Source organism: Corapipo altera, unplaced genomic scaffold, assembly GCF_003945725.1.
Source record: "Corapipo altera isolate COAL_440 unplaced genomic scaffold, ASM394572v1 113, whole genome shotgun sequence".
NCBI classification, from domain to species: domain Eukaryota; kingdom Metazoa; phylum Chordata; class Aves; order Passeriformes; family Pipridae; genus Corapipo; species Corapipo altera.
The window spans coordinates 1,673,876-1,818,054 of NW_020884895.1; the positions used below are offsets into that span (position 1 = coordinate 1,673,876).

General features: G+C 45.4%; 2 long non-coding RNA genes across 4 annotated transcripts; both read left to right on the forward strand.

Moving 5' to 3' along the window:
- Window positions 1-34,380: 34,380 nt before the first annotated feature.
- LOC113949099 lies at window positions 34,381-120,761 on the forward strand. Of its 3 annotated transcripts, none has more exons than XR_003528357.1 (6): window positions 34,381-34,700; window positions 37,090-37,220; window positions 73,630-73,859; window positions 73,947-74,101; window positions 76,096-76,267; window positions 120,409-120,761. It is a non-coding gene; the product is annotated as an uncharacterized LOC113949099 (long non-coding RNA). The 3 variants fall into 3 exon arrangements; XR_003528358.1 differs by lacking the exon at window positions 120,409-120,761 and adding an exon at window positions 76,468-76,957; XR_003528356.1 differs by lacking the exon at window positions 120,409-120,761 and having other exon boundaries at window positions 76,096-76,957.
- Window positions 41,045-43,624, forward strand: LOC113949101. Its single transcript, XR_003528359.1, has 3 exons — window positions 41,045-41,129; window positions 41,559-41,716; window positions 43,275-43,624. It is a non-coding gene; the product is annotated as an uncharacterized LOC113949101 (long non-coding RNA).
- Window positions 120,762-144,179: the final 23,418 nt, after the last annotated feature.

Below are 144,179 nucleotides of genomic sequence, written 5' to 3' on the forward strand. Positions count from 1 at the left end.
TTAAACAGGAACTTGTTAATAGCTGAAGATGAAGATGTGGGTCTTACAGAATAAATCTCTCATTGAATAGCAAGAACAGCCTAAGTACTGTAGCTCAGTTTTAGTCTACAGCCAAACTGTTCACCAGTAAATATATAGAATGGATTTAGTAACAGGTACCAAAGTTTATACCCAGAGGACATTACAGTTATACACCATTCAGTCTAATGTTTACTAAGAAGTAGAGAAAAGTGAGCGGTACAGGCAGAGTCCCAGGGATTGGCTTAGTGCAGTTTCTTTAATAACAGCCTGTTTCTGCACAGAAAAATTACTGTGATTTTTTTAAATGAAAATCAGTGTTCTCGTGCTATAGCAAATAGTGATTAATCATTCCCTATTCCTTTTCTCTGCATTGTTCATGATTTTGTGACCTCTTCTCTATCCTCTCCCGTGGTGTTCCAATCTCACCCTGAGTTTTCTCAGGGTTTGGGAACTTTTGTATCAGATAAACCAGTTTATAAGGTAGTCTTTGAGAAACAAGTCTGACTTAAATCTCACATAATATCCAAGAATGTTCTCCGGTATTTGACCTCTTTGTGGATGAAACAATATTCTCCAGACACAATAACCCTGGTGTTTCAAAGCTGTAAGCAGCACCTGTAGAGTTTTCAAACAAATAGGCTCAGTGTTCCTTGGTGCACTCTTCCTCACTGCTCCCATGTTTGATTGCTTTGTAATAACACTTGTAAAACCTGCAATGGGATTACACACGGGGGGGAAAAAAATAATTTAAAAAATCACATTTCAGAATAGGAGGGGATTTATGGGGGCTGCAAGACAAAGAAAAACCCACCTTTCTTTCTTTCTTCATTGTTGTCTTTGGAAGGCAGCCACTGAAGTTTCCTTGTCAGTATTACAGGGATTTGTAAATAGAACAAAGAGCTTCCTCACACCAAGGCACATTATATAACCCCAGCGCCGTCACTGTGTGTCTTCGCAGGCAGTTCCCTTGAACTTTGCATCTCGCTCCTCCTGAGAACAGTCCTGCATGCCAGCTTGAACAGATGTGATTTCCTTTAGGAAAGGTTTTCTGTAAGGGTCATTTTGACTTCCCTTTCAGAGCTTTCCAGCCTCATGTGCTCTTTGCTCAAGGGATTACTGCGGTGGACACTAACTCCATGTGCTACTGTTAAGCTTCTCCTCACCTGCTGGCTAAGCCGAATGAGTGCCCAAAATCTCTGTTCCACAGAAAAATCTGACATTTCATGTTTTCCTGAATCAAACCGGAAAGCTGCAATTTCCTGTGAACCCAAATTCTGAGAAACGTCATTTCAGAAAGAGTAAAATGGCCTCAGTGCAGCCTTTTGTTTGGGTGTTACCTACAGGTTTTCATGAGACTTTAACTAGCTTGAAGCACGTCATGTTCCAAGTGATCCCAAATGTAACCAGGCAGCAGCCACTGCTACCAAAGACACCTAGGGAACTGTGGAGTCTGACGAGGGTGCTTTGCCAGAGAGATGTGACACAAAGCCCGATGCAGTTTTATCTCACCCCGTGTATTTATTCCAGTATTGTCACTGCTTCAATTCCACCAGTGCACTTATATACTTCAAGTTTACAAGTATTTTAATTCTTATTTTCGAGCCTTGTTGAAAGCAAAGGATTTTATAATATCTCACTGAGGATATAACTCAATAGCTTGTACAACCCCAGCACGACATTTCCAATATATCGAATGCATACTCAATGACACTAATTTAAAAGAGTGCAGCTTTAAGAAGTTTTAACTAAATCAGGGCACAAGGCTGTGCAGACCCTCTAAGTATCAACAGAGCTGTTTTTTCAGCTCTAGTTGGTTAGAAGAGTTTTTTAAATGAACAAGGATATGACGTTCTACAGATAATGTAGATCATCAAATGCAAAAGTTCACACTGATTGAACTAAGGTAGTTTAAGCTTGTGTGAAGGCAGCTTTGAAGCTGCAACAACATAGTGGGAAAAGCAGCCCTACCTGTGAGCAAGTGAGAAAAACCAAACAAAGAAAGCAATGGAGGAGAGGCTGCTGCTACCTGGCCTTCATGGAAAAAGAAGTTTAAAAAAAATAAAAAGAAAAAAAGAGATGGATGAAGGAACACAAGCATACCTCAAGACCAAAATCTCATCAGACTCAAAATCAGTGTAACTCCCGCATTGCAACAGTTAGCAGGTCTAATAGGCACAAAGCTGTTCCTTCACCCAAAAGCTAAACATAAAAGTCAAGGAAACCCATCATGCCAATTCTGTGGCTGCTTTCCGGAGCAGAATCTCTTTAAATGTCAATGTTTCCTTTGTTCTATGCACCCTTTATAATGAGTCTATCATCTGTTTGGTAAAAGATCCAATGAAATATGTAATAAGGTTATCTCACCATCTCTCTCTATTGTAAAGCCATATCTCCTCTTCCACTCATTAATTATTGTCTTCCATTTCCTGTGTCAGATCTGAATCAGAAAATAGGGACTCAAGACTTACCAGCTTAGCAACTTACATATATCAGCTGAGCTGTGGTAACTCTCCATGAACTCCCTCTCAGCCCCGTAATAAACAAAGCCAGTGTGACTTTGTTGTACAGAGGCCTGAAGTCGATGCAATTTGGCTTAACCTCCTTTTATTGCCAGCTAAGCTGACAGTGATAGTGACCATGGCTCTGCTGGTGTTCAGTCCTCATACTGCAAGATTTGCCTTTAAATACCGGGAGCAGAGCTCTACCAATATAACTATCTGGAAAGCTACTGTGATTTATGTGCTGTCAACAAACACTGGAAAAAAAAGGGACGAAAAAGCAGCACAATTACGTGATTATCAGCCAATGCCCCTTGGTTTGCAGTTTTTCAAGCATGAACTGCTCAAATTTTGGATCAAGAAGTGAAGCAATCTGTTTCGGAAGTGCAAACAGGGAAAAGTTATATGAGTCTTCTAGCAATTTCAGGCAAATATATCACAGAAGCAGCATGCTTAGCCTTTTTACTGTGCATCTGTCTGAGGTTTCCAGTAAGATTTCCCTGATATATAGTAAGAGTCAAAACTCTAATCTCTTTTAGCTCTTTTTTATTGTCTCCGCAGCACTAACTTTGAAAAATGGCTTTGTCCCCAAAGAACTGCACACAGTCCATGTAGGGAAGCTGTTAAATGCATTACATAAAAATATTGCAGACAAACTCAGCTCTGAGGGTTTTGGAGCTACAACACGTAGATATAAACCAGAGCAGCTAAAGTATGAATGGAGGTCATACTCCAGGAGAGAAGAAGGGGAAGTCCCCTGTCTGGCAGTTGTTGCACATGATCTCTGAAATCAACAATTCCTACTCTTCTTTCTCAGGTCTGCAGTGTTTTAATAAATTACTATTCTCATGTTAATGTCCTTCTGCCTTCCTCCTAACTGACCTCAATACACAGCATGCTGATTCATAGAGTTTCTTCTTTCACTGGATTTGAGTGCATTCTGGAGACCTTATTTGTGCTGTTCTGCCTGTGAGACATCTGGAGGATTTATAGAGACTAAGACACAGTTGAGCACTGTGTTGGCCGCCCTACCTGAATATTATGTTCCCTACACACTGTGTTCCTATCTCTGCCCATGCCGTGGTCTGATTTTTGATAGTCTGTATGTTGTTCAAAGAAGAGAGTGAACTTTCTGCCTCTCAGAAAATCTTCTGAGATCCTCAGGAGTAAAAATGTGCTTTTTCACCCGTATTCCTCGCAAAACAGCAGTATCTGTCTAGACACTGATTGGGGAAATTCAGACAAGGAATAATGTGCAAATGAGAACATGATTCAGTAGTGGGAAAAAAACAGACAAACACCAGGTGCCTCAAAGGCTGAATCACAAATGACAGTGAAAAAAATCTAAGAATACAAGAGATTATGGAGGAGCTTGACTTGGCATTTGTCTGTTTATTCCAACAGGATATGCAGATTCCACCCTCATGACATCACTGCATCATCTTGCCTCATCAGTGCCTGGTGACAGAACCCCTCTCTGTAGCACTGAGTCAGCATCACTGTGTGATCTCCTCTTGGCCATGCAAGATGGGGTGAAAGGCTGTCTATAATGGTAGAAAGCAATGACTGACCTCTAAACGGGTCCCCAAGGGATTAAAAAGCTCATGGACGTCTCATAGACACCCCTCCCAGGAAATAACATGGCCTCAGAAAAATTTACTGTAAAGTGACACAGCAGTGTGCTAGAGAGGAGCTCCCACAGCAGATGGAACAATAACTAATACTGTGTGTTGAACTGAAGGACCAGGGAACACCTGCACTTAGTTCCTGGATCTCCAAAAGAAGCTGGAAAGTACATTTCCCTGTAACCGAGAGGTATTGCTGATTCTGCCTGTTCTGCTCTTCTAGAAGCCTGGACTAACACGATACTTCTTAAAGCATCCCTGGACATGTCTGAGGGTTGGATGGGGCCCTGTGCAACGTGGTCTAGTGGGTGGCATCCTTGCCCATGGGGGTGCTTTGGAACTAGATGATCTTTAAGGTCCCTTAGAACCCAAACCATTCCATGATCCTATGAAAACATCACACACATGGAGCACTAACCCTCCGCTCCTCCAAGCAAACTAAAGCTGTTTCCTATTCTGGAGAAAAAAAACAAATGGAAAGAATCTAAAATAATCATACAAGAGTTGACTTGCAAGAGGCAATGTAAAGAGAAGCTTTATGTTAGAAGAGACCCAGCCACGCAAAACCTAAAATACTGGGCCACTACCCCCAAGTCTGGTCTTAAACATTCCCTGAGCCTCCAAACACAACCATAAAAACATCCATGCTGCACCTAAGTATGTTGTTCTGTACAACAGGGCAAGGAGGAAGAGCTCTTCCTGGAAAACCAGGTCCAGAGGCCAGGAGGCTCTTGCTGTATTTACACATACTAGTCCCTTTTGTTGGGGGATTTAGGTCACAAGAGCGTAGGAAAGGCAGCTCTGAATCACCTGGCTCTTGCACGTGTTGCTTGCACGTTGTGCAAAGGTTTCTGAACTCAACCCCCTTTCCAGACACACCCTTTGTTTGTTACTTTCTCTTAGGGCTTTTTCGCAACCCAATCCACTGCCAACGCAAACAATGTTGCAACATCTTCCCCCAATCTGTCTTCCTCTGCTCTGCTCTAAATGTCAACCAGCCACATAGCACTGCTCACTTGCTTAATTGGGCAAAATACCTGCCGTGGCAGCCCTGTGCCTTGACTGCCTTCGGGAGAAAGTTTCTTGGGAATGGTAAGTGACAGAACCTGCAAGTCGGTCTTAGTCACATTGATACCAGATACCAAGAGTCTTGCACAGGTAGGACACGCAGTTGGCTTTGATGAGCAGCCATCAAGCATCTGTAAGGCACCAGGGAAGGTTAAGAAGAGTAATTATCAGGGATTACAGTGGCTACTAGAAGTTGTTTCTGCAATTGCGGTGCTTTGTACTTCACTGTAGTGTGTACTCTGTGCATTGAGGGCAGGGGAGAGAAGGTGCTGCCATTTGAATGGCATTTATCAGCTTGTGTGAAATCAATTGTGGGACCTGGTTGCATTCCTAATAATTGGGATAACTAGAGTAGATCCCTTCCCACCAAAGGGACACCACAACAAACACTCTGTGAGTACTGTCTGTAAGCAGGTGGGAAGCACAGTCACCCTGGAGACCCTCTTAACTCCCAAATCTTGGCCACACGAGAAAGTACATGTATAATGCACTGAACAGAAGACATCTAGCAAGGAAAATGGAGGGTGCACGGTGCCTGCACTCAGCCCCTCTACACATCCATTACAGCTGAGAGATCAGTACAGCTGCCCCGGGACTCCCCACATACAGTGTGAAATATATGTTTGCCTCTGTCCGCGTTTTTGGCATGGCCTCCTGCTTGCTCAGGTAGAGCTGTTCTGTGCGTGGGATGGGACAACATCCTGTTATCCTCCTGCCTGATAGGCACACTCAGTGTGCTGGACTGTCATTAGCCTCCCGAGCCCCTGCCCAGCCTGGCACACCAGCAGCCAGGCTGTGGGCGGTGCTGCTCACCAGCTGGAGGCGGTTGCTTTTATCAGCAACCTTGATCAGGGGGATTTTCTCTTATTTCATTCTCAAGCTTCCTTCAGCCTCGGATTTGCATAAGATCTTGGGTTAGGACTAATCTGATCCCAGGCTGAGAACATTGCATCAGGCCCAGCGAATCCTCCATCCCAAACTGTCTCTTGACGGGATTGGCATTGTGGTGGCATTGGAAAACAGAACCATGCAGGGACAAACGGTGGCTTGAATTTTCCTTAGTAATAGGAGGTGCCTTGCTTTGTGTATCATTTAAACTCCTGTGCTATGTGGCAACTCCCAGTCAAGTCTCTATTTGTTTACAGCCCTTGTAGCCAGGTGCTTTCCATGTTCACTCCAGGTTGCTGAAACGAGAAGCATGTCCAGCCTCCAGGGCTTGCCAGCAGCTATTGACTAATAAGAGCACATTGTCCTTGGTGACAGAAGGGAGCACCTTGCTTTATATATGCATTCCCTGGCAAGCAGCAGCCTGGAGAAAGAGACATACCTCACTGCATATTTAAGAGTACAAATTCAAGTCTTTGGTCGTAATGATGGATGTAAATAAGCATTTGGTCATTCAGATCAAGGAGTTAAAGATAACAGGTTGCAATGACACCCTCTAAAGGGTTGTTTCCTATGGACATGTGTCAAATTGGCTTTTCTAGGTCCCACTGGATTAAATCCATGAACATGCTTGTGGAAGTGGGGGTTTTTCTTAAGGTTTTCACTGGGTAAAGTGACAGAGCAGTGGCTTTGCAGCGCCAGGTGTCTGTTATAGCAACCACCATCTGTCCTGTTTACTTTTCCATCACCACTTTGTGCCCAAGAAGATGGTCCAAGCTCTTTCCTTGCTGCCAGATTCACTTGCTTCAAGAGCAATTTGGCATCCTGACCTGGAGTTGGTTTTTATAAAATATCAGCACAGGCATGTACTACTGCAGGATGTAATATGAACACAAGATTGTGAATGACACTGGGGTACAGACAATCCCATTGCCCCAAATCCCTCAAGACAGTGCTGACCTACTGTAATACATCAATTATCTCGCTGCAATATCAAAAGATATACTTCCTGGCTAAAAATGGTGTGCTCCACTTGCCAACTAGATGCAATCCAGATCTGTCTCTGTCATTTCAGTATCCAGCACCTGGCAAGCCGAATCCTTACAAGCTCTGAAACTGAAGACAGAAAAATAACCGCTGGAATAGCGCTGATTGGGTCAGAGGTGCTTGTGAGTGCAAAGAAATTAGCTCTCTGTTCCATGAGCCATCCTCCAGCTCAGAGCTGCTACAAATGGGCACATCCTTGGCAGTTCAATCAGTGCTGTACCATCGGCTGGAAATGTCGTTATTTCTGACATTAGAGTTTACACAAACTCAGCCCAGATGTCACACCATGAAACTGAATGTGCAATTGTAGTGATGGGCAAAAACTCCAGTGCTTTGTTTTATTTGAGCAATGCTCAAAAGCAAAGAGGTCCCACTTAGAGCATCCAAAAAGTAAAATATGTTGTACTTTGCCCACTTACAAGCAACACAGTGGCTCTGCCTCATACCAGAATGTCCATTCCCTAACACCATGTTTATTGGAAGGATAGGAAAAGAGAAAAAAAATTTGCAATTTTTTAAAACTTTATCTTTTACTCTAAAGTCCAGAAGTTTTGTCATCCTGGTAGGAGATTTCCCACCTTGTTACTGAGATTAGCTTTTCGTACATGTTTTCAGTAGGGATTTTACTCCATTGAGAAATTTTCTGTTTGATTTGGGGGTGTTTTGTCCTGATGACAACGTTGGGTCATGCCAAACCTCCATGTGAGCATCTCTGCTACACAGCTGCAGCCCCACCTTTCTCCGAAGAAACACTGAGAGCATTCCTCCTCCTCACAGACAGAGAGCTCTTTGCCCAGAGCAACAGAGGCTTTCCTGGTAGCAAATACCTATCCATATAGTCACCCAAAGGAGAAGACAGGTTGGTGACAAGTCTTTTCCTTTTGTTTGTTCTTTCCATGAGGAAAGGCACTCATTCCTACCCAAATTCTGTTTGGCGTTTTTTTGCTTGTTTGTTTTCTTTTTTGTTTTTATGAAAAGACATCGCCATGTAAAGGGTGTTAAACTGCTGCTGAACCCAGATGATGGTGGGAGGATGGCATTTTGCTGTTCCTTCTCCTGCAAAGCTACCCCATGAAGTTGTGCCCTGCATTGTTGGCCATTCATTGCACCATGTCTTTGCAGAGTTGTGTACACTGAGCTGGCTCAGGCAGCTGGACTGCCCCACACTGCACACTCGTGTACACTTAGCAAATAAAGTAAATAAAGAAAAGAGTTTGACAGTTAGACAGCTGTAGTGAGATGACTGTATATGGTGATAAATGAATAAAAAATATTTATGAGTGCCTTCCCTCTGAAAATCAGGCTAGTAGTAATTTAACTTTTCTAAACCCCATTTACAAAGTCTGTATTTAGGTAAACTGAGTCATAGAGATTTTTCTGGTGGCGTAAGACAGAGTTCCAGCTTTCAATCTTTACTTCAGACTCCTGGATGCCAACCTTCCTTCTCTGTGAGGACAAAAAGAGAACTTGGCTCTAGAAAATATAGTCAGTGTTTACATTTTATTGAACCACTAGACATTGCTATTGGTCACAACATGACACCAGTGCAGCAAAGAGAGCCTTTCATTTGCCTGTGCTTGGGAAAAAGTGTCGTTCTTTAGTTGCTCAGCCAAAGTTGACAAGTTGCCCAGTATTTTTATTATCGGGTTGTCAGCTCAATCTCACTACTGCCCTCTTAATTTATTATTTTGCATTTCAAAATCACAGGTGTGACTCATTGCACAGCCAGAGGTTATAATGAAGTATCCCACTCATCTTGTAGCTCACCCTTTGTTCAAGACAATGCAGATTGCGGAAGGTTTCTGAGGAGGTAAGAGGATTGCAAAAGAAACGAAGACTCCTCTTTTATCTAACCTATGTGTGGGCAGTGAAACTACCTGATATGAAACCAGTTGGGTGCAAAGGTGGGCATGGATGTTCGTTTGTCATTATGTTGAGGGTTGTAATTCAGAGGATACAGCAGCTGTCATTGAAGATAGGCACCCAAACTTAAATCACCTCACTCTGAGGATGAATCCAAAGAGAAAATCCTAGGATAGCACGCTTCTCCCAAGATTTCCTCTATGCTTAAGTTTCCAACAGGACAAAAGATGAAAACCAAGCAGGCAGTTTTTCAATTAAAAAAATTTTATTCTCTACATCTTATGATTTAAATTTGGAAGTGACTCTGTGACTGTAAGTGCAAGATTTTGAGGTATTTGTTCTGCTAGCATTGTGCAAATAAGAATCCTGTTGCATTAGAGTTTTTGAAATAGAAATATGTGTTTCTTAGCATAAAGTGATGCATCATCCATGTTTCTCCTAGGAGTATCTGAGATAAGTTGCTGGGAGGAAGGGGGATAGTTCTATTGGAAAGAGGGTCTTGCTGCTGACTATGAAAATGAAATGGGAATCATGGACTGAATTAAAGATTTTTCAGTATTGGAATATTGATGGAAAACTTCCCGGTATCAACAACTCGTGAAATAGAGGAAATGATTCCTTTATCCCAGAAGAAAAGTATCCAAGATCCTTTTCTGAATCAATTTGCTCTTTTAATTGACTTCTACACAAGTCTGGCCCTGCAGAAGAGATGCTGAGTTCATGTTACATGAAAGCAAACCACATCAACTTGAGGGGATGTAAAAAGAATTTGTTCCTAACAGAAGGAGCTTCCAAAGCCACGCAACCCAGTATCCTGGCAATTCTTGTCTCCCTCCATAGGGGAAAAGATGCATGTCCTGTGTCCAGCCCGAGTACCCTGGAGCAGTGACAGGCAGGGGCAGAGCTATTGGGATATTTGGGGTTTTTTAAAGCTGCAGCCTGGAGCTGTGGTGATGCCAAAAGTGTACCTGGTCCACTCTGTCTCTGCTGAGGGAGGAACTGTGACTCGAAGGCAGTCCACTGGCAACAGAGAAAACTACACCAAGAGCACTTGTTCAGCTCTGCCATATCCAATTTCTGTCAAGAATAGAATAATAGCTACCCAGCGAGCTGGGACATGCTTTACCAGCATCAATAGAGTTGTGCTTCAGAGCATCCCTCGAGGTAGCAAAGAATTATCCCCATTTTATAAATGAGGTAACTCAGGAACAGGGATTAAAGCCAAAATGTTCCAAACTGGCTGCCTACTGCTAGGTACCTACACCCATATTTACGCAACTCGTGGCCTGATTTTCAGAAGGGCAGGGCAATGAAAATTTTGGCCTGAGGGATTTGTTCACACACAGTTTACTGGTAACAACACCCAGGATGGAAGCCTGGTCTCTGCTACCTGTCTTACACCTTAACCACTAAAAACATCCTTTCTGACACTACCCAACAGCTGGTGGAAATTTCTGAGTGTCCCCATTCACCATGCAGAGGAGCAGAGTGAGCAGTGCAGGCTGGCTGCCTACATGCTCACACATTTAAAGAGCAACAGCAGGAGTAAAGCTGGTAAGATTTCTTTGCCTCCTTCTCAGCTCTTCAGAGCCCAGGCAGCTTTGCTTGATTTGCAGTGCTTTGCTAAACCAGCAAGTCTGGTGTGCAAACTTCTGTTCTTCCTCACACATGGCATCCTTCTCCCCTCCTCTACCCATGCCACATCCTGCTCAGGGCACCTCAACTGGCAGAGCACAGGTCCAGTGCAGAACCAGTAACAGACCAGCAGGAGAAGGGAGAAAACCAGCCACATGGATATTTGAACTGCTCAAAAGCACAAGCACCAACAGGAGTCAGTTAATCCCAGTCTCCCTTCACCTCTGTCCTGTGCTTTCTTTCTGGTCTTTAACTGAACTTCAGAATGTGCCCTGATTTACGGGAAACTCCAGAGAAGCAAGGAAATTTAGTAAAAAACTTCCTCCCATACTAACAAAAGCAGAGGAGGCAGAGCATTTGCTGGATGGCTACAATAGAGCTTTGCAAGTGTCCCTGCTAAAATAATCCCTGCTAGGGGCTAATGTGATGCTTGTCTTAGCTCGTTAGAGAGGCTTGCTGTCTTGAGACACGTACTTGAAAAATAACACTGATGGTTGGTTGCTACCTGAGGGAAGAAGGACAAAGGATCTCGTCTGTCTCTGTGGAATGGTCACTGGTCAGGTCACCTCAAGTCTGACCTGAAATGCCAAGTGCACGCTGCAAATCCATTGTTGTCAGCCCTGTGCCTTGTCTCATCTGATATGGAGTCCCAGCCACCTCTGACCTCTTCTTTCCCTTCCTTTAGGCCATGTCCTGCTCACAAGGTTCCTACTCAGCTGCTCTGTAGCATCCCCACCCAGAGGGAAGACAGGCGAGAGGAGGTGACAACCTTCAGCAGAGGTTAAGGCTGGAAAAGAAGGAAGTGTCAGCTCAATCAGGTCAGCTCAGCCAACCAACTGCTGCTGTAATCCCTCTGCCTCAGGTCCCTACACTGCTCTGCTTGTGCTCTGGTGTGGGCAGCAACCTTCACTCTGTCCCCATGGTACTGCCAGCCTGCAGCATCTAGACAGAGAGATAGGGAAAAGGGGTAAGGAAGAAGCAATTTATCATGAGAATCTCCCAGAACTATTTCCATATCTTCCTTTTTTTTTTTTTCCAGAGCATGTTGGGAATATGGACTTTGAGATAGACTTTACTCCTGCTGAAGTTTGGCAGTCCAGACTTGGCACCCCCCAATTTCTTCAGAAGAAGACTGAGAGCCAGGTCTGAATCAATTCTTATACTGCAGCTCATCTCCACAGCAAACCCAGAAGTTTTGAGAAGTAGGTAGTGAAATGACCCTGTTCCTTCAGCCCAGGTCCAAGGTGCCTCTTTTGTGATGGAAGCAAGTGAATCTCACCAATCCATCAGCAACCAGGAGGAAGCCAGAGAACACGTGCTGCCTATTCAATAAAAGTTGGTGCTGCACTTTATACAGCACTCAGTGCATTATTCTATGGTGAAAACAAACACTATTCTTCTCTGCCAGATAAACACACTGTATCCTATAAAAAGCAGCATTTCTGACTGTTCAGCAGCAGCCAAACTCACGATGGGAAAAATAACAGGTGTTTGTAAGGCACTCCCTGTTTATTCACAGTGCTTAAAATAATTGCTTAAAAAAATCCAACAGAGATTTAATTTTCTATGCTCCCACATTAAAAAAAAACAAAAACAAAACCAAAAAAGCCCTTAAACTTGGCTCATGGTAGTGGAAGGCAATTCCAATTATGAAAGGGGTGTTCTTTATGTTGTGGTAGCAAAGAAACCTACTTATAAAAACTCCGGAGGAGCAGAATAGTAGCGTAAATTCCTGGCTAGAACGAACACTTCCCTGTGCTTTTCTTGAACTCTTCAGGTGGAAGCTTTTGTTAACAAAACGTGTAATTTTATTGTCAAAATGGGATGAGCAGGGATTAAGCTCCTCCAGTGGGTGCCCATCATTGGCCATCTCCATCACTCTGCCTTTTAGAAAGCAACAATAGCCTTGGGCTGGCTTATGCCCTTCCCTCTTGCTCTGGTGGTGGATCAGGAGATAAGTGCTCGGCCCCAGGGAGGAAAGTATGTCTCAAAGGCACAAACCTTGCTTCAATCACTGCTTGCTTCTCCGGGAAATAACTGGCAGTGAATCCTGATCAATAGACCACTTTCCAGTGCAATGGGCTGACACATGGTGGTGGAGGAAGAGGACAGAGACTCTGTGTCTCCATCCACTCTCTCCATACTTGCTTACAGCACAGATAGGGGACATCCCTGAGCCCCTCAGGGGATGAGGGGACACTCAACAAATGACAAAACTGTGTGGCATCTCAGTGTATGGCTGCTGAAGGGATTTGGTCCTAGGAGACCTTGTGGTGTTGGCCATGGATAAGAGTCCCCGGAGGAGCCACTCAAGAGAATACAGCATCATTCCTGAGAGCTACAAGTTTCATGAGGCAATGATTGTGGTAGCTGTCTGTCCTCAGGACTTTTCTTTCCTACAGGTATGGCTTTCCTTGAGTGTGGCTCCCTGTTGGGATGAATCACAGATGCTCAGTAGCTCCTTGGGAACCTGGAGAGGACCTGGAGAAATAGCAGTCCACCTAGCAGCATCCCAGTGCTTTCCCAACCCCCAACTGCTGCTCTTGGTGGCTCCTGGGCTGCCAACGAGGTCACGGGTGGATGTAGGCACAGTTTACGCCCTTGTCTCCAACATGGGGCCGAGACCCCCAGCGCAGTCATCCCAATGCCGGGAATAAAACAGAGCCACATTTCAGTCTTTTCTGTCTCCACTAAGGTGCAGGAGTGGCCACACAACCCAGACCTCCCTGGGAGGGCTCACTTGTCTCCAAGCAGTGGACATGAGAGACAGGCCAGATGTGGTTGGTGCAGACAAGGGGCAGAGCAGGGACATGGCTCACAGGGCTGCGGTTATTATCTGTGCTCCCAGCTGAGACCAGGCTGTCGTGGTACCGTCAGGCTTGTCACACGCAGCAGCCTCTGGCCAGGGCAAAAAAAAGACAGATGAAAGCCAGAAAGAGAAACAGAGGCATGGGGGAGAACAGTAATTTCCTGGGGGTCAGGCAAGAGAGCAGTGGTCACTACCGGCACGGCATGGGTCGACGTGGAGCTTGGCGAGGCACCCACTGCCACACGAGATGCAGCAGTAACATGGGGCTCCTCAGAGAGCAATTTGGATGAGACTGACCACAGGCTTCAGAAGGGCATTCCCACAGGCACAGAAGAGAAGATGAAAGAAGGCGGCTACAGTGCGTGGCAGGGCAAGATGAAAGAGGTTTGGAGGTCGTAGGAGCAGAGAGAAGGGACTGAGTCGACAAGCAAAGCCAGAGGCAGTGAGAGCTGCCGTGCACAGAGAGGCTCTGGCATTAGACAAAAAGTAGCGCTGCAGCAAAGGCACGGGGTCCAAGAGGGCAACCAGCATGATCAAACCCATCCTGAGGCCAGCGAGACTGAGGATATCTGAGCAACAAAGGGCCTCACACTGCTCGAGTGTCGTCCATCAGAGGCCTGTGGGGCAAGGCAGGGCTTTATGCACACAGATGAAGTACAACCAAGTCCTTTGTAGCTGGGGCATTGGCCTGAGCAAAAAACATGGAGATGGGAAGAATAGAATAGAATAGAATAGAATAGGTTGAAAAGGGCTGCTAATATTGAGTCCAACCATTAACCTAACACTGCCAGATCCACCTAAACCATGTCTCTAAACACAGTATTTATATGTTTTCTGATCACTTCTGGGGATGGTGATTCTACCACTTCCACGGGCAGCCTGTTCCAATGCTTGACAACTCTTTCAGTGAAGAAATTTTTCCTACTATCCAATCTAAATCTTCCCTGGCACAACTTGAAGCCATTTCCTCTTGGCCCATCACTTGTTAGGTGGGAGAAAAGACCAACCCCCACCTGTCTGCAACCTCTAGTAGTTGTAGAGAGTGATAAGGTCCTCCTAGCCTCCTTTTCTCCAGACTAAACAACCTCAGCTCTCTCAGCTGCTCCTCGTAAGACTTGTGCTCCAATAAGCTAAGTACTGTTCTAAACAGCAAGAAGCAGCAAATGCCCTTTCTTGGGTCTTAGAGAGGAAACTGAAAAGCAGAGCTTGCCCCTTTGCCTTGGTGCCAGTTAGGCACCAAACCCCATGAAACCTTATCCAAGACAGTAAAACCCACATAAAGGAGTGGCATTTCCAAGGCACCCAGTGCCCTTTCAGCATCTGCCACTGATATATCTGTCAGCGTGCCCCTGAAGCAGATGTATGTGCCTGAACCTCCTTTGCAGCACAGGCAGTCACCAGCCCTGTGCAGCATTTCATTTCCACTGGAGCGATACTGGTGACTCAGCGCTTCCCCTGCAAGGCGCTGCGATAGCCTCACTCCAGTGAGGGGATTATAGCAGCAACCCAAGTATAATAATGGTGTGACTGAGCAGCAGGGATTTATGAGCAGGCAAAGAAAATGAGAATTATAGGTGTCCAGTCCCTGTGACAGAACCATCATATATTTCCTCTAACAAAGCATGTGACAACAGCTCCATAAATTCACACAGTAACAGAAGCGAGTGCCAGCTCGTCATTGCAGCTATTTAAGGAGCCAAGTAGCACTCTGTGCTTATTGCAGAAGTTAGTTAAAAATAAGCATTAAAAAAGTCACTTTTGGACCCTGGCTGAATAAGGCTTTTTACTCATGATGCCCAGTATTGTATTCTCCTTTTATGCCTACACAGACTCTCCTTTGCAGCATTTGGTGTTAGGCATTACCAGCTTCCTACTGAAGGAGCTTAACTTGGGATGTGCCATAATCAATTGTAAAACTTAGCAGTGACTAAGAAATACTTGATCCTTTCCAATACCAGCAGCTCTGAAATGTGCTTTAAAAATTCTTTAGCTGCAACCCATTAAATATCTAAGGAGAGCTTTCCTCAGATGTAATTGCTGAAGAAAATAACCCCAACATCCACAACATGCTGAATAGGTTTTTTTAATGCTGTCTCATGATTAGATTATTTGCAGTACCTGTCGGCTAATGTGCTGTTTTCGTTGCTAATTTAACACTTCTTCGTAAAGGGAGAAGGGGGAGAGGGTGAAAACAACTCTTCACAGTGAACTGAAAATCAAAAAATAGCTGTGTGTTTTGTTGTCACTTCTGCTACTCTGTTTTCTGACATATAAAGAGATGCTCACTTTAAAATGACAAACTCCCTCTTTAAACATGAGAAATACCAAGTTTCTCTGAATCCCATGGCGTCTTTTCTTTCTTCTTCAAGCTTTGGGCAAAATATGAAAGAGACAGCTACAAAGAAAAGTTGGGAGTTTCTTAGGTTACGGCTTAACTTCAGCAGGGATTGGAATGTTATTTTCATATAAGAAGAAATTTGGTATCTCAGTGAAAAACTGAAAAATAGGAAATGGCAATTAAGACTTGCTGTCTCTAGAGTTGGAGCTCCAGGACGCTTAGCCCCATTATCCCCCAGAGGCTGCTGTCCTGCTCAGACTTGGTTTCCCATGCAGCACTGGCACTCCTGCCTGTTAATCCCTTTTTCCTGGGAGCTCTTCCCAGAGTTAGGACAGCAGGTGGGAAACCTGTCCTTGGAGTCTGATGAGGACTTGGTGTATGTGAACTAAAAATTTGCTGAGGCATATCTTGTGACATTTTCCCAGGGTCAAAATTATTCAGATTAGCAAAGAGAGAGGAGATTCTTGTTTGGTTGGTTTAGTAAGAAGTTGATGTTTTAGTAAGAAGTTGATGTTTTGTACAGAAATGATATAACTTTGGAGTTAAAAAATAAGGTTACTCAAGAGCCCGCTTAAAAGAGAAGTGTTGAATGGAAAATTTTCAGCCAGCCCTGTTAAGATCCCTTCTTTATCTCCAGGTTTGGAAGAGCTGCTGCCTGGTTTTCTGCGGTGGCTTGTGTCACATTGCACATTCCTCCAAATGCAGCAGATTGCTTATGCATTAGTTCTTTTGCATAATACCAGCAGTTATAGTGGGCCTGACTGGTTTCTTGTTTGGTTTTTTTGTTTTGTTTTGTTTTGTTGGTTTGTTTGGTTGTTTTTTTTTACACACATTGTTTGCTGCTAACAAACTCAGGAAGGAAATTTACAGTCCTGAATGGGGAGTGAGACATCCCCAGCAGGACTGCGCTGCTGAACCTTGCGGTGACTCAGCCGGCACAGGAAACGTTTGTTCTGAGCAGCCCCATCTCCTGTCTGTCCCCCTCTGCTTCAAGCACGGGGTTTATAAGCAGGTCACAGTAATTTCTTTTGATTTTACTTTTGGGGTTGTTTTCATTCTTTTTCTTGGAGTGTTTCACTGCTTTCTGTGTACAAGGTTATTTACTAGCAATAAATGACATTAAATGGACAATGTGCTTGAGTAGAAAGTCTTGAGAAGAGGAGAGAAACTACTATTCTTGTTTGGATGATGTCATACTGATTATGTTAAATTAAATGCCCTTGTTCTCTACCTCTGTTCCTACCTTGGAAACCAAATTTTTCACAAAAAATTTCAGGGATGCACATGAAGGAGCAGGGCTCAGACAAGAGGGTGCAGCAAACACAGAGGACAGAAAGAAAACCTCTGAATAAAAGATCAGCATCAGGACATGGACTTTCATGCCGGGATCTCCAGCTACATTATTATATTTCTGTCTGCCAGAAGCTCTTTTTGTTTAACAAATTCACTCCACCGAAACCAACACATAACAAAACCAATTAAAATACTTGTTAACTTAAATAAAAAAATAAATATGCTATAGAAGATGTGACTGTTCAAAGCCTAGCAGCTTGTACTTGTGCATTTTTGTCTCCTCATTAATCTATTTATGAAAGGGTTTTGATTAGTTCCATATATTCAGCTTCTAAAGTTAATACCTTAGCGGTATAAAGTGTTTGTACCAAAGCTAACACTGAATTTTCTCTCTGCTGCAATAAACATGTAAATCTGAACTGATTCATGCATGCAAACCAGTTCTAAAATTGAGTTAAAGAACATTTTTCAAATAATATTGCTATGCTGAGAAATGGCACAGGACACCTGGTAGTTTATTCTGGCCAAGGAGACTTCACACATCCCTGTATTTCTCTATGTATGTTTGTGTCTGGTACACTGACTCACATATTTTTTAATTATTATTCTATAAGGTAATTAAAAAAGTGCAGCAGCTCCAAAGTTGTGTAGAGCTATTAACCCAAACCCATAACCCAGGTCCTATCTGATCTGAGCCTCATCTGCACTCACATGATCCCAATCTGATTACCGCTACACACTCCTCTCTACTTGTTGCAGCACAGCTAAACTTTGTCTTAAAGGAGACTCCCACCCCTATCAACACTTCATCATGTGCAAAGCTCCATTCCCATGGCCAGGGTGGGTTGGCTTGCATGAAGATGGTTAAGTGCATGTATAAATATTTACAGAGTTTGAGACATGGTCTGCCTAATTAGGTTTCCATAGCAATTAGCCCAATATCTTGATTAAGACCTGAGGCTGCTGCTATTATAATAAAAAAATAATACAAACCTCATTATATTGAGATGATGAAACCAGAGCACTCTTACGAGAAGAGAGTAAATGTTGGCTCAGCAGCAGGCAACGGACTTAGCAGGGGCATGAACATAAAGCAAATGAAAGCAACGTTCTGCAGCGTGCAGAAACAGTCTGCATCCAGAGACATCAAGTTAAGAGTTACAGAGGAATTAGGCACCTTTGCTAAGAGCAGCCGAAGCCCTGTTTTTCCTGGGTTATTTAAACTTACTTTTTGTTGCTGTTTTTCACTAGCATTCTTGGGAAAATAGTGTTTGGATACGTGATAGAGCTTTACATTTATCTCAGAAATTTTTGAGCAATTTTCAATATTATTAGAGAACCCTCACTGAAAGTGCAAAACACAGGGTCAGCAGAGCAATAACTTCTTTGCTGAGAGAGCATTTTATGTCTCAGCGGTTACTAATGTTGTACATATTAATTACCATGAGCAGCAATCCATGAAGAAATTGCATCCACTGAGCAGTTGTGCTTGTGCTATGGGTCTGCGGCAGTAGAGGTCAGTGCTCCTGGCTGGTGGGACAGACAGATGCACAAGAAAACTGTCCAACCTTGTCTTCCCATCCCACATCTGCACTGGAGTCAACAGGAGGGGCTGCAACTGACCCAATAAAGCTCCAGCGACAAATTCCTGCTTTACAGATACTGACACCACTTCCCACTGAAACCAGCCTTAAGACAGCAGCTGACCAATGCTGACTATGCTTTGTCTTGTTTTGTCATTTGGACATATTTTTCTTCCTGCTTCATCAGTTTTCCTTTTTTCAAGTATAAAGTTTTAATACAAATTAAAACAGAGCTATATCCTTGGATTCCAGATTTTTTTAAAAAGGGAGATGCTGCAGAGTACTGTTAGATCCACAGCAAATCTAGATTAAGCAAAATGGCAGCTCATTAGCTTTCATGGACAGGCATTTAAAGTACTTAAGAGGGGACATAGAGCACTGCCCTTTACATTTACTTTGGCACTAATATCAGATTAGAAAGAGAAAGGTTATTAAGTAAAGGTAATTGTCTGCTTTGTAGAGGGAATCTTTTTGAGGCACAGCCTGAGGCACTAAACTTTAAGAAGGTTAATTGTCTCATGGTGGAAGTCAAGCTATTACTGTTATTATGGACAGTTGGGAAAAATTCAGCCTGACATCCGAAGTCCAATAACAAGCCTCAAAAATGGAGTTGACTGGCTGATAGCCACAGGTTTATAATTAGAAAATTTGGCAATAGGACAACAAAGGCGAGCCAGTGGTGAGCCCTGTCTGTGCAGATGTGGCACAGCAGCTGGAGCCAGAAAGCAGCACAGTGGTGCTCCGACAGCCAGCCCGGAGCTGAGCTTAGGAAAAGCCCCTGAGCTGTGGGAGGTGGGGGGTGGCCACAGGAGAGGCTCTGGGGGGGACGACATGATGCTGATCCCCAGTGAAGTCTGGGTTGTGCTTGTCATGTAAGGCAAAATGAGCTCTAAGAGCTGTAAAGGTTTGCCTGAGAATTTGCGCTTGTAGCTGATTTAGGGAGAAAAACCCTGACTCTCATTTCCAGCCTCTCAAAGATGTTGACATTTTGTCCAAAGTGCCCAGAAAATGGTTAAGGTTTTTAATCCTCCTGTCTCTGCTCATACCTGTCCTTCACACCTTATACAAGCCCCCTCAGTGCCTCTATGTTCCCTTTTCTCAAATGGCTTAAGAGAAGCAGTAGGAACAAGAAGCTCAATCATGCCCGGATGTAACTCAGAAAAGCATGTTGAGGGACAAATGAAGGCTTCTTCAGGATCTCCAGATACCAGAAAATTCATACATATGATTCCGGCTCAGACTTACAAGCTGCTGGCAGAAACCTCAGCAGGAAGCCCACTGCAAACATCCCCAGGAATAATGTTTCCCTCCATTTGCAAATATGCGATTTTGGTGGGGAGGTTTGAATAACAAAACTTCATTTTCTGAACAGCTAAGTTCTGGCTCAGCAGCTTTCTGTCTCCTTTCCCAGGAGAGCCAATCACATCCAGACCCAAAGGAGAGGTTCAGTTTCCAGCTCTCAATATTTCCATTGGATTTTTACCCCTAGGCTAAATTCATCTCTCTGTGCCACTCCAAGTATTGCCTTACTTGTATTTCATCTCTCTGGGTCTGTGTGGGCAGGAGATGAGGAATTTCCACCATGATGGTTCCCATGTGCTGTACCAGGGAGGGACAACTGTGACCTGCACAGTACTGGCAAAGAGCTCTAGGATGTTTTACACCACAAATCCTTCACCTGTTCCGGAAGAAGGCAACTATTTCTTCTGTGTTTGCATCAATATTTAAACACCTCTACACATCCTGCTGACAGCTTAATGGTAAAAGTCAGCTTGGAAATTTTACTACCCTGGGCTGATTTTCATCCTCCAAAGCCCCCAGCAAACTATGTCTTTGCTGGTGCTGCTGGGAGGAAGAGGTGTCCCAAGCCACACTGCACAGATAGGAGCAACAACAGGACACAAATGCAAAGGGCTTGTCCCCAGAATCTGTGAATCGGATGTAGAGATACACGGCAACCTGAGGGTCCCAGGGCAGCCTTCCCTGCTGAAGGGAACGGCAGCTCACAAACCATGGTGTGCAGAATCACAAGCAACTCTGGAGCTTTTCCTGACAACCACACAAAAAAGAACAGAGAGAAAAGTTAAAGGACAAAAATAAGAGTCATGCAGGTTAGGCAGGAGGAGCAGTGAGGCAGGGTCTGATTTAGGAGTGAGCCTCCTGTTCCTCACTCAAGCACTGAGTGAGGAACTGTGCTCCCAGTCCTGCTGGGATTCTTTGCCCCAAAGACCCTGAATTTTGAGCTGTTTGCTGACAGCTGGCTAAGAACAAGAGGAAAGCATGTGAATATGCTTAGATGACATGGTTTGATTCATCCAGAAAGACATATTTCGAGTTATCTCGCTGGACAGGGCAGGCCAGGTCAGTGGGATGTCTGTGCTCAGGAAAAAAGTTCTGCAGTCCAGACTGGAGAAAGTGTCTGGGACCCAAATCTGTGCACTTACTGGGAAAGGATTTTGGGTAGAAACAAAAAACAGGTAAAAAGAAGTGCAGAGGCTGACATAGCCATAGTCTGAGCAAGGAAAGAAGCTGTCCTGTGCTCCTCCAAAGCCGAACGTGAAGTTGACCCCTGAGCTACACACTTCAGCTGTGAGGTGAGTGATGGCAGGATAGAGAGAGGCTTCCACTGCTAGGGCAGTCTCAGGGTATTTGCAAAGGTATCACTTGGCAATAGTAACAGGAAAACAAACTGGACAGGGCCTTGGGAAAAGCTCTCTTTTGGAGTAAATGAACTCTTTGGAGATCATTCCTGGTTTACTTTCGTTTGCTGAGTTTAGTTGGCACTGTGCCGGTGAGTCGCCTCTCACCATCTCCACTGTAATGCGCTGAAAAGAGTATCAGAACCAAAGCACTGCAATTATACATTCCTGTTTTGCAGCTGCTAAGACATGGGTAAATCAGAAAAGTTTCAGGATACCTACTGACTGTAGCATTCCTTGAGTAGAAAAGCACAGCCTCACATAGAATTAGGCGGCCTGTAAGTTGGATCAGAGCTGCATTACACCTTTGGCCTTAGTGCCTGTACTACAGCAGGGTCCCCAGTGGTGGGCAGGGCCAGGTGAGTGCTGTAGTGCTCTGCAATGTTACCTTCACTCAGACTTGAGAAGACATCTAGTAATTAATGGAACTGAGCCTTGTCTCACATATTCTCCTCTGTATTCTTTGTAAGGACAATTAAGCCATCTGAAAAGAAGAGCATAGGGTCAGAGCAAAGTCCTCCTGCATATGGGGTCCAATAGTAAATATCCCATACTATACAGACTGCTGATACATACGGTGGAGGGTCTGCCTTAGCAATTCTACCTGGAAAAGACAGCACAATTAATCTTTCCCACTTCAGCCCCTGAAAAGTGCCTTTCATTGTAGGACCACAGCATAGCAGAATATTATTTTACTGCTGAAGAGACCAAGACACGAGTTGCTACAGTGATTTCCTGGGCCCCTGCAGCTTTCTTATGGTAGTACTGAGGAACGAGGGCCAGTGCACGTGGTGAGGAAGTCACTGCAGTCTCCTTTGCCCATGTAATCCAGGATGATGAAAGCCCAGGTCTCTGAACTTCCATTCTAACATGACATCCAGTAGACCATGCTTGGTGGTGAATCTTCTCACTGTTCCTACAACTGCTCTTCCAAGTCCGCTTCCCCTACTGCCAACAGCTGCACAGCCAGGACCCTCTATCCAGCTCAGCAGAATAAGGGCAGGATGAAGACATGAGTTGTAGCAGCTTCCTTGCAACATTCTTCTGCTGCCAAGAAGAGAGAAAAAATGGGCCCATGGGCCATGGAAGTTGGCAGGGTCCCCATGAGGGCATTCTCTGCTGGCCAGCCTTGATGATGTGTTGTAGAAAAAGAACTGGACAGGACCCACAAGGCAAACCTGCTGCTGATTGCAGGAGAGCTTCAGAAACGTTAAAACACTCTCTCCTTTTCACTCTATCTCTGCAGACCCTTCCTCCAGCCAGAGTTCCACTTAATAATTAATTGGAGAAATATCCCCTTTACCAAAGAGCAACCAGGACATTTAGATCCTCCTGAGGAAAGCTAAGCCTCTATTTCTGTAATGACTGGCAGCAGGAGATGGGAAGCATTTACAGAAGGAGGGTGGAGTGCTGTCGCCGCTGAATCAGGCTATCGACCTATTCTTGCCAACCACTTCAGGGCTTGGCCCAGGGAATTTTTCATCCCCTCAGCATCTGCTCACCACTGAGTAGTTACAAGGTATGGGTTACACAGCAGTTATATGGAGAGATCAGGAACCCACCATTTCCCAGGGAGCCAGGACAGAGAAAGACCAAGAGAAGACATGGGAGGCCCAAGCAGAAGTGGATCCCAGGTCAAAGCACCACTGCCAACACTGTGCTTCTGTCTCTTGTCCCAGCAGGGGGTATAGCATCAGTTAATGAGATTTTATCTCAGAGAAAATCAACAAATTTGACTTCCATATCATTCCCTTACCAGGAAAGCCATTGAAGGGGGCCTCTTTTCACTCCTTTAATACTTTTAACGTGCCATAGCTAGGCAGTTCTGAGTCTGGTTGAGGTGTCTGGGCTGTTTCTGTACTGCTTTGAAGCTGGATGTGCTTACAGGTGTGTATATAACTACACCCAGCCATGTACCTGAGGAGACACCATGGTCCAGTGAGTAGGACATCTCACTGGATATACAAGGAAATGAGGTTTGTACTTTTCCTTATTACATCATAAGGAGGCCTACAAAAGAGCTGGAGAGGGACTTTTTACAAGAGCATGTAGCAATAGGACAAGGGGTGATGGCTTTAAACTGACTAGGAGCAGGTTTAGGTTCTATATAAGGAAGTTTTTTTTTACAATGCGGGTGATATAACATTGGAACAAGTTGTCCAGAGAACTTGTGAATGCCCCATCCCTGGAAGTGTTCAAGACCAGGTTGGATGGACTTCTGAACAACCTGATCTAGTGGAAAGTGTCCCTGCCCACGGCAGGGAGCTTGGACTAGGTGACCTTTAAAAGATCTCTTCCAACTCAAATTATTCTATGATTCTACAATATGTAGTGGTTTGTTCAAGTGTCAGATGTCATTAATATCTCCAAGATTAATTTTCACTGACAGAATAATGTGAACAAGAAGAATTCCTTACAGAACAACCTGAGATCCTCTGATCAAGATCTTTAAGTGTTATTGTCATAGTCAACTGAAGTAGAGGCAATAGCTGTAAGATTAGTCATATTTATGGCACAGTCCTTATCATCACTCATTTCACATGTGCTCTTCTCAATCCATATTTGCCGCTTGGAACATTTTAGGCCCTTATACAGCCTCATAAATCCCACTTAATTTTGATTCAAGATGGGCGACATTACATCCTAAGCCAGTAGCTAAGCTAACATCTAGCAAAGGTAACTACAAGAACTCACATCTGACTGAGATGATACAATTCACATGCTACTGAATATCTGTGTTTTGTGAAAAGGTATGATATTTGGTAAACAAGGTAAAAAGCTGGAACTAAAGCTATGTGGAAGTTTTAATTGACTAATTCATCAGTAAGTTACAATAATTCAAAATATCCCAGTCAAGATGCTAGGAATTGCCTATCATCATTTGTATCAGACTTTGTACCCAACCAGGACAGATAACAAAGGCTTTCAATGTTATTTTAAAAGTACCGTGGATATATATTCCTAACCTCCTTTTTCCTTTTGCAGGTGTTGGGCTCAGGGTAATTAAGGATCCTGAATTCACAGACAATAGGATAAATATATAACTAAATGTTGCAGTGAAAGCTTCCAGAAACAATATTATTTTTCTGGCAGTTGCAGGGTATTAAAAATACATTAAGACATAGGGGAAGAGGCTATTGATACTCACTGGAGGTGATCTCATGGGTATAATGGAGGTCACGCCAAGTCATGACAAGAAATTGCACAACAATGTCTAGTCTAATTTCTCCAGTACTCACTGTGCTGAACTCTCACTGTTCCCCACCTCTCCTGAAATAACTTGTTTTGCCATGTCACTTGCCACCAAGCAGCCTTGAGATCTCACAATAGAAAGACTTTCTCTACTTAAAGGTTCAGTGAATTTCACAGTTCTGTGGTGGCAGTTGGTGAGAGATCAGAGTAGAAACACAGCTGACCTCTGAAGTCTCATTTCCTCCCACCCTTCCAGAGGGCTGGACACTCTGTCCAGAAGTCCCTCCACACTGCTTTCCAGCAGTGTCTCTCTGTTGACTCTGGAATGGCATCAGACCCATATTCCTTTCAGGCAGCTCAGTCTTCTCTGCCTACATATGTGGCATATTCATGAGCCAAAACCCTCAAGTCCAGAGTAGATCCCCACCTTCTGAACAAGGATGCATGCATCCCAGTCCTGCAGGGTGGGATTTCTGCTGGAGCAAAGAAGCCTTGGCCTCCCACAGTTATAATATGCAAAAAAGGCACATTCCCTCAAGACCGAGAAAGGACTCTCTTGTAGCACGATAAGAAACAGTTGATCCTTTCAGACAAGTGTTGTCTTATCCAGGAGGTTTTGCCTGTGAGCATGTCTTGATTTAGACACACAACAAGTACTTTTATCACTATTTGTACTGTTCCTGGGTGGAGACAGCTTGATATCAACCCTGTTGTAGATAATCTGGCTGTTCTCCATGGCTACTCAGCTCATCCAAGCAGTCTTTCTGTCTGTGTACAATGCCTGGTGCCCATTTATTCTCTTTGACCCAAAGACCTGTCTGCTACACTCACCAAATCCGACAGTCCCATCACATTTCTAAACCCAATCCATTTTACTAATCTTATTCTGAGCTCCTGAGCAGAAGCTGCCACTTATTCCCAGCTGTAACAATTTTGCAATGCAGACTGGCCCAGGGACTGGCCAGTGTTGATGAAAATCATTTTCATTCAGGTCAGGTCAACTTTGTTAATCTCTGTTTAGGATAAATAGCTCACAAGCCAACTCAGACTTGCAGAGTGCATTTTGAAAACCATCATGAGCTCTATTTCAAATCAGAGTGAGATGAGAGACTATCTTTCATTATAAAAAACCTAAAACTTTGCATTGGCTGCTCTCTCATTAAGGTATTTAAGATGCAATTTTTTTGTGACTCTCAGGCTCTGACTTCTGATAACTTGCAATTGGGATGTTCCTGAATACATTTCAGTGTTGGATACATTTGGTTCTTTCCTTTCTTGGATGCCTTTGCTTTTTCCCTGGTAACAAAATCTTTCCATCTGGGGCATCTTATCCAATTTATCCTTTTGTTTCTTCACCAACAAAAAGGACAAAAAAAATTACTAAGAGAACATCATGACTGGGCTACTGTCCTGGGCTGGCAGTCCCTAGCTCTGATGTTTCAGGCAACAAGGAGATTTTCAGGAAGTAATTTCTGGGGGAGATCCTCAATCTGCAGTCCTCAACACGTGTACATTTTCTCTGATGCTTTACAGGTGCCTTTGTTAAGAAAAAGTAGGAAGATTTGGGATGAGGGCCCCTAGTTCCACAAGCTGTACCAATGCACTGTTCCATGTCCTTGCACCACATTGGATTTAGAGCTATGCAAGTTCACTGGTGATGCAGATGAGAGAGCAACAGCAGCTCTGGCAGGCCCATTTGAGCTACCTTTAGGACCACCAGCACTGCAACAGAAGCAGCAAAGATCTTGGTGCTGGCAAAAAAACTGCCTAGGAATCCAAGCAAGCATTAGGGTAGCTGGAAGTGAGTCCTGTTGCCAGGACTACAGTGATACTGGTACCCAAGACAGCCAGTCCGGCATCAAGCATTTTGTTGCTAAAAGGTCTGGTTATGCCACGCCACAGAAATAACCTCCCAGCACAGATCCCCAGGCAAGGGCTGTTCCACAGGGAATGGATCACCGTGTGCCTGTGCACTAGCTGAAGTCAGGTGTGCAGGTGGCAAGGCAGAACAAAAGAAAAGAAGTGCATGTTTTACAAATAGGGGAACTGAGACACAGATGAAATAGGCAGTTAGTGTACAGTCCTGTGGGAATGCTGAGATAAAACCAGAGACTGAGAGAGTTCTCCAGAGTCTAAAATCAGGGCCCCAGTCGTGGTGTCAGCACTACACATGTACACACACACAGCCTCTCTGGCATCTGCCCTGTGGGAAGCAAAGAATTTAATATTTATCTCTTCTAGTCTTTCTTGGCAAATAAAATCATGAATATCTGTACAGCCCTTTAAGAGCCTTGAACAGAAGGCTCCATCAAAGCTCTGTATTAATAGTTTGTTTGTTTTTGAAAAAGGGAACAGATGGACAAAATCTTGGAAAAAGGAAGAGAGAAACAAGATGTGATTCTGTGTTGTAAAATTCCTTTCCCACTTCCAGAAGTGACTAATACTCTCCACTTGGTGATATTGTACAACAGAGATAAAAGGTAATGGATTTGCTAGATTTTTTTTGTATGTGTAGAAATCTCTTTATCAAGCAAAGCTACAGACTGCTGGCCCCAGTCTCCACTGTTTTAATGAAAACATGACATAGAGTTGCCAATTGATAAAACCATTTCTGGCATTTTTTTATTTCCTTATCTCTCTTGTTCTTAGGGAAGTGATGAGGCATTGTCAGGCATGGAATGCCTGGGTGCTGGATTGCAGACACCTCACAGCAGCTCCATAAAGATAGATTTCCAGACAGATCACTCTGCACCACTCTAGACCAACTCAAGCTGACATGCCTCCTCCTATGCTTCTCGAGGTCTTACTTATTTTGAGCCACTTCAGTGTACCCTCCCTGTGGATGTTCCCAGAGAGCAAACTCTGTTTCTCCTGAGTTCATCGTAGATTTGCTTTTAGAGCTGCCAAGAACCTCTAGCACCAAACTCTGGACATGTCTTCACCTGCAAATTCTCTTATGAAACAACTTGGCAAGCAGTGGTCACTTGAAAGCACACAGCAAGAGCAGGAACAGAGCTGAATTTTCCTCCTTCCAAGTGCCTGTGCTTGAGATGAAGCAGTGTGCACTTTGCACCGAGTATATACAGGTAAGCCCTTTCAGTTCAAGAAAACAGAGAAGGGTCCAACAGCAAGCAAACACCTTTGCAGCTATTGAGGTAGCTGCCATTAGTACCCACATAGCTCCTAACAGTTTCCAAAGTAATTTTCAAAGTCATAAACCTGCTTCAGCCCCATCCAGGCCTTTAACAACAGGTGAGCTTCATGCTAGGTAAAGGTGTGCATTCAGTTCCACAGGAAATTTTGAAGTGCTACAGCATAGCATGAGTTCCAATCAGAAAGGCATCACCTTGAGATATCTTCCAGGAAAGTAAATTCCAATCAGCTGTGTTGTTTAATTATCAATAGGTCACATATATATATATGCTTATTTTCACATATGTTTATATGCAAAGCCACTGCAATCAAAGTTGAGAGATTTCATTAAAAAATAACAATAGATGAACATTGTGAGAACATTTTCCTGTATCATAGCAAAACTGGAATATCAATAACAATATGACTTTTATAGTTTTTCAATTCTTCATAACAAATGGCTCAGCTGGAAGTGCAAAAGGCCAGTATAGCTCCCCGGAATGGAAGGGAGCAGGGGACATACAAATGCTTCTTCTCTAGCAGAGTACCACAAAACTCCTGATGGCCATGAATATCCAGAAGTCCCCTTAAGCCACCAGTTTGGCACCCTCCAGTTCGGCACCCTCATTTCCTACCAGGGGCTGGAGCACAGTGCTGACAGACAACCATCACTATCATCTCTTTACAAGATATGGAATTTCTGAGAATCAGCAAGTTCTTGCTGCTGACTCAAATTTGATCAGATGTGGCTTGAGATGATGCAGCTGGGTCTGAATGTCTTCACTATTGAATGTACTAGCTGGAGCACAGAACTAGATTTCCAGCCTTCACTGAAGCACATTAATTGCCTTTGCACAAGGTTTAAACATCACATCGTGATGGGCAGAATTTGCCTGGCAGTGCCCAGCTACTCCAAAGGTTAAAAGGAGGAGGGTGAGATCCAGGATTTGTTCAGGAACACTAGAGGTCACAGAGGTGCTGGAACTGGTGATAATCAGGATATCTTCATGTGTCTCAATACAATGATGAGAGGAGGTGTACTTTATTGTGTATCCCATCCCTTCCAACCTTTCTGGCCATCCACAAAGTCACACACTGGAAAATGCCTGTGTAAGGGTGCTCTGAACTCTGCAGACTCTTGTGGGCACACCATGAAGATCTTGGCATTGTGGGAGGGGCAACAGCAAGAGTGCAAGAGCACAACAGCACTGCTGGGCACTTGGGGAGGAACAAGGCAATTCCAAGGAACACTGAAAATTCTCACAGCAGTGTGCCTCTACTCTTTGAGTTTGCTTACAAGCATCGGGAGATGAACTGTGGTCCCCAACGTCCTCCTGCCTCCCTGCAGTGAGAGGCACCGCAGTCAGGGCAGCACTCCCATTCCACACAAGGGCCGACTCCCTCTGCTCCAGCCAAGGAGCTATCCTGGGGAAGCACTGCCGAGGCTGGGCGTTCAGCACCAGCGGGAAGGGGAAAGCTCAGCCTGGGGATGTGGCCACGGGAACCACTAGGCATGGCTGGGGCAGGAACCTGATCACCAACCCTCAGGAGGACAAACAGGGGACAGAACAGAGACTCAGGCTGCTGAGTCCAGTCTCCTGCTGCTGGAAGTAAACAATTCCTAGGAGTTTACAGGATTCTTCTTAAAACTGCTTCAGGTCTTTGGGGTTTGGTTTTACTTTGTACTCCCAGCAGTTCTGCTGGCAGCTTTCCAGCCTTTTTTCTGGTGTAGTGCTGCTGGGGTCAGGACAGAGCACGCGTGCTGCCTTGACCTCATGCTGTGTTTTAACACACAGAAACTATGTTTATACAGACTACAGCTCGAATTGCATGTGTGTAGGGAGGCAAGGCACAAGTTGACTTCTGCCAAGGCAATGGAGGAAGAAAATATCCAAGGGAATTGCACGCATGGCAAGGATGGAACAAGTATTTAATGTACAGCTACTTACAGATGCACTTCTGTCCACACCAGGATCAAAAAGTTGTTATAACAAAGAGCTTTATAAAACACAGAGATGTGATTCCTGCTCCAGGGTACTTGTGCTTTATTTACAGGTCTCCAGAGATATGCAGCTGTGAGGCCAATTTTGCTGTGCAGGCTGGAGTAAGTCACCCATCATCTGTGTCAGCAAAGTGGGGATTGCTGTACTCCGAGATCCTTGGATGAAGATCATCACTCAATACCAAATTCTTTGCAGTTCCATTTCACCATCTGATTTCTACAGCAGCCAGTGCTCTATATAGAAATGTCATTTGCTTCATCTCACAAATCCACTGATGAGCTGTTACAGGCCCAGATGTCAAGCTTTACAGCAGGAAAAAAAATTAAGGTATTTGTGGTAGTTTTGTATTTTGTTTAATTCAAAAATAAATTAGGCATTTCTCTGTTAGAAATGCAAAGAGAGCACTGAGCTAGTGGATGGATCTTCTCTAAATAGATTGAAGGAACTATCCATACCAGCAGAAAATAAATGTTTTGGGTCTTCTAATCAACAGTAGGAAGGAGGGATGGGAACAATGCAGGTACTGACATGCCTGCAGGAAAGCATGGACACAGCCACTGCCATGTCAGAGTTATAGAACTGCGAGCCCTAGCCTCACGAAAATCAGGGATTCAGGCACTAAAAGGCTTTAAAAGAAAGGAAAATACAAATACTTTGCCCTGGAAGGTGTTTCACTCTTACCTGTGCGCTTTCCCTCAGCCAACACAAGCATCAGAAAAGAAGCTCTAATAAAGAGATTTACTCATGATATTCCAGGGGCAGGGAGGGTCCCTACAGGAGACAGAAGGATGATAAAAATGGAAGGAGCTGTGCGTGCTGGGAGATAATCTTACTTCACTTGCTCTAGCAACTGCCAAGGGACGAGAAAAGCAGCAATTAATTACGATCATATTTTTTGAAAACTTCTTTTTGCTTTGAGAGTTTACTGCTAGTAAAGGAGCCAAAGGTTTTATTTTTAGAGTATGGCTTTTGTTTTGATATTGCCCAGTCCTGAGTGCATGAAATCACTCTATAATAGGGGATGTAGCAGGGTGTGTGCAGGGGGCCTTTGGAATAGCTCCAGCCCATCCTCCCCAGGTGTTATGCCAAATCTCTGAGCAGACATTTTCATTTTCCCTGCACAGTCCAAGCATATGCAAAGAGGTGGGAAACAACCTCCCGCTTCTTCTACAACTGAGCGCAGCGATATAAAAACCTCATTCTCTCTCCTTTTATGTTGCCCATAAAGCTCCAAATGTTGCTCTTAAATGGAGTCCCCCTCATGCATATAATTGAGTGAGTGATTTCTCAGCCACCTGCATTATGATTTTACTGGGCCAAATGTTGCCCATTTCCTCTGTTAAAGCACTTTTTGCTGAGTTTTCAGCTGCTGCCATGCATGGATTTTCCAGAGCAAGCATAGACAGCAAGCAGTGTAGGACAATTAACACTTCCAGCTAACCTCATTAACTTCCATTGTGCATCAACAACAATATAAGATTCAGATTGATATCTCTTGCTGCTTTCTTAGCAACCCTGAAAATCCTGTGCACTTTCCTTTTTTGAGAACCTACATTCAGAAATAAAAAGCCCAACAATTCCAAAGATAATTCATTACCACCACACTGGAGTGAGTGCAATAGCTCCCTGACAGTGATGCGTAGGAAGGTTGGCTTCCTCTTGCTCCTGCCAGGCTGGATTTTCTGATGTCTAATAATGCAGCTGAGCTCAATTTGCAACCTGAGCTGCAGAAGGATTTCCCCTTCCTTCATAAGACACGTTACAAAAACAGGTAGAAACTAAAAGTGTCCTTTACTTATTTTTTAAATGTAATTTTACTTCATTTATACATTTTTTGATTGTTCACTTATTAAAACATCATATGGTCATCACCATCCAGCTTTCAAGGATGTTTGGAAAACAGAAGAAAACCATAACAATTTCTGTTCTACAAATGGAAAAACTAAGGCATCAAATGTCATGAGACATCCCAACACTCACAAATTACCAGGCAGCTAATTTTTCCCAGTTCAGTATTCTAATGGACCAATATCTGCATTGTCTGATACTTGTGAAAAATGGAATAAAATGTTGACAGTCTCAGATTTGTGATAAGACTACCCTTTTTCTTTCTGCTGAACATTATGCTTTGAGAAACGGTAAGGTGCAAGTACTGAGAGAAAGTCAGAGATCCTCCTAGGTCATTAAACCCAAAAGTTCTATAAAACCCACTTTTTTCAGTATTTCTCAGAAAGACTTGGGTTTAACTTCAAAGCCTGCTGTTCCTTACCAAATTGTTTCTAGGGGAAAACCAACCAAATACAAAGAACAATTTAAGCAAGACAGACTCTCCTCTTTCCTATGTGGCTATGCTACTGTCAAGACAGACAACTCGGGGCAAATTATACCAACTGCACCCACAAAAATAATGTTGAAGTCTGCATGCAACAGCTCATGCATCACTGCTTCCCCATGCTCACCACTCACTCCCCGTCTGTCCCTGAAAAACCTTTGACTTGCATGAACACTGAAGATTAGGGGTCTCTCTTCCCTCGTTCTCCAGATGGACTGTATTTCTTACCAGGTTTTCAGCCCAAGGTTGAATTGCAGCCTCCTTTCTCCCTGGGGAATAGGCCAGAGGGTTTTGGGTTCACCCATGAAGCCCATCTCAAAGGAGACAACCTTGGATATCACCTTGGATACCCTACGAGCCTCCACTGCTTTTCCACAGGGAAAATATTTTTAATCTGAAATGTTCCAGTTTAATTTCTACCAAGAATCAGCTTTTGGAGCAAATAAAAATTTTCTGTGGTTGTTTTGTGCCTTTTGTTTGGGTTTTTTTGGGTTTTTTTGGGTTTTTTTGTGTTTTGTTTGGGATTGGGGTTTTTTTGTTGTTGTTGTTGTTTCTAAATGTTGTTTTAGTCTCCTTTGTCTAGATTCATTTTATTACTTCATCATACTTTGCAAAGCCACCTTCAGTACATCATAACCATGCATTAGATAATGATCTAGCTGTACTCATGTTTTGCTGTTTTCCTGGCTAGTTTAAATGGATGTTTTGATTCCTGGCAAATTCACAAATTAGGTGGCAAGGGGTAAATATGCAGTACTTAACATGCAAAGCAAAATCAAGGGCATGTTGATCTTGGTTTGGCTTTGCAGTCAGTGTAAACAAAGTCCTGCAACTTCCATAAAGGAAAGCTAAAAATTAAAGACTATGATTTTTTTTTTTCGATCCAGTGGAGATTTTGTGGCTCCCTGTGCTGGGGTTTAACTCCTTCCTGTTGCTGCTTAGGCAATTTCTTTCATGTTCAGTCTTTATGGAAAGAGCTATCATCCCATCCTACCTGACCTATTCACCTTCTTTCCATAGAAATAGGGCACAGGTTACGACAAGTGAAAAAGATCCAGTAATTCTGCCTTGTCCTCTTCCTGGTAGTGCTGAATTACATCCTATAATCTCTCTTCCAGGGCAGAGCCTATTATTTGAAAAGATGGGACACACAGCAGATACTACAAGTTTTACTGACCCAGCACATGGTCCTCTGTGTCATGAATTAATTGGCTGCTACAGATAGTTTATTCCTTTCTCTCACGGAAATTACTATCCAAGACCTGCATGGTCAACACCTGCTTCTTCTTAAGATGGCACGAACTGTCTGTTAATTGAGCACTTGGGTGCACACAGTACCTGTACGTGACACTGGTGAGGGGGTAGCTGATTTCTGTTCTGAAGCACCCATTCTCCATGTGATTTTATCCTGTCCAATGTAACTAAGGAAACTCACCGAAACCTCTGACAGTTTTTGACCTCAAGTTGGGATAGTGACTTCTGCAGTCTAATATACACCCCTCCACTAAACACTGAATTTATCCTGTTTTGATTTTTAGATAGAAACGTGGTAGAGATATGGCCCTTCCACGAATGAAAGTAATTTGTTTCTTTTTCCAGAGAATAACAAACCACAGCAGATACTTTCTGCTGTACCTCTTAGTCTATAGCTCTAATCCATCTGGAAAGTAGAGCAGCATCAGTCCCATCTTTGGAAGGAGATGCCAAGGAAAGGACGTACTGGTTCACCCTCAGCAGAGCTATGTAAACAAGTGGGCAGCCTGTGCTTGGCAAGGGTAGGAAGTAGAAGAGGCAGGTAGGTATATCCTTGAGGGCTAGAAAGTTATTTGGAGATGAGATCCTGTTAGGTGACTAACAGAAAAGAGGCAAAAAAAGTCGTTTTTGTTTTGTGATGACTTGTGCAATTATTCCTTCTGCTAGAAAATTCAGTAGGGACAAGTATAAAAAGAGGAAGGCAAAAGGAAGAACAACCAGTCTCCTTTGGGATAAGAGTGAGGAGGACATGGTAATTATCATGCATGGCATAGCACCCAGGGTGTGAATACCAAGCACATCTGAAGATGAAAAGCTAGTTCTTGTTGTCCTTTCTCCCCATGACAAGGGTCAGGACCAAGCAGAAACGCGTGACATGGGTCATGTTCATGGCAGAAGAGCAGAAAGCTGGAAGGGTACGTGAGGGTAGTCAGGACTTGGCACCAGGACCCATCACCCAATAAGGAAATGCTGTTTGCAATCAGCGAAAGAAGGCAGGAGTTGGCAGCCAATGCTGCCTGTTGAAACCAACTCTCCATCCTTCTGTAGATGGGGTCTGCAGAAAGCAGGAACACTCCTGCAGCCTTCATGCCACTTTCCTTGGAACAAAGTATTGAGGCACCCAGGAGTGTGCACAAGGAAAGCAGTCATTTACTGGTACTGTTATTTGCACTGTGATTTGGTACCTAGCTGCTCTGGGAATACTGGCACCAAGGACCAGACAGTTTTTTGGACTTCTTTTAGTTAGTTAGGGAAAAAAAAGCCAACCAAGGCTGTGTGCAAGGCAGTTTCTGAGCAAAGGAATCATGAGCACATGCTCTGGCTCTGCCCTCCCTTCTCCTACCACACTGGCTGTGACTGTGCCTCTGCACAGGCATCTGATGGAGCTGGCATCTCACGTTTTAGAGAATAAACCCAAGTAAAGGTAGGAAAATTAAAGTAATTATTTTTTTCAAGTGGGGAATAGAGGACAGCACTACATGTTATTCTACTCGGATTTACAGCAGCCTGTTTAGCTTCTAGAGTGAGGCTTACTTGTACCATGGCCTGAATTTTTTTCTGAGAAATAGACCTTGTTTACAGGTCCTTGGGGAGGGGTGCACATAGTTACTGAGTTTTGCTCTATCCACACAAGAGATTTCCAGAGATCACAGCAAGCTGGTGGTAGATCTAGACCTGGCTCCTGTGCATGCCCTACTCACTAGACTGGTACCCTTTCCTTAGGGTAGCAACCATGCAGGGTCTAAAAGAACTAAAATACTGAATCACCAGACATAACCTAAACCCTGAAGCACTTAAAACAAATACCCTATACTGCTACAACTATTCGGTCCCACAGCTCCCATCCCATAGATGTCAGCCTCAGGATTGCTCTCACAGCATGGCAGGGCTGCCAAGAGCCTTGCTGGCAGTTAGTCCTTGGGCTGCACTGGGCAGGCTCCTGCTAAGCTGCCTCCCCTTCTGCATGTAGGACCAGAAACCCCCTGGGGATCAACACAACCAACAAGAGGAACCATATGAAGATGAGAGGTCTAGCCCACACTGGCAGCTCATTTCTCACACACCCCTAAACTCTGATTTGGGTTAATTACCAGACTACCAGATTTCTGCCTTAACCACAACCACCAGATGCACCTCAGATGAAACCCAGACCCTCATACAGTTTCCCAGAACTTCCTTTCAGCTCAGACACCGCCTCACTCAGCAAGTCTCCGGTCACCTGGTAGATGTACCATGAAATTACAGTTATTACATTTCCCCTCTTCTTTCCCATCCATCTAGTCTGCTTAGGCAGCCTGCTCACCTCTGTTTTGGCAGTGTTATCAGAAAAGCACCCAAGGGTAAATAAGTACAAGCACTAAGATACAAGTGTCAAGATATATGGGGTACCTAATATATCATTTGTGGGTGAAGGTAGCTTGCTTCCCAAACACACATCCATCTCCCAGTAGAAGAAGAAACCAGGAGACATCCAGTTTCCTCTTTTTTTCCTCTCATTTCTCTTTACCCTACTGAAGAGCCCAGCTGATTTTTGTCATTTGTCCTCGTTTATGGTGGTGGTAACACCAACCCTTACCAGAGTGCTGAGAAAAGCACAGTTACTACCTTCTCCCCCTGGCGTCTTATCCTCTGCCTTTCCCGTTGGAACACACTGTGGTATTCTGTCCTGCCCTGGCATGGGTGGCTGCATGGAGACTCCACTGCCATCCAGATAATCAGCGATTATTGCTATGACAGTGTCTGAACATTACTACTCAGAGGAAAATTTGGGGTGTTTATTAGGCCATGGTGGTTTCTGAGAACACAAACTGGGATTAGGCTCCCTCATCCCCATGGTCCAGACACAAGGAAGTAAGTCCCTTGCACCTGTCAGTGAGCCTTATTGCCAGCAGAGAGGAGCTGTATTTGATTATTATTTTTTTTAAACAGCTCAGTAGATCATGTCAGCAGACAACAATGTGCTCACTCCACAAGACACAGAATTTGACAGGCAAAACAACCTGCCAGTTACTTATCATTAGTGCAAATGACTGATTTTTCGGTTCACTGGCAGTTCAGAATAATCTGAAGGTTTTATTTTGAGTCAAACTGAAGAATATTTTTTCCAGAACTTTCAGCTCACCTTGATATTTTACATTTCTACTCCAATCTCTTTTAAATAAAACTTTTTATTATCTTCTAAAAACTGGAAGAAAAAAAAAAAAAACCCCAAAAAAAAGTGGGGTGCTTCATTTGATCCAAAACTATTCCTATTAGTTTAGCTTCCAGCTTAAAAAAGCTGGGTGAGAGAGGAGTAGGGAGGTTGAGGAGGGAAGAGTGTTTGTATTCAACAGCAAATATTTCTCCCGGTAAAGAGAAAACTATGGTCTGTTGAAACCCCATATTTTCCCTGAACAAAGCCTTCTTATGAAAATTTCAGAACAGCCTTATCCTGCTTCCCCCCGCTTCCCCTGCCCTCCCAAGTCAGGTTGCAAAGCCCTTCACCCACATCTGGTTTTTGTAGGCTCAGAGATCATAAGTCAAAATGGAAAGAGCTGCTCATTTCCCATCACTCTCATCCCTCACTCCCAACAGTATCCAAGGTCTTTTGCACATCAGTGAATCCCATTCTGCCTCATCCCTGACTATTTCAGCCATCCAGAGCCAGCCTTATGCCATCCACTGGCTTGGAAATAAAAACACATTTAAGAGTCAACCAAGGGGAAAAAAAAAAAAGGCAGTAGGTGTGCAGGCCAACCCTGCAGGTGATTCTGCAATTGAGTCTTGGCTCAGGGCAGTAAGCTTTAGTGACTTTTAATTTCCTCTGTCCCCAGGCATCCTGGATAATATCACTCAGATAGCACCAATTCAACTCCTGACCTGGCAGACAGTGCTGGGTGTCCCATCGTGCTCCATTGAGTGCACTAAGCCTCACATAAGCCCACTAAGCCACTGGGCTACTTTGGTGAGTCATTTAATAACACTGAACATGCTTTCCCCTACAACTTTGCAAGGAGGGGAAGAATCTACTGCAGGGAATTAAAGACCCCCAAACAAATTTTAAACACAAATTGAATTTTTTAATTGGACTGCAATGCTGAAGTATATTCAGATCTTGACCTCAAACCAGATCAGGAAGGAGAAGTAGGCAGTCAGTTGTCTCTGGAGGTTTGTAGGGGGTCACAGGTGCCTTTAATAACTGATACTGCAAGTTAATAGCTTGGTTAGGGATGGGAATAGACGAAAGATGATACCAAGGAGTTGAGTTTTAGTCCAGCTTGCTTTGAAACAAAAGCTAATATCACAGGATGATCAAAACGGGAACAGGGGGTTGGAAAGACTCATGGATTAGTATATTTAAGCTCTTGCTATTGTAGACCTTCTCTTCTTGTAATTGTGACAATTTTTTTTAAGTTTGTCAAGCCACATCCTTATGCAGGACATTCCTGCATTGATTGCTCCTACTGGGAAGCAATTTCAAAATCTGAGTGTTAGAAACTTTCTCCTAATTAGCAGCCCAGGACTCTGTGGTTAGCAAATAATATTCTCCTTTAGTTTTAGTAGCTACTTTTCTTGTCTCTTTAGAGGAAATCCACTAAGAGGGTCCTGACCCAAATAGCAACAAGGAACAAATTATATTTGTTCCAGGCTTGAGAGGATGGGTATCAATCGAATGCTGGATCATGACCACAGTTTTAGTTGATGCCTATTGATCAGCTGTTGGTTACCCTCAAAAAAAAGAAGTGTTGAACCATTATTTGGTAGCTGCACTGCTACCTTGCACTCCCTTTCATTTTATCCCTATTCTCTGCCTCAGCTGCACGTGGGTGCACATTTCCAAAGGTGCCAAAGTTTGCTGAACCAAGTTGAAAGTTTGCACACAGCTTTGAGAATTGCAGACTCCAGGCAGGATCTCAGATCTAAGTCTCCAGTTCATCACCTGCTGAAGGATCAACAAAAACATATTGTCTGAGAGCCACTGGGTTGCAAAGTACTTAAGCATTTGGCTGCTGCTGAGAGTCCTACTCTTATGTTTATTCAGACCACCCACCTCTCCAATTTGCAGACAACAGGAACCAGGAGCATTTGGCATTTTTGAGCATCTTCGATCTGTTAACTGACATTTTCTGAAGATGAAAACCTTTGGGTTGACTGCCCATGAGAGAAAGCCCCCTAACCCCCAGACAGCCCTGTATGGGCCTTGGCAGTGGGCCCAGACAACGTCAACAAGTTTTGAGCATGACTTATAGCACTATCTGAGACAGTGAAGAAAGCAGAAACTCCCATGACAGCATTCACATTCAGGTCTTGTTGATGAAACTACCAGTCATTAATGCCAAAAACAGCAGAGATTATTTTTTACCATGTGGGCTTCAAAATTCACATCAACAGGCAGAGTAGCATCTTTCACATAGTTCCTTAAAACACCTCTATGCCACAAGCCTATTCCTCACACCCACCTGGCAGCAGGCTCGCCCATGGCAAGGCACAGCTTCCTCCTCATTTCATCCTCCTCCAACACTCCCATTTGCGTTTTGTCCACTTGTTGCATCCTGTCTAATTCCTGTTCAGGCGTTCATCAGGGAGGGGAAGGTTGTTTTTGCTACTTGCCTGTGCTGCACCCAAAGTAATGAGCCCAGAACCTTTATGTGATCTCCTACCTGATAGTCTGATTTAAGGTGGGACTACAGGGAAGAGTTTCCTTTCTTCAGCCTTGACAACCAAGTGGGAAACATACAATTTCATCAAAACAAAGATAATTGGGAAACCTGCTTCAGGGTCTGTCCAAAACATTTAATTTGATATCAGCATTCTAGGGTTGGAGTTACTTAACTTTGCCCTCCCTCTTTCCACACTTTCAAACCAAAGTTCTGCACATCAAAAATATCCTTTTGAAAGAGAAGTCAAAATGCTGTCTGCAAGCCATGGGAAAATATTTGATGTCAACATCCCTATTCTTCCCTTGACCAAAACTCAAACCATATTTGACACTAAGGAGCAAACAGGCTGGGCCTTTCAGAAGCACTTTTGGGCCAAATTTACTACTAATTCGCAAACTCTAATCACCTCTTCATGCAAAGCAACACAACCACTACTTCAGGTCATTTGTGACCTTGGCCTTATTCAAAACAAATGAGAGCCTAATGCTTACAGATTTTAAGTCCTAATCCGCAAACATCCAAACCCTTGCTTTGTTTGCTCAGTATTAAAAAAATATGGGTTTTACTTTCTTTTTTTCCTTGCGTCTCTTTTCAAACAAATCCTGCCTTTGGACAAGCTGACATTGTGTGTGTCCTTGAGTGTGTTCAAAAGCAAGGCAGAGCGTTCCTTTCTCATTACATGGCTTGGCTTATCAGCCCAGAAAAGGTTTGGTTTTCAGGTGTGGCTCCGTGCCAGGTGTGACTGGCCACACACCATTCACACAGCACCAGAGGCAGGGGTACCAAGCATAAATAGGCTTACAAACCGTTCTTTATCACAAGCACCAGGAAACTCTGCTCTCACATGCTGATCCTCACAGACAAGCAAACAGCCTGTAGCCTCAGAAGATGGATCAGGAGGAATTAAATTATATTTAACAGGTTGATTGAGCGATATGATATGATTTGCCCACAGAAAGCAGGAATAGATCCTCAGCTGTATTTTTGTTTCACTGCTCACTGCTCTATAGCCACAACCCATAGAGAAGATAAGCTGGTAAAACTGGGGCAAGGTATTTGCCTCTTCTAGTGTGTTATCAAGGGCATTAATGCAGAGATTTTACCTCTGAAAGTGGACTGGAAATTATTTAAAAGAGATAGACCAACAAGGAAATTCCTAGACAATGTGATGAGCTGGTGTGCTAGATTATGCCACTGCAAAGGGTCTGCATCCTAGGATACCCATAAAAACAGGACTACCTTGAATCCATTGAGGTGTCCTCTTTTTGCACACAATAACAACAAACTGATAACTCAGCTTTCACCTTTTAATTTTGAAATTGAATACTCTATTTACATATAAATGTAAAATACTCTACATGTGAACATTTTTCTTTAATGTCTCAGTGAAAATGGACTCCATATGCTGTCTGGATGTCCAACAACCCCAAGACCTTCTACTATTCTTTCTTGTGCCACTTTGCATTTATCTAATACTTTATGAAGTTACTCAGAGGTTACTACTAGAATCATTCAGAACATGCATCTTCAGTAGGATTTGTAATGAACAGTCCACATCTCTTCCACCAGTGAATCATTAAAACCCATGCCCTGGTGTTCTTCAGTTGCCCAAACAGTTGTCTCTTTGACTGGTTGACATTGCCAAACCAGCTGGAGTGTACTGAAAAGTAGTGCCTCTTGCCAAGAAGGCCTTTCTCCTAGCAGACCAGCTCTTGCAAAAAAGAGGGAGGGGTGGAGATGGTAGAAAGAAGCAGCTCCTCTGGAGATGTGGTGTGTGTAAAGAGATTGCAAGCTTTGAGAGGGCAGTGCAGCCACTGGTAACTTTTCTAAGCTCCTAGTAACCCTTGCACTTGTTTAAATGTCTCTGTACTCTGGAGAAGCTGCAAACATTTGCAGGCTCTAGGTAATTCCTGAGGAGGTAGCATTGGCTAGTTAATTATGCCCTGCAGCTCTTCACTCACAGAATTAATCCATAGCCCTGAATTCACAGTCTGAATTCATTCCTCTGATTCACAGCCTGGACAGAGTTCTTGCAACAGGGGAATCTCAGGTGCCTGGTGCTTCTGGTGCAAGTTTTCAGGTGACATGCCAGTTAGCAACACCTTCAGGATTTGCCAGTGTTTTCACAGGAGGAGGTCCTGAGTACTGAGATGGTTACCTAGTCCCTTCCCACATCTTGAAGCAGATGTATCATTCCCTGAAGCATTCAGCAGGTAAAGGAGCTCAAGTCACTTTTTATACAGTTGGTGATATGGCTGTCCTGATCACAGGGGCACAGCATCCTGCAGTCTTAGAGGTGTTTACCATTGCAATAATCCCACAAGTTGGATACTTGCTATTCCCATTGTACTCCTAGAGAACTGAGTGTAACTTGCCTGAGGCAGAATGTGAAGTCTGGAGCAGAACAGGGAGCTGAGCACAAGTCCCTGAAATTCTTGGCAGGCACTCCATGCTCAGGCCATCCCAATGGCCTGTCATATTTGTGAAAACATCTGGCAGGGCGTTAGGTGGAGTGTCTAAGATTTTAACTTGCTTGAGCATGCATGGAAGTGCCAGCCATACCTATGTGGGTGAATCTGCTGCAGCAAGATGGATGGGATGCCATTGCATCACAGCCCAATAACATTCTGCAAAACCCTCAGGAAGAGAACCTGGTGCCAGGCACGGGATTGGCAGGCGAACTGTGGGCAGCCAAGGAACCTCTGCACAAGCAGCATCATGCAACACCTGATCCAAAGCCCAAAGCAGCAGCCATCGTCTCCAACACGCTTTGAACACGCTTGCTCACTCAACACCAGAGGTATTTGAGAGAGATCTGTTTTGTGTGTGGTAATGTCCAGCTGGCAAGAGATAACTATTAGATTTTTGCAGTGCCCTGCACATGCTCCAAATTAAGCAAACCCTGAGATTTAAGGCATAAATCACAGCACAATGTTTTTTCTTCTAAGATGAAGCTCTTTCAAAATCCAGCTTCAACAAAGTGCTCAATTTAGGGTGCAGAAGCACTAACCTGAACTTACTAGCAATGCTCCTTGAGACTTTGAGATGCCCCCATTCATTCAGAGATCAGTCAAAACATGATAATGCTCCATCTCTGTATGACTTCCTGTCTTGGGGCTTTGTTTTCTCAGGACAGTGGTGAACATGGGATGAAAATCCTGTGGAAACTGATGGAAAGCATTGAAGCACACTTGGGCTCAGCTCTCCAGCAGCAGGGCACTAAGCACCAGGGTGGGCTTTTGCTTTTTATTTTACAAAGATAAAACCCCTGCCTGGAGTTTGTACAGCTGGGAGATGAATGGAGTCAGTGCACAAAAACCACCCACCACTGGCAGCAGCAGAGAGATAAAAGTTGCTAGAATTTGATTGCACCCATTATTAAAACTTATCTTTAACCATCTCTCTGTCTATTGATTTCTAGCCAACTATTAACTAGCAATGACCTTAGTGGCTTGAAAATAACTTGGGAAGTCAAGTAAACAAAGGGGAACCCAGCTGCATACAAAGAACCAAGATATTTGCGGAGACCCTCTTTGCTTCTGCTCATTGCAATAAACTTGTGCTGAGTATTTTTCCATTTAAACATCTGAGTCAATGATCCAAGAAGCTGAGGGTGTGGACAAGCAACTGAGTGTACAGAGGAGCACAAGGAAGGAATAGGAGTTAATTGTAATTGTGTCTAGAGCCTTGAATTTAAGTAATCTCAGGCAAATTCAGAAGACAAAGGTTCACTTTTTAAGAGGTTAGCTCCACTGGCTGTAAGCTTTCATGTATATTAAGGAGAAACATTAATTATACACAGGTCAATTTGACTTTTTCAGTACATAGCATTATACTGTATCTTGTGCCAAAGAAAGCCACTTTTTGTTGTTTAAAAACCTGACAGAAATTGGCAATAGGAGTTCTTTTAGACTGAGAAACCAAGTATTTCATCATACTGCTGTGTTTTATCATCCAAGCTATTTCAGGCCTCATGATTCGTCTTTTCATGATCTAAGAATTTTCACCCAATGTCTTTTCCCGCTACCAGCACATCTACCTCTAGCTGTACAAGGCTTCAAGATTCCCTCATAGTCACCATGACCTACACCTTAAGCCAGCCCAGTACCCACAGCATCCTCAAAACTCTCCCCCTTTCCAATACACTCAGCTCTTTTCCCATGTCCTGAAACTATCAGGTGGGGAAGAAGCAGCATTTACCATGGTTTGTTTCAGGCTATTTGTGCTCTAACTGGACAGTCATCCAGCTGGCCAAACAGCACCTATAACTTTTGAAAACTCCTTGAGTCTTGTACACAGAGCATACTATTGCCTGACCATTGATTTTCCAGAAGGATTATTTGTGTTTCCCTATTTAGGTGGCTGATCAACAGGTTCTACAATTCCTGAAAGAATACAATAAAAATAGTAACACATTTTGACAATAATTAACATTCTTATACACCACATTCTACACTACCTTGTTTTTGGCCCTGCTTAGTATTATGGTCAGAGCAGTAGTACCTAGGAAAGTCTCAAAATCGTGGAAAAATATGGCCAACATGTGAGCCTGTTGATTTAAATCCCATCCTGGATCTAGTATCAGATCTCTGTGTGAGAATAAAGTGAAACATGCAAAACAGGGCCAATTGTGGTGACTGTACAGATCAAAGTGGGAAACTGCAGAGAGAAATGTGGGATCCATTGGGTTTCAAAAATCAACTGTAGGTCTGTTTCTCCTTTACGGAGAAAGGTGGGGGTATTCACATATCCAAGTATACACAGGGCATAGTCAGACATAATGGAGCAAGAAAAGGCAATGTCTCTTTAGTCATAGTCCCACACCACAGAAAAAGCTCTTGCAAAATTCTGGTGGTTCCAGTTTATGGGGAAATCCTTTAGAAGAAATTTGTGTGCTTTCTCATTCTTGCCATAGGCAAACCAGGACTGCAGGGGCAGCATAAAGGAAGTCATTTGAGGCCAGAAGAGGAAGATATCCAAACTCAACTTTGAATCCTAAATAGAGCTTTAAATATTTTGGCAATTCAGCCATCCACACAAAGGATTCTTCCTGGACTGACACTCAGATGATCCACCATACATCCTCTTCTAAGAATTTTTGAACCTTTTGACTCAAATTGGTCTCGTTCGAAAGAGTGGTAGAAATGTCAGAAACAAGAAGCGCCTACAGGATTTGGCAGAACCTATAGAGGAGTGGAGGTAGAGATACAGAGGAGTTTCTGTGGAAAGGCACATGGTGCACAGCCCTTAGGGAATGAACAGCTGCCTGGTTGAACAGGACGTGTGTCCTGGCTGGCCAACCAGAGCTTGCTCAGCTCTGTCCCAGCTACAGCATTACGTTATCTTCCGTGTCGTAGAGTCACAGGAAGAGCAGTGTGAAAAGAGCTGGGGTTATTATGGTAGAAACAGAAGTAGGATGAAAAGGCCAAGGGACAAAAATCCACAGGAGACTTCAGTAACTCTGGTGTTCAGGAAACAACAAGGCTCTTTCCCATCCCTTCATCTTCTTCCTGTGAAGGGTGAGATTACCCACCCTAAAGGCAGGAAGACACATACACCTCCCTCACCAGAAGAGGCATGGCATTATAATAGCAGGGCTATTTTTTTCCCCAGGAAAAAGAATGAAATCAGCTATTTACACTGGACAAATTACAAGCTCTGGAAAGCACATGAGGCACACAAAGAGAGCAGTTGTATCACAAATAAATATGTGGTGGGGGGAACTTATTGATTAGCTTTGTAAACGCAGTTGCCCAATCAATAGCAATTTCTGGAAATGCCCAGTACTTATTTGGTACAGCTTTTACAATGAAGATAAATAATAAGAGTACTTAAGGGGCACATCTCCTGACACCATTGCCAAGCCCTGTACAACACAAAACCAGAACATGGTACAACAATTGCACAAGCCAGAACTAATACCCTATACTTCTAAAAAAAGAAAAATCACAAGCACAAATCCAAACACAGCCACAGTATCAAAATAAACAGCTGGATCCCAAAGGTATCTAGACAAGTTCCTGCTGTTCTTGCTGTAGATGGCTGGCATTGGACCCAGGATGGTATGAAACTCACCTGTTTGTTATACCCAGCTGGGCAAACCATGTGTCCCCCAGGATCCCTGCTGGATGGGAGTACACAGATCCTCCCCTCCTCCTTGAATGAAAAGGATAGCCCTGAGAACAGTAAAAGCCCCAGATCTTGGAAGAAGTGTTTGCCTGACACATCTCCTCCATGCCAGCACCAGCCCCCCCTGCCTCTTGGAGACTTCATTTGGACACGCTGACCTCTTGCAATGCCTTGCTCTCTAAGGGAACCCATCAGGGCAGGGTCCCAAAGCAGGCAGGGCCCCAGAGAGACCGAAGCACATGCTGCTGGCACAACAGCAACTCAGCAAGGGGCATGGAGGTTGAACATTTCAGCAGTGGGGCTTCAGGGAGCCCCTCGTTAACCCTGACCCGGGCTCCTGGATGTACCACAGCCCTGTGCTAAAAGTAGCACCTGATGGGAAGAAGGGAAAATCCACCTCAGCTCCCCAGGGGCTTCTCTGCTTCCCTTCTTCACAGATAGGAAATTTGCTCACATTGTAACATGAGATCATAGCACAGGAAAGACTGAGGAACCAGACGCTCGTTTAAGCTGCAGCTTTTTTACTGCAGCTGCCAAGGATAACGATGTTTGCATGAAACGTGTTTACTGATATTGCTCACAGCCCTCCAGTGAGGTGGCCTGTGCACGAGCCTGTGACCAGCTCATCATAACAAAGACTTTCACCCACCCTACTTGCTTTAACTGGCTGCTTCACTCTGAAAAGGGTGAGGCAGGCAGTTTTCACATCCACGGCACCCAACACTGCCCATGCAACCAATGGCTGGAGGAAGAGAGGAAAAGGGGTTTGTAATAGAGTCCCTCATATAGTTTTTGGTGCAGATTGCTGCCGGCTGGGTTTGAGAGGACAGGGTAGCTGTTCTTCTCACTGGACGGAGCCCAAAGGTGTTTAACATTCTCCCTTACAGCCCTAATGACTTTTCCCATCATCACACCCTTCCTTGAGAGGTGTCTCAGGACACAGATGTGTTGGGCAAATGCTGAAACCTTGTCTTTCCTACAGGAGAAATGTCATTTACTCCATCCCATGGTGAGGGACTCCATGGGACTGTACTGGTTTTTAAATCACGGCAGGATGAGAGGAGTTTATGTGGAATAGGAATGACTCATTTTTCTGTTCCTAAAATGTTGGTATTACTCACCAGAAAAGTCCCCACATATTCTGAGGGATTTCAGTGTTTTTTGTCTTTCATTAACAGCTCATCTTGTTTGCTTCCTCATCACAGCATCCTCCCAATAAGAACTTCCTGCATCCTTTGTCACCACCTCACAACATCATCGTGGCAGCCAAACAGCCCATGGAGGCTGGAAAATACATTAGGCAGCTACTGATCCCTTTGTCACATAGAGCAGGGTACGTTTGCCTCCATGACTTCAGCCCGTGTTCACCAGTATGGTTAAATGCGAAGGTTGTGGGTTGCATGGATTTTCCTTGTGACTCAATACAATTTTCATTTACAGTCTAGAGCTACACATTCCTTGCCAAAGGGTGCATAAACGAAAGCCTTCAGGTACCTTGCACAAACAGGAATGGTACCCTTACTTGAATTCCCATGTCTCCAAGGAGGGAGTGCATACATGCTACTTTTGGATCCTGACATAGCCAGTACAGGGAATTAAAGGCATAGCTAAATTATTTCAGCTCTTCGTGCCTACTTTCCCTAGCTGTACAACATGTTTTCTTTGCATTGACCTTGAGGCTAAACACAAATATCTAGGCCTGGAGTTGATACACACAAAAGACTGTACAAAGATAAAGAAAATTTCTTGGGGACCTGAAAAGCAGAGAAAGGGAATCCATTTAACTTAGGATTGGTGTGGGCTATGTCTCCCCTTCTCTTTCCCTCCATCCTACAAAATCTTAAAATTGCTTTTCTTGCTTTTTGTTGTAAATAATTGATGTGTGAAGTGCTGACTAATAAGTCTGGGGTTACAGGAAAGGAAACTTTGTTTCTTGGTTAAAAAATCCATTTCAGAGCATAGGCAGTTTCCTCCGGGGCTGGCTGGCAAGCCCTTGTCCACATAGTGAGCCCTGCAGACACAGACAATCCACCGCTGGGAGGTCATTCTGCAACAGGGGAACCCAAGCATTGCCCCACCAAGACTTTAGTAGTCCAGTCTGTATGAAATGGAGCATAGCAGAGTAAGAAGAATTTGTGCTGGGGCTGCAGTGTCATAGACAGCAGACCAAATTTTGGACTTCCCTAGATATTGCTGTACCAAAATAACAGTGAAGAGTGTCCTCAAAGCGCAGGACTTGGGGCTGCAATCTTGAGCATAAACCACTTACCATATAAAGGAATAGAGGAAATATTATCTGTACGTCACAAGAGAGAAGACCTCTTAATTTTTTTTCAGCACCTGACCTGCACTGATTTCATAGAATCATAGAATCATAGAATCAGCTGGGTTGGAAGGGACCTCAGAGATCATCAAGTCCAACCCTTGATCCACCATCGCTGCGGTTGCTAGACCATGGCACTAAGTGCCTCATTCAGTCTCTTCTTAAAAACCTCCAGGGACAGAGAATCCACTACTTCCCTGGGCAGCCCATTCCAATGTCTGATTACTCTCTCTGTAAAGAAATTCTTTCTAACATCTAACCTAAACCTCTCCTGGCACAACTTGAGACCATGCCCTCTTGTCTTGCTGATAATTGCCTGGGAAAAGAGATCAACCCCCACCTGGCTACCACCTCCTTTCAGGTAGTTGTAGAGAGTGAGGCCTCCCCTAAGCCTCCTCTTCTCCAGGCTGAACAACCCCAGCTCCCCCAGTCTCTCCTCATAGGACTTGTGCTCGAGTCCCTTCACCAGCCTAGTTGCCCTTCTCTGGACCTGCTCCAGCACCTCAATATCCTTCCTGAACTGAGGGGTCCAGAACTGGACACAGCACTCCAGGTGAAGCTTCACCAGCGCTGAGTACAGGGGAAGAATCACTTCCTTGGACCTGTTGGCCACACTCTTCCTGATACAGGCCAGGATGCCATTGGCCTTCTTGGCCACCTGGGCACACTGCTGGCTCATGTTCAGCTTCTTGTCAATCCAAACTCCCAGGTCCCTTTCTGCCTGGCTGCTCTCCAGCCACTCTGTCCCCAGCCTGTAGTGCTGCATGGGGTTATTGTGGCCAAAGTGCAGGACCCGGCACTTGGCCTTGTTGAACCTCATCCCATTGGAATCAGCCCAACTCCCCAACCTATCCAAGTCCCTCTGCAGAGCCCTCCTGTCATCCAGCTGATCGACACTCCCCCCCAGCTTAGTGTCATCTGCAGATTTACTGATGATGGACTCAATCTCCTCATCTAAATCATCGATAAAGATATTAAACAGAACTGGGCCCAACACTGATCCCTGGGGGACACCACTGGTGACCGGCCGCCAACTGGATGCAGCCCCGTTCACCACCATTCTCTGGGCCCAACCCTCCAGCCAGTTCCTGACCCAGTACAGGGTGCCCCTGTCCAAGCCATGGGCTGCCAGCTTTTTCAGGAGTATGCTGTGGGAGACGGTGTCAAAGGCTTTGCTGAAGTCCAGGTAGACACATCCACAGCCTTCCCCTCATCCACCAGGTGGGTCACCTGATCATAAAAGGAGATCGGGTTGGTCAGACAGGACCTGCCCCTCCTAAACCCGTGTTGGCTGGGTCTGATCCCTTGTCCATCCCGTAGGTGCTGTGTGATTGCACTGAGGATGATCTGCTCCATAACAGCAGTCAGGCACTTGCACTCCTGCAGTGAGCCACACGTCAGTGACTCACTCAGCGTCAGACAGAAAGTCTGCAGCGTGGCAGCAAAGACAACTTCACTCTTCTGGTGCTCACAGAGGCACTTCTAGCACCTGGGGTGCCGTGACACTTCCCCTCACTCCCTTCAAGCAGCATTATTTCATCGTGTCTGCCAGGCACAATTTGCTGCTGGAATTCGGTACTTTTATCTCTGCTCTTTGATGGGCACCCCTGTGGCATATTTGACTCATCTTTCTAATATGGTCGTGATAAAATTCAACACCCCCTCCATTCTCCTCAGACATTGCAAAAAAGGTGAATTTGGAAACTTCTTTCTCAGAGCAACTGATGATAACAGCTCCATTGTGCCTGACAAAGTCAGTCACAGTCTGTGCCGTTCAAAAGCCATAGGAATGTTGTTGCTGTAGCTGTGCATTGTGTTGGCTATGGCTGTGCAAGGTGCAAAGCAGGGAACCAGACTGTCCCACAGAGCTTGCAATTGTAACAACCATCCATACACTGAATGTTTACTACAAAAATATTTAGCTAAAGAAAGCATCCAAGTCACATAAAAGCTCAATGGATCGAAAAGGTCAATGGAGAAGCAAGTTTTTCAGGAGATTGGGTTTATCCATGGAATAGTAATTTACAGAGCTTCCTTGTTGTATTTAGAGAGAAGCAAAAGTGCAAAGGGAGCAGAAAAAGCCTTAAGATGTAATCTCTTCCCTGTGCAAACCCTTCCCTGTGCAAACCTTTCCTAAGTGAAATCTCCTCCACTTGAAAAAGGAGAGAAGAGTTCCGTAAGTTGAGCAGCATCTGCCTGTGCAGGGCTGACGGCCCTGGCAAGCGCTTAGTTCCTGTGGTATGGACAGATATCTGAGGGTAGGGCAGAAGGGGAGTTATGGTGGTTTGAATTTCACATATCAGGACAAATTAATCTATTGAGGATACACCAACAAGTACAACTACTGCTGTATACGTGTATAGGTGACAGGAAAAGACACAGCACATCAAAGGCAGCATTAGGAGAAAGCCTCAAGTCTTCTTTTGTGAGAAAGATTTCCTTGAGCTCTTGATGCTAATGGGAGTGAGGAAAAGACGTTTTTCCTTACTCTTGATGAATGCTTTCCTATTTAAATGATAACCAACTCTGGAGTGAAGTGGGATGCTCCTATGTGTAGCCTACACAGTAGCAAGCTGCTTGGGGCTTTTTTTACAAGAAAAATTCCAATCACTAGAAAGTGCTTATGCTGCTCCCCTTTAGCACTCATGCTACACACTGCAGACCACCATAAGAAAAACAAACAAGGACTCTTACAAGCATGGAAACAGGGCAGGTTCACAAACCTACATGTACTTTAAGGGTTCTTAAGGACTACTGAGGATCCAGCAACTGAAAGCTGTGAGACAACACTGTGTCTGGGCTTGAATTCCTGCTGTTCCTCTTCCTGCACCATCCTCTATGGCTGCTTCAGAGGGTAGAGAGAGGCAACCTCAGGATCCAGCAACCACATCTTCTCTGTGGTGACAGGACAAGAGAGACAGATGAATGATTGATAAAAGAAAAAAAAAAGGAAAGAAAAAAAAAGAGAAGAGCTTAATTTCCTCTTGGTCAGGCTGGCTTTGTTAACCAGAATGCTTGGAGAAACTGTGGGTACAAGACGTGGGCAAGGCAGTGGTGTGGGAGACTGTCTGAGCAAGGGTACCGTACTCCAGGGAAGAGCCAAAACAATAAATATTTTTTGTGCTTTTCATCTACACCAGAGATGGGCCCTGACTCTGCCCTTGATCCTCTGAGGACCAGGGATCTTGGGGCATAAGACCTGGCCAGACTGCCTTGGGGAGATATTCTTTGTGCAAGTAACAGCTGGGGGCTCTTTGGAGACCTTTGCTCCCTGAGCCGACATACAAAATGTGTACACATGACAAGTATCCATCTATGTGTGTGTGTGTCTACATATGTGAGCACTTTACCTCTCAGGTCACCCAGGGCACACAAGCTTAGACTTTCTGAAAGGGATGGCCCGCATGGAGGAATGAGTCCATGAACAAATGACTTCAGAGCAATTAACATCCTGTTAATTTTTACAGCTGGAGGAGAGGACACTTGATATTGTTGAACACCCTGTGTATCTTTACTAAAATTAACTTTTGGAAACACCGTGGTGAACCAACACTAAGGCCCCACTGTTACAAGTGTGTTTCAGCAAAGCTCTGGTTATTTTTCCCTTCTCCAGCTGCATCATGGCCAGGCAGAGCTCTGTATTATGTAAGACGGGAATCAGATGACCGATATAACTCTTGCTTCAGCGGAGGAGACATGCTGCCAGCTGGGCATGTGAGCAGCCCTGCCTCCTGCGTTTGAAACAAGAATATTTCAAAAGAGAACATGCATTAAATATTTTGGGGTTTAATGCTGTTGGGTTTTTTAAATTTTTTTTTATTCTTACTGGGAAAAACTTGTGGTTAGTGAGTTTTTACTCTGCATTTCCTGTCTTATGCTCTGTCTTGTTCCTACTGTAAAATACTGAATGCAAGATAATTCAAACCAAATTGTTTATTGTCATATTCTCAATGGCTTGTTTAGGCACTACAGCCTTCTTTTCTAGCTGTCACCTCACTCCTGTGAAGCCTAGGCACATGAGACTTGTCTTAGGGAAATCCCAGTCTTTCAGTTTTTACTGTGTTTGGAATTACCTTGGTTTGTTACACACTGTAGTTTTGCTTTCACCCATGTTATGCAAGATTTTTTGAATAGACTTCTGGTCAGCATCAGACACAGTGTCTCTTGGTAGGTTATAAATTGTTCTCTACAATGAAGGAGGAAAACTGGTGGTTTAAGAAGGCAAAAGACTGGGATCCAGATTCCTTGGCATCTGTTCCCAGATTGAGCAAGTTACTCTCAGTGTTGGTGGTGTGCACAGGCCTCTTAACTCAGGCACCCGCCAACAGTCCAATGTTCTGTGGTAACTCAAGAGCATGAACATTATGCTATCAAAGTTGACCTGATAAAACTTCCAATACATCCCATTAGCAAAACCCTGAGGCCGCTAAAGCCATGTACTCTTCATTGGCTGAAGTTCAAAAGCAAGCAGGACCTATGAGCATGATCCCAGCAATTCCTCTTTGCTGCTCTGTAATTATTGCTGCTGCTCCCCATTCCAACAGCTCCTGAAAGTGCACAGAGCATCCAAGGACTGCAGGGTGTAAATGGTGTCAGACACCTTTGCAGTGCCCAGGGACCTCACAGGCTCTCCTGCAAGGGTGGCCTTGCTGTGGTGGTTGGGCATGTTGGGTAAGTATAGTCCAAAGGGCAAGGGGTGCAGATGGAGGGGCTGGTCCAAGGAAGTGCTGAGGTGACACTGGTCAGGGTGGTAGCTAGTTGCTTCAGTGAATCTTGGCTCTGTTTTACAAAGAGAGTGCTTCATAGAAGTCAGGAAGGTGCCGCGCAGGAAGTTTCAGGCATGTGTGGCTGCCTTCCCAGCCCCCCATGGGGGAGGTCCTGTGTCTCAGGCAACATCTTGACCAGCAGTACCTGTGGCATGTGCAATGACATGCCTGTGACATTCCACCCCTGGGAAACATGCTGAGCTACTGAACATGCCTCCAGTTATTATAATGGAATTATAATGATGGGTAATTCGCCGATTGCAGCCTTGAAACAATGCTGGAAATCTCACTTGGAGACTGAAAAAAACGCAGAGGTCTCTCTTTGCTCTGTCAAAGCCATTTGAGCCCCACTGAGGCCCCACTCAGCTTGGGCAAATCAAATCACATCCATTTCCTCAATCTCTGTGTGGACTAGCGAGTGTCTTGAAAGGTCTGGTGTGGATTTGCAGCTTGTAAATACTGCATAGCCACGAACCTCTCCTAAGGAAAGCAAGAATCCTCTGGAAGATGTCAAGAAGAAAAGATGGCATATCACAGTCACGTAACAAGGGGGTGGTGAAATTGCTGTTGCGTTAGAGCTGAGCCACTCATGATTGCTCTGTCCTGCAAATGTTTTCCTTGTTTAAACATTTTTCCTTAAATGCAAATATAGGTGATGATGAGCATTTTTATAAAGAAAGTGTGAAAAAAAGCTCAACGGGGGCAATCAACACTGGTTCGTTTTGATAATTTTGAAGTGTTTTGTATTTAGCCATGTTAAAAAAAAAACTCATGAGCTTAAATTGTGAAATCAAAAGTAATTTTGAATGAAATTAATTTTTCATTTCAGAAATGATAAAAGGGCAATTTCCAACCTTTAAAATGTAATTCAAATTGAAAAATTTGGCCAGTACAGCCCCTTTCGGGGAAAATGCTTTATTTCTCATATAATAGCATTTTGGGGTGACAATATGGTTCATCAAAAACCTCTGCGCCTCAATAATCTGCATCTAGGCTTCCCCTGATTGCATGGTGACTCTGCGTTGCCTAATTGTGTGTGACTAATACAATTTCATGTGCATTTCCGTGCACTGGGGATTCATTGTTGCCACATACTACCATTGGGAAATCTCTAAGCGTGTGTCTATGAAACAATGACAGGGAGACAAGAGTACCTCCTCTGGAGAAAAGACCTAGGAGGAGGGGGATGACTGGGAGTAAAAAATTATCAAGGCAGAACAGGCACAAAACAGAGCAGTTGTGCCTTCTCCCCAGTTTGCATGGCACAAAACCTCCTCTGTTGGGCAGGACTTACTGGGACAGTGTTTGAGAGGTCTTCTTTGATGATGAAAACAATGAAACCTAAGCGATGCTTAAGAAAGGATGGGAGTGGAAGAGAACTCTCCTTCTTAGGGAGAAATGTCCTGGGTCCAAAGAGCCAAGTGGACCATAAGTCGTCAGCAGCATGAGGAAGGCAGCTTTAGAGGGACCCATTCCCCCAGGGGAAGAGAGACAGAGGAAGGGTACACGTAAGCTCTGAGCAAGCTATTGTCCTCAGCAAGAGCTGTCAGAATATGTTTATAGTAACCCTTCATTCAAAGCTCATTTTGCATGGCTTGTATAGCAGAGGGTATAGAGCCTTTCTCTCTGTGACCAGCACTCAGACTTCCAAACTGGGGACCTTTCTATCACTCTGTGCCACAGCAGCTGAAGAGGAGGGCTCATTTGTGAATAGATACTTGTCATACAGGGCTATTGGTCCCACATCTCCACCCTCTGCTATAAAACCCCCTGTGGTGGTGGAAGGTTTCCAGGAACCAGGTGTAGAAAGGGGAGGAGGTACCTAATTCACAGTGGGCCCTGGAGATATTTAAAAGATGTGTAGATGTGGCACTTAGGGATATGGTTTAGTGGTGGGCTTGGCTGTTTCAGGTTGATGATTGGACTTGATGATCTTGGAGGTTTCTTCCAGTCTAAATGATCATACCATTCTATGATTCCGTGCATAGAAGAAATACACTACATTTGATCGTGGAGAGGATGATCATGAGTTCTTTAACCAGGAGGCTGAAGTGAGTCACCACTTCACTAGGAGAGTCAGGGAGTCATGCCTGGGCAACCTATAGCTTGGCAGTGGGGATGTGTTCCCACATGGTGGCACATCCTATCAGTGAGAGGGTGAGTAAGAAGGAACATGCAAACATTGTCCCTAAAAGGGGAGCAGCTTGTTTGGTGCAAGCTGTGCTCAGAAAACATCTAGAAAGTGTCCTACTGGAAGTTAAAGCATTTCTCCACTTAGTTTTGAGATGTTGGATGTGTAGGCTATGCTGCTCAACACTACCAAGAGCTAGTTGCTGTGTTTGTTGTAAGGGCAGAAGCAGAAATATGGATGCCTCAAGAGCTAAAAGTTGTCAGAATATTTCAGGCTGAGACATGGCACCTGAGGAGGCCACTTCTTGATTCATATTTTGGACTTGGTTGCTTCTGTTTCAGCCCTGTGTACCTGCATACAACTACCCTGCATGGGAGGGGTAAATATGAGTATGAACCCAATTAAAAACACAAGGCATTCAGATGCTGCCAAGAGGGGAGCCCTATCAAATATCTGTGAGCAAGAGGATGCAAATGGCGATTTCTCCAGGGAAGTATCTGCTTTTTGCAATGTTTATAAAATAAAAATACATGAAACCAGAAAAAGTCCTGAAGAGTCCACCACTCACTAGTGATGGAGGGGAAGGGCAGGAAAGCCCTTTGATGAAAACTTTTGTGAGAGTGACAGGCTTTCCCTGCCTGGCTGCTGTCCCAGCCAAGCTGGCTGCTTGTGCAGGTGGCCACAGGATGTTGTCGTGCCCCACCAGTCCCCTCTGCCAGCCACAGACTCTAGGGAAAAACCTTCCTGGCCTCTGCCTACAAATTGTAGATTTTTATTGGAATGTAAATATTGCATATGCCAATAGAGATACCATTATTTTTTATAATTACTGTTAATGCCACCTGAAATTAAAAAATGAGACAAATAATAAAACCTGTTCTGCAGGCAAGATGACAGGAAAAGGCTTTTGTAATCAAACAGGAGGAACCCATCCCTTTTCCTCTTCTAGTAGCCTCTGCTTTGTTGCCTACAAAAGTTTCATTGTCTCAATTCAGCATTTTCTTCTTTCTTATCCTTCCCCATAGACTTGGTGTATTTAGCCCCTTCTCTCTGCTCATCCCAAGTCCTTACAATTACACTGATTGTTTAATGTCCTCTTGATCCCTAAAGTCCTTCACTAACCACTTAGCTGGCTTCTCACTTTTCAGAGTTCAGAGTTCTTCAAGGCAAGAGCTCCCCTTTCTGAAGTGTCTGCACTGCTCCCAGCACACAGCACCCCTAACCCTGACACCAGTCTGGTTGTCTCTGCCATCACACAGAGGGGTTTTAGTATCCACCACAATGGGCTGGCTAATGAACTTGTTGCTACAGCTGGGCTGGTCTCCTGAGACATCTCTATGTGGAGGGAGTTCTCTTCAAGGGAGAGAGGATACACAATTCTGGATTGAATACAGGGCTCTAAAAAGGAAGGTGACTCATTGAGCCTAATCATTAGGGTGTGTGATGATATTATCTAATGAGGAAACGCTTGATGATGCTTTTAGAGACTGCAAAGAGCAGCGAACTGGCTGTAGAGGAAATCAGAATGTGAGCGCTTTCGACATAAACAGTATTCAAGAAATGGGATCTGAAATGTCTTTGGGGAGAAGAGCAGAGCGATTTCAACACCCTCAAGCTTGCGTCAGGGTGTGTTGCTGCTTCTGTTTAATCTTAGTTGTTCACATAATTCTCTCCTGAAATAACCAGCTCTCTAGAATTCAGGACAAAGGAGCCTTGCCTGAAGAACAGATGTCATTTCATTTGTTTTCTGAAGTTTGTGTTTGTTGTTGTTGTGTTTCTTCCTAAGTTGAACTGTGAATGATGTTTTAATTAAAGGAAACTCTAAGGTTGGTGTAGGTCCCAAATCTAGGTTTAGTTAAGCAAGGGTTTTTACAGAATCTCTAAGATAAAGAGAAACATTTCAGCTGTTGCTGTTTGGTTTTGCTGTGGGGTTTTTTCTTTGTTTGTTTTTTAAAAAATCTCCTTGAAATTGTTTGCTTGACTTCCTCTAAAGAATGTTCAGCTTTTTGCTACCTCATGAGAACCAGAGAGTGAAACCATGTAGAAACACCAAGTGGTAGTCCCCATTCTCTTTTTTCTAAGTTGAGAAAGATGAATGAACTGGCTGCCTGGCCTGCATTTCTCACTCCTGGCACTACTTGTCTGAGGCAGCTGTGGTATAACTGGGCATTTTTCAGTAAGAGACCACAGTAGTGAGTATTGTCATGCCCCAGAAAAGTCAGAAGACTCTAAACACCTCAGGAATACCTGCCGGAGAAAAGACGGTTTGAATGTTTGAATGTATTCAATTGAGAATTTGGCCCTGATATTTTATTTATGTCCTCAGCATCTGATAAAATAATGTACTCATCAAGCAAGAAATATTGCAGATGGAATAAAAATATCACAAATTAAAATTTATCTTTTCCCTTAAAACAGCAAGAAAGGTCTGCCCTTCCTAAAGCTACAACATCATCAAATTAGGCTTTCTTTGTACACAAATGTTCAGTCTTATTTAAAATCCCTTACAGCTAGAGTGGTTTAAGCTTGTTCTTCATGTATTCAAATTCAACTAAACTGACAGAGCACATACAGCCTCTTGCAGCCCTTTGCCTAAATGATGTTAAACTGGTATAATAGCCTTGGATACTTTTCTCAAGCATGGACTGCAACCATTACAGTTCTGGGTGTACGTGAAATTTCAGCTCTGTTTTAAGTAAGAGAAAATGAAAGGAAAATAGAGTCACAATCAAATGAAAGTTAAAGTCTTGTGTGAGCACTGTGGCAGCTGTATCTCTGATGCACATGTCTGCAGAAATATCAGGAAACCCTGGTGCAGGTGTTTGGGAATCCAGACAGAGTTACACCAACCATTTTTAATTTTAATTTTTTTTTCTTTCTTCTGCTCTAGCTAAATACATCTCTGGGCTTAAAAGCACTGTGTGGGCTAAGGCCAGGCTGGTCTCACGGCTGCAGCTGTGTGTATGTGCATGTATGTGTGTGCATTCCTTCTCGCTCTCGTAAATGTGCAGCAAAAGTGTGAAAAAGAGCAGCTGGCACATCTGAGAAAGAAAATTTCAGTGGAAACATGGCATATTTTTTTAGATCTTGGTTACTGTGACATAAATCATGAGAGCCCCTATCTTCTTAGGAAAGTAAAATAGAATCTGTCCTCCCAGTCCCCCATGATCCTAAGGCCAGTGACATACTGGAGTGTTCAGAAGGCATTGGCTGGAATGTTTCTCTTCTAACTGATTATATTCTGCCTATCCCTCAAACATGTTTTATTGCTAATAATCATACAAAGACAGGAAGTGATGAGAACAGCATTTCTGAAGTAGAGGTGGCTATCAAATTTTGCATATCTGGGCCTTCTTTCCACAGTGTCTTTGCAGAACCATTTGACGTGGCCATCAGGAAGGAAGGACGTGCTTCAGAGGTGGTAGCTGAAAAGTTACCACAGCTGAAGAGCCAGTTCGAACTCTCTTTATAAAATATTCTTCTCCTGAGTGCAGCTGTGCTTGTAACACAGATTGGCTGAGTCAGGAGAGCACATAAAGAAAAGCAGGAGCTCAGCTCTTCAGCTGCTAACACATCCCACACAGAAGGGGACTAGCTCCATGCAGGTGCTGCACAATCTTCCAGTGACTCCCTGCAGTGCATCCTCGTTGCGAAGGAGAGACAAACTTTTGCAACACTCACCAGAGCAAAATCACCAAGCAGGTCATCTTAGGGCAGTGTTAGAAACCCATGGGATGCTCACTTGATCAGTTAGACTTCAGACTCAAATGTTTTGCCTTGCTTTGTAGCATGATAAAGTTGGGCTGACTCAAGGGACTTGAACATAGCCACTCTTCGTCAGTTCTGCAAGAAAGACAGCATCCAACACCTGAGAACATCCCTTTTTCCTTTCTCCTCCAGATCTTTATCACAATGAAGTCATGGTATCCTCCTGATCAGGTATCAACAGACCACCTAGAGGAGGGTGGAAGGAGCAGGGAGGGGCGGAGCCCTTTCCCACTCCCTGTCCCGGAGCTGGTGTTTCAGGTAAGCATGGTTTGGTGGTACATGCCCAAGCCCAAGAGATGGCCTGCAGAGATGTACCCCTGTTACAGCAGCCACAGTCTGGCCGGTGCCTTGTAAGAACCAGTTGCTTTGGGCCATGCTCTCCGATGCAAACCCACTGCTGTGCACAGCACTCACCAGGGCACTGCCATCCCCTCAGGGTCAGCTAAGCCAGGGTACTTTGTGATCTTGCTAGGCGATTCTACTGGTAGAACCAACATCCAAGAGACCAACAATAGGTTGGTCTCTCACCCAGTTAGGTGAGGACAGCAGATGACTATAAAAAACTATAAGAGGAATAGGAATAATAAATTTAATAATAATAAAATTAATAGCTTGTTAGCATTCCCTTCTGTGAATGTGATTCAATGTTGTTGTAGAGAAAATAGCACTTAACAAACCTGATTTAGTTCTTTGAGAGATTACAAAGTTGCCTGATAAAAGTAACTACGCAGATATGCTATACTTAGATTTTCTACAAGGGGATTGAGCTAAAACCATGACATCCTGCTTAAAAAATAGCACAGAATAGTATGAACCAGAGGATATGTGAGACAGATTGAGAGCTGGATAACTGACAGATCTCAAAATGTTGTTGTCAGTGAGGACTCATCATCGAACAACAAATTCCAAGCAGGTTTGGGACTCAGTCCTGCTTTACCCTGTATTTTTTTAATCAGCAATCAGGAAGACAATGTAAAATGGGTGCTGACAAAGGGCATGGATCCCTTTCTTTGCTGGCAAGGTGGTTGAAGAGGCAGCCATGCCGGGGGATGGTGACCCCTGCATAAGCAGGGCTCACTTGCAATGCATTCCTGCAGCCCACACTCCAAGGTATCTGGAGGGAGGAGGAGGGGAGTTTGTTCCTTACCAGCACTACTGGCTGCATGTAGCAGAGCTCCTGAACGAGGGCTGGAGGTCATTATGGATGAGTGGTTCAGCGCAGACACCTCTCCTGGCAAGCGGGGGCAAGGGCTGCCTGGGATTAAGCACACAGGGAAAGTAGTAAGTAGGATCAGGGAGGTTAATTTGCCTCCACATAAAGCGCTGAGACTAAAGTGGATATGATAACACAACCAGGCCTGGGGCTCACATTTTAATATTCAAAAGGTGGTTAAAGTGAGGGCAGGAAAGAGCCACAGAAATGAATTAAGGAGTAGAGAAAATGCCTTAGAGCGAGATACCGAAATTGTTCGATCTGTTTCATGCACCCAAAGGGGGAAGGAGAGGAAAATTGAAGGGTGAGTTAAGATCAGCATATAAGTAATTTCATCGTAGGAAAACAGTGAGTGGGACAGGGCTTTTTAATGTAGTAGAGAATAGCATAAACACAAACCACCACTGGCTAGAAGCTGAAACTAGACGAATTCAAATTAGCTGCAAGGTGCACGTGTTTAGCAAAGAGGTGATTAACCACTGGAACAAATGACCAAAGGGAGGGGCAGCTTCTCCTTCTCTTGGTATCTTCAGATCATGACTAAACACCTTTCTGGAAGACATGCTTTGGGAGAGCACAAGTCACAGAGCACTGGTAAGGGGAAGGTAGGCAAAAGCAATCGTTATGCACTCTATGGGTCAGATTACACAAGGTAATGATTCCCCCCCACCTACACTGTCTCAGTCTCTGGTACCAATCCACTCTCATATAAAATGCCTTGTTGATCTGGATGTCACCATAGTTAGCATCCCTGTTGCTTGGTGAACTTACATAGGAAGCCTGTGCCAGAGCTTGATGTAGAATAACCCCTAATTCCCACCTGAATGTTTTGACTTCAGACATTATTTTCCCTGCAAGAACCACAAAATTGTATCTAGGTCATGCAAACTTTCCCCTGGAAACAGCCTCTGGGTATAACAGTGTGGCAGATACAGCATCAGATCATGCAGTAGTATATCTGCTTGTAAAGGTTATGCCTCTGAGGCATCAGCTTGGGCTGGGAAAGGAAGGTTCACTCCTCTCCCAACATGGACAGCAGGAGATTGATGGCCTGACCCTAAGATTTGTGATCTTTCCTCCATCCTTCATCATTTAGGCAGTTCATTCTGTAGAGCATTGTACAAGGTGGTCAAGAACATAAAGAGAAGAAAACCTGCTATATTTTCATGCCCATAGCAGGGCTGGGGGAGTTACTGGGGAGAAGGGGCTTTACGTTAAAGTTCCCCTTGAGTTACTCACACGTGCATGCAGTCTGCATTACTGCTGAATCACTTTTTTTAAAAAAGCAGCACATTATATGTGTGAAAATATAGCACTGCCATGGTCTATAACAGGTCAAGGCCTCACCAGCACATGCAAAGAAGGGGGAAGCTGTTCATGTGTGACGGCTCACTGGGCCTTCACATCATGTAGCTATCAAGAATGTTTTACCTCCTGTATCCTGTTCAGTTAAATGAAACCCAGAGTGAGTATCAAAATTAAAAATAGCTATATAGTTTATATAACTATATATATATAAATTTTTTTTTAATATAAATTCAACCTGTCTCTTCCTTTCAAATTCCTTGGGCTAATGCCCCTCAGCAAGTGACCCAAGCTCTGACATAACAGTCTCTGCGTTCCATCTCTGCTACCCATGGGAGAAAACCCCCCAAACCCAGCAGGCAGGGGTCCTCCAATTTTGGGTCCTATTCCCTCAACCCAGATGTGTTGGTTGGGCCAGTGACCACAGGGCTCTCTTGAGCTCCTCGCTGGCTGGTGAGCAGTGCGTGGGCCAGCACATGCTCATGTCTGTGCATTGCCTCTGTCCCTGAGGACTCTTCAGTTTAGGACTCAGGTGCCTGTGTCTGCATTCATGATGAGTAAACCATAAATTAGCAGCCAGCTCTGCTGAGTCCTGAGTCACTATACTAGTCACAGGACCCACTTCAGGAGAGAGGCTGGTGTATTCAAATACTTCTGTGTCCTAAAAGAGATATATTCTGGTGCTTGTCACCCATGAAATCCAATACATGGGACACCTGCCACAGTCACAGTCTGCACAGTTTAGGGCACCTGGTTTAGCTGGAAGTCAATGAGATCAATGTTTCACAACCATTATGGCTCTTCCAAACATCCCAATTGACACAACTGCAGCGCACAAGTTGCATGTGTGAACCATATATCTTCACTGTGGACTTTGCTGAAGAGTCATTAACATACAATGCCAGTCCTTATGGAGCATATTGCCATGGAATAGATCCCATTCAGTGGGGTTAGTGTGGAACAGTTTGGGGTCTGACACAACTCAGAAGCCTTTGAGTTCTGCCTGGTGGTTGGTGGGGAAGACATCAAGAGGATGACCTGGGATGGAGGTGGAGAAACAGAAATGCTGCCGGTGCATTTCCATAGGACATTCTGCTCACTGCTCAGACACCCTGTGCCCAGGACCAGGGTACCTGGCAAGGCAGGATGTTCTGCTCCACAGGGTAATTTTCCTTCAGTGCAGCCAGGCAGGATCTGGGCCCTTCGTCCCACCTGTGCTTGTGCCAAGGGCCAGAGCACAGCACAGCACTAATCCAAGGCTGGTTTCTGGGACAGATTGTTCAGCCAGCCCCTAGTGCTTAATGCATGATCTCACCCAATGGCCTAGTTTTTCTAGTGATAGTGCTTTTCAGGAGCTTTGCAGAGCCTTTCATATAATCTACGGGGTATCAAGATGTGAATCCACCCCTCTGTGGTAAAATCAAGGGCCACAAAAACATCTTAGGCATGAGTAAGTGGCAGTGGCTAATCTGACCTGCCTGGCAGCCCCAACAGAATAAAACCAACAGTTCAGCACTTGAGCTTCATTAGTCAAAATCTGACTTGCTAAGGTTGGGCAAACATCATCTTCGTTCACAATCATTGTTGTGGGAAGGCACATGGAAAAAGCACCCCAGGCCAGTGGGCTGGGGATGAGAGGGGAGAGGCAAGATGGGGCCATGCCTGGAATCTCACAGGCTACTGCCCTGACAGAGGGAAGATGGGCATGTGGCATTTTCTGCTGGCATGCAAACAGCTGAGCCTATCTGATATCTGGCACACAAGTGTTTGGCTGGCTATTTACCAGCTCACAAACAGATAAAGATGCAGAGCAGGGTGCTCACAGCTTTCCCACAAAAGGGAAGAGTGAGAAAGAGAGAGACACAGGAAAAAAAAAATTAAAAAACAACCCTAAAAAAGAGAACAGGAGTGAGAGTTGTCAGTGCCCGCAAGCACTCGCAGGAATAATAGCAATAATCACTGTCATCCGTAAGAGGCTCTTGCGCCAGGTTCTGCCTCTCCCCCTCCCTCTCTCCCCTTGCCTTGCTGTCTGAGTCACTGGATCTGAGTCACACTCCTGTTCTATTCCTGTACCCTTCCCTTCAGCTGGGGATGTAGATTTGTTTTGGCTGGAACGATCTGGGCACAGGAGGGACCATCTGCTGCTAGTTCTTGCTTGCTTTGCTCTTGTTTCTTTCCCAGAGAAGGGAAGTGAGTGCTACCATTGCAATAATTCAGAGGGAGCATGCTGGGAACATACACCCCTTACTGTACAGCCAAGGACTGCCATTTGTCATCTGAAGGCTTGTTATCTGTGGCTGACCCTGAGCGGTCGTCTCCACGTGCTTAAGCAAGCAACTCTGACAAAATCACTTCCCTGCATATCAGCTCTTCCCAAGGAAGGTGTTTTTTCTTTGGTCAAACCCCAAACTGTTTTTAAGGGCAGTGCAGTGCAGTGGTGGGACCCAGGGTGGTTAGTACAACCTGCACATCACTGTGAGGAAGGAGAGGCACTCAAAACAACCTGAAAACATGCAGGGACTTGCTGTTTGTATGTGCAGCGAATGCTGTGACGGAAGGAGTGCTCCCTTTTGGTTTTCCCATCAGGAGCAGCAGCCACAGTCGGTGTGTGCACCTTGTGTTTTGCTGCAATACTAGTAATTGGCAGTGGTGAGGAAATGCAAATGACTTAATGCCTAATCCACCACAACCAGTCTCTTGGCTGATTCCTGCATCCACATCCTGAGTAGGAAAGTCAGTAGAGCAAAGGTATGTGAGAGAAGAATTCACCAAAGAGCTGAAAACTAATGATGGTTTGGAAGATGGGGCTGAGTGAGCAAGAGCAAAGGTCTGGGAGAGAGTGAAGTCACCCTACAGTCATACCAGGCTTTTCAGGATTGACCAGACCTTTAAGAGGCTCTGTGTCTGAGGCATCTCTCTGGAGGGATCTTTGAAGGATGCAGCAGTTGGAGACCTGGTGCTCAGCACTCTCCAAAGGAGGGACTGCTCCTGTGAGCTCTGCCCAAGCATCCCAGACATGGAGGCCTCATGATGAAGAGTTGCCTTTGGAAAGCTTAAGCCCAAAGCTTTGCAGCAAACCCAAGTATTTGCCAGACCTGTTTATGAGAGAGACAACAGGAGTTGCTTCATGCCTGAAAGAGAACATAGCCGTCCATTCAGCAAGAAAGCCTGAATGCTGCTCCCTCTGGAAAACCAAGAAAACATCAAATCAACATCATAATTTTCACTTACTTTTCATGGGGCTTGTGAACTTAACCTAAGCTCACAAAGCCCTGAAGCACTTTGTAGTGAGTGGTTCTGCAAGTCCTGAAGACACATCTCCAGCGATACCTTTCTCAGTCTCATTCCTCAGTGTCCCTCCTGAAAAATTTAGACTGGATTTCCCAGAATCTGAGAGTTTTAAAATGCTTTAAGTGGCCTGTTTCAGACTGGGGAATACTCAAATGCCTGCAGATCAGGGAGCCCTCAGCAGCAGACTGACTGATGATAGACACCATGCTAATGTCATATTCCCCGAGGATAAGGGTTGTCTGGCAAATTGATTCTCTAAAGAGTGATCTTAGCTATAATTTCAGCACTGTGACAGCTCTCTTTGGGGTAAGGATGCTCCAAAAGCAGTTTGGTGTTTGGGACATTTCTCAGAGGGGCTGAATGTCAGCATGTGGAAAACCACTGGCCCACGTGTCACATCAGCATCTAAGGCGCTTGTAACATTAATGTCTTTAATGCAGAGGGAAATCAAATTACCAAAAGGATCCGACTGAAAAGGTCTGGGCCAAATTCTCTGAGGGTGGAGAATGGCCGCGTCATTCTTAATGGGGTTGTGACAATGTGATTTACCCTCCTCACAAGTGATGGCTAGACACTCACATCACACTTCCACCCAAGCTAACTCTAATTTACTCTGAGTCTGAGTCATCTGCCCAGCCAGAGACAAGATGCTTCACCTCCGAGTAGCTGAGATGGACACCTGGTTGCTAAGGTTTGCCTTGCAGGTGTGCCCCAGCAAGGACCCCTGGCTCTGAAGGCTGCCAGCACAAGCCACCAAAGGAAGGTCCTTGCCTCTAAAAGCTTGCAGTGCATGCAAATGCCAGTGCAGGTGCTTCCTGACTTCTTTAGGGGCTGGACACCAGTTACAGCAAAGAGCGGGGCAGCCTGGCAGGAGAAGTTCGTGGGAGAGACAGGTTAATTATCTAGATCTTTCTGTGGTGCTGGTTTATTATTTTTAATTATTTTATTTAATTCTAGATCATGCAAAGACATATGGTCTCCAGAGAAGCTCCTGTCCCACCTCACCACTGCCTGCTGCTCCCATCCCTGCTTCCAGCATGACCTTGTCCCAGAAGAGAAACCCTGATCCCACAGCGCTTCTGGGACTGACTGTGCCAAGTTGCCCCTCCGTATTAGCCAGTTTCTCCCTGCTGGGATTTAACTCAGATAAATTTTTCTGTTTTCCATAGCCTTTTCTGAGGGAATTCTCTAAAAGGGATGATGCAGTGCACAATTCTTGACCTCTTGCTTTGCCCAAATCCATTTGACATGGCCACCCATTGCATCTGTACTCAATTCAAGAGTGAGCTGTTCTGGTTGGGTTCCTCCTCTTTGCAGAGGAGATGTTTTCTCTGTGCTCTCCGCTGTGAATTATCTAGCAGGAAGGTCAGCCAATTCCTCCCAAAGATACAAGAGAAACCAAAGACCAGTCTGTGGTCTTTGGTAACATTGCTTTCCCTCTAATACTCCTTTCTTCCTTTTTTTCATCCTCTTTCCTCTGTCCACCACATTTTACCCTTTCCAAACCTCCAAAACATGAGGCTGATAATAATCAGCCCAAGGCAAAGCACGAGCGGAGGCAGCTGAAATTCTCCAGTCTGCATTTTTGATCTAGAATGACTTTTGATTCTAAGGGTGACATCCTCCCCATGTCTCCTTTACTAGGCGTGCTTCAGGACACTCTGGAATTGCAGTACATGCCAGTCACAGAGATTTACAGCTCAGCAAGTTTAACCTTAGATTCTTTGAATAACGTGCACACGTCTTACTAAAACTGGTGCATTCAGTGAAGGCTTGACATATTATCTAATGCAGCTGTATTTAAAAAGACCCTGTCCCTTCAACCATAATAGCCCAGGCATACATCGTAACTCTAACCACATGTCATAGCCCAGTGCTGTCCCTTAACTGTAAACCTCCCATCTGTAGATCTGCCGCGTCTTCAGGTTTGGGTTTGTTTCTGACTAAGAGCTTGAACAACAAATGTAGGATAGGAGGATAATGCATGGATTGCAGACCTAGAGAGGCACAGGCACTTAGCACCAACCTGTCCACCCTGGATTTGCTTCAGAATTTGCCAGCTAAGACACGTGTCGACTAGAAAATATTTATTGCTACTGCTGGCCCTAACTGACTAAGTGTAAAAAAACCTGCTTTCCTCTTCATTGAGCTCTGGTAGCCTCACTGGAGAGGGCTCATCCTGGGCAAAGGGGCGGGACTTTATCTGCTATAGACAGTCGTGACATTTTGGTCTCCCAAATGGTGGAAGAAAAAGTCACATTCGTTGTTGCTGTACCTTCCAAAACCCAGCTCTGCCTTGGCAAGGCTGAACTCACCAGAGAGTACAGAGTCACGAGATGTTTGCAAAATGTATGTGATTCATCCAGTTTGCACAAGCATTTGCACATCAAGAGTGATAACATGTAAGATCAACCTGATCCCTAAGAGCTAACATGGAGATCTGTGCCCCACACAAAACTTTTACAACCAAGGCTAAGGCTTTTCCCCAGAGTGGCACACCACCCTGCTTCTGGACACAGGCATGCACCTAATCTGTGCACCTTGCCAAAACATGGTGAGTCAAATGAGTTTGAGACTCTGTGAAGCCCAGGGAGAGGTTCAAACTTGAGGACATGGGAGACAGCCCAAAGGCAGCTCTGACTCCTGCCATTTCCAAACTCCTCATCCAAAGCAGAGTTTATCCTGATGCTTTGCCATCTGATGCACATTAAGAGGAGAAATTCGATACCGGTATTGCCCTGGACTTGCACAGGATGCTCAGGATTTTATACTACAGCACTTGTAATTTCATCCATCCAAAGACCAGCCCACAAAGTGACTGGATTCTATTAAAATAAGATTAAACAATAATAAGAAGTTTTTAGAAGAGCCGGGATGAAGATGAACACATTTGGAAATCTCAGACAGTGTGAATTGTATCCATAGCCCTGGAACAGCAGGAATCAGGAGGAACTCCTCCAAAGAGACACAGTGATAACAACCTGATGCAATTCAGCTCTAAGGTAGGACTGATGTTTGGGGACTGGCAAAACCAGACCCTTTGTTTCTAAGCGATGACAGCTCTGAAGTTTTAATGTTTGTAGAGAGATGTTTTTGCCAAATATGATACACAGTGATTAAAATAATGAGCTGGAACAAGCTGAAGCTATAATTGCTCCTTTTCCTCCCCTCCCCTGAGTTGGTCTGAGTGCTTTGTTAACTACCTTGATGAACCAATCAAGAGTTGGCTAAATCAGGGAAGGAGCAAACAAACCCTGGGAGACATCCCTACAAGAAAAAGCATAATCTGGACACTGAGCTTTGAAGGCAAGTTGTATAATGAGAGCTGACTATATCTCAAAATCCATGTTAGCTTGAATGAACTTATGTAATAAACATTTATCACAGAACATATGTCACTGAGCACCTGCCAGACTTCAGGAGTAGAGCCAACGCAGCTTGAATCGTATATGTATTAAAAAAAACCCAAAAAACAACTTGGCGGCAGGAGGCTGGCAGACGCTTTTACTAGAAAAATCAGAAGTGATTTTGAGAGGAGCAGAAATTTCCTGAAACCTCTCTCACTCCGTGTGGGAATATCACACTTGGAAAAAGCAAGAGGCTGATTAAGCTGTGTGTAGTGGAGAGAGCAGGATGAGCTTCCCTGCTCGTCCCCTCTGAAGCTTGTCCCTGCATCCCCACTGCTCCCCCGCATGTGCTGCTGCCCGTGGGTGGGATGAGCTATGGGGAGCCACACGTGGAGTGTGGTAGTGGGGGCTTGTGCCTGGCTCTGCTCAAGCAAAGAGGCAGCACTGGACAGTGCAGGGCAGCTGCTGGAAAAACAGCAAGCACAGGGCTGTGCAGGGTTGGAAGGTGAATGTATGGCTGTGTGGAGGGCACCAGCAAGAGAGGAGTAAAGCTACCCAAGTTGGGGGGGATGTTAGCACATCAAAAAATCAAGCAGAACGAGGTGGTTGAGGGATGAATGGAGACTGTGAGTGGGAAGGGGGTTCAGAGCAGCAGAGTTCAATAGAAATCACAGCGCCAAGAAGACAAGACAGGATAGTACTTGGGTTTGGGCAGGGTACTGTGAATCTCTAGTCTGGGATTTTCTTTCCAGGCCAGTGCTCCCAGGGGAGCAGACACAACACAGCAGTGTGCTGGGGACAGGAGGTATTTCTATCTGACAGAATAAAGAGGACTGGGGAAAGCAGGAAAAACCTATGCCAGGCATGAATTGCTAAACTTTGGACATGAGCAGGGTGTGAGAAGCTAAAGAGAGATGTAAAACAAAAGTGACAGAGGCAGGTGAGAGGAGAAGAAGGGGACTGCCTTGCTTTGGCACTGATGGGCATGTCTGCACCACACTGTGCTTTGTCCAGACCTACCCTGCGCACACTTTTTCAGGCACCCACACTGGGGCATCCGTGACAGCTCAGTCCCTGCTGGAGGTGACAGACCTTGTTTCCCCACAGCACTATTAACTCAGGCCATGCAGGGGATGAGTGGGACTGTCCTGCTCGCAGGCTGTGTGTCAGCAGCGCTGAGGCAGGCGTGGGTATCTCTGCAGGGCAGTGCCTGTGCACTGAAGCCAGTCCCTGAATTTCCTGTCTGTTTTATTACACTTGCAAAGTGATGGTCAAACCCAGCCCTGGGGAGAGGGCTCTCTGGGAAAGAGAGCGACATTTGCCTCTGCAGCAGATATTCTCATATTTTTGGGTTTTTTTTAAAAGATTGTTATGGGCTTTTCCTGGCATATGGCTTCAAGCCTCATGAACTCTGAAGAGCTACCTCAGGTTGAGGCTGCCCCAGGTCATGAGTATAGGAGAAGTCTCCAGAAAGCTGTTTCTCTTTAAAGACCAATTTGGGATTGAAGAGGAGGGAAGAAAGAGATAGCTGGTTGGACTGTCCAAACTACACCTGAGTAAATCCAAACCCCCCTTCCCTCTTGCTATCTAACTTCAGCACTTCTCTGACTGCCATTATCACTGCGTCTGAGCACCATGGGTTGTTTCAGCGCTTTTACCATGGCTTTTCCCTGCTGCAGGTATCCTTGCTTTCCCCTGCAGTGATAAATGAGAAACAAAGCCTTGGGAAAGATAAACAGCTGGTTCCCAATTGACCCTTTGGACTGCTGACCCTAACTGAAGTGACTGGGGACTTGCCACCTATTAACTAACCATCTGCCCTGTGTTTGGGTTAGAACCAAGGGCTCATGGGCAGCCCAGCAAGTGCCATAGAGGATTCTGCCTGACACCATTCATTTTGGTAGTCCTACAGTGAGTTAGACCAGTGTGGAATCAGATCCACTAAGTGTAAGACTGGAAGGAAGTAAGAGGAAAGAGGAAGAAGAAAGATGGGGCACTGTGCTAGTAGGAGTGTGAAGAAGAGTAAGCAAGGGCAGTGCTGATGCTGTCCTTCTGCAGGGAGCTGCGGGCTATTCAGAGGAGCCTAAGGCTGAACAGCCTGACTCAGATACTCAAGGCACGCATGCCACTTGTTCACCTCCCCAAACAGCTGATCCCAGCTGCTCCACTGGAAGACAAGAACCTAGCTGGAGAGAAAACCCTCACTAACCACCTGATGATACAATACTAACGATAAATGATTCATTGTTTATTGCAACTCTCTCTGCTGCACTGAATCTGCAGGTTTTCAGTAGCACTCATCCAAGTTGCCTGTGCCACAGGTGTGCAGTACTTACCTGAGTCACAGCTTGCTTGCTGGTCTTCAGCTGGCCATTAGTTTGTGTCCCGAACTCACACCACTTGGGTTTTTCACTTGGCTTTTTACCCCTTCTCTGTGGAAATGTGCATGCTGATCCTGTCAGCGTATCAGACTCTGTCCTGTATCTCACCACAGGAATTGCTTCAATAAAACTCTGCTAAAGCATCACTGTGATGATTCATGGTTGTGCATTTCTTCCACAAGTGTTGAGTGTAGGCTAAGATTACAACAGATCTGGCATCGATACCTGCTTAGATTCAGGGTCTTTGGTATTTAGAAAATTAGGTTTTTTAAAAAACGTCTTGTTGAAGATTTGTGGAGGAAAATCATACTTTGAACAACAACAAAAAATAGATGGTGCAGAAAGGAAGATTTTGCTGAAAAAAAGTTTAGAGTCACCTTTCTCTTTCTCTCTCCTTCTCAGCTGCCAAATACCGCTGTTCCCCTTAGCTCTCTCCCCCTCAACCCCCTCCCCATTTTTGGATGAAGAATGTCTGTTTTGAGTAACCAAACTAAACAAAAGTTAAGCTTCCCAGGTGGGAGCTGGGTTTCCTCAGCAGGGAGCTGACATGGTCGCCCAATGGCCCCTTTCGTCAGCACCCGGCTTGTTTTACCATTTCTGGAATTGAGTGATTAAAGGGCAAACCCTTCCTTTCTGTGGTGCTGCACCATTTGGAAGATGTTTTACTCATCTGCCTAACCATAACCTACATTGTGAGAATTAATGAGTCAACACTTCTTTCTCCACATGACAGCGACTGGCTGGTGGTGGCTGGGAACAGGTGAGACACCCAGCTAGGCAGGAGGGTGATGGCACCCACATGGACACCCCTGGGGCTGACTCTGCACTCCCACCACCCTGAGGAGTCTCCACTGGGGGTGGCCAACGTGGGATGGACACAGCTCATCCACTAGCTGTGACAAAACCACCCAACCCATCAGCCTGTCGGGGAAAGAAAGAGGCATGAAAGCGAGAGGAAGTGGAAAAGATCAAGGCGAGAGTGTAAGACAAGCTCACCACCGGAAAACAATAAAAATAAAAATGCTCAGAAATAGCATAACTGACATGCAAAGGAGATCAAAACAGGCCCTCAAAATATCTCTTGGTGGGGGAGGGGGGCAGGATGGGGTGTCTGTGATGGACACCATGGTGCAGCCAGAGGATGTGCTGTGGGTGGCAGATGAGCATTGGCCATCCTGTGGCCACCCCCACATCCTGCCTGACTCCCCAGATTCTGACCTACAGGTCTCTGGAGGCTTTGGTCTCCTGGGAGATGAACATCAGAGCACACGAGGCACTGCTGACATCTCTGAGCCCAGGGTGGTGTAAGGGCTTTGTCAGTGAGCAGGTGCTATTCCAGTTTAATCCAGCTCCATTTGCCCAGCCATTCCCCTGGTGCAAAGAAAAGAATTTGGGTCCAGTTCCACTTGCCCCAGCCTAAATTCAGAGCATGTCCAGTTTACACTAACAAAGGGACTGGAAAGAAGGGAAAGGAGAACCCAGTTCTTCAGGGTTTGTTTTACTGGAAAGGATAATTGCTTTCAATTTGCCTTCATGAGAGTGCTAAAATCTTAAGATACTGAGGTATTATTGGGCATGCTTTGACCTTTAAGAAACAATAAGGCTCCTGAAGGCAGCATTGTTTTGCAGTAAGTTGCTCCTTTGAGGGCACACTAAAAACTTGCTGTGCTGTGTCCTAGACATGTGTTTCAGACTGTTGTGAGCACGGCACCAGGGAGCAGGACCATGCTCTGCTTTTGCCTGGCTGTGTGACCAGTAGCATTCAACCAGCTCTGCTGCCTATCTCTGGGGAGGTTCAGCGTCCTGAAGCTCCAAGCACAGCCTAGACATCACAGATGTCCCTCCACAGATCCAGAATAACATGTCTCACTTCTGGTGCAATTACAAAAAAAAAACAAACCACAGAGAAATCACTCAAAGCATGGTTAGATCTCCGAGGAGTCTTTTGGGCTAATCTGCCCAAACTTGCAAGACCTAGTTGCAGGCTTGCGGCTGTTCTGGCAGTTTTCCAGCTCCCTGTGAATCAGGGAACACCGTGACTGCCACTCAAGGACAGAAAACTGTTTAAAACATAATACCATATTCCCATCTGGTGCACTGAAATGCATGGATGACCATGGACGTGTTATCATTCATTCCCTCTATAACAGGGCATGTGATATAGATTTTTCTCCAAGGAGAAGCAGGGTGAATGAACACAGTCAGGGAATGCCATTGTGTTTCTTGAAAGAGTAAGAGGTAGGGCTAAGTACTAAAATTTAATTATTATAGCAGCTTAATGATGCTAGGGATTTTTAATATTATTATTTCTGTGTGTTATCTGAGCCAGGGCCATGGCAACAGGAAGACTAGAAGGCCACCTACCTGGGCTGGGCCAAATGAAGGTTTATATATTGGTTACAAAAGTCACTGGTAAAATACTGAGTAACATGGGTCATTGTGCTGGGCTGGGGTCCACTTTGACTGGCAGCAGGGACCTCCGTCCTATGCATCCAGACATTCTTGATCAGAGCTGGGGGGAGTTCTAATCCTAATGCAAAGCTGACTCATATCCTTGAAATAGCTAGCCAAAAACGGCCAGTTGACTGCCCTGGTCCTGCAAAGACACTGACTGCATCAAGACTTTGATACAAAGAAATATCAGTTTCTGCGCTTCAATTTTGCTGCCCTGGGTGATGAAATGAGGGAGCTGAACACTGAATACTCTTCCTCTCTGAATACCAACTCATGCTGAAGTAAAGTAGAAGTAACATGCTCCTCAGTGTGAGAGGACAACATTTCTTTCTTTTAATTCATGGTTTCAAAAAGCAAGAGAGAATTATGCCCACTTGCTGAAGGAAGTTTATTAAAGGTTTAATTAAGTGCCTCAATCTAGATTTAGATGTTCTCACTGCTAGTGTTGGAGCTTTGAGCTGTTAGTCATTAATACTCATCTCAGGTAACTTCCACCACCCTCAGCCCCTCACCTGACGCATGCACACACTTGAGAAAGATTGCTGATATCCTCTCTGAAAACTAATGAAATCACAGTGTGATATTTTGATTTCAAGGGCATCAAAGTAATGCAAAATAATGATGGGATCGGGAGGCTCTGATACCATAACACAGCTCTTCTTGTCTCTAGATCTGAAAGCACCTTGCGAAGGAGATCCAAATCATCCCTCCTCTGTTCAAGTCAAAGGAGCTGAGGCACAGCACATCACAGAGATGCAACCTGCAGGCCTGGGATAGACCCCAGGTGGGCCAGCCCCAGGCTAATCTAACAGTCATTGACCACACTTCTCCTTAGAACAGCAATGGGATCTGCCATGGGCAGGAGATCTCTGTGTATGTGTCTGTGTTTGTGTGTTTGTCTATGGGTGCACAGATTTTACAAAGAGAAGGATCCCAGACACAATAACAAACAAAGAGGAAATAAATTCAATGGTCATCTGGGAAAGCAGGTCCTGCTTTAGCTGCTTGGAGTTTAAAGGGCAGCAGTGGATACAGGAAAATGCTTTCTAAGGGCTGGAACAGCAACCAGATTTTTTTCCTGACATTATTTCACAGTATTTGTAGTTCTTGTTTGCTGTGCAGGAGATTAGGTAGTCAGAAAGGCCTGATCCCCATTTTGTACTTTCTGGCGGAGGAGAGTTCTCCTGACCTGCAGACAGCGAGAGCTCACCATCAGGACTGCTGCAGTAATTCAGAAATTACTGACCTTCAGCAGAAATGGGAAATGATTCTGTATATTTCGATAGAGGATTGTGGAAAATTGAAGGATCATTAGAAAATCTTCTCCATATGGGGCTGGCAGTTTATGGCTAAAGAACAGAAGGCACAGGTCTCTTCAGGTTATTAATAAAAGCAGTAAATATTTCCTCTGCTTACTAGTCTGAGTATGTCAAATTTTAGTTATGGGAAGAATGCCATGCCCTGATGAGGGTTATTACAGAGATCACTTATACATGCGGAGATCCTGCTGCATCTGGGAAAGATTTGCCTGCTCCCCAGAGATGCTCTGGTTTGCTGTGAACCTGAAAAAGTCCTTTTTTTCCCTTCTTCCCTTTTCCCTCCAAGGCTGGCTACACTGAGCTGTTGGAGTAACCACACTGCTCCTGGGATCCTGCCCCAAAGGGGATTGCTCCAGCCAACCCTGGAAGTCGGGATGCCTCGGACATGCCATGAAGAAGCAGAGCTTGAGGGAGATGCACAGCATGTAGTGCCACGCTGCGGTCACAGTTGCTGAGTGTCCGTGGGCTAGAAGCCTCTTGGGGTATCACAACAACCCTCTCAAGATGACTGTGCTGGTAAGAAGTGTGATATCAAGAGCTGTGAGGCTTTGCCCCTGGAAGCTGTGGGCTCCAGGTTTGCTTCAACTTCTCCTCCTCCCTCAGGAGCGCTATGACTGAATCAAGATGAACAGACTCAGCCTCTCAGCCAGTTTGGAAACTGAGGCACAAAGAAAAGTGACTCACTCCATAGCTAACTACCAGAAACTGTTCTAAGGGATAGAAGCCTTGCAAGAAAACACAATTTTTCATTAAGCAAGGTAAGCAGTTTTCTTCAAGCACCCAAGCTGGGGGCAACCCCAGTATCTTGCAAAAGTCCTCCTGAGCCCACAACCCCACCCTGAGCCTCTCCCAGCCATACAGCTGTGCAAGCACCCTGAGTAAGGGAAGAGAAGAGTGGGATGGTTTGGAGACTGCTCACAGCCTGTAGAGCAGGCAAAGCCATGCCCACCTTTGGCCTTGGACATTCAAGATGTGGCTTGCCCACTGCAGTGCTGCCGTGAGCAAATAAGCAATAACTTCATGGGAACAGCCCCCATGGAGCAGAGATGTTCATGTCCTCATGGTCATTGCACCTTATCACAGGTTTCAAGGTCACTTGAAATCCACCACTGAGATCAGAGGTGTTTCAGTATCCTGGGTTTTATCTGCCAGTCTTTGTCTCTTCTCAGTTTTGGTGCCAGCCCAAATCTCCACTGGTGCCAAAACTGACAGTAGTGGAAAGCTCCACTACTGCTGATGGCCTGGGGAGCCCAGGTTTTGGGCTGTTCCCCCGACAGTTCTGCTGCTAGATCAATATCTGCGCTTGAACAAGAGCAGAGCGCTCAGAGACACCTCCAAATGCAAATGGGACCCTTGCCAGTAATGGGGAATCCATCACAGCCCTCCAAAGCTGTACCAGTGGTTAATTAAGCCTCCTGAGAGAAACACATCTTATGCCTAATCTGCATTTGTCTGGCTTGAGGTTGCAGCTGCTGGATCACGTTTTATCTCTCATAGTTGGGCAGGCCTGGTGTCATTCAACTTCCATACCACATCACCTCCCAGCAGAACTTCCCTGGATGAGGGTTACCCTGGACATCTCTTTTCCCTGCCCCAAAATGTTCCCTGGGTGGAAGGTGAGGGCTTTAGACTTTCTTTTGACGTTTTGGATGCCAGGCAGCCCATTCAGAGATGAGTGGGCATGGGTAAGGGAGCTCACACATATTTCTACAGGGTTAGACTGACCATGCACATCCTGAGGATGCTCTGCACATGCACAGTTTGTTCCCCACACCTCAGATATGTCAGAGTCCCCCTCCAGCTTCTGCAGAGGTCAGGACAGAGCTGAGAGTCTGTTTTTCACTTGTTTTACTTCTCTTCTTCAGGAGTTTGTTTTTCTTTCTTCTTTCTTTGCACCCTCCTGGACCACCTTCTCCTTTGAGGAATGGAAGTGGTACCCACCCCAGCAGCGCCTGGTCAAGGGACTGCAGCTGCTTGGCTCACCCTCATTGCCTGGTCCAGCTCCCGCTCTCCTGCATCCCCCTTTCAACACCCTGCTCCCCCCATGGGCAGCCCCTGCCTCCTACTCTCCCTCTCTCTGCCTGATTTCTGCCCTTGAAACATGGCCCTTCACCTTCCCAGCAAGTCTGTGTCCTTGGGGGACGCGAGCTGTTCGTCAGCGTGCGTGCCCTGATGGATTGATTCAGTTTGACTTCCTCCCGCTCATTTATTCAAGTTTCCTAGAAAGCCTCTTTCACTGGAGGCTTCCTGAGCGAAGCAGATGGCGTGTACATGCACGTGTACGTGTGGGTCTGTGGGATGGGGGGAGCTGAACCTCCAGCCCCTGCTGTTACCCCCAGCACTGTGATGTGCCATGCCAGCTCTGTGCATCCGCGCGGTGAGGGCTGGAGAGATCTCGGCATTTGTGGAATGAGCATCTGGGAATGTGCATCTGATCCTCGGACCACGTGAATGGGGGGCTAAAAATAATAACCAACTGCCGCTCCATTCCTCAGCAGCATCTGGGGGAGTTTGTGTAGGGAGGAGCAGCCACCAACCTCTAACACTACCCAGCAGCATCCCTCTGCTTTGCAACCTGGGTTTGTGCATGTAAAAGGGGTCAAAGGCTGCAATCTAATTTTTTTTAGAAAGGTTTCTCATGAGAAGGGTTATGTTGTGAATTTTCTCCTACCTTCTCCTACCATCTGCTGCCGTCCTGGCCTATTAAAAGATGCCCTGGATTTGCACTTGAGACCTTATTTGTCCTTTGCAGAGGAGCTGACACAAGTGCCCACTGTATCCTTGAAAAGTTGACAGTGTTACAGAAGGAAGGCTGTGAAAACTGTCCCTGTGAATATCGGTGGAGACCACATTTTGAAAGCAGCCAATGCCTTCCCCTGCAGAGCTGAGCAGAGACCAGTTGTAGCAGATCTGCAAGTTTGCTGGTGAAAATAGCCACTGTCTTAACAATGTATTTTTGCACTTTCAATCATCAGCTTTAGCTGTGCCACTCTCTGCAGTGGCACTGACCAACTGTGGGCAACAGAGTTAAAGCAGAGTCGCCTGTGGTGACAGCTTTGTTTAAACTTGTTTATTCTGTAGAGTTTCTTGTTCTTTCTCCTAATTCAAAAATACCTTTGCCTAGAGATTTTTTCAGTAAGTAAATACCATTTCCAACCAAAGAAAAGCAGCAGCAAATGGATCAGGTGCTGCACGTCTTAGGGAGAAAAGCTCAGCAGTGCCCAGCCCAGATCACACCTGGATTCACTGTGATCCTCCAAAAGGGCTGGGTAGCTCTGGAAGAGCATGATTAAACCTTCCTGTGATTGGTTTCTTCCACTGTAAAATCAAATTCATATCGCTCTCATGTTTTTTGGCAGAAGGCAGGGGAATCCTGCCACAGGGATGCAGATAGCTATATAGCCCGGCAGTGGTCCTTGGAGGATGCTGACTCAGCCCCATGCAGGGATTTTGTATTTTTTCATCCCTCAGCCACCTCTGTTGCCCCAGGGGACACTGAAATGACCAAGGACTGAGCGATTTCTCTCACAACCTACAGATCAGAAAAAGGATCAAATCATAGCATCTGTTGAACAAGGAGAGAAAGGTTCCTTCCCATCCAAGGAGGAGCAAGGAAGCTAATGGGGAGCAGAGTATTTCCACAACAACTTTCTTGCAGGTACCCTGGCTCCCCAAATCTAGTGGTGTAGCATTTTTAGGCTTGCAGATGGTGTAACACCTCCAGGGCTGGGCAATTTGTGGCTTGTGAGCTACCTGTGGCTCACAGACTGTTTAGAGCTGGTTCTTTTGCCAGCAGGCAGCAGTGGCAGGCAGGTGGGCTGCTCCATAACCCACATCCCTGAATGGTTTTTGGTTTTGACACATCAAAAATTATTTGCTGGGCCACACAGCTACTGAATGCTTGTCTTTTCTGCTCCCCTGGGGAGCCAGATGTACCCTGGGAGCATCTTCTTCCAGGATCATAAACGTGGTTTGGCATCTTTGAGATGACAGCATTGCCATGCAAGAGAGCATGAAGGTGCCTGATCTGTGGCCTGGTTTCTACCAAGAGCAATATCAAAGCAATACCTGCTCAATGGAACAGATGGTGGGAATAAAGTGGTGCATTGCAAGAGGGAGTCAGGAACACCAATTTGCCACTTTTGGCTTTCCCAGTGGGTAAGGAAATACCTGGATGGATTTAAGCTGTAACCAGCACCAGGACGTGCCAAGACCGTCCCCAAAATTCTTGCGTGAAATTGGGTCTCCTGGGAAGCCAGCCCAGAACACAGGGTGTATAACGACCTGCCTGACTGGAAGCCATGGCAGGTAGTGAGCAGCTTGAGTCACACCTGGGCTGGGTCCCCAGGCTGTGACAGACTCCTAGCTTGGGTGGGTCAAGGTGCGACTGCCAGGTTCTGTGTCCCAAATTCTGAGGCAGTCTGGATGCATTACTGGCAGAAGGCCGTGTGGGGCAGAAGATGACAGCCAGTAGATTGCTGGAGGAGACCCAGCTTGGCAGGGAGATCAAGGTCCTGGGAGCGGGAAGGAAAAGGAGAGGAACCAGGAATGAGAATTGGGCTGGGATGGGGTGTGGGAAGTGGAGCTGAAAAGAAACATCTGAGAGTCTTTCTGTGGGGGGATGAGAATTGGATACCCCTGGAGCTGGCAGACCCATTGAGTCCTGATCCAGATGTTTCCTAGCAGGCCATGGAGGCTCTGCAGCATCTCCATCTCTGAGTCTTGCTCTCAGCAATACCCAGGGGAGCTGGGGAATGACAGCAACAGCTCTGCAGGCTTTGGCACATCCCAGCTGCTATGAAACCCTGTGGAGGAGAAGCCCCATCTCCTTTGCCTTTTGCCTTATACAACCCCAGATCCAGTTCCTGGATAGTGACCCCTTCCTTTGCATGGAAAGGAGACACACTGGACAAGCACACGGAGTACCCAGGGAAGCGTTGAAGCACCAGAGATGGGAGCAGGGGGGCTGCTGAAGATAGCTCTGAAAAGTGTGGTAGACTCTGACACACTTAATTGCGAGAAGAAAAGAGAGGTGAGCTTAGGATGTGCAGGTGACCCTGTCATTTCTGTAGCACGTGGTCAAAAATTGTGTGTTCCTTGTTTCTCCAACACTTTTCTTATTATCCTCCCACTGAAAACATTCACTTCTTATTTGTAAATGTAAATCTTTCTGAGTTGGGAAATCTGCTGCTGACTCTCTGGTTGCAAGCCCTACGCCCTTTCGTGCTTCCCAGGAGAGAGGTAAGCTCCCTGTGCACTCTATCTCTTCTCCCATCAGCTGTGAATCATAGGCCATCGACAGCAGCTCAAGCAGAGGGAGAGCAAGATGTAATTAAAATCCTCAGGGAGTGCTGCAGCCATCTCTCTGTGCTAAGCCTTTTGAGGTTTTCAGTTTTTCATTACAAAATCCCGAATTTCCTACTGAAGAAACAGGAGGAAAATTCTAAGTACACAGTTTCCAATCTATGGCCAAGACACAGAAGATTTGCTGTTGTTTCCTGGCTCCAAACTCAAGAACCTGTCTACCCGGGGTCTGGTGCTCAGAGCTGAGCCTCTGGAGGTGCTTCACCAGACCAGCCCAAACCGTGGCCCTCACCAGCAACACCATGTTGATGTGTGCTCCTCAATCCAGTTCATCCAACCCCTGTGCACCCCAGGAACAACTCTGCAGAAGTGTATGGATTTACACCTCTGTACAACATGAATCATGTCCAGCGAGTCTTGAACTGACCCTTGCAAGGAGCTCCTGAGGCATTGCATGGAAATTATTTATGGGTGTTTTTTATTGCCTGTAAGAGGATGTAGAAATCAGGCAGCACCTTTGTGGTTTTCTTCTGTCAAATTATGATCAAGGTTGCTATTTTGCTGCCCAAATATTTAAGTGTGAGACAGAAATCTTTACAAGGGCTACCACATTCCTTAGGTTATCTCTATTGGTCCTGCCTGGGCCTATAAATACTAAAGGGACTACCAAAGTAAATAACACACTTGCCTGCACATAAGCTGCTCCAGGGGATTTCCCGTTTCCTGTATCACAAAGGTCAGTAGGTCAGGGACCTACTTGCAAATCAATAGAAAATTACCTTTCAAGTGACACCTGCATTAACCTTTGATTCTTGTTGGTCTAGGTGAGGTTAAGGCCACCAATCCCTATAGTCTTCCATTGTACCTATGATTTATTTGCATTATGATTTATTTGCATTATCTGTTTCCCTTCTTGATCTTTGGAATTGCCGGCACAGTTCCCACACAGCATGCAGAGTCATTTCCCTGCACATTGGTCAGGAATGGCAGGAGATCCACAAGGCTGTGCTTTTTGCTGACAGGTGTCAGAAACAATAAGGAAAATGTATATGTTTGGAAATGAAAAGAAAACCAAAACAAACAAGAGGAAGCAATTACAAAGACCCCCTTGTCAACATAAAACTTTTCTATCTGAAAGTTGTGTTCTTAGCTCAGTCATTAATGACAGTCATAGGTCACTGAAAGTGAATGAGTTGTAAAAATCAAATTCACTTGCCATTACAGCTGATCTGGAAAGAAAATTGCTGGATCCTACAGTCTCCAAACTGGTGTGAATCACTCGTTATTTTCATCAGGGGCTGGTTCACGCCTTGTATTCCTTTCAGCTTGTGTGAAGAAATCAGACTGGTCATTTCTTGATTCAAATCTGCTTGTTTCTTTTGCTGTCCAACCCTTGCACTGTTGCAAGCCTGCGCTCATCTATCAGGACCAAAGAGTTTATCAGGGCATCCCCTGCTCACCTGACCTCTCCTTCTCCCACAGCAATGCTCACATGTTACAGCTCAATGTCGCAGCTCGCCTCCGTCTCCCTAGGCAGGACTAAATTTATCAAAGGGGTCATGGTCCTGCCTGGGTCCTGACAAAGGGGTCATCAGGCCCTGTGTTAGATGCTTTCCCCACAAACCAAATAACGTGGGAATTGGGCTGTGACTCTTTTCCCTCTCCCCTTCCATAGGGGTACTAAGATATCTCTTTTCTGGGTATTATTAGGCTTCAATTGTCATGCAGCGACTCATGGACACAGATCTCTTTCCATCACTTCAGACACTGTTTCTTAGTGTATGAGGCAACTAAGTCTGTTTGTTTCTAATTCCTCCTGTGCACCCCAGAGAAATGCTACTTGGTTGCTTTGCTGCTGGTGGAAATCCTTCTGCAAAGCACCACTCTCTGCAGACGTCAGGGATGTGGTGATCATCGGAAAATAGCTGATGTATCTCCAACAGCTCCTGCAAGGACTGAATTCCCAGTCAGCCCAAGCAATCCCATCAGAGTGCGCAAGATGCCCAGCAGGCCTTAGATAACAATAAGCAATGCTCAATTGGCAGGGGACACTTTGTACTCAAGGCCACTGTGGTGTTTTGACAAAAATCCACTGGCACAGGGCACCACGATGCCCCTGCTGCTCTTTTCTGGTCCATGGGAACACCCCAGGTGCAAGGGGCCCATGCAGCTCTCTGAAGCTGGGTTTCCTGTTGCTCTGGGCTTGCATTTTTGGCCACTGGCTTCTGATTGTCACTTGGGACCTGTGGGTGCTTCTGGAAAGCAATTAACAGCCAGAATTAAAATGGGCAGACCATAGGACTTGGCACTCTGCAGCTGGCAAACACTCCTTACCCCTCTGGCTTACTTCAAGCCTTGAACCTAGCTGATTGTATTCCATTAACAGGCTTTAGTTCTGGATGCCGTTGAGAGTCTGCCAAGCACAATCTGTAGGATGTTTTAATTGGAGCAGAGAACAGTAATAAAAAGACCTTTGACCGAGCCCTGCAGACGAGGCTAATGGGAGGGGAGGACCATGCCACTGTTCGGTCACTTCCCTTGAGCTGTCCTTGTTAGAGGGAATGGACCCAAGATCCTAATCTGTTTGCCAGCTGACTCTTCTGCCCAGCCACTTTGTACACAGCAGAAATGTACCCTGACCACCCAAAGATGCCAGGAACAGTAGCACTGAAGAATTTGCTGTGGCTTCCTGAAGCCAATGTGGCTGTGACATCCCTCAGGGTCTCACCTGGGAGGCTGGGAACATCTATTTGAGGTCCAGCACAGAGATAGGAAGTGAAGATATTCCCTTCCTATAAATGCCATGGGAACAGGCATCAAGAAGCATCTGGTGAAGAACTTGCAATGTAATATCCTCCTTAGCCCATTTACATTCAAGTGATTTCACTTTTCAAGGATCTTCTTGGGAATTCGAGGTCAGGATCTATCCCATAGTCTTCGCTCACAGCCTCTCAAAGAAAAATTGTCTTAAAATCTTTTTCTTTGCCTCATCTAGATCCTGAAAGCTGGGCTTTGCCATGGGAGGATGTCACTACTTTTAAGTTTCTTGCAGTAACCTTTCCTGCAGAGCCCCCAAGGTGGCCAAACCACCACCTCTTTATGACACTTTTGGGATGCCCACCCTCAGCACCTGAAGCTGAATCACAGAATGGGGCTGGACCAAGTCTGTGCTTTGTCCCAGTGGTTGTTTCCCTAGGAGACAGTTGATCTGAAGCTCTGCTGGTAAAAGCTCAAGCACTGGGACTGCTCTGCCACCTGGGAGGCTCAGAAGGCAGCAAATGTTTCCTGCTTTTCGCCCTCCTTTCCTTTCAGTGTCTGCTTTGAGCTCCTTGGTGTCCTTGCTGTGCAACATCACACAGCACCTGCATTCTGCTCCACAAAGGACTGCATTCACACAGGGGTCAGATGGAGCCCGTCTAATCTGCCGACCACATGCTAGTCAGTCAGTAGGAGAACACCAAAGGGAGGCCAGACTTCAGTATGGCAGTAATAGAATCAGTGCTGCCACAGATTCCAAAGGAGCAATTGCCAGGGACCAGCTTGTCCACACAATCCCTTGAGGATTGGGACATGTGGTCAATGGAGGCTTTACCAGGCCCTGCAGGTCCCATTTGGGCTGGAAACAGGGTCAGAAAGAGATCATCCTGGATTATATGACAGTAGGTCAAAAATCTAGTCTTGGTCCTCCTCCCGTAGCCCATCCCTGCCTGGGCATCCCCATCATGGGCAGCGTGGGTGGCAGGGGGCAGATGGGGCTGTACAGGGCTGGGGAGGGTGGTGGGTGTCAGTGTGAGGGCCCAGATCACAGCACCCCATCCATGCTGACTGAAAGCACAACATCTCACCCGCTGCCACGCACCGGCACAGTGGGACCTGCCAAGGGGGAGCGCGGGTGAGGGGTTTGACTGGGACCTCGGTTTCACTTCCTGCCCTGTGTGGGGAGAGATCATTAAAAATATCTGACTAAGGCAGACTTCTTTGTTCTCGGTATTACTAAGCCCTCCCCACTCCCCAGCCCCCTGTGATGACAGTGGTGTGGGCAGAGCTATTTCACTTTCCCTTGGTTTGCAGACTCACAGGTGGACAGACAGGTGTGTGGCACTGAACACCTCCTGGCCTCTCCCAGCCTTGCAGGACCACGATCCTTTCTCCAACAGACTTGAGTGCTTTTCCCCAGCATCTCAGTTGGTCACAGCATCTTAATTCTCAGAGAGTTATGAGGATACCAATTCAGGGTAATGTGGATGATGCTGAGAGACATGAGGTGGGGATCAGGTCCCAGGGATACACAGAACAAGGGAAAGTTTGCCAGGCACAGCAAAGCTGGGCTGCACAACTATCTCCTATGTGGTGCTGCAGAGAGGGAAATCTTGACAGTTGCAGTCTTGGCAGTCAATAGGTTGATCACAGATTGATTTTCTCTTGGATTAATATGGTTACCATAAAAGATATGAGCATTTTAACATCTGCCCCCACAACTGCAATATTAGTTTTAATGGCCATGTTGACTAATGTGCCCTGTACTTTATAAAGCTGTAACATGCATTTTCTTACCAGAGTAGCTCACAGCCCAGTGCACATACAGACATTGCAGTTTAGAGGAACAGTGGTTTGTAAGTTGATGTATCCCCTTGCTCATGTGTCAAGCCCTGTGGTGCAATTAGATACTCTGTTTTGCAAAGGCTATAGTGATTAATGCTTCTGCAGAAGCCTGGGAGTTGGGAGTGGGACAGGACATGTGAGGTGAGCAAAAACCAGGTTGCACTGGGTTGAATTGCTATCAGAAGCTCGTCTCTGAGAGAGAGAGTCAAGAGAACAGCACATAAAGGTCACCTGTAAAGACTGTTTCTTCTTGGTTTTCCACTCTTGCCTTACTAAACCTTTTTATTGATTTCACTGCAGATAAAGACATAAACATTACACCTACATGATCTGTCATGAAGGCTAGTATTGCATTCCATGTTTCCAAATTTCAGACTCACTTTGATTCTTGGGCTAGATCTACCTTCCTTGTACACATTCTGCCCATCTCCAGTGCCATCCTTCCAGCTGTACTGATGATTGCTAAGGGATCCCATCAGAGCCTGGATTAGATTTCAAAATGGGTGAGATTAACCTGTGGCAAAATATCTACACACCAGCTAAGCTCTAAATCCTGAGTTTCATTGCTACAGCAGATTTGTGTTTTCACTTTGTTGGTGCAAGCAGGTGGCAAACTGGCATGTGTGAAACTGCTGATATTCATACTGTGCTGCAGGTAAGTGGAATCTGCCATATCTCTCCATCAATAACTTGACTGGCACTGTCTGATTCTGCTTCTGAAAGCTCAGGTGAAGATGTCATTCCACCACTAGGCTTGCTTAGCTCTGCTTGCATATACATGGGACCAAACCTTGTGTGTTGGAGTGGTGATGGATCCAGAAGCAGATGTGAAGGGTGGAAGGAGCTGCCCACCCACATCAACATCCTCAGGGAGGGCAGTGGTGCTGACTTGTGCTGATCAGACCTATTGCCTGCCTGGAGCAGGTTGTGCCTGTGGGGGAAGCCCTGGCCACCCTCCCACTGCTGTCACTTCACATGGAGCAAGTGAGACAGGAGCAGGACTGGCACCCCGTGGGAAGGCACTGTGGAGGAGGCACCCAGAACATTTTTTCATGGTATCAGAAGAAGCTGATTAATAATCCCAGAGATGCTGAGCCGAGCCCACTCTGAGGGGAGAGAGGGTATTCAGTGAATCCATCCTCATTTTTCCTCACAAGAGTGACATGATGCATAGCAGTAGTGGTGGAATCGCTAATAGGGCAAATTATTTCCTGGACAAGTGAGTCCCTGAGTTTAAAACCCTGGGACAACTTGTTTGGGGATGCTGCTGAGCAGGAGCTGGTGCAGACAAAGCCCTTTGGAGTGAACATATCACAGTGGTCTCCTGGAAATTAAACCCTGACAGGAATGTGCCCTTGGAGGCTGGAGGACACCTTATGCATTAAGTAGTGACCCCATTCCCTCCTGCCCAGGCTGCTCCTTCAAAGCAGAAGAGACTGGTCAGAGCTTGGGGGCCATTTTTGTACAAGGTAACCAGGAATTAGAGAGAAGTGGCTATTTTCAAAGTGTAGTTTAAAGGACTTGAGGATTTTGGTTATGAGTTCATAAAACACAGGAGAGGTCTTCCTTAATAACACAGATTTTTAGGAAATGTGGGGCTACGTGTGCTGTTTCCATCACCCCAGGGTGCTGCAGGTGTGTGGAGTGCTCAGGATGCTTCAGAGAGGAAGGAGGGAGAGAAAAGCTTTCGGGATGAAGTGGTTTTCGTTCAGCTAATCAAAGCTCCTCACTCAGGGCTAGAACAAAGCATCCAAGACCTCTCTTTTTTTTCATCATCAAATGAGAGAGGTCTCTGCTGGTTGTCATCACGTGGGAGGTTGCAGGTTGCTGTTACCCTGTTGTCAAGGTCTGAAACCCCTGATCCCATGCTCTGAAGCAATGCCCTGTGCTAGGCAGTGCAGCTCCTCTGGGTGCTGGTGAAGGACATCTGCCAGTCAACACCGACTCTTCCCAGGTCACCCTGAGCAGGAGTTGCCTCAGCCAGGTGTGGTCCTGGCCTGCAGACCCCAGCCCCTGGGCCAGGACACACCTCCCAGGCTACCCCAAGCTTCAGTGCTGACCAAGAGTGCTTTGAGAAGGAGAAGCTGAGTGTGTCTGATGCTGAGTGAGCCCTGGGTAGCAGTCTGGGGGTGACTTGTCTGTGCAGGATACGCTGAGATGGGGCAGCATTACCTCCTCCAGCCTTTCCAGGGCAGCAAGGGTGGGAAAAATAGGGCAAGGGAGTGTGAGTGGGTGGGTGGCGGGGGTGTAGGACAAAGCATGTAAATAGGGGTAAAGAACATGCCACGTGTGTGAGGATGGAGGCTTGGAAAGGAAAAATGACTTAGCTGCAAAACAGAACTCCTTTACCTGTTTTTCTCATAAAGCAGCATGAGGATGTTTCTGCTAAAGCAGCCTTTCAAAGCAGCTGCATTATGAAATGACTTCTTTTTAACAAATCCATCTGCCTGCTTTTTAATAAGCAGGGCTTTCCACCATTGTATATGTGCGAGGTCTGACCTTTTCATAGGAAAAAACATTCATAACCAAAAACTATAAATAGAAACCTTTAGACTGGAGCAGATCAAGATGTAGGTTTTGTGACTTTTTTTTTTTAAAAAAAACAACCCAGCATAATGTGGGAGGAAAAAGAACAAGTTCTTTTAAAAAGTCATAAACTTCTGTTATTGCCTTAAGCTTACTTAATATTTACTGAAACATTTAATGAAAGACTTTAAACAGTAAGGCTTACAAGACTTCTGTATCAAAGCAGGTATTTTTACAAAGGAAAGGAAAAAAAGATTAGAAGTCTGTTTAGTTTAGGAAAAAGGGTACTTCCCCCAACTATGAAACAAAAAGTTTATAGAAGGTTTGTATTTCTAGAGTAAGTAAAGGTTTATACCTTGTTCATGTTCTGGTTCTGCAAGCTCTCATATATACATGTAACTCTGCTCATGAGTATAGACACTTAGCCTTCAAAGAGACCACTCATGTGAAAAAAGCTGATCATTCATTGTTTCCATTTCAAGCCATATTTGGTCCTGTATTAAGTCCCAGATGCTGAAGGCAGGTGATTACATGAGAATCTCAGCTTTCTTAAAATAAAAATAAAAAAAATAAATAAAAAATTAAAAGGGGAAAAAAACCCACAAAAACAAAAACTCAGCGCCAGAAGGCAAGTAATAGAAAACCAATCTTCTATCTAAATCTGCTAATCACAGGCATTTCTTAACTGGGAGCAATATTCTTTAAGTATACGACGAAAGAGTTCAAGAAAAAGGAGTAGGAAACAATCAGTGCAATTGTGGTTTATTTGAGCCATGGCAGCAAATCACTGTTGCCACATGCAAAGACCCTTGGTGGTGCAGGTTCAGAGATGCTCTGAAGAACTTCACTTAGCAAACACTCAGGTATGTCAAAGTGAATCAAGAGAAGGCTTTGGTTAAGCATGCATCGAGCTCATCTGCTGTATCCCATGCCTCGGATTCTTGGATACGCTATCTCCTCTGATATTTAAGATAGCACAGAAAATAAATCAACTGGGCTGGTGCTGTCAGCATGGAAATAAAAATAAGCTGTTAGCTGTAGCCACTGAAGGGTGCAGTGGTAATACAATACTTAGAGTCTCTCTGTTCCTTTTTTATATACTTCACCAACATAAAAAACAATTACACTGATCCATATTTCATCAGGCATTCCAGGCTAAGCATCTTTTATGACCATTGCGTTGCTCCTCAGGTGTTGGCTGCAGCCTCCTTAGAGAGGTATCTTTTTGCTGTGACTGCTCAGTGCCAGGATCCTCTCCTAAGGAGCAATATCTCACCAGCACTGTTCTACAGCGTGGTGTGGTGACAGCCTTCCCTTGAACTGAGCACCTCTAGCACCGTGACACTGCTCACCTGAGGAGCAGATCCGGACCTAATCGCGGGGTTTGTCCAGCACTCACAACACAGCTCTTTTCTGCTGCAAGGTATTTTAGGTTGAGGTCATGTCACCACTTCCCCGATACCTATAAATACTTTTTTTCATATATTGAAAATGGGAAGCTATTTAGAGATTGTAGAGATGAGAGGGTGACAGTGATTTCTGCAGAGATATCTGCTTGTGCCACCACAGCTCTGTGGACACAAGCACGTGTGCACACTCACTGCACGTAGAGTTTGTCTTGTAGCTTCATTTCTCCCAAATGATGATGACCTGTTAACCAAAAGCCTCCCAGGCAGGAATGTTTGAAATGTTTTTCAGAAGCTGCAATTGCTGCAGAGATATCAAGACCCAAGAGTCACGCAAATGATACACAAACCTTTGGGGCAGCCAGGAAAGACATCATGAATTGTACCTAGGTGTCTGAACACAGGGGAACCCCACCATCCATATGCAGAGAAGTATGGCATGGATTTTGCCCAGCACCTGGTGTGTGTCTGCTCTCTGTCACTTGGGCTGGATGCAAAGGTGAAAGAGGGGTTGTCCTTGGGACAATTTGAACTCTACAACAGATGCCTGTTTTAAGAACAGAAAGATATTCCTTTCTGCAGAGGTGCCCTTGAAATGGTCGTTAAGGTGAAATCTGGGCCTGCAGAAGTTGATGGCGAAGTACCCATGGATTTTGGTCTGGTCCAAATTCCACCCCATGGGTTTGACTGCTGTCCAGCCATTGCCTAAGCCTGAGGCTGGCCTTCTGCCCTACACCGAGTTTCCTCCTACAGCCGTGGAGTCGGGCCTAGGTTGAATCTCACCAATAAAACAAATAGAATTATATGATGCAAGGGTATTCGAGTCGTGATTTTCATCAGTGTTTCCTTTTCACTGAGCTCAAAGTCTAGTTTGAATGCAGCCTACTATTTCAGTCCACAAGAAAAGGCTACATAGAAAATAGCTTTTGAATCAGATGCTTTACATAAACCATGGGTTTCACTAAAAACTGATCCATTCTGCTCTTTTTCACTCCTACAGTTGTGACTCTGCAGGGAGGCATTAGAAGTTTCAGTACTTTCATCTTGTCTCAGAACATTTAAGGTAGCCAAAGCAGGTAATAATAATAATAATAATAATATAAACATTGAAATCATTCACCACAACTGATTTATTGGAGGAATTTTGCCACATGTGGGTGTGATAAGTCATCCAGAAATAGGTCATGGTTTTCTGAAACTTATCTCAAGTGCAGGATTATTTGCCAAGTAAGTTATACCAAATAAATCCTTCTCACTGGTAGTAGACAGCGCTTTTATTTTGAGTGGTTTTGACTGAGTAGCACCATGGTTCACATGGTGAATATCTCTTTATTGATTGGTAACTGGAGCAGGCACCTAACCCTAACCACATACTAGATATCTCCCGGTTGAAGCCAACCATAAATGCACGTTCAGGCTAAGGGAACACAGGGAGAATGATTTTGGTGACCAGTCCATGTGCAGAGGCCTTTTGGCAAGAGGTAATACAGAGGCCTTTTGGCAAGAATGGGCTTGGCGCTGTCCTAAGCCTGGAGATGCTGCAGTGGGGAACAAAATTAACATTTTAACTGCCCTTTCAGATGGGTTGGGGAGGCTGTCCCGAAACAGCCACATAGGCGATGAAACTGTGAGGGCTGTGGGAAGATGAAACAGAGCTCTCCTTCTGTTTGGACAAAACTGTGGTCTTCCTTTGCTTTTCATGCAGCCTTGCTTAGTCCTGGCTGATGCACCTGGTGTTTCACCATCCTTGTAAAGGTGCTGGAAGTTGCCTGAGCCCAGTGCTGAGCATGCAGCTGCTTATAGATAATGTAGAGATCTTGTGGATGAACTTTTTATTGTCCTTCTGCATAGACGGACCTAAACCCTGGCTTTTTACTCAAACCTAGGGGATCTCCAGCATGGAGTAGCCAAAGACAACTTCAACAGCTCCCCCTCAACTCTACCCTCCAAGGAAGAGATAAGCAAAATCATGGCTGTCTCTGATACTGTGATTTATACAGAACCCACCTAGGTTTAGTGCTTTCAGAGAAAAGTATAAAGATTTCTTATGCCAAGAGGTTTTAATTTTAAATCAGGGAGAGAAAAAATTTGGCCCAAAACTGAAACAAATATCAGTGGGGAAATCCTTGTAAAAAGAAAAGGAAGATCCATCAGAACTGCCATTTTCAAGGGTTTTGCAGGTATGTGAGCAAGTGAGCTTTAGAGTGGCTGAGATCAACCTACACACAGCAACTTATTTTTGTCTAAGGAGTTGCTTGGCCCTTCCAGGGCTTGAGTTGGTGGTGGGGATGAGAAAACTCTTTGTACAATAACCCTCTGAGGTAGCTGAAGGTAGACTCAAGCCCACTGATGTCAGTTGGAAGTCTTTAAAGGTGTGTGGCAAATAACAAGAAATTCCAGCAAATAGAAGGTAAGAAAAGTTTGTTAAGGCCGTTGAAAATGAGATTTTTGTCAAAAGTGGAATTTTCTGTCCCACTACTTTCTTATGAACTTATCCCACAGTATGGAGCAAAGAGATGTTTGCTGATTTGGACCTCAGCATTTTTGTAATCCTGTGTCTGTGTGTGGGAAAGGAGGAAACTTCCCTACTGTGCTTGGAATTGTAATGCTATAAAGGTATTTATGTGTGTGGGGCTTATTACTTTATGAAGAATGGGATAAATTATACTTGAATAAAGCCATCACCACATCCACCTTAGGGAATCGCTCTGTCTGCCTATCACTCTAATGCCCACTCTATCACTCTAACTGCTGCAGTTAAAGAAAAACACACTCTTGACCAACACATAAATACAAAACCCCAGGCTTTTCTGATTTCTATGGTTCTGGCAGAACAAAGGGGAATTAAATGATTTGTAAATTAATTTCTGTGTGCATTAAGACTCTTTACACAGCCCAAACAGTATAAAAGAGCTTTGGGTTCACTCAGAATTAGCCTGAATAAATTCAGAAGGCCGTATTTCTTTACATGCACATAATCATTTCCAAAGCATCTGCCATAAAAATGGATTATTGAAACAGATTTCCTAGTGGATAATTTCCTGCCTGTTCCTAGCACTTTCATCTCAGGAAACTGAATCCAAAACTCATGGTCACCAGTGTGAAAACTCCATTGATTTCAGTGGGCTTTGGTTCAGCTCTGAAAGATACGAGAACAGATACTGAGAGTTTGGGTTTCTGGAGCTCAGGGCAGCACTGTCCCTGTTTGACACAGCACAGCAAGATGAACACGCAACAGAGCTACTTCCCACGGCCATCATCCTGTGATCCCCATCCTTTTCCAGTGCTCTCAACACAGCCAATGGGACATGGGGTTATGGAAATGGACAGTAACATGATCTACTTCCCTGATGTGGGAAGTAGATCTCAAAATGGCATAGCTGGCAACAGTGGGAGTCATTTGCTGATCAGCTGATGTGGCTCAGGATGGGAAATCTCCTGTTAAGGTGGACCTTCCCCACATTTCCCACTGTCACCCCTCCCCTGTTCCATCTCAGCAGATGACAGGAGGCTTAATCAATGTGTCTCCAAGAAGGACATAAAGAGTGAAGTGAGTGTCTAGGGAAGCTTCTTACATTGTTTTCTGAATAAAAAAACCTCTCTCACATCGCAACACACAAATCTTCATTCCCATAGGAGCTAGGACAGCTGATTCAGTGGGTAGAAGCCTGGTGCTAGCTGAGGCAGCTATTGCTGACTTGAGTGAGAATGAGATTGTCAGTGAAATGAATTGATGGTTTCAGTTCCAGATCTGGCGGGCAAATTTAAAAAAAAAAAACCAACCAAAACCAGGGAGTGTCATTCAGTGCTTGCTCTCAGGAAGCCACGGAGCACAGAAGTCGAGCTTGGAGACTCATATCTCTTGCCCTTCAATATGAGTTCATGTACTCAAACTGCAGGAGGCAGGAGAGGTAGGCAAGGACCCTGCCTGGAGAGCTGGCAGCACCCAGGGTCCAGAGGGGCTCCTGCATTTCCCTTCTCTGGGGAAAAAAAAGCAGCACCAGGGAAAAATAGTGAAGTAGAAAGCAAACCTCCATTTCTGTGAGACCTGATTCATCCCAGGACTGTCTGAAATGATTCAGATATAAATATTATCATACCAGAGTTGCTGGCATTTTCATTCAAGTACAGCATACAAGGGAATTTTGGTTAACTCTCCAGTGGCCAGAAGATGTAGGGGGAAAGCTGGATTCATGAGAGCTGGCAAGTCAGCAACCTTATATCTCCTGCCAATTGTACCAGTGTGTGTTTCGCTGTTGCCATCTGAGGAATTGTAAGCAGCTTTCAAAGGTTTTACAGGTTTCCACCACATCCCTGTGAGAGAAGTAAAAAACTACCTCTTTCAATAAAAAAGGAGAAGAGAGTATTGGAGATAAAAAGTGTTAATTTAGGAACCTGGTGACGGAGCAGCGGGGAGCAGGCAGGAGGTCCTGGCTGCTGAGAACACGGCCTTCCTGATCAGGCAGTCAACAGGACGAGTAGCAGGAACAATGAGCTAAGCACTGCAATGGAAACAAACACCTTTTTTTAGGTTCTGTGCACTAAGCTGTTGCTGCTACTTTTATCACACCATTCATTTGGGAAGAAAGCAGGGCAGCAAAACAAGGTGAATGCACAAATCTGCACGCTGTGTCTGAGCTCACACAAGTTACCAGCCCAAAAAGTTAGTTGTTAAATTATTTCATTTAGTGGTTTGGGACTGCAGTGATCTTGTATGATGTTAAGTCTTTGTAAATGGATACAGTTGAGTTAGTCCTTCTGGGCAGGAATGGGTGATCCATAAGGGGACTGAGGACCACAAGTGGATGGTAACTTCTGGGCAGCCAAAGCCAAGATTTCACCATGTGAGTCTTCCATGAAGACTCTTGAGCTGTTTTACAGACAAACACATACACACGTGCAGTGAAACCCCCTGGCAAAAACAATGGTTGCTTTGCATGCCAACGGTGTCAGTTGCATTTCTTTTTACGACTGAATTCATTCTCAAGTCACGAATGCAAAAAAAAAAAAGAAAAAAAAGCTTAGTGAGTGTTTAAATTTAGGGCATTAATTTTGCATTCCAGTGTAGAGGGAACCCAACAGTCTCAAACCTCAGAAAAAGGCACTCCACCTCTGCTTTATGGGCAATTTCATTCTGCTTGTGTTTCCAGAGCCTACTTCAAAGCACAGATGTGTTTCAGGTAAATAATGACAGCTTCAGAACAAGTTTTCCTTGTAACACAAATCACCTCACTAATGAAATCAGGGGGAAAATTCAGAACAACTTGATATCCATCTGCCTCAAATCAAATCCTTCTATTTATACAGTATAACTAGGGGCCCAATTCCTCCCCTGATCAAATGAAGGGTGCAGATTCCAGTGGGAATGGGTCCAGCCCTTTATGCTTGCTTGGTGACCGTTGCCCCAACCTGAGTGAGGATGCCCCAGTCGGTCCAGTGCACAGCAGAGAACGTGCCTGCGGGTGCAGCAGTGAACAATGGGGTCAGGTCCAGAAGAATATGAGGCACCTTCCCTCAGCACGGAGAACAGTTTCTATAGTTTCCACATTTCCTTCCTGCTAATGTCAATCATATACAGGGGAAAACAATGAAGAAACACCAACCATACATGGAATAAAGTAATGGGAACCTGAGAACAAGCCATATGCTGAAAAGAAAAGAGTCACCAGATCCAAGATTGAAAGTATTGGCTGTCAGGTCTGCCAAATAAATCAGCCCTGGGGACTTAGATCTATACCTGTGCTTATGTCTTCACCTCAGACCCCAAGGGCAAGCTTTTGTTTTGCTTTGGAAGCCTGGAGGTGGGCAAATGGTGCAGCTCTTGGTTGCCTTCCTCTGCATTGCTGATTCACTTGCCAAGCTGCAACCCTGTGCCTGCCTTCAGAGACACTGCTGCTCTCAGGTCCCATCAGCCTTCCCAAAGGCTCAGCAGTGTGAGATGAGAGGGGCTACATGTCCACTTGGCTTGGCAACAAAGAGAAGCAAATTGCACTTGAACCTGGAAATTTACAGGAATGCAAAGCAGCCTTGTTGCTAAGCCAGCTGCAAACCTGCTTTGCTTGGGGCTCTTCCCTTTGTAGGGTTGAAGGAATGAGGCACGTGTTGCCAAGTAGGACATCAGTACTACAAACAAGTGGAAGGCCCTTATCCCACGAACAATCTCGACCTGGTAACGGGCAGGTAGCTAGAGTAACAAGAAAGTTTGTCTCCTTCCTACTCGCAGAAAGGGGAGGCGGTAGGACACAGGTTATAATTAGAGCCACCCACAGGAATTTTGGGGAAGCTTCAGCGTATGGATTGGGATCTTATTGTTAGTGCTGCCAGTTCACCATCTGCTTGGACTGGGCCAGTCCAGAAGCCCAATGGCCAGCACTCTCAGACTCATCTCCTGCTTGTCTGGAGTTTAGCAGTGCTTTAAGCCACCTTGGCGCCTGCAGGAGAAAGTCACAGCAATAGGAATCTCTTTATAAGCCTTTAGCCTGAGTGTCCTCCTAATTCAAAGGATTTCCTTCAGCTTTGGAGACAAGCTCAATTTGGAGCCCTCACTCCTTTCTTCCCTTTGATTATAAAATGTCATAGGCTCATCCTAACTGGATCTCCCCAGCACAGTTTCCTGCAGCTGGAAAAACACTGGTTCTGCCAAGCACTGTGTGCTGGGGGCTCAGCACATTTCATGGCACACATTTCATGCTTTCTAATGCAAAGCTGCACAACTGTCCCTTTGCAAAAGCAGCCCCTTGGGGCACTGTGAGGTGCCTCAGAGCCATCCCCAGCTCTCCATCCAGCTGCCACTGAGGCTGGACTTGCCTCAAGCAGATTGGCTCACATCTCAGAACTCAGCTCCAGCAGGACAAGGGTCAGAATGGACGACTAAGGAGCTGATGTGGTCTTTATCAGAGCGGCACAGGGATCTTGCATGCTCCTGGTTGAAGACATTACCACCTCTGATTTGGTCCTAATTCTCGTGGTGCTAGTTCACAGCATGGATTTGATACCCCACGTACGAGCCTTCAGGCCCTGAGGTGCCCTTCACGTCTTCATCCCTATCCCTATCCCCATCCCCAGGCAGGAGTTGCCCTCTCTCAGACATCCTTTGTGGCACCCTCAAAAGTAGCACAGGCTCCCATCATGCAGATTAAACCCCATCAATGTGAAGATTTTAACCACCAGATTCAAATTTCTCACCCTTGTGAGAAACAGGACCTGCCTAGGAGAAATGGGTCCTCAACAGAGACAACACAGCTTAGATTGCTACATTTGGTACTGCCCTCCTCATAAACACCCTGATTTTAGGTGCTTTTCCTCAAATCCCTGCTGCAGCATCCTGGGCCCAGCTGCGAGACTTAGTTTTTGCCATCTTGCTTTTAACTACCAAGAGTTCTGAGCCTCCCTGCTTGCAGAAATAGGCTTCATCTCATAAGCCCAGCACTCTCAGAGGAAACAAGTTCAATTCTTTTTTTTTATTTCTCTTCCCCTACTGCTGTGATTTATTCAAAGAGGGACTTTGGGGCCTCACTCAGGGCTCTTGGGTACTGTTCAGTCTGGGGAGAGCAATCACAAAGCCATTACTGCACCACGGGCACCCCAGGAAGCCCTGCGATAACCGCTCTGCACTGGTGCCTGTGCAGAGGGGGTACCTTTCCAACTGAAGGCACGGCGAGAGCTTTCTTCCAGGTAGATGGAATAGAATTATGCAGGTTATGAATGGTGATGTGTGTCTGCAGGGGGGTGGAGATGGGGTGAAGGAGGCGTCAGTGTGTTTTGTAAATGCTTTGAAATGTATTTGTGTGTTTCTGAGACGAACCTTACAGAAAATACCTGAAAACTGGTTTTGCTTTTCCTAAAGCATTGGCTCTTTCAGGCAGCAGCTTTGCCAAAAGTCATTAATCACATCTTTATTAACAAGGGCGGAGGAACAGTGACCTCAAACAACTGAGGAAAACAACTGAAACTGCATTCATTTGAAGGACCGCTTAGTAAAATATCTCCTGGCCAGCACATGCTACTTTTGACGTATATTTAAAGGGCGCTGAGTCTTTGGGATATACTGGGACTTCTGCACAGAACCAGGGCAGGACTTGACCCAAGGCTGTCTTTGACTTAACTATACAGCTCCTGGAGTAAAAGGGGAGAAAGAAGAAAGTTTTTAAAAGGTCTTCACACTTTTCTACTACATCAAGGTGCATCATGTGAGTGGGACAGGCTAAATGTGCCAGCTTTTTTCACTTCCAAAGTGTCAAAATCCGTACATAGATTCGTGGATTTCATGGTGTGTATGGTTTAAATCCAGAGGGAACATTATGATCACTCAATTCTTTCTAGCTCTACCAGCCTGTTTTCTCTAAGTATCCAGGCCTGCTGCTAACACCATGGCACAGGTTCTACCACATTTCTCAATAACATGCTTGTTTTCTCAGTTAAAAATCCAGTCAGCTGAATGAGCAGCTGTTTGAGGTGGGATCCAAACTATGCCATAGGGACCACTGCTCTTGGGGTGGGCACAGCAGGGGATACAGCCCCCATGCCACTGCCAAAAATCCACGTTTGCTCCTCGTTCCCTGCTCTGCGGTGGTTCGTCAGCCGGGGTACAGGGATCAGTGGGAGAGCAGGGACTTTTGAGGGGATTTCTGGAGCCTACGTCAAAATGCATTTACTGTGGGGCGGGCTCTCAGCGGCAGCGTGGGGAAAGGGCAGGTCCCCACCTTGGGCAGGATGCTAATGTTGCATCGCGGTAGGCACGCTGTAAGCCCAAACCCTGGAAGGCTGTTGCCACTGGTAACACCCAACTGCTGTGGCATCATGTCCGTTGACATAACCTTAATTAATGATATTACCAACCTAATGAGGAGATAAACCACCGATCCCAACTCCTGTTAAGAAATTGTCTTAAATACCAGTCACTAATCGCTATGGAGAAACAGATGGTGGGCCAAAATGCACACCTGGAGTAAAAAGGTGTGGTTCCCACGTTTTCTGGTGAAGTTGCATTTGTTTACTCCAGGACTGACTATGAACCATCCTGATTAACACATGGCGGGTGTGCGCTGGGCGGGAAGTTGTAAACAGCCACAGCCTTAAGTAATGTCACTGGGCTTATGCAAGACCTGTCATCCAGATGTCAGCAGGATTGATGGCTGCGGAGATCAGCACCATGCCAGACCGGGGTGCAGATGTGCATGGGGGTGCACCAACCCAAGGCTTGCTCTTCCCAGACCCTGAGCTCGTGCTGAGGGGCTCTTCAGACACCTCCGAGCCCAGGGAATATCTACTTCCACATGGCTTTTGGAATACCAAACATCACAACAGTGGACATCACCACAGTGGACATCAGCAGGCACTTCATGGTGGCTAAGAGCTTTTTGGGCTGCTTAATTGAAGATTAGCCAGTGTAACTAAGAAGACTTCCTGGTACCATTGGGGTACTGTCGATGTAACTTGTAAAACAGGGAAGGGACCTGTTTCACTGCGCTGATTTGACTCTTTGGCTGTTACTTTATTTCCTTGCTGTTGTTATTCTGATCCAGTGAAATTAAAAAGGCATGAGTAGCCTATTTGGATCTGAATGTGTGAGTTCCTGCCCTGCAGAGCTTTCAGTAGAGATTAGATTGTACATGCCATTGTGTGGGGGAGATGTGCCATCAGGCAAAGGAGGAACAAATGCAGGCGGGGCGAGACTGGAGAGACAGAAGTGGTATGCCTGCATGAAGCTGCCTGCTGCTCATGGGGTGGTATCACCCTCTCACTGGTGGTTGGACGAGTATCTCAGAAAACATTTGCTGCCTTTGGTTTCTGCAGGGTGTTTAGCTCCTGGAATGTGTGAGACAAGGCAGCCGCATCTTCCCCAATTTTAACCTTTTAGAACTTGTCCTAGGAGGGCCTAAAATAAAAACTATGCATAGAAACACATACCAACCCTCATGTTCCTGAGGGTGCAGGTGGACTAGCTAGGGGACCCTTGCCCTTACAAATCAATAATCCTCCAAGTTGCTGGAAAGGTAAATATGCACTCAGTTTGCTGGTATCCAAAGAAATCTCGAGAGATTCCAAGGATTTAGGTGCTCACATTACACATAACACAGACACAAGAAGCAGACAAGCCTGGCACAATGCTCATGCTACCAATTGTTCACCTATTTCAGCTGCTTCACTCTAGCACTGTTTTTATTCAGACAGACTGTTTCCTGTTGACAAAAAAAAAAGAAAAAAAAAAGAAAAAAGGTGTTTGTTTGTTTTTTTAAGTGATCATAGGCATGCATATATCAGAAAAAAGAAAGGACCTATCTTCTTCTTACATCTCTATTATTTCTATTGTTCAGGTATGCCTCGGGTACTTTCCCAGACATGTTGCCTTCTGTTTTTAACATTGCCATCTGGGAATCAGATCCTGTACATCTTTTGTGGTGCTGTTCAGCAGGGAGGGAATTTCTTATTGCTTCTTGTGGATAGTTCTGGTTTGATGCAGATGGATAGCTCAAAGAAGAGGGATTGTGGCCACTAAGTGGCCACTGCCCTCCAGCTCAGGGAAAAGCTAAGGCTCTGTGTGCACAGCACATCTCAGGACAAGCTGAGAAAGTTCTCACAACACCTGCAAGCCAGGTGATGTCGATGGGGTCCAAACTCCTTCGCTGTTAGGAAGCTATGTGGTTAGTTAACCCTGCACTGAACCTTCTTCTCATTCTGGCACCCTCGGTAATGCTGTTAAATGAGCATTTGCTTTGTGGAAGTCCAAGGAAAGCAGAGCTGATCTCCACACAACAGCCACAGACCAAATCAGCCCAAACTCCAGGGCAGTTGGAGCTCAGTGCAGGAGCAGATGCAGAACTGAGATTTGTGGGTTGGACCCATCTCTTGAAGTTGATTCTGATCATTTCCTGATTCAGAGCCTTGTGCTGTAACCACAAGCCCTCCATATCCCATCCTCTTTGGTCTACATCTCTGTCTGGTCCCTTAACTAAACACTGCTCAGCAAATGCTTACAGATTCAAGAGGAGAGGCTGCTAGTTCAAAGTCTCACATTATCAGAGCAGCTGAAAAGGAAAATTAAGAGCAGCAAGAATCAAATTACAGCCAAGAAGAAAGCCTGGCTGTTTGAACACTGAGAGATATCTGCTTAAGACATATTTCTCCAGCCTCCATTATAACACAGCCTCCATTGCTGAACATAAAATTTACTTTACCAAACTGTGCAACAACTTGGAGGTTCAAGTAAGTTACTCTGAAGTGGGATGTCCCTGAATCTGGTAATTTTGTGAGATTATTTTTCTTTGTAATAGAGCAATAATCTTTCCAGCCTAGAAAGCAGAAGAGCCACCATCCCAATGCTGTTATAGAACTGCAGGTGAGAGGAGCTGAGTGATACTCCCCTATCACAGTGGTGAGGATCTCGTGGGATATTGAGATGTGAAGAAGCTGTGACAGAATGTGCATGTGCATGGTTTCTTCTTCAAGAATAATCTCAGCAGACTCTTTTTTTCTTTTCTTCTTTAAGACACAGTGGGTAAAAATGGCCTTTCAAAAATAAATCAAGCCTGAGGCTGGGTCTGAAAGCACTTAATGAGGGGTAAAAGTGGTTGAAAAAAGGAAAATGAAAAATTCCCATGCTATTCCTAGCAATGACTCCCTCATTTCTGCATGTAAACTGTAGCTGCATCACACTAGAGCACTTCCACCAGTTTCAGACTAGTACCTGGCCCACTTAGAGAGGTGTATGATGGGAGAGCAGAGACTCTAACCTGAGACTCTTGTCTCCTGAAGGCACTGGGCATCCCATCCTATACATCTCCCAGCATGGCACAGCATCTTCAAAATCACAAGGATGTGACAAGGTTTAAAGCAAAACTGCACCACACAATAGGATGAAACCAGTCGTGGACAACATGATGGAAAAGCTGTTGGGGAGCTGAACTGAGCAGAGCTAAAAGCTGCAACTATTATTCAGCCTTTTTTAAATGAAAACCAGGCCCTTCAGACAAATCCAATTACGTTCTCTGAAGAGGTTAAAACATTTGTTGGGACAAGAATCTTTGAATGGGTTAGGTTGTGGTGAGGTGGTTGACTTAGTGGATTCTCTCAACAATATCAATAGCATGATGCCAATAGCACAAGCTCTAGGCAGCTTAGAGAGCAGTGAGATCAAAGTTCTTCCAAATGACCAGTCCTTTGGGAGTCACTCAGGGTACATCCCCAGAGGAGACCCTCAGGGACTGAAAGGACAATGTTATATCCAGTACATGAAAGGTGATACACAGCAACTGCTGTCAAAACCTGCAGATGAAACCAGGCAGGTGGAAAGGTGACTGATGAAGAGTTGGGGGCAGTAGTGTGGAGAGATGTGGGTTCTGGGCTCATGCAGGCAGGGCACATGTGTCCAGGCAGGCAGAACCCTGTGCCAAGGAGGGCTGCAGCTGACCATGTGGAGGGAGAACATTTACCCTGGAAAGCAGAGGAAGTGAGGAAAGGGTGCTGAAGGCAAAGTGGGCATGCAGCCCAACCTGAGCGTGACACTGAAGAATGATATTGCAGGTAAAGGGCCTCATAGGAGCTCCAGATGGGTGAAGAGAGGAGATGCAGACTGAAGTATGGACTAGTTCTGGTTCCACAGATGGTCTTAACCAGAAAAACAGTTTGCCCTTTGTTGTTCTTTGCATTTTAAGAAAAAAAGTTGAGAGACTTGAAGAATTTAACATGCTAAATTCATGCAGAAATTAAGTGAGAGATGGTGTGATTATACTGTGTAAGCACCTTCTGGACAAAATGGTGGTAGGAAAACAGTCTTTAACTACAGGTAAGGCCCATGAAAAGAACATTACAGCCTGGTAATTTCAAGTAAGAAAGTAGCATGTATTGTATCAGTGAAGACGCTTACACTTGGGATGAACTCCAGGGGCAGGATTTGATCCACATTTCTTGATGCCATCAAATCCAACCTGGCTGCCCTCCTAGGAGGTCTGATTGAGATCAAGTTGTGCTGTGCCAAGCATGAGTTAAACACAGAGGTGAGGGAGTGATAGTCAGAGATCCTGAAGTGCAGAAGCTCAGGAGGGAGTCTCCAGCCCTCCCTTGCAGCCATGAATTTTGGGACTGAGAACTACAAAGCTGAGGAAGAAAAATATTATTTAAAGGCCTGTTGCCTCTTGGAAGGTATGAGAGGGTGAGAAAGCAAATGAAAAACCCTTGGAGTTCTTGGTAACTTTTTCCAAACTGATAAACATCCCAAAAACCCCTCTATCCTTTTTATTTTCTTGGATTTTCAATACTCTAAATGAACTAAATTTATTATTTTATGGTGGTTTGTTGGTAGTGATCTTTTTAGCACCCTGGCAAGTTGCTCCTCTTTTGGTTTTGTTTGGGTTTTTTTGTGCACAACTACAGTTGGGTTTTCCACGCTTTGTTTACAAGTGCTGAGAACAAGTTAAACACAACAAATGAGTTTTGGACAGAGCTTTGAAAGAGATTAATTCTGTGGTATTAATTCTCCTCTCTCAGGAAGCAAGACCCATATGCAGGCACTGCTTTTGAGAATGTTTTTTCCTCATGCTAACTGCCATCCTTGCTTGGTAGTGTTTGCAAGGCATTAAGCTGAAGCCCAAGGGCCCAATCCAGGAAGATAAAACCAGGTATTTTACCCTTAACTTGCCTGACAATTAGTTCATGTATTGATGTACCATTAGAGATGGAATTGAAGGATACTGGGCAAAAAAGTCTCAGAATTCCCACAGAGAGTCAGTGGCAAACCTAGGATTAACACTAAAACCACACAGTCTGTGGGTCTAGCAAGTCAAGAATGAATAGGGCAGGCAGTAAATCTAGAAGAGCAGTAGAAAGGTTACAAGCTTGGGAATTAAAGAACAGCTAAAGAGTGAACCAGAAAGACAGCTGTGGAAGGAAATAATTCATGCAATGTTGATCATCTCATCCCCATATGCTCATAATAATTTTGACAAGCATTTCATTTTATCTGTTATTATTAAGAAAATTATTTCTTTAAGGGCAAAATCTAACTACATTTTCCAGGTCAACTTGATTCTGGGAATCAGTCTCACTTGCCTGTGGTTTTTGCTATCAGGCCAAACTTAATCCCTGGTGTATTTCTCTTGACTCAGTGGAGTTATATTGAATATCAGCTTGGCCTAAAGGCCTTTAGTTATGTTGCCAATGGGTTTCTTTAAAGAGATATTTCCCTACTTTGAATGCAGTGATTCCGGGCAGTGATTTTCATTTTGCAATCTGGAAGGACTCCTGCATATGTTAAGGAAGTTTTAGTTATTCTGATCCTGAAGAAACCTTCTTTGGCACCAGATGACTCGTCTGGTGTTGGTCCGGCTGGTGTTGGAAGGCAGGTATGTGCACGTGCTCCGACTGGTCTGTGGATGGCAGTCTCGAGAGCCAGCTGCCAGGTGCCTTCCATCCACAGAAAGGTCTGGGGAAGAATCGCAGGAAGGGACGTGGAACACATAACAGCCCCACAACAGCAGAATGAATGCTGTTCACAGTGTTTCTGATTGACAGAGGAGCTTCTTATCTTCCCCCGAAACCTCTGCACCCAACCCTCCAGGTGTGTGTGTGTTGGGAGAGAAGCCAGTATTCTGATTAGAGGGATTATTTAGATTCCACTACCATGGGGAGCATGGTAGGTGTCCTTTGCTTGGAGTAAGACAAATGGAAGGCCTTCCAGCATTATCCACCCTGGACATCAGCGGCTGCAACATGTCACACACTGAAGGCAGGTGAGTGCACGCTCCATGCCTCCACACAGACTGCTGCTCCCATGGAGTCACTAATCCATGCAGGAGAAACTGTTGCAGGGGAACTTTTCATCTCATGAGGTCCTGGAGCAAAAGAAAGATCTACAAACTAATGGGTTCAGGATGTCAGCTGACAGGGCAATATCACACACGCTGAAATGGTTTTGCAGCACTCCCCCTGCCCTGAATAGCCCAGGTGTTGTCTGTTTCAACTTGCTTCGGCAGCCAGGTTACTCCCCAAGTGCTCAAATCACAGGAAAAAAAAAAAGAAAAAAGAAAAGTAAAAAAAAGAAAATCATGAAAGTGAATGCAAACTTTTTGGTCTTACTTCATGCAAGATGTGAAACCTACTAATGAACCCGAGTACAACCAGCCTCCAGTTGCTTGCCTAAAACTGAGCAACACATGAGGCTGATATTGCAGTTCTTGAGAGAGATTTGTCCCTAGGACAAAAGGCACCTGAAAGAGTCCAGGGCTAGGTTCAGTCTGGGAAGTGTTATGCAAAACAGCAGCACAGAGTGTAGGGTACATGATGTACCTGTGAGCTTCTAAACTGAAAAATCTTCCTGTAAAGACTGATGATGGGCATGTCATTGAAAAGCCATGTTTACATTGCTTTGCTGAGGACCCAAGCTTTTATTATGAGCATGTCTGTCTAGAAGTGAGAGAAGACCTTTTACTCTGGATGACTTGATACGATGGGACAAGCCAGAGTCTGAGCTCTAGAGACTCTCTGGGATGTTCCAGCACGTGAGTGTGCACTAGAGGAGAACAGGGTTTGAGGGAGCAGGATTCAGAGTTGAACTGCTTCTGTCCTTCTGCAGCCACTGTCAGCTTTGCCCAGCTGTCACAGTGATCCAGTAGCCTGTGAACCACAAAACTACTTGAATGGAGCTTGGATCCACACAGTATCACATAACGTATTTAATTACGGCAAGGGAAGACGGCTGTTGTGATTTCTGTATAGCATATGTGCAGACCTGGTTGTTGATCCATTTATCAGCTCTGGATACCTCAGCTCTCCCACATCCTAGCATCTCCATGTACCTTCCTTGAAGACAATCTGCCCCAAACCCTGGCATAAGCAAACTAAAGACAAATGACACAGTTGTCAACCTCCACTTGTTGCTCCATCTCTGTCTCAAGGAGACCAACTCTGAAGGTGGGAAAACCTGAAAGGCTTGGGATCTGTGTCATCTAAAGCAGGAACTGGCTGACTCAGAGAACAGAAATCATTTGCTGTAGTGTCTGGAGACCTCTGAACAGCTGCAAAATCCCAGTGCTGAGATCTTGGTAAGGTCACAGTTGTGATGGGCTGGGCACATTGCCAGGGTGGAAGATTCCAGGATCTGCAGCCTCCTGGGAACACCTAGCAGCCAACACAAGCTTTGAAAAGACACCTGAAAATCCTTACTTAAAGCTTGTCAGCTTAACATTAATAACTGGGAGGGAAAGGGTTTGGAGCCACTGCAGTGCAGCCTGTGAGGTGAAGCACAAAAGCAAAATGGAGGAGAGAAGCGAGTCAACTCAGAGAAAATCAGCTGTGGCATTTAAAAAGCACAACTAAAAACATTCTGTCTCCCCACAAACTGGCCTGTTTTTACAGGATCATACACATATACAACAGAACAAAAGTAAAAATAGCTAAGGGGATGGTCATTGCAAACTTCAACAAATAACAATTCAGTAATACAATTTTAATTAAGAAATTCATGGCACCCAATAAATTCAAGATTTGGCACAACAGCAGTGTCCAATAGCCATAAATAAAGCAATTTGCTAATGACTGCACATTCCATCTCATTTTCCTTGATGTTTTCCATGGCGTCATTCCTCTGAACCACAGGTTTTCTTTTAATCTCATCTCAATCTATACCACTATTAGGTGCTTCACTTCTTCCTTGACAGCACCATATTTGAATGGCCACTAAGTAGGGCCTGCTACAAAGCTGGGGAAGGTGAGGCTGGAACATATGTTTGTCTCCTGCAGGCTGAGCCCAAAGAAGGCTGCTGATCACACCCCAACTGCACGAGTCACTCACACATAATCAACTGTGGGTAATTTGGAGCCAGAATCACCCCTGTGGCCCCTAACAGCTTCAACACTTGGGATTCAGTTGGCTCCACAGGTTTGACATGTCATGACAGAGACATTTCTTCTTCAAGCAGCTCATTTTGTCCTGAGCTAATGAGAGATTAACTAACCCATGGCAGCAAATCAGCTGCTGCTGGTCTAGAGAGGGCATCTCAGGTTCTCTCCTTAACGAGTTTCACATTTGGCTTTTCTTAACTGAAGGAGAGTTCGTCAGCACAAACATCCTGCCAGTGACACTGTCCTTATCTGACAGATGGAGCCCAAGGAGAACTGTTTTCAATGACATAATGTTGTTTGCTGCTTACCTGGCAAGACACCAGTGAGCTGCTTCTCCCATGCACTGGGAAGTCACTAAGCAGATGCTCATGGCTTCCAAACAAAAAAGTCTTCACTTTTCTTAAATAAAGTCAGGATTTACAACAGATGAAAAGCATTTTGGAGCCACTTTGTCTCTTCTGTTGCATCTGGATGTTTGTGGGGGCCCTGTTTCTGAAGGGATTGTCCCCTCTGTGCTGCTCTTGCAGCCCAGGGGAAGGCTGGGGCTCAATGGCATTTAGTGTGTCCTGTCGGGAGTGTTGGGAGATGATTAACCCTTTTGTCACCACTAAACCACAATGGGAACATCTTCCTCTTTTTCTCAGTCATTAAGTTTTTTGCATACTGGAATTATATGCATTAAACAAGGAAGTTTTCCAGTAGGGTGCACATCCTTGAGTCTTTCAATAAAAAGCATTTTGACTGTCCATAATCACAGAGTGTCTGACAAACCACAGAAGAAGGCTCCTTAATTTTAACTTCTTTTGGCCTAAGATGGGTAGGACCTGAAGTCAGGGTTTGAGACAAGCTCAGAATTACTTTGCCATTACCATAAAATCCCATTCTGGGAAAGCTTTGCCATTTGGTGTTGCTGCATCTGCTTCATTTCTCTTGAGGTTTCCACCTCAAAATTTTTCTTATTCAGTCCTGTTTTCTTATGCAACTTTATAGGTTGTGGTAGGTGGAGATAAGGAGGCCAAGTCCTGAAATGATCTGTCTGCTCTATTTTGCAACCTCAGTGACAGCAAATATTAATGTACATGCATTCGCTGCCCAACTTGTCTGACCACTCTGCACGGACATTTTGGTGACAAGCAAAAGCCTTCCACTCACTGACTGATTCTCCAAATGCCACAGAAAAATGGCTAATGCTGTTGTGAGCCCCCAGACATGCTTTCCTCTTTGCTCCTCTCCTGCTTTTTTTGGACATTGGGGTCCAGCATTTCTCTTGTGCCAGGCCCTTCCTGGACTGTGGCTGTGTTACACAACTGTGCCCTGCAGACTGAGGCAAGGATTAAAGGTGTCCAAATTATTAGGAAATCAGAGCAGTGAAAGGTCAGGGATCTTTCTATTTTCTCTCAGCTTGGTAGGTGGTTGCTGAAAAATCACAAATGCACTTTGAAAATGAGGGGCAGCAAGGTGCAGCTTTCAGAGCACTCTTGGCATTCATGTCTCTGAGTGAACTATTTACAGGTATGGCAGAGCATTACTAATCTCTGAGCTATTTAGAAAGGAAGTACCTCTAGGATCTTCTCATTTGTTTCCTCTGTTTCTCAAACACCATTGAGTCACACTGAACCTCCTCCCCCCCCCCCCCGAAAAACTGCTTCACAGAGCTCCCTGAAGAAAGAAAAAAGTCCCTGGACAGTGAAACAAACAATCCCAAAGTGGGTTGATCTCCTGCAAGCTCATGACTCAGTAACTGGGTAAAAAATCCTGGAGACCCTGGAAAGGAGAGGTCAGTCCAGGGGCTGCCTGAGGACTCAGCTGCTCTCAAGCCCCAGGGAGGAACTCCCTTATCAAGGCCTGGAGTCCAGCTGGAGCTATTCTGGACCTGACCCTTCTCAAAGTTCATGTCTGTTTGGATGGAGGTTTCTGATTCAGACAAATCTCTGCTTTCAGACAGCCCCTTGGAATACAGGGCTGCCAGTTGGCTTTACAAGGCCTTGCTGGATGTCCAGTTATGTCTGAACTTTCCCTATTTCCTTCCCCTCCGCTCCAGTACACCCATCTGCATCTGGCTTCCCCTTCAAACTTAGCCCCACATGTATTATATTGCAGCTCATTTCCTGGGATGCTGTTGCAAATGGCAAGAAATTATGAACAGAATTCCCAAAGGAAGCCATGCTGAAGAAAGAGATGAGAAAAAGGGAAACTTTGCCATTGCCATTTAATTTTTTCTGAGCCCACACTTCTTGTGTTGCTAGAGTTTCAGAGAAAAAGGAAGTGTGTACAAAGGCTGCCTTGAATAACAGGAGGATGCTGGCTCAGGCAGTGAAGGGTGAAAAGAAGAAGTAGGCACTGTGGGAGAACTGGTAAAGATGAGGTGCGTTAAGGAGGTGCTTCAGTCCCTGGTCTGCGAGCAGCGAGCAACAAGGACTAGACAGCCACTGAAACAGATGGATCAGGCAGTGCTTGAAGAACAGGCGTGGAATGAAAGACACTTGAGAAGAAAAGAAAAAGGGGATTTTCTCACAGAAGGGTAATTCTAAAGTGCAAACACCAAGGGATGGTGCCCCTGCTTCCAAACACAACCTGACAAATAGCAAAGGAAGAAAGCCAGAGTTCCTGAGTTTTGATCCTAATGTGGCACTAACTTCTCGACCAGAGCACCTACATATTGCAGGTGCCTCAGGCAGCTTTCAACTGCTAATGTAAAAACATGGAGCGGGGTCCTCAGAACTCTGTATAAACAAGTCAGGCTTGACTCAAGGGGATCTAAGAGCATTTGGTGCCTAATATCGCTGGCCAGCTTCTGACCATCTGAGAAGTGGAGCATGTCTCATCTGCCACAGACGATGCTGGGAGGTTAATAATGGTATTTCATGTCTGAGGTCCTGTGACAGAAAGCTGCCACGTAACACAACGCTTTATTCTACCCTAAAGCCAGAGTGTTCTCCACCCAAATAAATATGTATTTGTGTTGCCTGCCTCCCATTTTTAATCTACTAGAGATTCTTACCAGAATAATAATAATAAATAAAAATCTCTGGCCGTACAAGTGTGCCAAGAGCTTGGCTAATCAGCAGGATTCTAGTACGTCGCTACAGATTTTGGCAGCCTTGTGTCAAGAAAATGAGGCAACTCCATTCCTGGGAACCAGTGCGATGGAAAGCGCTTCCAGCTGATTTGGGTTGTTTATTCTAGGTGAAAGTTTGCAACATTTCCATTTGGTTTCACCACCACGAGCTTTGCCAGGACTTTTTCCCAGGCAATGAATGTTTTCTCATTTCTCTGCTTGATCTCCTATTTACAGGCTTAGTTGCCACATTGCTTTTGTTATTCTGGAAGGCATTTATTTGGTCAAGAACGGGTGGATTTCATTTTATGAGAGGTGCAACACTTTTGTCTCCTGTTGACTTCAGTTAGACTGAAGGACAAAACACCCACCAGCATGAGCAAAGAACACATAGTCTTGAAGAAGGACAGATTATGCCAGAAGAAAGGCCAGAACCTGAGCAGGAATGTATTAATCATTATTATTACATTTCTATGCAAGAAGGAAATGCACAGAAAATGCTCCTTGCATGGCTCTACAGTGCAGATCAGCCTGGTACAGGATGTTAGGCAGTACCTGCAGCCTTGCAGAGCTTTGGCCTAAAGAGATGAGGTCAGGCCAGCCCTGTTAAGAGAAGATGAGCTAACTGTGTACAGGGATTCCTCTCTCAGCTTCAGCCAGGCCTGCATAGGGGCTGAAAGTGTACTTCCAGGAACACACTGCTCTGTTTTCAGCCTAAAACAACTGTTTCCTCATTCTCTTTGTTCCTCTCTGTAATTTCTTCTTTCTGCAGCAATATAACCAAGTTCCACTTTGAAATGAATCACTGTTCTAATGCTCCTTAAATTAAGGAACTGACCATTCTGGTAGGACTCATGCTGACTAATTGCAGGTGTTGGTTAAATTTCCCCAATAAAACTTCTACTAAATCAAAGCCATTCCTAGCTGCGATTCAAATTCTGGGCATCCGAGGAGCTTAGAAGATTCAGTTAGGGTGGCTTTCTGAAGGGAAATCTCTCACAAAAATGTCCTAATCCATTGCAGCCTGTCTGAGAATTTGACCTTTTATTTCCAAATGCGGGAGGGTCATTGGCTGGCCAGATCAGCTAATTCCAGATCTTCTGACCAGTTCACAGGCTGACCCATTGTTTACAATATCCGTGTCTCTCAGAAGGAAGTGTTGCTGGCATTGCAATGAACAATCTATTCACATGGTCAAGTCAAGATCTGTCCCCTCTGTTGAAGAATCATGGTTAGGATGTAGATGTTGAAGTTGGGCCACTTCAATCAGCCAACATGTAATCCCTAATAATCCAGGTGTCATTGAAAATTCAAGTATCATCTGATCCCTGTGATACTAACTATGACCCAGAAAGTTCTCCACTTTCCTTTTCCCTGTTGTGCTCATAGGGAAAATAATGGACCCAGAAATATCTCTTCACCAGGACTACATACAGTTTGTTTGGGAGAGTTTTTTGATGACAGATAGACTTGTGGTAAATCACAGTGTGAGCCTCCAGACAGTGCAATGTGAAGCCCTAATTTGATGCCACATTTCCTGGGCAAGTCACGCAGCTGGGTGACAGTGGGAGCACCTGTGCAATGGGAGCAGCAGTCTCTTCATATGATGCTATTACTTGCTCCTCATTGGAGAGAGAGCTTCGAGGAAACTCTGCCACTTCCTACAACTTTTCGCAAAGTGTGTCACAGGAAGGCTTCAGTCTCCAAGTCCTGACGTTTAATAATAAACCTGCTGTTTATTTTGTGGAGCTCGTTTCCTAGACAGAGTACCAAGAAGATGTCATGAATACCTGTGTACTATACACACCTTTCCCATGGTACCCTGTGTTCCAGGCACCTGGCAAAGGCAGCTCAGCATCATCAGCCCCACCAAGGCGGAGGAAACTGCGGCACTGCTCATGCTGCAGTGAGGCAGAGGCACATCCCGGCACTCCTGGCTTTCTAGCACCTATGCCTCAACCACAAGGCCAAATTAGTACTGAAGGGACCTGTATTTTACTATCCCCTTCTTCTGCATTAATTAAAACACATCACTGCACACTTAAGCAATTTAAATGTTTTGGAACGAGTCTCGGGACGGCCAAGGGCGTTCAAAGTGAAGGGAAGGCTGGCAGCTTGCCCTCAGCTCGCTGGCTTGCCTGTCTATCACAAGCACACATCATGCATCACAAAATTGCGAGATCTCTGCAGACCCAGCGACCAGGCTACAGTTTAGAGAAGAGCTGAAGTCAGAAATCCCTGGTCTTCCTGAGGCTCCATCACATGGACTGGCTGCCAGTGTCTGTGCTGATCTTTTTTCAGTTTACATGGGGTTTTTTTACACCTCTCCTCTATAAGCTGGTGGGAACTGCTACTGTAATAGATAACACCAGCACCATGTTGTCTGATGGAAAGCCCTACTAGACCTGAGTTTGCTCTTGGGGATTTTTTGGGAGCTATTCAAGGCAAAAATGAGGAAATTAGTAGCACTTCAAATAAAATTCAGGGCTAGCAAAGACTGTGTTTTACCCTGGAGGTGATACTGAAGTTCAGAGTATAAGTGAACCTTTCCCCAAAGGTCTGTTTGCCTTTCTGTCACCTATTGGTCAACAGCAGGAGGAAGGACCTCAGGTGACCTCCAAAGCAGCTTGTGCACTGTGGACTCCAGGCAGCAGACAGCTGACTACAGTCTAGAATGGAAATGAAGGACTAATTTGCCCAGAGACATTCCCTTTTGTATTTTAAAGTAATGCAAAGTGTCTTTTCACTTTCAGTTCTGGATTTGAGACCTAAGACGAAGAGTCACTGCCATTAGATCCACATCATCACAATTGTAACATCAAAACAAGTGCTGTATTAAAAATAAACACAGCAGGCATTCACTGACTTGATTAAAATGCATACATATGGGTGAGGTCATCTTAATAAATGCCTCATGCACAGACATCTGCATTTCTTACCATGGCCCTAGGCTTGGAGCAGGAACACTATATATCCACAACTACCTGCTCGTGTGCAGTTGCATCAGCCCAGGCTCTCTGGCTGCTCAGAACATCCACCACAAGTGTCCTTATCACATTCCTGTGCATCGACCTCCCCTTAACACTCACAAAGACTAGAAAAATTACATCCATGGTTTACCACACTATCAGAACATCTCTGATCTCTGATCAGGCCACTGTGTCAAGGTCCTCCATCTCCTCTATCAATCTTCTGAAGGCACATCGTGATGCTGTTTGGAAATAACTCAGTGAAAGCAATTCTTTTATTTTGCCTGTGTGCCTGGAAAAGGTTCCACTAGTTAAGGGGAAGTAAAGGACTTTCCAGAATGATATGAAAAACTGCAAAGCCAATAATGTCCATCATCACAATGATGAAAATCTTCTGTATGTTGCAGGAAGAAAAAAACCAAACAAACAGAAAAACCCAAACCAAACCAAACCACAACAACAACAACAAAACCAAACAAACCAAACCAAACAAAAAAACTAGGACTTCTTAGAAGTCTTTAGCTTATGTGCCTTCCTAGCTCATCCTGCACCAAAGCTTCTGCACTTCCCACTATGATCTGCCAAGCCTCCACAACTCAGGTGAAACAACACCTTCTCTGGCAAGCAACAAGCAGCAAAGCTTGTGCCACAATGGCTCTCCTACATTTTGGGTACCTCCCCACGAGTGCTGCCAGAGCCAGTCACCCCAGGCTACAGCCCCCACTGCTGTTGGTAAGGCATCCAGACCACAGTCCAGAGATAGACCTGTTCTGGGAAAGGATGTAGGAGGGATGTCCCTAACTGACTTTTGTCTCTTGCTCATAGGGCTGTAGGTATCCCACCTGCAGAGTCCCTGCCTGACTCTGGAGCACCTCTGGGCTATCCCAGGTGTCACTGTGAGAATACCAGGGCTCTCCAGTATCTCATCTTCCTGGACAGGGAAGAGAGAGGGTTGCATTAAATATAATTCATAGTCCTGTGAAACTGTTATTCACTTTATTTTCACCCTGATGCCTGAGAGCTCTTGGGAAACATTTCTGCTTGTGATAGTTGTATGTTCAGCAACATACAAGAAAATGAAGCTGCCAATAGCTTTTGCAAAGTCCTGGACCGCTGGAGCAATGAGAATGGTGTGAGTGGACAGGGAGACCTGTGTCATCTTCTTGCAGAAGGTGTCACAGAAGACAAAAGTCCCAAAATACAGCACAGAACACATATGCCTGCCCTGAATGCTGAGACAATATTTCTGAGCATGACTTGTGTTGTAATGATGGCGATGCTCTGGGGCAAGAGGAACACAGCTGGGGAGCCAGGGCAGCCTCCACTAGTGATGTGAGACATGGAGACACAAACTGTGTGCACAGGCAGCCCAGAGGCATCTGCCACACACAGAGAGGCCATGTGGCAAAGCCAGAGGTGCAGCGTGGGTGGTGGGAAGGGGGGCATGTCACCCCCAGTTCTGCTGATAGCACTGCTCTTCTCCCACCCAGCCATGGGAGATGGGTGACCACCAATGGCCTGGGCCAGAGCCCGGCCTGATTTCCCTCCTCTGATTCCCACAGTGCTTGCATCAATGGATCTTGTCCTAAAATGTTTATGTAAATCCTATCTCCACACTGATCCTCCAGACTCAGGCTCACGTTCTCTGCAGGATACACCTTCTTGGTGGATTTTTTCTGGGTCTCTGGTATAGGACGAGCCATAAATTAGCCTGGGAACAGCTTGCTTTGCTGATGTGTATTTTCAACCTCAGTTCCATTTTAATATATGATAATATAGACGGTACTGTCCCCAGCCAGGATCCAGAAGGAGTGAGATGATTAAAAATAATTCATCTTACACTGAATTAAACAACTGAGAGCCTCAGGAACAGTCCCATTTGAGTTTGGTACAAATCATGGGTGACAATCTGGGTCAGTTTTTATTGGTCCTGCACCTTTCTGCCAGCCCTAAATCTGCCAGCCATTAGATAGGTTTAAAAGGAAGCGACAACAAGGAGACAAAAAAGGTCAGTCTCTATTCTAGAAGGTAATAGAAGGAAAAGGGGAGACAGGGCAGGGGAAGGCAGCATGTCCTGGCAAACATGCAGGAGGTGATGTTTCTCCAGGAGAGAGATAGACAGCAATGCACTGGGTTCTTTGGAAAGCAAACAGGCTGCACCTGGAGCCCATTCTGCTGTTTGCTGAGAGTCAGCAGCCTGGACCAGTCGTGGTTTCCTCTCTGAGTCTTGCCTCTGCCCACAGTGACATACAGAAACTGAGGGAACGGAGATGAGACATGCCTGGCACTTTCTGACCATCCAAGGCACCAGGGGCACAGGGCTACATTGCCCACCCTTCCACTAGGAAAGTGGCAGCAGGTTTCCCCTTCCAGTCACCTCTGTTGAGCCAAAAAACCCTGTGTGCATGCCATCCCCCATCTCAGGAGGTCTGTGTGTTGCATTCCCCTACCTTGGATTGAACCACCTCACTTCCGCCTCCCGGAAATAACACAAGCAAGAGTGAGAATGACTCATCTTTGCATATGAAGACATGTATATGCACACACACGAACATATCTTACATGTTGAGAGCCTGGGGCAAAAATTTCACCCAGCTTTTGAGCTCCCTGGTTCACATGATTCTGTGAGGTCTAGTGAAAAAAATAACAAACAACAAAACACCAAAAAAAAACCCCAGTAAAAAACAATCAGAACAGTGCCAAAATAGTAAAGAATTAGCAAAATTAAAAATGAAATCCTGTTACCATGCCTTTAGTTTGAAGGAAAGCTTTCCTCCTAATGTCTATGCTTACACTTATGTCCTGCATGATCTCAAACCAGCATGACTCTCTTTAGTGAGCGGGGTGCTGGCTTGCTCTAGGACTGGCCCACGGATGACTGCTTCAAATCCATTTGTGCCTTATAAATCCCAACCACTGCTATTAACTTGAGAGTTGGGTAGCTAGTTTCTTTCCCTGTCTTTGTAAATAGCTCCTTTGACATGGTTCCTGGCCAGTGATGCTGGTAATGGACACTACACACACACCTGTGCCATCAGTTTGAGGCTGAGTGAGGACAGTCAGATGACATTTGCCCAGACCATTTCAGAAGCTTTCTAAACTCATCCTCTTCCATAAAAGTCCCTGGAAAGATGCAACATCCCAACAAGGGTTTGTGAAGCTTTGTGGTTGTGTCTGGTGTTTCCTTGTCCCATTTTCCATGGGGTTGCACAAAATCCAGCGTTGAACAACTTCACCAAGGACACAGAGACATAGAATCATAGAATCATATAACCAATTAGGTTGGCAAAAGCCTCCAACATCATCAAGTCCAACCGTTAACCCAGCACTGCCAAGCTCACCACTAAACCGTGTCCCTAAGTGCCACAACTACACATCTTTTAAATACCTTTTTAAATATTATGGCCAAGCACATAATATTTAAATAATTTAAATATTATGGCCAAGCACATCTGAAGCTAGAGATCCCCACTACAGCTGAGGCCATGTGCAGTTCCCAGTTTCAAGTAGAAGAAGGCAACGGAGTTGGGCCCTTGGCCACCAAAACACAACAGTCAACATCAGCATTCTGTGGTGGGGAGCTCAGCCCTGCTGCCAGCCCTCCTTTCTGCCTTGGCACGTGGGATTGTTACTGCAGCCTCCCTCAGCCAGCAGAGCCAAATGTGGCAATATGGTGGGTCTTGAAAAAAGGGAAAACCTTAATTATCCTGCCAGAAAAGGTGAGCTGGCAAATGGGTCTTGCTGCCCAGAGTGTTTGCAGCAGGGAAGAGAAATCAGTCATCCACCATCATGTTGTTGTGACGGGCCATGACAAACATCCCGAGGCAGCTGTGTCTGGTGCAAGAGTCATCAGATGGCATAGCCTAGTAAGAGCAGCTGCTCCCTTTTCCTTGGGTCAGAGACCCTTCTCCACAGCAGCCCCCACAGCAACCACTCGTGCCCTGGCAGTGTGACATGATGCATTTCCTCAGCTCTTGGGAGGATGTTAAGTTCAGTGACACACATTCCAGCCAAGCTACATTGTTTAATAAAGAGCACAGTAATCACAGACATCAGCTGAAGAGGATTAAGGTTGCCTTCACCATCCAGGGTATTTTACCTATATCTCTTTTCTACATTTTCTCTTCAGTCTTTCCTCCTCAGGACTGCTCTTGCTGGTTCTCTCATGAAGAGCAGAGTGAGTGTGTGAATGGTACAACTGCAGAGGAAGGAAGTGGTGTTGCTGATTCAATAGAGTGTGTTTTTCCTTCTGAGTCAGTACAGAACAACTGTCTCACTGTGCTCAGAATGTATTAGAACAAGAAGTCTGCCCCTGGTATGTGTGGGCTTGTGTTTTAATCTCTGTGACCCAGAACATGTAAAGGTTGCACAGAAGGGATTTTAATTATCTTGAAAGTTACTAAAGTCCAATTAAAACTGCAGAGTCACCACAGCAGGTCACCCATCCACTGTATCACTCTGTGGACCCATTCTGTGATATATCTAACAATCACAGGGCATGAACCTGCTTCTAGAAAGCAGAACATGTCAAGAAGCAGTGTTGTTAAAGGGCAGGTACACGACATCTTCAGACCACACAAGTTCCTGTCTAGAACTGTAGCTGGATCCCATGAAGAGGCATCCAGGAGACAGCTGGGAGACTGGAGATAAAATGTGAACAACAATGAAATAAAACTATTAAGCTGAATTTCCAGAATTTTCTGCATTACGTAGATCAGAGGTAGGAAGCCTGAAAGAAAATCTGAGGTTTTCTGGACCACTCAAGACAAATACTGAAGAAATGGAAATTACACAGCAGCTAAATTATGACTTCATTTCAGACTTCAACTCTCTATTGGGTCTGGCTGAGATGAAGTTCATTTCCCCATAGCAGCCCTCTCAGTGCTGTGCTTTGCATTGGGAGCTAGAAGGGTGTTGATAACACACCGGTGTTTTGGTTACTGCTGAGCACAGCATCAGCACTGTAACATTCCTTCCTCAGTCGAGGGCAGGATTCTGGGAGGGGACCCAAGTAGGCCAGCTGACCCAAACTGACCAAAGGGATATTCCATACCTTATGACGTCAGCTCAGATATAAAAGCTAAGGCAAGGAGCAGGAAGGGGCGGCATTCATTGTCTCCAATGGCTGCCCACTGAGGAACCATTATGTGTGCCAAAGCCCTCATGTGATGTAGAGAATAAACCGTGTTGTCTTTTGCTTCGCTTTTGCATGTGCGCGCTTTTGCTTTGCTTTTGCTTTAAAAAAGTGCCTTGTCCCAACCCACAAATTGTTTTCCATCTTACTCTCTCCCCTGTCCAGCTGGGAGTGACAGAGCAGCTGAGTGGGCACCTGGCATCCAGCCAAGGTCAACCCACCACAGTTCCGCAGGCTATCATGGAGATATCTGGTTCTAACAGGAAGAGATGATTTGCTGGTACAGTGAAAACTAAAAGAAGAAATGTTGGAAACAACTTGGGAGAAAGTCACACCAGTCATACTGCCCATGCAGAGGATCCAGTGGGAGCTTTAGGGGGAAGGAGCCAAGATACTTTAAAGAATTGCGGGGATCCATTCAAATCAGTTCCTGTGTCATGGGCTGGAGGATAGCAAATGTTTTGATTAGTATTTTTGTTTACAATATTATTTAAAACATGAAACAGCCTCTGATTTCAAAGTTTCATGCACATTTCTCACAGGCCCAGGCTGAAGGAAATGTGGGTAGTGTCCTCTTTCATGCGACTTTCTATTGAGCTCATTTCACCTCAAAGATTTGGGTGAGCCTGAACCCAAAACTGAAAGCAAAACTCAAATGGGCATAAAGGTAAGGCAATGGAAAGTGATTGCCCAAGCCACTGTGAACTGAAACTGCCATGTTATGCACAATGCAGATGTCAGAAACCCATTGAGCTCACACTGCAGCATCCTGAAGCAGGGGGGGACTCTGGCTTACAGCTCTGAAGTTCTCGTAAGCAGAACAGGCTTCTCCATAAAATGTTTAAAGCAACTGATGGTCAGAGTGATCCCAGGTGCTGGATGACCACCAGGGATCTCAGTACCCTATATATGCAACTGTGTGAAGTGTCTAATTCTCTCCTGGCCTCTCCCGGAAACCTGGTCACCATGTTACTTCTGTGCTTTTCACTTGGGCAAAAAAAAATCTGCCGTGTATGGGTTTATTTTTATTACTCCTGAGCCATGGATGAGAAAGAATGGGTATTTGCTTGGGGCAGTCTTGGGCTCAGTGCCTAGTTCTTGATTTCAGCGAAGGGATTGTGGGCTGAAGGATCCCACTGCTGTGGATGGGCTGCCTGGCAGAGCTCTCTCTCTCTCAGGTACACCTCAAATTTTTATTGTAGAGAGCTCTTTTGTGCTAGGGAAAAGAAATTACCAATCTGAGTTTCATGCCACTTTAAAATAGTCTAGGCCAAGGTTGTCTCAAAAAAAGAGTGTCTCAAGGATACCGCTGCAGGCTTCAAACCTGATTCAATAGCTTGCTGTCTTTCTGTAAAGTGCTTTTGGTGCTCTGCAGGAACAATGTGGTCTCTGAAATTAAGTACAATTCTTTGGCAAATATAAATTAGGTGGCAGCTGAAATACACTGTTCTCAAGGCTTTCCTAAAATGAAACAAGGTGGTCCTAGATTTGAAACACATTATATTTATACTGTTACCTTTCCATTCTTTACTCCCCACCGAACTCTCCTCACTTGTTCTGCTCTTAAATCACATTTTGAAACACCAGCATATGTATGTGCACAGACACACAAACACAGAGGCAGAGCCCTCAGGGAGGCTGTTGTATTGCAGCACTTGGTATGGTTTCATGATATGAATGTGCTGCTCTATGAGCTGCTGCCCACAGGCTGTGGCAGGAGCCTTGCAGGTCTGGGATTCAAACCTGGCCAAAAGTCATACCGAAAAAGGTGAAATCGCAAAAAGAGAAAGCTGACCACGGCTGCTCCTCCGTGCCGCTGACAGCCATCGGCCGGGCGGGTCTCTGCACCACAGCCCACAGTGCTGCAGCTGCAGCTGATCGAAACTCTGTCTTCACAGGGAGGCCAGTGGTCCCCCAGGTGGGTGCATTTCAGCTCAAAATCTGATGGCAATCCTTTCGTCGGTTAAAAAAAAACAACAATGCACTGAAAGCAGCATAAACATCCCCCAGGCAACAGGCATTTTCTGGGAGCTGGTTGAATAAATTCATAGGTGCAAGAGAATGACCAGCCCCACTGATTACAAAGCTCTCCTCCTCCAGAGAGCAGCGACAGTGAAACACAGGGGCTGTGTGAGGCTTTAACGTGGCCACAGTCAGCTGGAATGAGGGAATAGGAAGGAGGGTGAAATGGCTCTGCAGCCTGTCAGCCCACATGATACTGAACTGGACAGCAAATATGCTTTTACCCACAGGAACAGCTTTGCCATCCAAAATCCAGTGCAGGAAGTTAGGCAGACAGGCAGATGCAGAACTTTCCAGTGGGTGGAGGTCCAAGAGTGAGCCCTGGGCTGAAATGAGTGTGTTGGAAGTGGGGGAACTGTCCAGCAGGACACAATGGAGGAATTGGCTAAAGACAGTGAAGGAGGAGCAGTCAGACAAGCACCCTGCTTCCAGCATTTTACAGTAAAAGCATTGCAAGGCCCCAAATGGCCCCCCAGAAATTGTTTCTGTCAGTGTCCCAGGTTTGGTAGGCCTCTGGAATGTATTTCTCACCCACATTCAAGAGAGTTTGGCTTGTTTAGTCTAGCAAAACTAAGGAGGAGAGGGCATAACTTTGTTGTCTGTAAATACACCAGAGGCTGGGGTGGGAGAAGACCTATCCAAGCCAAAAGATCCTGTTGGTATGAGGCCAAATGCGGGATCAGTTGCTGTATGAGAACGTTGGGGTTAAAAATTAGGAGGAGGGTTCTAGCCCACATGGAGTTTGACAACAACTGCCTGCAAGAAGAGGGAGCTCCAAGGAGTGGCACTACCGTGAGGATGAAGCTTGAGTAGTTTTTGGGGAGGATTGTAAAATACTGCATGACTGGGAACTGGGAGGCCCATTATACCTGGAATAGGGGCAAAGAAAATGGCACTGAAAATGGCACCAAAAATGGAAAAGCAAGAACTTGAACAGAGCTCTGTGGAGAAGGCTCACAGAGAACAGAGAAGAACGCATTTCCAGATAAGCAATGGCTATGCTCCACTGAAAAGGGAAAAAGAGGCCAAGAGCTTTCAGAAGCATGGGTGAAACATCTCTCACCTTCTCAACAATGTCTGGGGTACTGTCTCTCTGGTGAAACGGCCCATATTTATCCATGCACCACATGCCTGGAAGGCAGTGCTGGCCTGTAGGTAGAAAAAATAAAAATCCAAAGCATTTCTGTCTTCCCATTACTGCTTTTTGAAACATCACAGGTGTACCTCCTAGATCAGTACAGAGGATTTCCACACCTCTGAAACACAGAAGAAAGATTAGGGAAAATCAGTCTGCAAAAAACCATCTGATGGCTTTCAGGTGGGACTTCCCTCTCTGTACTCATCTAGTTACAAGCATAAAAGCATCTGCAGAGGAGAAACTCATGGGTCATGGGGAGCTCTGTGCATGTGGGAGCAGTGAGCCTTTCCAGTGGGTGACAGAATAGGTGTAGGTACGTACCCCTCCTTACCCAACCTTACCACTCCAATTGAGCCACAGCCTTGAAATGGGAAATGAAAACTTTTGCTTCAGGAAACACACTACATCCAGGAGAAGGGTCCCAGATGACAATGTTTCTTCTATATCTCAATGGCACCATCTCCTTTGTGGCTAAGAGAAAGTCCTCTGCTGGAAAGATTTTTGAGGGGTAAACACAGCATTTCAGAAAATAGAGCCTGCCTAGGAAGGAGAATAGTTCCACTGTGCTACCCCAGAACAAGTCCCCCAGCTGGTATGTGTAAAACACCTTGATGTTTTTTTCCATGCTTGCATTCTTTAAAACACAGATCCGGACGGAATACATTGCGGGTGGGAGACTGTGCAGCCAAACAGCCTCACTTATTTCTGGGGAGAGGGGAGTGTGCCTTCAGGTATTAATCTGTGAGTGGGAGGGAAGGTGAAAGCTGGGAAATCCATGTGTGTATCCATGTCCATGTTTCCAAACACACATATATAAAAATGTGTATACACACGCAGGGAAAACAAAACAAAACAGAACAGTCCATTGCACACGATCCTCCCCTGGGGAGAGGGCGAGAGAACAAACAAGCAGCAGATGTGAGCCATGTCACCGCGCCTAACGCTGGAGGAAGATCAGATCCCGTGGTGACAAGGTGGTGTGAGAAGCCACCAGAGTAGGAGACAGAAGGAGACTCCTGAGGCAGAAGAAGACCACAAGGCAGAGAGGTCCATGAGGTGCAGATACACAGGCTGCTCTCCTCCCTTTGCATCACCCCACGGTGAAGAATTGCCTGGTACCAAAGTGGACTCTTAAGGGATGGCCCTGAGCCCCTCCATGGAAGAAGAGATGGGCCTGAAGGAAGGCTGCAGGGTAACTTTTTCACAGAAAAGCCCAGAACTGACCTGCCTACGAGCAGCCTTGAGCACCATGCCAATCCCAGTGCCAGGAGATGTGAGTTCCTGCACTGCCTGCAAAGAGCAGAAGTGAGAGAAAAAGAGACATCTTCTAGCCAGTTGATCAAAGATAATGAAAAGTTCTGTTTCTCAGTCAGATACATCTTTTTCTATCTTCCAGAAGAACATAAAGGGCCTTGCAGAACAAACAAGAACAGGGGCCCTCTGTCTCTGGCTTACCCTTTAGTGGTGTTCTGTGTTTCCTCATCCATCCTGGGGCAGTGGTGCTGAATGCTGATAAGGCCAGACTTGGACCAGCCTCAGTCAGACAGTTGGTGCAATTTGACTTTAGATAATACTTAATGATTTGTTTTTAGTATAGGATCAGGGTGAGTTGGGGTATTTGTTTTTGTTGTTGTTGATTTTGTTGTCATTGCTTCTCCCCCTCCTTCTTTTCCAACCAATTAGGTTCAATTTGTTTTGGCAGAGAACATGATTAGTGGGGCTGGGCTCCAGATGGTTGGGCGCTCAGCCGTTCACCATAAATAACACTGGATGAGCAGTGCTCCTGCATGTAAAGCTGGGCAACAAGAGGCTCAGGTCACCAGATCTGAGCATCCCATGGCTGGATTGGGGAGGACCTTACCTAGGCCCTTTGGAGAAGGCACTGAGTGACTTTTCCTTAGATATCTCCTGATATGGATTTGTTACTGCTCCCAGACTGCACTGGCAGGGCACCATTCACCTGGCTGTTCCCTCCTCTCTGAATTAGCCTCCCCTTGCTCTGTAAGCCCAGGGCTTGCTGCTGAGCCTTAGCAAACATGGAGAACATGTTTCTCCTTTTTGCCCTTGCAGCATCTTTTGGTTTGTCTGAAGACTGTCTGATCTTGCTCCTGACATGGATCCCAAGGCCAAGCACAAGGGAAGGGAAGCATTCTGTGGGGCTGATGAGCCTGGCCAAACTCCAGCATGGAGCAGCACAGAACTGCTGTGTGTCCCATGGGAACAGTCACGGCCAGGTCCTCTGTGCTGTCACTGTGGCAGCCAGGTCGCTGGATGTCCCTCAAAATTCTAATGGGGCTCTGTGGGAAGAGGACAGCAGTGTTTTGGGAAGAGACAACTTTGGTAAGGGAGCAGATGTCCAACTCCATCTTGATGTGAAACCTTAACAATTACCTTTTGTAACACGCTGTAAGATCTTCAATAAAAGAAGAATTTAAAGCCCAAAATTTATTATTATTGTTCTATCAGTATTTAAGAAATACTCAGTGAATTGCAAACTGAACAGCTACTCAACATTTTACATTAGCTTAGGCAGGCAACCGTTTGGTAGGAATGTCTTATGCTTTAGGACAAAGCTGATTGTTGATACATTTAGTAAATAACAGCTAAAAAGCCCCATTCTATACAATAGGTTTGCTACAGATATGACATGACAATTATGTTAAAGTTAAGGGGCAGACAGTACAGCAAGGAGGAAGTAGCTATGAAGTGTTAAAATGTCTTTGAACTGAGCATTTCAAGCCTTTGAACTGAGCTCTTTCCTGTCACCTCTCACTGCCACAGGCTGCCATGTTCTCCTCCATTTTCCCAGGGAGTGTCAGCCACTCGCAGGAGCACAGCAGACACACCTGAAATTGGCATCTGCATATGGGGAAATAAACCCGATTTCAGCTCACGTCCATAGTCCAGCTCTGCAAGATCACACCTCTGTGTTGGAGGGTTCGCACGTGCAATTGCAGGTGCAAAATCAAGATCCTTGTCCCTTACTGAGCACTGTCCCTGAAAGACTTCCAAGATGTGCATGTCTTGATCATTGAGCAATCTCAGACTCTGCTGTCTGGACTGTTTGCATCATAAATCCTCATACACAGGCATGGCACTGGCTCCACTCGGGTCTGGAAGATCTCTGCAATTCTTTCAGAGCTTCAGCTTCTTTCAGTTCTTGTTCATGGGGAGACAGACATATTGGAGCATGTTATGGCTCTGTCCACAGGTGGACAACCATGGCCAGCCCTTCATAAGCAGAAGATGCCTGTCACATGGCTCAGTTGCAAATTTGGGCTGCAGCTAAGCACATGCCAGCCTCATGCAGAGTAAGCCTTGGGCACAGACAGCTGTTCCCAGGCACATCTTTGCTCATAACAGGGATACATACCCCATGGGGCTCATGATTCCAAGTCTAAGATGCCCGGATAGCTTTTCTTTATTGACTTTTATCAGGGAGGAGCAACATCAGAAGAGATCCATCTTAGGGAATGCTGGACAAAGGTGCATTGCACCCTGATCCATGACATGCTTTCTTCATGCACAGGGCAACTGTTTAGCAGTGTTGCACAGGTGTGGTGTGTTTATGCAAGTGAATGGAGCTGGTCTCATTGCCACATGCAGGTGGCTGGAGCTGAACCAGAGTGCTGGTGCAAGTGCCGTAAATGCCAAAACAATCAGTAGGATATGACTTATCTTGTCTGGAGCACAGCTGTAGCTCTGCCACTCCAGTGATGTCTCACAGGCAACAAAGATAAGATGGTCTTCCAGTCACTGTGTTGTCTCAAACTGGAAGTTTTCTGGAGACATGCTGTAGAAGCAAACCTTAGGTCAAACAGAAGCACTGAGATCCCTGGGAGACAGTTGTAAATCCTATGGCCATGGTGGGTATCACATGCAAAGAGATGTAATAGATGTTAATAACTGACAAGACTCGTTCTGGTCTAGGTTAAAGACATTAAAACTGGAGATGTGGCAAAGCCTCCACGTGTAACACTGACCAGAACCCACAGAGCTGTTCTCAAACGGGTTTACATACAGCTCTATTTATCTCTGGACCCGTTGCAAATCCATGTGTACAATCACGCATATTTTTCAAAATGCCTGAGAGAATCATGGCAGAATCTAAAGAAGTTAGAGATGGAAGTGATCTATCAGGTCCATTTGCAATCTCTCATGAGCCAGGCAGAATTTTTCCCTGGGCTATGTTCATTGCTTTGCCTCGTCTTGTTTTTAATCACTCAAGTAAAGGGACGAGAACAGCCAGGCAAAGTTATGTCATACTGCTGCAGAAGCAGCACTGGGGAATCTTGTATCTCTGATCAGAACAGACTCTCACAGTTGTACAATATATACTTAAGCATGTTTGATGTACTAAAAAAAATCCTATGCAGAAATGCATTCAATTTCTGTAAATACTCATCTTCCAAGAGTTTTTAAGACTTTGCAGTAAGCATAGCCAAAGTCATCATTCAACAAATTGAAATCTCACTTGTATTAATGTGGTTGCTATATTCAGATTCAATTTAACCCTCATGACTTTATCTTGTAATCCAGTAAATTTTGCAGGTCAACAGAAGTTGTTATCAGAGAGCTGATTAGGCATTTATTTTCCATCATCTCCTCTACCACTTCCTGGACTTAGGGCACCAGAGACCCCTCACCTCAGCAGAGGACACCTCCTAAAATATCCCTGCTGGCCTCCACTGAGAATCTCTTTCGTATATTAAGTGAATTCAGTGTTTTCTGAGGTCTTCTCATGGATCTGCCCTTTTGTGGTGGTGACTGCTTTCAGGAGGGTGATGTTCCACTTCATGCAAACAAAGAGCAGCCAATGACTCAGAAAAAAATGTGGTTGTAGGAGTAATTTTTTATCATCCAGGGTCCTGGTTTTCTTCCCTTGAAAGCATAACACAAGAAGGTCCCCTCCAGCAGCCTGAAAAGATTGCAGCAGAGATAAGTTGCAATGTGCATGCCATGCTCTGGTAGCTGAGCTCACACAAAGTATAAGGAATCAGTTCTTATAGCCAGAGACATGGGTCTCTGAGAATAAATACCCAGTGAATTTCCTAGCTCAGTTTCATCTAGTCAACAGAGATGTTTTGTTTGGTTAAAGTGGCCCAGGAGGTTTCTGGGGTCAACAGAGCTAAATAAAACAACCAGCAAAAACACTGTGGTCTAGGAAAGGGCAACATTTTTCAAAGCTCATCTCCCCTTGGCAGCACGGCTCTTGTACGGAGTGATGAAAGTGTTTAAGTCATCAGAAAGAGCAGGCAGTGACCTGCAATAAGATACATGGCCTGGTGAGATGCGTCGCATCTTGCTAATGACCTCCAGAGCTGGGTCAGCAGATGCCACTGTGGAGGACACCATCATCTGCCAGGCAGCAGGCAGAGCTCCACTGCCTTGGCATGTTTCCATCCTCACTGCAACCCTGGGCACATCAGCTCCATGGAGGCCCTGTGAGAGCAATTCAGATTTTAGGAAATAACACCCAGGAGTGGGGATTCTTCAGAAACTTTTCAAGAGAACAGACTCACCAGAAATCCAATCTTTTCTATGAGCTGCAGATCCTGAAGCTAACAGCTCTCTGAAACTGTTTGGCTGCAATCACTTACCCTTTTTTTACCACAGTTACATAAAAGCATTAATGAAAAGAGAGTGAAATCATATAGACATCTCAAACTTGAAAAAAAAGTTTGGAATTTTGCTTAGTCAAATATTTGAGCTAGAAATTTGGGGACGATTGTGAATTTTACCCCAGAAAGCTCATCCTTTCTTTTCAGGCAAAGTTGGCAGTTTTCTACCTTTAGAACATGGCTCTGCCTAACGAGGATACAGAGCAGGGCAGTCCAGAGCCAGCTTGATGCCTGGTCCAGGAACTGTCTTCTGGCATGGAGGAAAATGGCTGAGGATTGATGGGTTGAGAGCATGGTGCCAGACACATCCTGCTGCTCCAGCTTGTCTCGGATCTATCTGGATACCCTTCCTCCCTGCCCAGCTGGCAGATTATGTGGACTGCAACAAAGCAAACTGGGGCACAGGGCAGAGCTTGCTCTTTTGTGCAATATGGGAGCTAATCTCATTGCTGCAGAGTGAAATTTGGTTCCATGGAGGCTTTCAAGTTTAGGCCAATGAGCCCCCCACACAAGACTGTTTCCAAGTGGTCCAGAGCCTTCTCCAGGTCTTGTAACACTGGAGTGTTGGAGGTCTGAGACCAACACTACCAGGTATAGCCAGGTTCATGGTCCTCAGGTCCTCCCAGGTACCAGGCTGGGATTTGGCATTGCTGCCATGTGCAGAGAAGCACTCTAGGTATTTCTCTCCCATTAGCATGTCCCTGCAGCACAAGTCTCATTTCAGCACAACATGTATTGCTAAATCTACACACCTTGTAATCCTCACCCTCTCCGGAAAGAGAGAAAACCCGATGCACAGCAGAGATATGCCATGCACAGTCCTCCCCACCAGCAGTGGCCATCTCAGCTGGAGAGGCCAGGGTGCATTTCAGTACCTAAAGGCACCCCCTCCCCAAAAAAATAACAAACTTTTAAACTTTAGCACTTAGATGAGGGGATGGGGGAGGGTTGGAAATGGCCCCGTTGCTTCACGTTGCACATTAGCAACCGAGTTCACTTCACAAACACAAGGTGCGCTGTCAGAATAGCCCAGGGCAAAGTTTGTACTTTGCTTGAATTCTAACTTTTGTTTACCAAGGTAATAAACCGGTCTTCTCTTCCAGGTGTAAATGCTATTATGAAAAGGCATATTTGTGTTTCATCTCACCTCAGATGTACAGTATGTGCTCACATCCTACACTGTGCGTACAGCCCACATTGCTACAGAGTTAGGAGAAGAAAAGAGAAGGGGTAAAAATAAATAGCCCCACTCTGTCCTCAAAAAACACCGTGTTCTGGAAAATATAGGAGTTTAATTGGATCTCTTTCCCTTTAACCTCTGTGTGCAGCCCTTGCTCTACCCTGTAAAGACTGGGTCAGACCTTTCCCGCATCCCTGTGGTCTTCCCCATTAGTGCAGCTGGGCAGACCCCATGGGGGAAGCTGATGGAGATGAACTATTCATTCCGTGCCGACAAGTTGATCTCTAAACAGTGGAGTTTAATTTCCACCAAACTAGTTAGGTCGCCAGTTTGGCTCCCTTCCCCTAAACCCGCCCGCTTCTCCATTGTGCCACGTGCATTCAGAGGTGTTGTGTTTGGTGTAATCTCACTGAAACTCATGGGAGAGGAGAAGGAGGTGGAAGGAAAAAAAAAAGAAAGAAAAAAGCCTGGCATTGTTTTTTTCTTGCACTTCACCTCCTGTTCCTGGTGTTGTGCCCACTTGGCAAGATTTAGAGATAGCAGACGAGCTCTGGATAAAAATGACCTAAATGTTTCCTCATCCCTTCAAACCTGTTAGGTGGCCTTCTGTCTCCAACCCACTAGTAGCCTGGCCTGGCTGCTGTGGTTGCCACCTGAATGCTCCTGAAAACCAATGCCACGAGACCTGCAGCTGCAGAAGTGATCAGGACCCCAGTTCAGAGGGTGGATCTCCCAGCACGGCACAGCATGGCATGGCATGGCATGGCATGGTGGGCATGGGCGAGAGCACTGCCTGCCAAACCAGCACACCCACTCCTGGCATCACAGCGCTCCTTTCACATTAAGGCGCTGACCTCGTCTGCTGCCACTGAGCTTGTAAAATTTCATGAGATGACACCTTGAAAAGCTAAGTGTGAAATGCCAAGCTTGGATGGAGCCCTCACTGAAGCTGCCCAGCTGCAGGTCGGCAGTAATTTCTTTCCTTGCCTATTGTAGCCCTTTATGAGTAGATTTAAGAGGGTAATAACCACATAGTAATTTTATTTTTACTCAAACTATTTGTTCTATTAAAAGTCCATGCCCATAACTCCATCTGTGCAACGGAAGAGCTGCTGCAGAGAGGCAAAGAAAGGGGCTGAAGATGACCACAATGTAGTCTGGTGATGGTTCACTGTGCCCAGTGCGGGCGCTTTCTCAGAATGCCTTTGCTCCTGAAATCAGAAACCCCGCGGAATGATCTGTGCTGCCAGTGCTGCACAGGTCTGAGCCTGCCCAGCCCAGACGCCTTCCCCACCCCGGTGTTTACACCGAAGTGCTCGCTCCGGCACAGACTGAAACTGCGCCCTGGCTGCTGCACCCAGAGGGGCCCCAGCACACTCTGCTCCCCGGTGGTGTGGGCAGTGACAGGGTCTGGCTCCCTTCAGCGCTGGCCACCCCTCCATAGACCTTGCACTATGATCCAAGTGATCATGAGACAAAGAGCTCCGAGGCAAATGGAAAGTGTGATGGTCCCCAGCTGCATATGCCTGTGCTCCTCTTTGCTGCTGGAGTTGCAGAAGCTGGTTTAGGGTTGGGGGTTTGTTATATGTCCACAAAATGGATTAAAGGTTCTTAGCAGCTTTTGCACTTTTTCATTTATTTTTGAACTCCCAGTATTCCCTTACACTTCCACAGTAGGGCCAGAAGGAACATTGCTCACAGGAGTGCAATTCTCCTCATCCATCAAACCCAAGCATGACAGCAGCTCTGCTACCCCTTCCCACAAAATTTCACTCAACCACATGAGCTGAGGGAGAACATCCTCAGCAGCAGTGACTTTGACCAGGGTCCTTACAGCAGTGGGGTGAAGGGCCCATCATTAACCAGGAGTGGAGACCTCCTTTCTACCTAGGAGGTGGAACTGGTACTACCCAGGGAACTGGTGTGCGCTTTGCTACTCATCAGGGACTGACTGTAAACGAGCTACTGGTGAGGGTGGTGGAGGATGGCAACATCACAGGTTTCCCCACGTGATTAATTCCTGCCACGGTTCCTTCTTGGATTCACCCACCCACTTGAGCTGGGTGGGGCAGAGGAGGACACGTCTGGGTCCACCCATGCTCTCCCAAAGAAGGAGCAACATGTCACCCCAGTTTGGGAACAGGTGTGTTCAGTGGCCAGATCAAGGCTCATTAGGAGACCTGGAACTAGTTTGACATGGGCTATTATTTCATGGCACCTTGAGTATATTCCACATGTCCTTTAAGTGCTCCAGCAAAGTAATGGCCCAGGCCAGCCTTTCCAATCATGTTCTCCTAGCACGCCAGTTTGGTTCTTCCAGAACAGGGAGGGGGTGGCTTTTTGCCAGCGTTATGTAAGAAGCAGAGTGATTGCGTAAGTTCAGTTGGTCGCAAACGTATAAAATAGTCTTTATTGGTACTTACTGCAGCTGGAAATTTTCCCAGAGGTATCTGTGCATTTTTGTCAAGGAACTTGTCCTTTTCTAGATTTAGGGTCCTCTGGAATCCTCTTTCTTCTGGATACTTTTGCTGTCAGAAACACTTGTGCAAAGGGGAATGTTTGCATTTGTGCAGGAAGTGATAGGAGGAGGTTGTATGTCACTTCACTGGAGCTGTGTACAGTGCTTGAGTAGCTCTACTGACCTGTGATCTGTGCAGTCAGAGGCAGGTACTTGTTTTAAATCAGTCTCCAGGTGCAAGTCTGGGACACTCGGTGGACTCATCCAGTCCTCCTGAGAGTGACAACAAGACCATATGACTGCAACTAAGAAGAATTACTCTACTTGATATCTTTCTGGAGAATTAAATTGTGAGTAACACCTGCTGAAAACGCAAGTTATTTAACATAATTTCACAAATAGGAAAGGATCATTGCATTCCACATGTCTGTGTGGGATGGGATCTTGCGTCTTTCAGGGAAAGGGAAAAATGAAACAGCACCTAAAAGTGGTCAGAATGTGACTCAGTGTAGCTCCAGCAACACAAAGAGAAACAGCAAGCTTAGCTTTGTTCCTCTGAATATCTCCTATACATATAGCATTAAGCATATGGAAAAGGCATTGCAAGACCAAGGCCTGATCAGTAGCTAATGCATTCCCAGGTTCAATAACAAGTACACTTTGTACATCAGAGGAATGGCAGACTGCCCAGAGCTTTTGGACAGATGCTGTTTCTAAAGAAATTAAATGCGTGAATAGATAATAACCAGAGAAATCCCTGCTGGAATAGAGAATGGACAACCTCCTTCTGATAAAATAAAGTTCTTGCTCAATCATTCCCCACTTGAACACGAAGACCAAATTGAGTCAGTCATGAAGGTCCTGGAGTCTACAAATAAGCAGTTGGGTTTCTTTCCTCTTTGTCATGCTGTACATTATCCTAGGAACTGGTAAAACACAGCAATGATGACTTCTCTGTCCCTTCTAAAGAGAGGGACATTGCAGGAAGTCAGCTGGCTCTGCTAGGCTGAAGAGGGAGTTACCTAGTTCCTCCTCAGCTGGTTCCCTCCAACCTGCTAGGGGCAGAAGGGAAGGAGGAGAGGAAAGTGTGGCTAGCCCATGTCCTTGCCATGCAAACAGAGGAATCAAGTGGTGACCCAGCAAGGAAGACCTGCAGAACAGCAAGCGGGAGCAGGGGACCAGTGGTGAAAAGATGAACATGAGATTGGCAAGGACTGAGTGAGCTCTGACGTGGGAAGGAATGAGGTGAGGATTGGGGTCAGCGGGATGGAGAGAGGTAACCTCAAACCAAACCACCTGGGTATTTCAATCAGATTCCAGTCATGATGCAAGACAAATTCCTCAGCTGGCCTCCTCCACTACTGAGTCTTCTCCCTGTACTATTGTCAGACCCTGTCATCATTGCATGACCATCTCTGGCTGGTCTCACTGCGAGTCCTGTGGGAGCCAAACACTCGGCCATGCTGAATAAACTTCCTGGCAGGGAGAGTTTGTACCTAAAGCAGGACTCAGGGAATAGGTGCATTAAGTGCATATGAGGAAGAAAAATGCAGCACCTGAGTGGTGGGATGCTGCTGTTGATGTTGCTGTGACCATTTTCAGCTGCTGGCACAGGAAGGTGGTCAGAGGCAACTGCTCTGTGCCCTGGGAACCAGACTGCTGGCACCACATGAAGGGTCTGGGAAGTGGAAAGATGTTTAATCAAATCTTCTCCAAAGGACAGAGTCCAAGTCTTGCCTCCCTTTTCCCTCTTATTTTCCATGGCCCAGGGGGATGGTACAGTCTCACAAAATCAATTTCAAGGCCACAGGCCCTGGATGCAAAGGACAACAACTGTTCTGCCCAGGGTCTGGCTCTGAAAAGCAAGGGACAGAAGTTAAAATACACATCAGGAGTTGGAACCTGGCTCATAGCTGCAGTTGAGAGGCAGGTGGAGATGTCCTAAGCAATGGGTGGGACACCACTGGATGTCAAACAAGTGAGACAGTTGCTCAGCAAGCCCACAGGCTCATCCTTTGCCTCCTGGTGAGGATGTCCAGGGAACTACAGTCTGATTGCCACAGCAAAACCCTAGTGTAGATGACAGCACAAGGTCAAGAACATTTTCCACAGACTTGGTGTTCCATCCTGGGTTGGGATGTGGGTTTTCACCACTGAGACCACTGGGGTGACTGGGATGCTTCTGAAATGCCTCACAGGGAGAGGGAAGTTCAGTGCAGCCAGTCATCCAGGATAGCTGCAATATCTGGTGTTCCTGGATCTCACTCAGTGTCTGAAATATATTTATGGTCTACGTATCAGGTGGTTTATTTTCAACACCTAGAGCATAGAAGGCATGTGAGATGATGTGCTGTCATCTAGAACACTTTATACTTGTTTAGTGCCAACTATGTTACAATATCATTTTGATGTCACCATTTCCTCCTGCTGAAATAAAAAAAAACATTGCTCGGCAACATTTCTCAGCAGGGAGACTTCTGCGTTTGTTTTCCATTACACTTGCTTTTTATGACTTCATTGGCTTGTTCAGAGGAAGAGGAGACAGAAACTAGAAGGAAAATTAATACATTCCTATATTTTTTTAATCCTTTTAATTATAAAAGACCTGAACAATCCCTTAAAATACCTGACTTCAAAGTGTCAACACGTATCTGATGTCATAAAGTATTCATGGGGCCTGGGATTAATGCTGATGTGTTTTAAAGTGATTAAATTTGAGAACCTGATCACTCGAGTTGGATTTTCATTATTCCCATGACATGAGAAGAAAGTTTCAGAACTTGAGAGTTTCGAAGTATCCAGCACATCTCTGTGGAGCCCAAACAAATGGCCTGGGGAAAGCAATAACAGGTGGTACCCAACGGTGGGTACATGGTTTCTTTAGCTGCATCTCTAAAACCCAGTTACTCATACGCAACACTTTCATCCTGATTTGTTCCACAAATCTGCCATGCCAGGCTTTGCAAGCAGGCGACAGCTCCTTCACTCCTAGGAGTCTCTCGGGAAGCATCTGCAGGTGCCAAAGCATTTGCCAGCTGTGGAGGAAGAAAATGGTGCCTGGCAGGGACAGCCAAACCATTGCCAGCTCCCTGCTCTGCTGCTGTAAGAGACACACACATTTCCGAACACCCTCTCTAGCTATTTGTGCTGGATTTGCCACAGTACTGCATGTGGGACTGGATGCAGGCTCCTACCCGTGAAGCATGACACGGGAGAACTGGTAAACCAGAACCTCCAACACCTTTGGGAGATGCTGCTGCAGAAAGTCTGAGCTCTCTTAGAGGAAGTTTTTCTATGCAAAATACTGTCCCTTCTTGATAACAACAACCCAGTACCAGCTCAAGGCCCCTCTCAGGAGACCTGTCCTCAGAAAGAGTTTTGTTCCCAGAAGAGAAAGCTCTGCAGAGGATTGCTCTGCGAAGTAACCTATCATGAGGGTTTGTAAATGAGCTCTGCAAGGACCCAGCTCTCCTGGGCAACATTTCGTGGGCTGAAAAAGGCCCAAACTCCCTGCAGGGAGTCCTGGGGAGACAGGTCAGAGGTTAACAATTCAACTGCTCAGCAGCTCCAGCCCCAAACTCACATGCTAGAGGAGAGGATGGAGCAAGGGAGTTTGGACCCAGCACGGACCCTGTTGCTCAGGTCCTTCCTCACTCGGTTGCTCCAGCACAACCTGGCAAGACAAGACTCAAACTTCCCAAGGCAACAGGAGGTGAGCTGGGCTGTCAGGAATCATGGCGATGACATGAGAGAAACTCCCCAAGCCTTCCTTCCCTCTTCCTCCTCCTCCTCCTTCTCCTCCACCTCTCCAGCCCTGGCAGCACATCTCTGCAATGGCCATGTAACAACAGCTCCCTGGCACTTGCCTAGCAGGGCTCCTACTGCATGTGGCATTTCTGGGCATGGGCCTCCTGAGTACACCCATCTTAACTGACCCACATCTTTCCACAGGCTGTTTCTGGGGCAGCGTGAGCGTGTTTTGCTAGTGCTGCTCTCATTGCCCCTGCCCTGGTAGGCAGGGCTAACATTTCATCATCATCTCCTTCGTGTTTCTTTTTCTTTCTCATTTCCCTTTTTTCCACCCCCATATTTTTTTCCTTAAATGTTGCCTAATCTCCACCTGAGTGCAGGCGGTGGGGTGAGCTCAGTGTGCTGAGCACTGCCTGGCAGCCCGAGGGCCATGCAGAGCCAACCTCCTCCATCCAGTGGAAGACGTGGGACTGAAGAGTCTGCACCAATCCCCTCCACCCAAGGACACAGTCCTCAGCTGCCAGCCCTGCTGCACATCCCAGCATGACCTTGGGTGGAGGAGCTGGGCCACTTCCATCAGCATCCCTGATGAAAAGACACAGCTCACCAGAGAGCAGAGAAAAGTATCAGCCCCACCATTACCCTCATCTCCAGTTAACTGTGGGAAACAAATCCCTGCCCAAAAGGCTCATCTTCTTATGTTCCCACAGCAGGGAAAGCAAAACCTTGCACTTCCATGGGACAGCTGGGGGTGTGGGAGGCAGAAAGCTGGCAGGAACTGCATACAAACTACTGGGGCGAACTGCTGCCTTCCTGCACCTTCTCAACCACTGCCTCCCAAGAGACAGAGCAGGAGCTGGTGGCAGAGCTCGCCAGGAAATGGTGCTTTCTGCAGGAAAAGCATTTTTTTGTTTCATTATTTTCTGTTTCTACTCTTATTATTTTTTGGAGGGGGGGAGGGGAACTGAGCTGGGGGATTTCACTAAAAGTATATATTAAGGGGGAAGAAATATCCATTTTCTGTCTAATCGGGAGAATTTTTTTGATACAGACAAATATCACTGCCCAGAGGGCTGAATTGCTTCTGCTTCCAGTTGCTGAGAACTACACTTTGTTAGATGGGAGTTTGATGAAAACCTTAACTGGTGGCAAAAATGGAAATTTTCCAGAGATAGATGCTGGAACCCTCTGAAAGGTCATGCTTTGCTGATGAAAAGAAGTTTAAAATCTTTCCTTGGACCAGATATTTCAGTGGCATGGCTTTGCAAAAGAAGAAAGAAACGGGTTAGGAAAACAGGATGATGCCACTTTCTTAGGAACAGACACAATGAGGAGAGATGGAGAAGGAACAAAGTCGTCCAGTAGTAGACATAGGCAGGAAGAGAAACCTGGGACTGGTGGATGAGAGCATGGCTGGGGTTTTGCCTGGGGACTTTTAGTCTCCTAATTTTAGATCCAGTACCAGTAAGTTGCATTTTTCCCAAAAAATATATTGGTAGAGTAATTCAGAGTGCTACAAAGGTGATGCTATGCAAATTTATGGTGGGAAATACAGCTGTCTCAAAACATTGATAGCCTGTGGTTTCATTTATGTGGTGGATGTTAATATGTCTAATGATTCTGAGGAGAGCCGTCTGAAAAAATGAATTTGGAGTTGTTTTGTTTCATGAGCAGTTCTGAAAAGTCAGGAAGGAGGGAATTAGTTCAGATTGCAACTAGGACTATTAATTTAAATTACAGAAAATGTGAAAGGTGAGGAGAAAATGCTGTGCTTTGATTTGGAGCTATTTACAAGTAAAATGGAGGGGAATTTCAAACTGAAATAAACATTGCAAATGTACTTTCTTGGAATTTTTTTCTCAGGACAAACAATTTAGTTCAACCAGCAATAATGTTCAAAACTATTTGTCACCAAATTTGCATTTTTCACACAAGGGAAGTTTCAGGTGAAACAATTTCACCCATCCCCAGCTCTGAGCCTGGGAATTGAGGATATCTCCCAGCCCTTTGCCATTGCATGAACTAACTCAACTGGACATTCGCACCAAAGCTCTCACTGAGGAATCATCTCCAGACCAGGCTTTGAATGTTTGGCCAGTTCTGTCCTTTTAACATTTTGGCAAAGTTTTCCCCCAATGGGGTGTCACACAGAGAGTGATCAAGCAGCAGGTGGAGGTTCTCCATCTCTTGGCCGAGTTCATGATGGTCATTCCCCTTCCCACAATGGCAGACAGTACAAGGCCAGTCCCCGGTATGAAGGTCAGGGAACCTACCCCAAATCTTGATCCCACACTGAGACAACCTGTCCCAACCCCTCAGCAACCAGGTCGTGGATCCAGAGACACTTGTCACTCCCAAGCACCCAGCAGGAGGTCCCTGTCTCACAAGCATGGCTGCAGAAAACCAACCCTTCGGGCTTTGTCCCCTGATGAAATTCCTCTTCCTAATGGGGACACAGAAGCCACTTCCCTGCACCAGCATCCAGGACTGGAGGGGATGAGCACCTTCCCAGGGCATGTGGTCACACATCTAAGCCTGGCTGGACCTCAGCAAGTGCTTAGGTCCCAGTGAAAACAGCAGTGGTTAGTAAAATCAGGCAGCCAAATTTAGGAGCAATATTTTTCTCAGAGGTAAGTTAAATAAGAAGAAATGGGGTTTCATCCAAAATGACGTGAAAGTCTGGTTTGTAGCCATGTGCATTAACTCTTAAGTGGCAGCAAGGTTTGGAGACACCTCTAATGGCTTTCATGAACCTTTCAGAAGAGGAGGAAACAAAGCAGCTTGGGAAATGGTTCCTATTTTCTGAAATATCTCAAAACCCACCATTAGGGTATCCTGAATTTCCAATGCTCCAGAACCTACGCAAAGGAACTTTAATAAAACCAGACATTTTTAAATCCAACCTTCCATTTTTTCCCATCATTTTAATCATTCCCTATGACCTGCCACCCTAACAATGAAGCAGTGTGCTGGCACCTGAGAACCATTCATTAATGTTTACTGAGATAATAGGGGGGGAAAAGCCATAGAAATAGTGCATATGAATAAATGATAGCAATAATATGTTCAGTCTTTGAGATTTCTCATGCTCTCAAATCTGAACAGGTGCACAAGTTTTTACGGGTTTGGGCCTTGGTTTGGTCCAAAGATACCTTCAGGTCAGGCTGTTTGCTCCATGAGTGGAGCACTCCCGAGATCCACTTGACTGCTATGGGAAAGAAGAAGGAAGCTATCAGATATCAGAATTCAGCACTGTCACCATGCCACTTAAGTCATGCTAGTTAACTAGAGGAAAGTCACTCACCAAAATATTGTGTTGATAAGTGCCACAGAAGTGTGGAGCTGGGGACGTCCAGAGGAACAAACGTTGTTTAGGTTTTACAGTGCAAATTGCACCAGAAACAGAAAAAATGGATTTTCATTTTCCTGATCCCAGACATTCCTGGGAGCATAGGCCATGGCTGTTTTATTTTTAAAATCAACAAGTGCACAAAGATTTGTCCCCTTGCAGTCAGGCAGTGAGCTTCCTGCCAGCTGGACTCACCCACTGCCTAAAACCTGTCTCAGCGGTGCACAAGCAGTCTGTTATCTGCCAGGTTGGGCTGGAGCAACAGGATTGAGACATTTCAAGATATCATCTGGGAAAGCAGGATAAATCAAGGTGAGTTGATTTGTCAATCTCTGTGAAGCTCGCAGCCAGTGCATGGCCCCTGCAGCTCTGTCTGTGCCATGTGCTGAGAACACTGACACAGCACCCACCCCTCTACAGCCAACCTGGGCACATAGCTCATCAGGAACAGGGGGGCTGCCCTGCAAGGTCAGGGGGATGCTTAGCCTCATTTAGCTCTCATCATGCACAGATACCACCATGCCTGGGAAGGGCCAAGGCCACCCTTTCTAACTGTGTTGCCATTGCATCTACTAACAAATCACGAGGGTCTTACACCACCTGCAGTAACCATGTCGAAGCCGGATTGTGGAAGAAAAGCAACTTCTTTCCTGTCATCATGAAGTTGGATACAGTGCGAAGGAAACATCTGCATAATACATTTTACATGGAAGAGTGTTTCACTGCAGAAAAATGCAAAACTGATACTCCTTCCATTTTTTTCACTGTGTACTTGTTGTCCCTTATCTCGGTAATACGTGATGTCATGCTGTGCCTGAAGGCTGTACCCCATCACCAGGCTGCACCACCACCTCATAGATCCAGCTTTCTCTGTGTTTTGGTCTAATTTTGTACTGGCTACTTTGTACCAGTTGAAACACCTTATCTTCTTAGTTGGATCAAGGTCTCCCCTGTCTGTGTTGCAGTTTAGCTGTCTGGCGCATTGAAACCTGGCGTTTCAACCATCATCAGCTGTTCTGGGTCTCTGATCAAGGGACATTCTGCTTCCCTCTGACAGCATTGCTTTACAGACTGGTTTAAACCTCACCTACCTGCAGTAGGGTATAAGCCCTTGCTTCGTACTAAAGATGTGTTCAAGCTTCCCGACAGATAAACCTGTGTCTCCCTGAATAACCTGAGTCAGAAAATTCAGCTCAACACATGGGGCTGGTAGAAGTGATGCTCAGAAAGCCCAAGGAGGCAGGAATAGCCAGAAAAACCCCAAATGGGAGTAGTGTTTGAACTCCTGCAAGTCTGGTGTTCACACCTGAGGTAGCCACCTGGGTGGTCTGTAGGGGAACTTATAGGGCACAACCAGCCTACCATAGGCTGCTCCTTAGGAATGAGTTGAGGGGCCTCTTTGGAGCATCTGTTTTTCTGCACCCATTACAAAAGCAGAACAGTTATCCTGCCCCGATGAAGATGCTCATGCTGGGGTACCTGCCCAGGTTCACACTACAGCCCAGCAGCAGGTCCAGAGGAGAAGAACATCCCACCATTCACCTGCTCTGCTCTTCGCAGCTGCTCATCCCCTCAGTAACTTTTAGACTGCAGAAGCTGTTCAAGTCTCCAGACTGAAATTCTCAGTGTTATCATTACTGTCACAGCACTAGACTGACCCACCAAGACCAAAGGACTTGTTTTGCAGGATCCTACATATCACATGCTTCTAGGGAGTTTCTCTGCCTACAAACACACTCACTGAGTTCCTGCTCTTGCAAGCTCTTTCAGGCATTACCTCTGAGAAATTATATGTAAAGGAAGATGACCAGGCCCTACAGAAACAGCCTGTTCCTGTCCCCAAGTTTAATTAATACATCCATGGGCTTAAGCTGTTCTGAAACACCTTATGGAAGATGAAGGCAGGACAGGGAGAGCTGAGGAGGAGTTAATAACCCACAAAGAGTGCTACTGAGCTGGCACAGGAGCTCTGCCTGTTGTGGTCCTGTGGGCACATGCTGCTCTGTGGGCTGCCCTCAAACGTGGCTAATGTCTCCCATGTATTCAACTGTTTGAAGTCAATGAATGAGTCTGAATGATTCTGCTGAGACACTCCCCATCAAGGCTGGAGTTTCCTTGGTTTGCATTTCTGATCATTGTGCAAACATATTACTATTCCTGAGAATCGTTTTCCATAGAGCTCCACACCTGCATGCGATGGCTGCAGTGCTGACCCCTCCAAAACTGGATCTGTAGAGGGACTTACAAGTCTGTGCACTGCCTCCCTTAAACACAGCACTGGGCTCTGCAGTGACCCACTGTGAGCCACCACATTGGTGGTGCCTGGGCAGCATCTTCATGCTATGAGCATTCCCTGGCCAGTTCTCTCACTGACAGAGCTAGACCTGATCTGTATAACAGACCTGCTCCCTCCCAAGGGAAAACTCTGCACTGTCGTCTTTTTGCCTTACCCAGACAGGCAGACCGATGAACCCTTGAGATACTGGGAATGCCGGCTACTAAAAGGTTAGCCAATGCCAGGGATGTCTGGGGGCTGCAGGCATCTTAGCTGAGCTCTTCCTGCTCAAGAGAAGGCTAATTAATCAGCTCTGCTGTTCTGGCATCACCCAAAAGTGAAAATACTTTCTGGCAGGGCAGCAGGCACAAAATTAGCTGCTGCATTAAACTGCCAAATCTCCTTTACTCCTTTATTAGTTGCATTTGGTGATGATGAGGAGCGAGGCATTAACCAGTCCCTGATGGATAAAGAAACTATTACTCTGCTTTCTCTTTGCAGCTGGGAAGAGGAAATAGGTTTTATTACTGAGATTTCCTTGAAGACATTCACCTGACTTTGTGGCATCAGAGACGGAAGAGAAATGAAGAACACAGGAATCTTGGCACAGCAGGAGAGATTGTGCACGGATAATAACAGAGAGAAGTACCAGGTCAATTGGGAGCTGAAATATACTTAGGTGATTGAATCCTTGTGTTGGGTTAAAGCTGAGACGATCTGCTGGGCTCAACTAATTTCAGCATTACAGCCAGGATCTCTGTGCTGGCACTTAAGGCCTAAACCCTGGAACTTGCTGGGAAGACACATTTGGGATGGATCAAAATGGAACAGAATAGAATGAAATAGAATAGAAATGATAGATAATTAATTCCTTTTTTCTTTTTTTTTTCTTTTTTTTCCTCTTTGTTGTTTTTTTTTTCTTTTCACCCAAGGTTTGATCTAGAACTTATCCATCTTAGTTTTAGACCTAGTTCCTGGCTAACATGGCATGACATTCCTTACTAAAGGAAGATGCAGACTGGAAGAGCCCATGCGAATCATGGTCCACGTCCTGAAATCTCAGAGGGTTCTCTCCTGAGAGATCTGTGTCCTCTGCATACATCCATGAGTCAGTGTGGAAAAGCAACCTCTCCAGGCACCACGGCTTTATCCAACCAGGGTCATGAACCAAAGCCCCAAGTACTAACTGCAGAAGGAGCTGGTGATAAAGGCATAGGTCAGGCTGCCTGGTTGGTGGCTAGGTTGCAGGATATATGGTGCATTCTGCTACCTTTGCTCCAGGGCCAAAAATAGGGGCAAGGATCAGTCAGTCAGAAGTGGACAGAGATCTATTAAATCATTTTGTAATGAGAGGCTGAATTTCCTAAGGTATAATCCCAAATTCTTGAGTTTGCTACCCATTTCAAAGCAAGACAAATACAGCCTGGACACAGATGTCCAAGAGACCTAGAGCATACTGCAGCTGGAGGGCAGAGCTGGTACAGAGCTGACCTAAGCATGATGGAGGACCAATGGTCTGTGAACACACATAGGGTGGAACTCGGAGGAAGGACCCTCCAGTGGGTGGGGAAAGAGGTCCTGCAGCTGGCAGACAGAGGTAAAAAGCCAATGTGGCCAAAGAGGATGTGGTAGTCCAGGGCTGTGGGGAACAGGCTCCAAAGCCCAGCAGGTCCCTCTTGTTCTTGGCCACTGAGGGACCCTTCTCATCTAATGCGTGGGTGACTGGGACCCCAATCACCAGGAGGGCTGGGAAGGGAAACAACATGAAACCATCTTGTCCCATCACCTCTGACAATGAAGGGAGATGACATGGGCTGGTGGCCAAGGGATATCCTCCTGGACAGGGTGCATTTGAATCTCCTAGGAGGGAAAGTTCAGGCTCCTGGCTCAGAAGCTGGCCCGAATATCATCACGGAACTATAAGATGAGTTTGCCCCACAGGACAGGTCAACCACTGGTCGCAGTGGCCAGAGCTTTACTTCTGGTCGCCCTTGCTGGCTGCTGCTCATGGCACTGCTCCCCAACTCTGCTGCACCTCCGATCCTCCCACCTCCCTCGACCTCACTTTCCACATCTACAGAGTGGAGCTAAAACTAATTACAGCCCCTAGCACAGGGCTGCATTGCTTGGCTGTACCAGTGTTTCAAAAATGCTCAGAGATGAAAGGTGCTTGAGAGAGCGGAGTATTGTTATTACTAATAATTACAAAAAATTAACCAAATATTTGTCTAGCAGCATCCATCCCTGCCGCTGTTTCTTATGTAAAATACACACATTCTCTGACTGCCAAACCAAAGCTCCAAAATCACTACATCAGCCCTACAGTATCGAGAAGGGGGGCAAAAAGTGCCTTGGGTCTAAAAAGGGTTGTCTGTTCCAGCAATTAATTTAATTGGCCTAAATATAACCCAGGTATACTGCAGATCCAAATTACTGGCTGACAACAGACCCAAACAGGGCCCAGAGGCTGCGAGGCAGCAGGTTAAACGCTGCCTCTGAAGCTGCTTCGCTGATCCTGGCACACGAGTATATTTTCTCCTGGTATTCGCCGCCGCTTGCTGCTGTGGAGTCGAATTCTCGTAAAATGTTTATCAATGCCTGGGCATCTTCCAAACCAAGAAAGGGTGTGTGAGAAGTGTCCCCTTGCAGTCAGCAGGGAGTCATCACTTGTTTTAATTCCCGTCTTCATAATTTTATTGCTTTTTTTCCCCCCTGTTTTCTAATAAGCTCTTCTAACACCTAATAAAATCAGTCCTTTTTCCTTCTACTTACCTCCCCCTGCTGCCATCGTGATTACCTAGACAAGAAAAATACAGAGCACGGGGTCCTGCAGGCTGAGGTTTTAGTGACTGATTTCAACCGACGTGAGCAGAATCGGCAATAAACTTCAATGTCATGGTATTTTGATTCCTCCTTCTTCCGTATTGCATGAAATATCTGAAGGGGACAAATGCCAAGGAGTGAGAAGAATTCTTTTGGGTTGTATAGCCAAAAATGAAACTAAAAAAGGAGCCATTTCCAGAGGGGGAGATGCAGTCAGCTGTGCAATCGTTATCTGTAATAGATGGCATCTCTCACTGACGTGATCTCTATTATCCTCCTATCTCAGCATCTCACAGGCTTTAATGGATTCTTCCCTCCAGCATCTTTTTGAGATTGTGACTTTGTCCTACACGAATTTTACCAATTGAGACCAGAAGCATCAAGAGGAGAAGACCCAGATTCCCCAACCTATGCTGGCACCCAGGTTTCCGCTGGTCACTCTCTAAAAATCCGTCTGTAATCTGGGCACTACACTATGTAACTGGAAATTTATTTGCAAAGGTAGATAAAATGCTCTGTGACCACAGAGAAGCAAACAAATCTCATAAACCCCAAGTTTGTTATTTCCTGCTCTGCTTTCAAAACAAAACACAATAATTTTAGCAGACAATTAAACTCTCTGATTTCCAAGGGAGGCAGGCACACAAATACTTTTGAGGATCTGAGCCCACATGATTATGTAAGGAATTAGCAGGAGGGAATTAACCCAATCGCTGGAGCATCCTTGTGGAGAGGATCTCATCCACACTCAGGACTGACACACAGGAACGTGCCGGGGCAAAATATAAAACCCAGAAATACTTAAAATTTAAATAAGGGAAGTGCCAAAAAATGTCATAACGTTATTCCATGACAGGGGAATATCTATCCTGACCCCTTTCTACCTCCTACCTCACTACAGTACTGCCTGTACTCCAGAAAGCCAGGAAAAAAAAACCCCAAGATTGCACGTACTCCTTCCAAGTATGTGGGACCTCTGTGCAAGGCAGTTGCCTGTGGACTGGTCGTCGTCCATGCATTACCCTTTGTGCATTGATATAGACTCTGTGTCAGTGCAAACAGTCCCTGGGCACCCATGGGAAATTTGGAAAGAGGGCTAGAGGTGCCCCATGACAAGCAGACATGGGGATGTGGGGACGAGGTAGCACTCAGATGGGATTTCCACTGCTCAGCAAGGATCTGACATTTCTCCTTCCACCCTGAGGCTGCTTATTAAATATGTTGTAATATTAAAACAAAGCCACCTTAAAAAAAAAAAAAAGAAAAAAAATGTAGGAGTGAGTAGGATTTGGGAAGGTAAAGGGGAAGGTTGTGGGACTGATCCTGCTCTTCCTCAGGCCAGGGTAATGAGGGTGAAGGCAGGTCCAAGGCGGGCTCCTTGATCTCAGCCTGGATGGGACATAAAGGAGATCTGGCTCCTTTCCCAAATTTAATGCTGTCACGGTTGAATTTATCATGCTGAAATCGGTGGAGTTGTTTGCAGGAGTGAGGACTGTAGCAGCAGCAGCCTTGGGAATGCAGAATGAAGCCGGTGGGAACCAACCCTCCCTGCCTGGGATGGACGCAGCTCCCAGCACGACTCTGACAATAAAAGCAAACCTTCCCGGGCAGGCAAAGGCTGCCTCGACTGTCACTTTAATTGAAACCTTCTGCAGTCGTATACTTCACCTTATGTTTAATGATTCACCTCTTAAGCAGCCCACTTGTACCTTTGTAATCTTTCTGAAGGTTAACTTGTTGATCCTCAAAACTTGTCTGGAGGGAGAGAGGCAATTTGCTGGGAGTCTCGGAAGGAAAAAAGTATCGTGTTTTCTGATGAAAAGTGTTTTTCTTGAGGGACAAAGAAGGAGAAATAAATTGCAAAATTCAGAAGAGCTGATGATATTTTGGAAAGAAAAAAAGGAAAGAAGAAAAGAAGAAAAAAAAGGAAAGAAATGTCAATAAAAAAATAAGGGGGGGGGGAGCTGTTGGGTTTAGTTCCCAGCTCCTGGAGACCTTTCATTTCTGCTTTATAGGAATCAAAAATATATTTGTCATTTACCAGATTAAATAAAAATAATCCTAGCGTTAAATTATTTTTAGGACATTAAGAGTTACGTTCTTATGGGTAATAATCTATTTGTAACACTGTAATGGAGTAACTGGCAATTTCATACAGCTTCGTGATCGATCCTTTCCTATTTGCCATGTACCTATGCAAATAAATATCCCATTTGATTCATGTCCATATCGTAGGATCTGCCTGCTTCTTTATTACTCCTTTAATATTTAATTATTTAAAACAAGGAGAAATCTCATGGGAATTTTTGTCTCAAAAAATAGCTAACTTATGCTTGTCATCTGAGAATAACAGAAAAAAGATATGAAAATCCAATTCTTTTTAAGTTCTAAAACTGAAACTCAAGTAAGAAGGACGAGGAGAAAAAAATCTTAAAACCCAGAATCCAAACTTCCCCCCCTCCTTTTTCACATGAATATTCTGAGTTTTTACTGTAGCTATTCATAGTTGTACCTAAATGTAGTCTATAAATCTACTAATATATTATTTAACACTCTAACTACTGGTATAAAAAATTATAAAATATTCTGTTGGCAATACATTTAATTGAATTCTTTTCAGAGACAGCTTGTTATTGCCAGACATGCTTTTAGAGATAGTGCAGAGAAATAAAAGAATTTCAGAAGGCAGTAAAACAAATAATTACCATTTTCACTATTACTTCCAGATACCTTCCTATCCAGTCACTAAATCCTTTAAGTCTAAATCAAAGAGTTTCTGTGAACAAAATTGCACAGATCATTTCAAAGAATATAAAAATTACGTTGATGTTTTATTTGAAGAGAGAAATTGAAATTCACATAGCACTCTACTGGCTGAGATGTCCAGGGAGTTATTAAAAAACAACAACAAAAAAAAACCCAGGCTAGTTTAGCCTGAACTTTAGAGGCCTTTTCGAAAATGATCAGGATCAATGCAAATCCCTCTTTTAATTATAATGTGCTCATGCCCGTAAAAGTTTGAGGCATCATCCTTCTTCTTAGGCTCTCCGCTGCTTTTTAATATCAGGGATCTGCAAGATTCTCTGAGGCATAAGAGCAATAAAGAATACTATAAACCAACCAAAGCAAGCACTGCCTTTTATTCTTTTTATTATTTTTTCCCCAACAAAGCAACTTACACATTAGGTTTGAACTACTTCAGCATAACTCCTTATCAGAAAAGTATCTGTATGGGTTAGTGAGTTTTTTTTAATCTTGACAGCTGAGAGCTGACAGATCTGTTGAAAAGGAAGGAGGTCAGTGGTGCTGCTCAGCCACGGGCCAGGGATTTTCAGCTTCCACAGGTCACATGCTTCATAGCTTTGAGAGTGCCAAGGATGACAAGATTTGGGGACAAGTAAGGGAGTGGGCTGGGGATGCTGACCAGATGAAGGTTCATGTGTCCTGCCAGAAGGCTTCCCACCCAGAACAGCTTCACCGAGGCACGGATGGTCTTTGGTCCATAACTGGTTAAAAATTGATTGGGACTAGGGAGGGGGGAGAGGTAATTATCTGCAGCTGGAAAACTTATGGAGGAAGTTTCCCTTTTAAATCAAAGATGGGGCAGGACTGACATCGGGCTGTTGGTGCTCAGTGGGATGGGGACAGTCCTTACCCACCTCCCGGTAACTGATGTTTATGCACAGCCAGTGTTCGGGAGATCAGGCAGGCAGACAGGCAGATATCTTTCTCCTATGTGGGAGGAAAGTCATTTTTGACAGGCAAGTCTGCACTGTCTCCTGGCACCAAGCACCAAGCAGATATGCCAGTTATTTGGGCAATTTTGCAGGAATATTATCCTGGGGGTTGATCTGCACACGGCGTGGATGCACACCCCCCCATCATTGGAGCAGTTCTTCTTGCGGGGTGTCTGCACATGGCAGGAGGTGACAACGTGCTCTCCAGCGGTTCAAAGAGCCACGTTGTGACACGGAGGCACTGCGGGCCGGCCGCACACCCCGCTGCAGCCTTTGGCTCTCCCTCCCTCTAGCCATCTCACCATCCCTCTGGTCCTGTCCTCCTGGTCACCCTGTGCTCCCCCTCCCAATACCAGTCCAGCTCCAGATGCCGAGTGGTATCTACGGACACCTAAAGCCTCTGCACGAGGTGTGATGGCAGTAACACAAATTGGGCTGGGGGCCTCTGGATGGGCAAGTGGATGGTGGGCTGAGTGGGAGCCAGGCTGGGCGGGGGTGAGGTACGGTCAGGTGTGCCCAGGGTGTGCTGGGACAGCACAGGCTTTACCACGACATTCAAGTTTTTCCACTTCCAGCCTTTTCCCTTGCAGTAAAGACCGAGTCAGATCACAAACACTCAAATTAAAACAAGAAAAACAAAGAAAAGAA